The 144,179-nt window shown below is 28.6% G+C and overlaps 1 protein-coding gene across 3 annotated transcripts; it reads left to right on the forward strand.

The window, feature by feature from the left end:
- Positions 1–35,857: 35,857 nt before the first annotated feature.
- LOC129962105 (iroquois-class homeodomain protein IRX-6-like) lies at positions 35,858–81,801 on the forward strand. 3 transcript variants are annotated; one of them, XM_056075830.1, is made up of 6 exons: positions 35,858–36,360; positions 60,295–60,546; positions 61,611–61,714; positions 62,745–63,082; positions 74,771–75,640; positions 80,629–81,801. In XM_056075830.1, the coding sequence occupies exons 1-6, from the start codon at positions 36,316–36,318 to the stop codon at positions 80,640–80,642; spliced, it is 1,623 nt and encodes a 540-aa protein (XP_055931805.1). In that variant the 5' UTR covers positions 35,858–36,315; the 3' UTR covers positions 80,643–81,801. The 3 variants fall into 3 exon arrangements, with proteins under 3 accessions (XP_055931805.1, XP_055931806.1, XP_055931804.1); XM_056075831.1 differs by lacking the exon at positions 35,858–36,360 and adding an exon at positions 54,009–54,044; XM_056075829.1 differs by lacking the exon at positions 35,858–36,360 and adding an exon at positions 55,440–55,576.
- The last annotated feature ends 62,378 nt before the right edge of the window (positions 81,802–144,179 follow it).

A 144,179-nucleotide genomic window follows, 5' to 3' on the forward strand; every position in this document is an offset into this window, starting at 1 on the left:
TTTCCAGTTTCCTGAACAGTTTATACATAATTACAAGCAGTTGAGCTTATCAATTAAACGTTTTTCCTCCTCTCCTCTCCCTATTTGACATATAACTGTATTCGCATGAAGGAGAATGGATACCGGAGAATGCCAACACTATTCATGCAAAAAAAAAAAGTACTGAAAAACATTAAGTAACTGAAGAATTATAAAGTAATAATATTATAACAAATAATTTATATTTAAAATATAATAATATTTAAAGTAATATAATATATCCTTATATTAAAAGACATTAAATTAGAATTTGATGCTTTTGACAAAGATTTTATTTATTTTTTAAATGGCATTTGAATTCTAACATTTTTTAATACAAACATTTGAATCTGAATGAATGAAAACAATCATAATTCAATTTATATCGTAATAAAGAAAAGTTGAATAAATTCCTATTTAATCGTTTCTTTCTATTATTTTAAAAAAAGAAAAAAATATATTATATCTTGAAATTTTCCCTTTCTGTCCATTTTTATTACTAAAATTCTTTTCATATAATTTTTAAATGATTAAAAGATGAATAAAAACAAATCTATCGTACACTCGAGTTAGATCTTCTGGTTTTAGAATTGAAAAAATCGCACTAAATATATCGCCCCTTCCAAACATCAAAAAATTCAAAGTAGGTAGGTGAAAAACTTTCCTATTTTATTTATTAAAAAAGCGTCCAAATTTTCAGAGGGGTGCTCATTCGGGCGGATACCGCGTTGGTACACTAGAAGGCCCGTGTTGTGGCTACTGATTGTGGTAGCCCCTCAAGAACCCACCGTCTGTGCTATGGGCCCCAACTGAAAGAACTCCTGCCAGCGAAGCATGCTTGACAACCATGGAAACCAAGGACTATGGGTGCTGACATCTTGTTGGGCAACTATGGGGTCTCCTTTCACCCCAGACGTTCTATGGAAAAAACATTTATTGGCAATAAGAGCACGGTTGATTTTGCACAGTTCAAACACAGAAAAATACTCGCGCTATTCAAATCACGAAAGTTTGGGTCCTATTTTTTACTCACGCACAGTGCAGAAGTCATAAATCACACGGTAGTGACACTGATTCTTTTTAAAAAGTTTTCATTTTTGATTCTTTTTTTTTTTTTTGGCGTCCCTGCCGTAGGCGTATTATTGCAGGAATGGCTGGGGATAAAATTACATCATTTCGGTTTCTCATTCATAATACCGAATAAAGCTGTGTAAGAGTTTTACTATAATAACTCAGAAATGTTTACTAAAATCTAAACCAACCGTTTTTTTTTTAAGTCGTTAAAAATAAACGAACCAACAAATGTTTTTTTCTCTCATCTTTAAATTTCTACAAACATAATGATATGTAATTGTTAAAGTACTCAAATTTTTGATGAATCTCCTCTCTGCTTTAGAACTCTCTAAATCCGCTCATTTTTAAAATTGTTTCCATCTGTGTGTACAGTAAATTAAGTTAAGTGTCTGTACAATAAGTTAAAGGACAAAATTTGCTGTACACCAAAGCGGTAAAGTTCTGTAAAATTGTGGACTTGCTTATCGGAAAATTTATTTTTCCTTTTGATCACATGCGAACACGATAGCGTGAAAATGTAACGGGCTAGATAAATAAAATATGGTATATGATTTTCTAATCTGTATTGTAGATCCATAACAGATTTTGAATTGTATGCCTTCATAAATCTGTCTAACAATTTCTAAATCCTTCCTTTTATATTGAAATGAACATAACTCCCAAATGCAAAAAGCTAGTTCTTAATATATGATCTTTCGGTCAAAATTTTAGGCAAGTTTAATCGAGGCCCAAATCTGATAGTCTTTCGGCATGTATTTAAACAAAATAACTCAGAAAGGAAAAAGAAAAAAAAATAAATGAAATTTGATATTTTATCCATATATTGAATTGTGGTCCCGTCGGTCTATGGAAAGATATCTAAAAAAATGATATAATTAACGAAGCTAAATATGAAATCCATCAAATTGTGCAATATAGAGGAAAGAGTATCCACTCTAATTCGTATTTAAAATGCGTGCATCTTTTTTACTTTCTCTTGTATTAAGTATAGAGAAAATATTGTGATTTTTTAAAAAATCGAACTGGAGATTTTGATGCTTTAGACTTCCCTGAATTCGGGAAACACATTTTTGGGAAAAAATCCGTCTGTGTATGACAAACATAACTCAAAAATGCTTTGAGCTCAATAGATGAATTGGGGCGTACAGGCTGTGCACCAAATGATTATTGATATCTACTTAATTTGCGAAAACTCCATTCAGAAGTGTGTCTGTCCGTCTGCCTGAATATAAATTAACACGATAATAATAAAACGAAGAGAGCTGAGATGATAAAATTCGGCACACATATTTAACATCTATAGTATAGACATATATAAAAATTTGGACATTAACTTATCAAATTTGGTATGGATTTTTGCGGCTACACGAGGAGTCTTGTGTCAAATTTTGGTTTCAATTGGCTTAATAACGTGTCTAAAACAGAAACTCGATTTCTGTATAATATTAGCGCATTCTAGGGATTAATCGCCAAAAACATCGCCACGGAGGATACGACAGATATAGTAAAAATGCTAAATTCACGCCAAAGTTTAATATTTTGTAACTATTGTACGCCAAAGACATGCAAGGTATTATCTAGGATAGCACCTTTATTAAAGCGTATGCGAGAAAGTTTTTGGGAGACTACTTCCGCTGGTTTTAAAGTTACTAACTAAATCAACCAAAGAATTGAAAATTCGGTTTTCAATTCAAGATAAATAAAAGAAACGATTCAAAGTTGGAAAATTTTTTAACTACAAAGATCCTTTACTAAGTTAGTATGGCTACGAGAAATGTTTTTTCAGAATTCCGATGAGATAACATAGGACACAAAAAGAGACGATTCTTAGATAATGATAGAAAATAAAGAAAAATTCCATTGGTACTATAAAAGCTAGTAGTGATAAATCTGGGTATTCTTTTCTACTGGTTTTGCAAGACACGTTGCAATCACATTAGAATAGTGATTGACAGCACAAAGATGGATGTTCAGTTCTTATGGTTAGCTTTCAGAAAGTTTTTGCGAAACAAATTTTTAACCAATTGCGTGTTTGCATCTTTTCTAGCGAGGTGTAGATAAATATATCTTAAAAGCAAATGTATTGATAAGATCTCAAAATCGAAAGTTTCAGTGCTCCAATCTTACTGTTTCAAGTCATGTGATAAGAGTAAATTCAGAAGTTTATGGCAGAATGGAATAAGGCACTGGAGGGTAAATTCGTTGCAGGATAGAATTCTTATGAGCTGCTGGTAGAGTTCTTATGACGAGTTATTAGAACTCCTTTTTTATGAAACACATTTTTAACCAATTAGTGCACGTGGATTAAAATACAGTGTCTCCACCTAAAAATTATTCATGAGCAAACTATATATTTTCCAATAATATATTGACAGTAAATATGCGTTGATATCTTACCCTAATAAGGATTTTAATGAACAGTGGCAGACTGACCTGTTTGCCTAATGGCGAGTAGAGCCTTTATGCAGTATTTAGTTCGGGCCCTAGAATCCATAGAATTAATTGCACCAGAAGCGATGTTGTGCTTTTCTCTGCATTTTTCATTAAATCATTGCTATGTATGCGTATGGTTCTTCGTTTCGTAATCTTTACGTATTCTCATTAGGTTTAATTTGCCCGGGAGTGTCCGAATGTACCGTATATCACAAAAAATTTATTAACACCTATTTATATATAACTCATGTATTTTTTAGCGTTCTTTAATTTTTTTAAACCTAAATTATAGCAATGTAAATGCGAATAAACCCGCATTGCCGATTGGGAATCAATATTCTGAGGTGCAGTCTGACCCTATTAATGTAATCTGATTACATTTAAGTAATTGAAATATAAAACCAAGTGGGTAATAATTGGTATCAGAAACATTAATGCCGTACAGGAAGAAACTGGCCCCTGTGAATAGCTGCTTTTTCTCTTCTCAAATAGTTATCAATGGCATAACAAAAGAGTGATATCGCCCACGGTACAGTAATACCATTGTTTCCCCTCATCATGAATTTCTTTAAGAAATGAAATAAAAAAAAAAACATTAATAACGGGTGTCTCAAAATTTAAGCAAGATTTGAATTTGCTACTATTCATGCAGTAAAGTGGTGGCAATTGTATTAAAAAAAACTATTTGACAACTGATAGTTTAGATTTAGTAAAAATGGAGCGTTTCATAATAGAACAACGTGTTTTCTTTGTTGTGCAATATTTCAAAAATAAAAGAAATTCTGGCAGCCACAGTTCGAAAATTTAAGAATTGGTCCCTAGATTGTGTGATTTAACATCACTGGATTTCTTTACATGAGGTTATTTGAAGTCAAAAGTCTATGTCAATAAGCCACAAGCACGCGTGTATTGAAAGGGGAAATTCAGCCACATTTATGCAAAATGGCCATGGAAAATTCCGACAAAAGAGTGCGTATATGCCAGCAGAGCTGTGAAGGCTATTTGCATTAAGTGTTATTCCATTCATAACCCTATCCTCTATAATTGTGATTTTAAAAAATATAGCAATTTAAAGAAGAAAAAAAAACTTTTTTTTTATTTAAATCAAATCGTGCTTCAACACGTTGTTCTATCGTGTAACGCTCCATTTTTACTAACCTTAAACTATCAGCAGTCAAATAGTTTTTTTAATACGGTTGCCAACACTTTATAGCACAAATGGCGGTAAATTCAAATCTTGCGTAAATTTTGTGACTATAACGCGCGTATCAATACCTCTTTGCCGGCCCTTCTCTATGCCATTGAAGGATATAGTAATTTTTCGCTCCCAACTCTTACATTTAGATTTATAAAAAGAAATAAAAATACTAATATTCATTTGCTTCCCTCTCACACATAAATTTACCTCCCGTGCCACTGGTATCTGGCTTCCTTGTTATTACGCCACTAAAAAATGAGGGGGTTGGGAAACGAGCCCAAACGTAAAACGTCGGTTAAAATGAAGGATAATTGTGTGACTTCACTCAACGTCTCTGACTAAACAAACTGGACTAAAACAGATCAAACAAGAGATAAACAACTACACGAAACTTGGCAGAAAACAAATTTATGTTCTCTTTGATGTGTCTAGATTATCCTTCGAAATTCTACGAACTGAAGAGAAGCAAAAAAAGAAAGGGCAACAATTATCTCTCTGAACGATATCCTCCCCTTCCAAGGGGACTGAGCAACGAAATCCGTCCAGGGTTGACAAACAGTCTCAAGACCCTTTGCCAAATTGGAAGGAAAAGCTTCGCTATCCAAATACCATCTATCCCGTTATCGCTATCTGTTGAGACACAAATCTTTGTTTTACATTTCTTTAGTCGATGTACCAGACAAGACGCACAGCCTGGACTGGGAGCTCAGATAATCTGCAAGGGCAGTTCATTCACTTAATGTTGGGGTTCTTTCCTCGAATCTCTTCGGGGATGTTTTTCAAAACTTATTTATGCACAGGAAGAACTAAGATAAGTCAATATTTAGTACTCTGCAAGCAGTAATAAAAAACGACAAACGAATGGGTCTAGACTTTTTTTTTAGAGTTCAAGGGTTTATTTTGCGAGACGTTTAACAGTGTCTCAGGTTTTATGCCCTCGGCGGCACCTTGTAAAATTTTACAGGAAATAAATCTTCCTTTTAGTCCGTTCTCGAAGCAACTTGAAAAGTGATTCAAAAGATCTCATTCGGTTAACTCCAGATTAGTACATGAAAGCAAGGAATTTGTTACTATTTAAATACAGCTTATGAAAACATCTTTTCACCAATTATTCAATGATACCATTTATGAAAGAAAATATTATGTTACAAATGATGTATATAAAACTAAGAAAACAAAATAAGACAAACGTTGGTTAATGAACAGAAATAATTTGTTATTTATGTATTTACAAAAATAATATTTTTATTTTTTGACCAATTTATCAATAAAAAACAATATTCAGTAGTAAAATAATTTTTTTTACAATTTTTAGTCTTTATATTAAATTAGTCGAAATAAATATATATTAAAGAAGATATTTCAGAATTATATTAATGGAAAATGCGAAGGATCAAAGAAATTTTGAATCACCAAATTGAAAAAATGTAATGACTTATTTTATATTAAGGAAATTTCTTCTATAATTTAAAAGAGTGTGACAGAAACATTTGATGTAGATTTTTTTAAGGTATATTTTGTGGTCGAAGGCCCACTTCAGCTGGCCCAAATCAGCTGAAATGGCACAATTTAGTGATTGAATTTTATTTACGAAGATAAGTAGTTTGGATTGTAATAAAGAGAAACTAAATGAACATTTTTGAAAATCAAAGATTTAATGAAACATACAATTTCATTTATGCAATTAAAATTTAGCTAACAATACAGCACAGAGAACTTAATATTAATACTGTATTGCATTTGGAAGTACAAATATTTTTCTTGTCTCATGACTGGACGAATAATCAAATTGATAATCAGATCCGAATCTGCTTTAAATAATTTCCATCAATGAATTGGTGGCAGTGTAATGCATAGAATATTATATCAAAATTCCAAATTTAATAAAATATTTTAGATGAAAGTGATGAAGTAGAAAACTTTATTGCAAGATGTATAATAACGACTTAACCTACTTGCATTTGTTAGTTTATCAACAAAGAATAAATATAATTGATGTTGGATAGATATACAAAAGACGGTAGACTTAATATTCTAATTTAATCACCAAATCTTGGATAATTTTTAATAAGATATAATTATTGAGCAAATCACTAAAGAACGTTGAAGTAATATGTTTTATACATTCTCCATAATTCCTAACATGGAAGAATGCAAAATGAACATTGCATAACATTTCAACAATAATATATGCTTGAAAATGTTAATAATATATCAATGCTTATGGAAAAAATGAGCATTAATATATGGAGTATGAAGATGTAACAAGTGCTAAATAAAATAGCATGGTCTTTTGCAGGGTGTTCCAATTGAATATAAACTCTTCTAACCGAAATTAGATTGATCTGCATACTATGTAATAAAATGATTTACTCAGAATTAAACAGTACAACCACGTCTCATTACAAAATATCAAAGAATATAGAAAGGACATGCCTTGTAATGGAAAGTTCCAGACTAGCATCATCTGTGCAAAAGGGAAGTAAAAATGAAATTTCTGAAACATTTAATTACTTTCACATTTTAGTGTTTCTGTGAAAGAATAATTTCCCTTCTTGAGAATTAACTTTATTCGTAATAAATAAAATCTGAAGCGTTCTCTTCTGGACTATTTCAAATACTTCGACAAAAATGTCGGTTGCAATCTAAGGTTAAAAAAATTATTACAATTCGTTAAAAAAAAGTGTAAATAAATTTCATATTTTCAGGAATGCATGGATTATCCACAATGTATGTTATGTTTTCCTTGGAGGACAATGGCAATATGTAAAAGATTATTGCAATTATTAGAAATATATATAAAGCTTCCATACTCTTCATTTCAACTTGTATAACAATGAGTTTATTAAAAAAAATGTACAGTAGGTATATGTAATATACATATACATTTATATACATTACATTACATGCACTTTAATATGCATTACATTATATGTATATTAATATACATTCTGTATAATGAATTATGCAGAACTGTTTGTCTGTATAATATTTTATAGAAAGAAAATTAAAAATTAAATTAAAACGTAGTGCTTTTTAATGTATAATAATTCAAAATCTGATGCAGATACATAAATTTGGTTTAAGGAATTAAAAAAAATCATCCATATATCCTGTCCCATTTCTGACTTATAGTAATCGCACACAGTTGTCAGACATAAAAATAAAATTATTATTTATTGATATTTTTATTAATTTTTGAAAACATTTTTGTTAACCTAATCTCGAAATATTCTTTCTCTAACATATGTATATGTATACTAGAAAAAAAAATTCAGAGTTTTTATTTATTTATTTATTTTAAGAGATCTTTAAAATTATGAACAATACTCAAAAGTAATTAAATGGGCAAATCTATCTGCAGAAATCATACAATATTTTAAAGGCAATTATCATTTCAAAGATACGCCGTCATTGCTCTCATGCTGTCCAGTATTATAGTAATATATTGTGTCGGGTTCCTCATGCTTCAAGAATGTATGATGAATCGAACATTAGCGAAATGTTGCTGAATTATTTTATTCGAGAAACATGACAAATGCACCTTTCTTCATTCTGGTAAAAAACCAACCCGCTTTTTATCTCCCAAATCATTAATTATAGAACGTCTAGTACTGAAACTCTTAAACACAGCTATTATCATATTAATTAATATCCTTCGTGGCTAAATATACAGTTTAGGTTTTATATCATACCTTTATTAATGATATAACAGTGACTTTTGACAAGGTGATATTAATGGGCTTTAAATTTTTCTAAGCTCAACCTGTTAATCCCGAGACTGACATTGAATTTTAAGCTGCCTCTTATTGATTTTAATCGAATATGGAATTTAAACGAAGATAAATTTAACTTACATCAACAGATTATGCTCAGATAAAATATTATTTTCTGAAATTACATTGGCACATATGCAGTGGAGAAAATTGCATATGTATGATGACTGGAACATATGCACCTGAATGAAAGGATTTAACCTTTATTATATAGATTAAGATATATCATTAATAATTCAAAAGATTTAACTATACATTTATAGTTTATAATCTAATTTTGGTGACCTCCTTTTACTAATAGTTATTTGCATTAATGTAAGCTTATAATCGTATTTAAAATGATCGATTTGAATTTTGTATTATAAATGCTTGCTAGTGCAAGTGAGTATGGTTTATTTAATCATTATTAACCATTTTATCTTGACAGCATCGCTTGTTTATTATCCGCTCATTATTCTAAGAATAGAATGAGTATTTGTAGAATAGTGAGTATTATCTTAGAAAATCTTTTGTGAGATAAATGTTTTAGGAATGTTGAAAATCAGCCGTATTAGTAACATATTGTAAAAAATAAGAAATAGTAACGTTACCAACGTTTCATTTATAAACTCTCATTGTGTCTATAAATAATCTTCATAAGAATTTTGAATATTGTAATTTCAAAATTCATTTATTTGAAGGTTTCACGAACGAAGCAATTTATTTGATCATTTTACTGATGATCAAAATAAGTCCTTAAATTTTTAAGTTAATAACTGATATTAAAATTTTCTGTAAGAGGAAGGAAATTCTGTTTAATATTGTTGTTCATATATCTTTATTGAGGGCTGATTAGTTGTAGGAAAAAAGTTTTAAAAGAATTCTCGGATGTAAGTGATTAAGAAATAAGTCCGCAGATATCTAAGGCCTAAATGATAAAATTTAAATAAATTCTATTTCACCAAACTGTTATTAAAAATAAGAAAATAAAAATTTCCTTTCCAATTTTTATGGATATATACAATAGCCTTTAAATTTTTCATACAAAACATTTAAAAAGAATTCTTAATATTTATCATCTTACAATTTTAAGATTTTTCATTTTGTTATGTTATTATAATATTGACATAATTTCAATCTGAATTATGAATTACATTTCAAAATCTTTATTTGTAAAATGAAAAATGGAATCATCATTGGAAGAATCCATTTATTCCCTGGATTTATATGAAATGCAGTAATTAAAGATGTGACAACATCAGAATAGGTATTTTTGGGATTTATTTTCTTAGGCAAAATGAAATTATTGGTGAAAATAAATTTTGATCTTTATTTCATAAGCGTTAAACTTTATAAATAATCAAAGCTTTTTAATCCCTTAAAGCCCATCACATTATTAGTAGGACATCATTGATATGGCAACACCAAACTTTTGTGTGTGTGTATGTGTTTCTAACAAATTAATGTTAGCTTGTTCAATCAAGTTCCTACACAATTTTCATCTGTCGCAGTGGACTTCAAATTGGATGAGTAACCATATGGTGCCTTGAGCTGAGAAGAAAAAACAGATTGCCTTTAATACCAGAAACGCTGATTTTAGAAAACTTAAATGATAAATAAGAAATAGCCCAGCAGATTAACATCTATATTGTAAGATTTCGATTGTTCTTGGAAAAAAATGAAAAAATGTGCCGGTTACTAGATGTAATAATGTGTCATTTGGTAATAACAGCAGTGCGAATAAACTGATTCGTTCAGAGGTGACAGGGTGGTCGGCTGCACGCAAGAAGTACGATTAAACTTTTATGAAATAGATAAATAAAACCAAAATTATTCAAGTTTTAAATTCAGTTGCTCCACTTTTCTTTATTTTTATTACTACCAGAGTCTATTTAATGCAATTATAAACATCTAACATATAATTGTGAAAAATGGCTTAGAATTCCCCCCCCCCCAGAAGGTCAAATGATTCCAAGGGTGTTGTGATTCTAAGAAATTTAAAGATCCCTGAACTAGCATTTACCACTCATTAGCGAGATGTTTAGTTGAAATATCATTTTTTTTTTCATTTTCATTCTATTTTATTTATCTTTTGTTTATTTCCCAGGTTATACAAGGAGTTCTAAAGTCAATTTTTATTTTTCGTTATTCCATAAAATAAAATTAAAAAAACAATGCATGGTGTATAAAAAAGTTTTTTAAAATAATTTTCAACTGATTATTTTACAATTTTATTCAGAAACAATTGTCGAGGGGATGTATTGTACTTTGCATTTACCTTAATTTGGTGTTTTCAACATAATTTAAATGCAATTTCTTGAAATTTACGCTTTAAATTAAATTGGGTACATTTCATTATTTCAGTAATAAAATTTTCATTATTTACAAGCATGTCTCTTCTTTCTGAATATTATACACTAATTTCATTTTATTGTATTGTTTTCAAATCCTAATTTTTTTAAATGCAAACTCTTAAAAATGAATAAAAATTTCATAAACATTCATATTCAATTGATAGCTTTTGTTATTTTTTTATTGTATGCAAAAAAAGGCCTCAAATCACATTTTTCTATACGACCCAAAAGTTATTTTAGATTAACAAATCAACATAAGAACAATAAACAAGAGACGGATATAACCAAACTGGCTACTGATCAGATTACATTGTATTAAATTATGAATAACGTTATCATTTCAGAATTCAAGAAAAATGTTTTAATCAGAAAAATTTTTTCAGCTGTACTGAGTTTTTTTTACACAATTCTAACACTCAGTAAAGATATCGAGTGTTAATTTAAATTATTAAGTATTTTATTGTCTTGATTAAACAAGGAAATAGGTTTTGTTTGTATGCGAAATTTCTTCTGTTCGCTTGTAAACTGTTTTGTAAATTTGTAAGTTAAATTTGAGAGATTCATTATTTTAAAAACAGCGTGCCTTTTTAATTCAAATATTCTGTACCTCAAAATATGATAAAGTTATAAAGAGATTTAATTCGTACTTCGTGGTTTGATTTATTTGGCTAATAACAAGTGCTTAATAACAAATGAAAAAAGAAAACGCAATAGTTAGAAAGCTTTTCATTAAGTATACATGCTCCCGGGTAAGAGTGACTTGTATGATAAATATTTGACTTTTATCATCACACAAAATTTGAGACTTATTCGGGAATCGATACTTACCATGAAAATGCCGTACATTTATCACATTTATTAATCGGGCAGTGCAGATTCATCACAACACGAATTTTTTTATGATTACAATACTAATAGAAAGTAAAAAAGGTAAGAGTGCACAAATGTATTATTTCGTTTTGTACAAACTTAGTATTTTAATTCAGCTGTTTTATGATGAATGGTGTGTTAAATATAAAGCAGAACAGACGAAAAACGAAATGTGTTTAGTTTTGTTTTTATCTTGTGCTGATAAACAGAAAAAAATAATTTATAAATCAAAAAGTCGGATTATGTTTTCCATATAGAAACCTGAAGTTGAATGTGGAATCGCTGTATATCAAATTTTGATGAAATTTTGAATATTAATTATTCAAAACAAGTAGGAAATTGTTATAAACTTTTCAAAGACCAGGTATGTATTGAAAATTTCCATTAAATAAAACCTAAGCAAAATTTTGGGTCTTTCTTGTAATGTAATATATATATATATATATATATATATATATATAAATTTACGTAAATTTTTTTTACGTAAATTCAACATTTCTTTTTTGTGTATTAATTTATTTTCTGCCTTGCATATTTAATTTTTTTAGATATTTTCTCCCCTGCTTTTTTTTTTCTAAAAATAGAAATGGTTTCCAGAAAGAAAGAAAAAAAAAAACTTTTTTTTTTCTATAGTAACAGAATTTGCTTTCTTTGGTATTTTAACTTTAACATAGGTTTCAATTTACGCGCATGACATTATACACTTTTTAAAACTCTCTCAGGTCTCTATTGATTGAAACGCTTTATATTGTGATAAGATCATGTTTTTTGATGTGCTTTCTAATTACAGATTTTTAATTTCGCTACTATTATAATTTAGATTTATTTTCTTTCACACATTCTGACTAAGAGGAATAAATGCAAATGTTTCATTTTCACAAAATGCATATTTGCAAAATGCCTGCCCTTTGCTTTTTCAAGTAATTAAATTTAAAAACACAATATGGTCTACAGATTTGAAATTTTTTGAAAGCTGGCTATTGAATTTGATATTAGATTCATCAAGGTAGATATCTAATTTTATTTCTATGCTTTGTTTAGAAAGTAGGCAAGGAAAGAGATAATAAATAAAATTCAATTTTCATTTTATTTATAATTTTATTCTTAACAATTAACAAAGATTAACCTTTAAACAATTATTTCGTATCAGTAGTTTGATAGCAATGGAACCGATAATCAAGGAGAACCAGTTGGTCGTCAAAGGGTCAATGGCAGATAGTTAATAAATAAATAAGATTAATTTTGATGGGTAGTTTCGAAAGTAATGTTGTTTTCACTAACAAATCTTGTATTTATAGAAATATAAGATTTAGTATAAGTGTCTCCCGCGTTTTAGCAACTTGATTCGCTGCATTAAGAATCGATTATTTGTTTATTAAAATAATCAACATTTAGCATCAAGGGTTTTGATTCAAAATTACAACGGTTTTAATCAGTTATACATTTCTTCTCAGTAGTTTAACAACAATGGAATTAGTATTCTGGGAGAACTAGTGGGTCGTCGAAGGGTTAAAGGCACATAGTACATAAACAGATGACATGAATTTTGATGAATAATTTCGAAGGAAGGTAATCTTGTTTTTACTAACAAACCTTGAATTTATAGAAATATAAGATTTAGTAAAAGTGTATACCGCGTCTTAGAAATTTGTTTTTAGACATTAAAAATCAATTATTTATATATATAAAGCAATGAAAATACACTATAAAGGATTTTGATTCAAAATTATAGCAGGAATAAAAGAAAAATGCTAATTACGAATGAGAAACATGAAAAAGGAATAAGAATGGCGAAATCAAATAATTCCATAATGATACAATTGCCTCTTTCAATAATGAGTGACTAACAGATGAACCGATTTTGCCACTTAATTTCGCCACTTTGCATTTAAAGCAAATTAATTAGAATGCCCTATTTTTACAAGTAATAATAATTTATTTTCACTAAGAGTGATAAAATACAGTTCATCAAAGTTGGTTACATAATTAATTCCATTAACATAACTGATTGTTCCCGAGGATAGCCAGAAGTTATACAGTTACAAGCTCTGTTATCACTGTTTCTTATTTGATATTTAATACTCATGATTTTTTTTCCAAGTCCCCGGATCAAATGTTTCGACGGTCTTGTTTCCTAAATTAATAATAAGAATACTGACTAATGCATTCTTAGAAAATAAAGGATTGGGCAAATATTTAGAAATAATGAATTAAAGAGTGAAACAAGATAACAGTTTTCTACTTCTTCGCAAACATATTCCGAAGGATAAAAGTTGTTTCCTTTTTTGATTGGTCTGTTCGATCGTTAAGTAGCGATGTCTGGCTTTTGCTACATCTGCAATTCGGTAGCTGATGGCTAAAAGAGTTAGGATTGTAGGAGCATTTGTGCGTCTTCAGCCAATTGTATTGTTTAGTCCTTTAGTCTTAACTCTAAATCTCCCTTCGCTTTCCTGTTGCAACATTTTTCGGGACTTTCTAGGGCTTCTTTTGGATGAACATGAAAGGTGAAAGGCGTCAAGAACGCGACTTCTTACAAAGGCATTAGGGTAACTTGCAAGGTGGTTGAAACAACTCTTTCTCTTATTTTTATTAGTTGTTTCTGTAACGTGCGTTAACTGAAAATGACGCTTTGTTTCCTAACTTAATCAATGATTTACTAAATTTCAGTTTTTAATTATTTCATGAATATATATTTATATATGAAAACATTTTACAGGATATTGATTAAAATACATTTTTATTATGATTTCCTTTTTTTTTTTTTTTTTTTTTTTTACCTTATTTTTACTATCGGCTTTTGTCTTTTTTTTCACCGGTTTATGGTTTACTAGCTAATTTCAAATTTCTTAAACTTAACTTGATTTTAATAGCTTCCTTAGCAATATATTTTTGAATTTCAGTAGATATGTTACTTGTAGTATTTTAGAAGTCGTCTACCATTCTGGTCACTATAAACGCATCTCTTCATCTTCAGTCTTATGTTATCTTGCTCTCAAATCTTTCTGACTTCACATTCCCAAGTATATCCTTGACAAATTTCCTAGTTCTACTCCAAATAACTTGTCCTGTACAGCTGCAACACAAACAAAAGCACATTTTGCTTTATTATTATAAGTCAATTGCACATTAAATGAAATATAATCTATTTCTTCTTTAACAACAAAAGAACTTTTCGCAATTGAATTTTTGAAGAATCAGTGAAAATACTTTGAATCTCAATGTAATAAAGAAAATAATTTTTGGAATTCATGTACAAAAATTTTTCTTAAAAAAATTATCGAAATGCAGAAGAAAAAAAATTTGCTTGACAACTCAATTGGTGTCATTAAAATGACAATGTTTTGAATTTTAATTTATGTAAGAATAATATATTGGAAATAATATTTTGGAAAATATTGTCGGAAAACACCAAAATCTCAATTTATAATTAATAAAAACAAACAAAAAAATAACTCGTTTTGAGATGCATATTCTTACATTTAAAGTTATGTTTGTAAATTTTGTTGCTCTATATCAAGCTGTTTAAACTATAGAATTTCGATCTATAGTCTGACTTACCTACAGAGAGTAAAGTTATTTTAAACACAGTCTCCTTTATTATTATTAGAGACAAATTTCTTCCTTTATAGTGTCTTGTCTAAATCGTTCATATAATTAAAAATTTTCATATTTAAATTAATAATCAAAATAGTAATAACTCTAGAAACAAAAAAATCATCTGAATGTGATTCAATATCACAAATACTTTCTTACATACATTAAAATAGCAGTAAATCCTCCAAATAAAGGAATCATGTAGTTTAGGTTTAAATAAATTTTTAAATCAATAATAAAAGGCTGGTATTTGTTTTCAAATTAAATTTTAGTTTATATTTATTCCCCTTTTTTAATGCTAAACAAAGTTTATTTCGAGACGGAATTCTGAATTCAAATGATAAGGGTGGCTATTAGGCTGATTCACCCTCTCCAGACTTCTATGCCCCTCTATCGAGAGGGTATTTATTACCCCACCCCGCAATGGATTTAGAGTACACAGCAGTTCTTTGGTGAAATCGGATTTCTAGCAGAAGCTCTCAACTTCATAAATCATCAAGATATTACTATCAAGTTGCTGCTGCATTCTATGACAAATATCAGGATCTGGGCCGCATAAAATAGTTAGGAAATAGTTAGGGCCTTTTTAATACTCTAAAAATTGATGCATTCGAATTGATAACTAGAGAACTTCAAACAAAAAAAATTATCTTCGAACATAAAAAATTATTTTTTTAACCTTTTTCTTCTATCTAATAAGATAACTCCTTCGGTTTTGAAAATTGATGCCTTTTAGATTCAACTAAGAGCTTACAGAGCATTTAACATATTTATGTTTTTCTTTATGTTATGTTATATTTATGTTTAATGTTTTTTTTTCGTCGAGTTTTATTGAGATCCTAGTGTTTAGTTTTAAAATGCGACAGTTTGATGCACATTTCATATAATAGCAAAAAAGTTAAGGATTTAAATAAATTGTCTTATTAAAAACCAGCGGGCTTTGCCTCTTGGTCGTTTTCACTCTGCAGCCCAGTGTTGTCCGATACTGTATACGACGTTTGTTAGTCCCAATTAACAAATTTTTAAACTCTACTGGCCATTCGTTTAATGCTAGAAATTTAATCTTTCCAAGAAGTGAATATACATTTTCCGTTCGACCTACTTCTAATACAAAAACCAAAGCTCCACAATGAAAACATTATTCGCTTATATCTCCAATATGTAAATATTGAATCAATTTTTCACATTTTGCCATCAACTTAGCAGCTTTACGATCAATTTTTATTTTCAAATTGTTAGATTCTAGATCAGTTTCTCTTCGCATTTTTTTTAAATCTGAAATTTCTGGAAACCCCATTACTAGATATTCAGACGATTGCTAGCAAAGAGACAAAAAAATTCCGTTATTCGAAAAACGTAAATAAACCGGAAAGTTATTCATTAGCGTTGCCACAAACGGTGAATCTAAAAGTAGAATTAACAAATAATATTGTTCTAAACGCACTTGCTCTTAATTTGGTGTGAATTAAAGCTTTACTTTTCTTTTTTGTTACCATTTCACAGTCAAGTGCAATATAAATACTTACTATGACATAATAAAAATTTTCATTAAATAATTAAAACAATACTGGTAAAACAATCCGCAAATGTCATGGATCAGGTGACGCTCTATCCAGCAATCACAAAGTGAATAAAAGACAACTTTAAAAAAATTTAAATAATAGATAGATTTATGATTTATTTTTCAAACATTTCTACAAATTAATCTGAAATAAGATTGAATCAAAAGTTAACTTTTATACTTCTTTTGTAATTGCAACACATTACTTGAAATCTGCTCTAAACTGTAATTTATTAGGAAAACATTCTAAATTTCAAAAAAGAATAAGAAGTGCTCTCAGTTTTCAAAAATATATAACATTTATTTCTGTATGTCTGTTCTGTGCAAATTGAAGCTTCTTTCTTTCGAAACTGTTACAAAAAATGTCATTCATTTAGTTCATCCTTTTATACGCATCATTAACTGGCTGGTAATGGTGACTCTATAATCTGATGTAAATCAGAGAAATGCGAAAAACCGTGACAAACGAAAACGATGTCTTGTCTGGACTCCATTAACCATTTCCGGTTTGAGCTTCCATCTGAAAACAAAAAAGAAGAAGAAATAAACCAAATGTAGCTGAAAGGTGGCACCATCTTAGAATGAATTATATAACTAGGGAAACACGTGGAATGGGTAGGGTTCCACATACCTATGTTTGGGGATGCACCCCGTGGAGAATCAACAACAGAAAACACAAATCTTCACTGTCCGCCTAGTTCTCCCCCTTTGTCATTTAATTGTCGGCCCTCCGGCGCTGGGCAGTTGACTTCTACTCAGGACAGAAGATCCCTCATCAGTCACCCTTTTCTAAAGGAAGAGGGACGGACGGGGTGGTCTCAGTTTACACGCTTTTCGTCAAAGGCCATTGACAAGACTAGTTTGTTTTAATTGGGGTGTGCGGTTTGATGTGTTGTTGTCCTTGGAAGACGACCATTCAAGTCAAAAAGAACATTTGACAGCCGTTTGGTGCAGATGAACCAGTGATAGAGTACTTAGGGGGCAATATTCAGTCAGAAAGCTAGAGATAAGGACAGGCTTTCTTGGAATGCCGTTGTAAAAGAAGAGGATATCCTGTGGATCCACTGTTAGGTTTTGTACCATAAGGGAAAATAGCTATTTACTAGAGTAGCGCCTTTAGCAAAGCTTGAGGTGCGATTCTTATTGTGAAAGCTCGTGCCATGGTAATATATTTCTGTTCTTCACGATTTTCTTTGTAATTTATTCCAGTCCATATATATCGGTGTCTTAAGATTAGAAGCTTAAGGAAAGTCAGTTAGAAACTAGTACAAAGGCAACTCAAAGACAGCAACTCACATATTTAGGGATAAAGGCTTACTTACGAGGATAATGAATGAAAAGTATATTTAAAAGAGAATTCTTGCCACTCTTCTGTAACAATGCTGCACTATTCATAAATTTATTCCTTTAGATAATAAATATAAAATTAGTTCTTTCGTTATCCGAATTTTAAGCATGCGGAATTTGAAATTTTGGAAGTTGCTGTTGTAATATACATAATGTTGAAATATCACTCGAGCAGGATAGAAGCACATCTTATGTCGGACTTATATTGGGTTTTTCTCAAAGAATCTGCGGAACACTTAGAATTTGAGTACGTTTGATGTGATATTTTTACCATCAACTTAGGGACTCATATAACGAAGTTTTCTTTAAAAAAACGAATGCAATCTTTTGCCAATTGTTTCAGCAAATAACTTTTTTTTACTTAAGTTTTAACTGTTAATATCTAAATTATTTAATGCTGAATTTTTTTTTTAAATAAAGAAGTGACGATGCTTTCCTAAATTGTTAATATTTTAAATGTTTGATGTATTTTGAAATCCATTGCTGTTCCTCCACTCTTTATTAAGAAATACTAAAGATTAAATATTATCATTTCATTCTGACCAGTAACACGAGGTAAGAAAAAGACGTTTGGGTATTGATGTAAGAAAAAGGCAAGCAATTGTTATTTTTTCTCTTTTAGTTTGAAATTACCTATTTATAAAATTTGCTTATTTATAGCACTGAAATTTAAAATGAGTCATTACAATTAGATAAGCGGTGATAGTGGTACATGCTTAAAAAAGGAAACTTTCCTCAAAGACCATTCATATAATCATAATAAATATTAAAAGATCTTTCTTCTATACAATAAATGTTAACACTATAGAATTCTTTAGCAATTTTTTTCGTACTTATTAATAAAATGGATATGCATTTTCAATTAAATAAACTAAAGCTTAATGCTAACTATCTATGTGATGAAAATTCCATGCAATGAATTCGAAATAATCCATGAGTAGCAATTTATTCATCAACTTTTTTTTGTAAGTAATAACTGTAATTTATTACAAAAGTTTAATTCTAATAATTTCTAATGAAAGCTTTCAAGTACTACTATTTTCATTTTTAATATTATTACAGTCTCCATTATTAAAAAAAAAAATGCCATAATTGCAACATATTTCACTCTATTCCTGATAAATATCTTACTTAGTTTTGTGAAATAAATCAAAATCCTAAAATATATTTCATTCACATCACGTCTGATCAAAAACAGCTCGTAAATCGTTTCTAAAAAAAACTTGTTCTACATGAAGAATATATTTGCGATTGCATCATTTTCCTCATAATAAAAATTCAGAAATCGTTACTTGTAACAAGTTTCATATACCACAGAAGATTTTTGAAAGCACAAATAGCACAAAACAAATATCTTCCTAAATATCTGAAACTCTGATTTTGCACAGACCATCTGAGTCTGTGCAAAATCAGAGATTAATAATTTATTAATTTATCAAAGATTAATAAATTTGTTTATTTTAATATATAATTGTCCTAGAATTAAAATATGGGTATGGATTTCACCATTATGTATACTAGATGCTTTATGAAATTAAAAAAATGTATAAAAGATAGAGTTAAATCTGATTTAATTTGCCCCTTCACATAGTTAAAGATACCAACAATGTCAAAGATGTTAACAAATACTATATTGACGGTAAACTCAAAGCATACGTTAAAGTAGATTTCAACCATGCAATTTTATATTTCAGAATAACGGTAGCAGAATCAAAAGATTAGTTAATTTTCAAATTAGCTTAAACAATCTCTGGATCACCTAAGCCAAACTGCTTCTTTTCTAATTGATTTCTTTTCATGTCCTATTCCAAACCATATTTTTCTCTTTTCCCTTCTCTATATATGGTATATATATATGTTAATTCGATATCGTTATATATTATCTTTGCTTGAAAAAGTTGTTTTACACCAGAATTAATGTAGAATCAAATTATGCCTGTGACATTATGCCTACCAGGAGGATATTTTGTAAACAAACTGAGCGCTGCCATCGGAAAAAGAGAAACTGACTTCTATTTTGCTACCCAGTATCTGAACTTTATGCATTTTTAGTCCTAATTAATTTTCTCTTTTTTTATCTTAAATTAGCCCATATTACTTCATTTCAAGGCTTTCTTTTATTTCTTGATCCAAATATAATTTTTTTATTTAATTATTTCTAACACGCGCTCTAAAATGTTGATAATTATACTTACGATGCAAGCGAAAAATAAAAATCCCTAACACCCACTGCTTTCCTTCTAAAGATACCTACAATTCCTTCTCTTGCATCGACACTTGTCAAAGAAATCCATATAAGAATCTTTAAATAAAAATGCTGTAAGAAGAACTTCTCACACTTTTTCGCTTGTACCCAAGTATGAACGGATGCGTTACAGTGGTACAGGACCCGTGTATAAACTATGCCCTTCTGTTGAAAAATAAATTAAATTGAAGTAAAAGCCATAATTGTCTTCTTGTCTGTCTGATATCTTGAAAAATATGTTAGATATAATATAAGAATGAGAGATGGATTGATATAGGTAGATAGATAGATAGATTGTATACCAAATAAAAAGTAAATATAACATAGAAGAACATCAATATATTTTAATAGGAAAAAGTAAATATGTAAAATAGGGGTCAGTATTAATATGTCAGAAAATATGAAAAAGAGTACATTTTTAGTATTAAAAATGTATTTTAATGGTGCAGAAAGCGGACATTTTATAGAAATCTGTTTTTTTTTTTTTTTTTTTTTTTTTTTTTTTTTTTTTTTTTTTACTTTCTCTTAAAATTTTAGGATGGATTATTTTGAATATGAGGCACTGTTAACTTAAGTTGCTATGGACTATACTTTGAGGAACTGTAATTAGTAGCGTAGCGAGGGTAAGTGGCGCCCCTAGCATAACAAGATATTTTCTTTTCTTGCCCTTATTAATTATGTAATAGGTGTAAATAGCGCCCTGGCATGGTATAAGTTCTTCATCTTGCATATATTTGGCTTTTAAAAATTGTTATAAATGCTTTATTGCTTTTTCTTTATAGCGCCCAGTCATTTATATCTCCTTTGCCCCTCTCTTAGCCGTTACTAATAGTTATAATAAAAATATATTGCTGAAAAATCGGACAGGAAATATCATAGACTCAAGTTTTGTACGTTTACACAGGTGTACTCTTTCTTTCAAAGCACCCATGGCATTTTTGTTCTTCAAGGCATCCACCCCCCCCCCCTTCCGAACCCACAGAAGTATCCCAACTTTACCCAATAAATCTTAATGCCAATTCATACTTCCTCCTAACATTACCTTCTATCGGTCTCTTTTTGCAGCAGACAACGATAAGACAGTTGAAAGAGTTCGAAGCAGGACATGCACAGTGGGAAGACTATTCTAAAATTACCTCTGCCTTTTCGCACAAGAAAAGCAGCGGAGCATGGAGCCTGTCTGTACGACACTTACATCTCTTTATACAAAACGATTTGTGAATGATTAAGTGACCCTTTAGACGGGACGGGTCTCGGACAAAGCCATAATAAGTAGAGTGAATTTCAGGCGCTCTGACTTTTGTGGACCTCCAAGTAGTCATTTTCATGCTTTGAAGACATTGCCGCAAGGTGGGAAATTGTAACTTAATGTAGAAATATAGGTAGTAATTTCTGAATCGGGGGGGGGGATAATTGAAGGAATTGAGTCATCTATTGCAAAATACAATACAATTTTTATGAAAAGAATAGAACTAATAGTTTGACATTTTACTACTTTTTTTGTGAAATAAAAAATAAAGAGTTTAAAGAGAACATATTATAAATGAGAACTAATACAATTATTGCATTGTATTGTGATAAATTTAAAGTGAAACCTTCAAAACGTAATCTATGCAACTCTGTAGTAGGTACTACAAAATGTTTGAAATCTCAAATGTTATTAAAGTCAATTATTAAAGGAAAACACTATTCTTTATTCTTTAATAGATTTTACACTAAGTTATTAAATAAATCTCCTTCTCTTTCTTTGAATACACAAAATAATGAAATTTTTATAAGTTATTTAACTGGTGTGATAACATATTTATTGTAGCGTGAACTTGTATATATATATATATTTCCGCTATCATATATATCTACAAAATTGAATACATTTTCTAAATCGCTGTTTATTAGTAGAACTGTTACAATCTAGAGTTTGAAATTGTACAATTAAAAGTATAGAAAGCAAAATGTAACGCTTTTTACCGAATAGAAAAAGCAAATAAACATGATAAGGAAATTTTGGTCAGAAAAACCGATTACAATTATTCCAGATATAGTTTTCAATAATTTGTTTAACACTATTTCAACAAGCGAGATCGATATGTAATTTTTTACGTTTCTTAATTTTAAAATAAGTAAATCGATTTACTTTTAACAAATATTAATTTGAAAGAACTGATGAACTGAAATTGTAAGATGGTGAAGATTTAAGTAAAATGTCATCAATATATAATAAAATTTTGTATTTCTTTTTCTGATTCTATGGGAAAATTTCATTACTTTCCACATGAAAGTTATTTCACACTATAGATATGTATAATTTAATTCATAAGTTCTGATTCACTTATAAAAATTGCAAAACAAGCAGAAATAATGAAGTTTTGAAAAAATTATTTAAATTGTGTGATAACATATTTATTGTAACCTGAACTTATAAATGTGTTTACGCTGTAATATATATCTTCAAAATTGAATATATTTTCTAAAACGCTATTTATCAGTAGCGCTTCTATAATGTAGGTGCTGAAATAGTGCAATTAAAAATATAGAAAACAAAACATAACATTTTTCAACCAATAGGGGGATAAAAAACATAACAAGAAAATTCTAGTCAATAAAATCGTTTACAGTTATTCGTGACATAATTTTCAACTTTTTTTAAAAACACTGTTTCAATAAGCGAGATCGATATGTAATTTTTTATGTTCCTCAATATAAAAAAATAAGTAAATCGATTTACTTTTAACAAATATTAATTTGAATGAAATAATGAATTGAAATTTTAAGAAGGTAATGTTTAAAAAAAAAATGCTATCAATAAATAGTAAACATTTGTGCTCCTTTTTTCTGATTCTATTGGAAAATTTAATTACTTTCTGCATGAGAGTTATTTCAACCTACAGATATAATTTAATACGTAAGTTCTGATTCACTTACAAAAATTACATATTGATAACACGTTTAATCAATTTACAAAAAAAAAAGAAAAAAAAAAGAAAGAAAAAAAAAAAAGAAGAAAATGTATAAGTTTACATCCTTATTGTATTTTCCAAAACTCAACAAAGGAAAATGAAACTTTTATGCTTCTCTTTTTGATTCTACTGAAAAATTCCATTATTTCCTACGTAAGAGTTATTTCAAACCATAGATATAAATTAATATATAAGTTCTGATTTACTTACAAAAATTATACATCGATAACAAGTTTAATCAATTTTCGAAAAGAAAAAAAGTGTTTTTAGAAATTGCATCCTTATTGAATTTTCCAAAACTCAACACAGAAAAAGGGAAACTTCTGTGCTTCTCTTCCTGATTCTACGTGAAAATTCCATTATTTTCTACGTAAGAGTTATTTCACAACATAGATATAATTTAATACTTAAGTTCTGATTCGCTTATAAAAATTATACATTGATTACACATTTAATCAATTTGTGAAAAGAAAAAAAATTAGTTTTTAAAAATAACATCTTTATTGTATTTTTCAAAACTCAACACAGAAAAAGGGAAACTTTTATGCTTCTCTTTCTGCTTCTACGGGAAAATTCCATTATTTTCTACGTAAGAATTATTTCACAACATAGATATAATTTAATACTTAAGTTCTGATTCGCTTATAAAAATTATACACTTATAACACGTTTAATCAATTTATGAAAAGAAAAAAATTAGTTTTTTAAAAATTACAGCCTTATTGTATTTTCCAAAACAATACAGAAAAATGACTTACCAGGCAAACTAATGTTTGTCACGAATCTCATAAAATAAATACGAAACATTCATTATGTCAAATTGCCTCTACCAACGTAAAGAGCTTTCCTCGAATCTAAGAGAACGTTTGTAGAAATTGCATGTTGTTATGGAGTCCAAACACGAATCAAGACCGTGTCGATTGATACCATTTAGTGCTATTAATTATTAGATAGGTGTAAAATTACACGTTCCTGTATGATTTGCAAGACATAAGATATAAAGATAAAACGAACATTCCAATAATTCTGAAGTAAACGGATGGTGAAATCATTTAAGTTGCCAAATTACATGGAACTGTGTTTTTCTGCGAACAACGTGTAAATAAAATCATTCACATTCCTTTGAGTGATTAATAATACATAATCGGTCGTGAACAATTAATCGTTCTGTATGTTCGATAAAAGTGTCGCCTGATTTACTATAATCATCTGCACATCGTTGTACATTCCAAGGACAGCTAGAGAGCTTTGAAAATTAAAAATGTTGTCTATAAATGTTATGTATGAACAATAAAATTCACGGCTCTATTTGTTCACGAAAAAAAAAATTCGCGACCTCCTAAAAAATAAATATTATATATATATATATATATATATATATATATATATATATATATATATATATATATATATATATATAATATTTATTTTTTAGGAGGATTATATATAATATAATAAAATATTATATATATATATATATATCTGTGTGTGTGTGTGTGTGTGTGTGTGTGTGTGCGTGTGTGTGTGCGTGCGTGAGTGTGTGTGTGGATAATATAGATCTATAAAACAAAAAGAAGAAAAAAATTGAGAGAAAAATATAAACTGTTAAAATAAGAGAAAGAATATAAAAGAGAGAGAAATATAAACCATCAAAATAAGAGGATGAAATTAAAAGATAGAAAAATATAAACCATTAAAATTAAAGAAAGAAATTGAAAGACAGAAAAATATAAACCATTAAAATAAGATAAAGAATTTAAAAGAAAGAGAGAAATAAAACCATTGAAATAAGAGAAAGGAATTAAAAGAAAGAAAAATATAAACCATTAAATATTTGAGAGATAAATATAAAAACCAAAAATATAAACTATTTAATTCTCTTTTCCAGAAGGAAAAAAAAAAAAAAAAGAGACTTAAATGGTTTTCAATGAAATATTTTAAATTAGAAAAATATAAATTCTTATTAAAATTTTTGCTCAGTAATATCAAAAAGAGAAAGATGGACGAACCGTTTTTGGAACTTTCATGTTCAACATCGCGACCTCATTCGGCGTTCGGTCACGTAACTAAAAGGATCCACAGTAGAATGAAATCTGTGACCGGAGAATAATTCTTTTTTCCCCCCTTTTTTATTGTAATTTTTTTAAAAAATTTCTTCTTATAAGCAAAGTTTCGAATAAATCTAAATATTTTCGAAATAAAACAATCGCATTCTACAATTTAATATTTACTAATAAGTTTTTTTAAAAAAAGCTTTATATCCAATAGAAATCTCTTTACAATCATACATGGCATTTCATATTATGAATCAATATTGCAAAAATCCCGCCTTCTTTAGGACTCATCAAAACAGATGCTGAAATATATTATAAATAAATTAAATATGCCTCTTTTTGTTTTATTCGGTCTTATTGCATATAAAGAATAATTTTCCGCGATTTTATTATTATTATTATTTGTATATACCTGCACTCTTTAAAAATTATTATGTTTTGTGCATAAATATTCACAAAAAATGTATATATAACTTCTGAAAATGAATCCAATCATCGAAAAATTAATGAGATTTATCAACAACATATGTTTAATACAGTTACAAATAAAGACATTTTAAGCATTAATTATGTTTAAAATGCGTTAACAATCAATAAGGAACAAAGAATTAGGAACAAAGCAATCAATTAAGAAAGCAATTAAGGTTAAATTCTAGATAACTTTAATTGAAATAAATATTATAGTTAGAAGTGAACGAAACAACGTTATCGCAAAACTCTTCCACAGGTATAGGTAAACTTGCAGAGAAAAATTATTCGAAAGAAATTTATTGAAATTAGAATTACTTCTTACAACATTTTGTATATGAAAAAATAGAAATCTCTGCTAATATTGGATATATGATTTATATTATCGTTCCATTCTCCAATTTTTCTCCAAAAATTAATAACAGTTATCATTTACAAAATCAATAAGGCCGAATTAAAAAAAAAAATGTCAAAACAAAAAAAAGTTAACGCACAAAGCCCAAAATAACTCAAGGCTCCAAAAACAACCGATAGATTTTTCAAAGTGGCAATTTCTATGATCAAGTAATAACTTATTGCTGTAAAATTAAACTAATAAGATAAAAAGACAATTATTATTAGTAACATTTACATTAAAAAAACCCAGATTGAAACGATTTTTAAATCAATTATAAAATCAGTATTAATTCTTACTGAGTGCTTTGTTGATCATAGTGACTCCATGACTGCACTAAATGGCTAAATAGTAGTAAGAAGAAAAAAGTGGTCATTCACTTAAAATTATTTTCAAAAATGTGAATAGAATTGTTTTCATTTAGGGCACTTAATGATGATAGTCAACATTTGGTTATTTCTGCAGATGTCAAACGTGTCCAATTAAAAAGGTGAGAAGAAAGATTACTCGTTGACTGCCGCGTGACTCGTTTGTGATTTTCACTCATTATCTATTTAGGTCACACCTACTATCTAATTAAATAAGCCCTTCTCTATCATATTAAGATATAACAAAGAAGGGCCTTCTAATTTAAAAGATTATCAGATTCACAGACGTTAATTTCGACACTGAATGCGTTAAAGTGAATTTCCCGTGTTCAACGACCCTTTTTAAGTGCAAAAGCAAGTGACACATGGACCCCCAAGAACTTTCGAGTGAAAAATGGAACCTGAACTTACCTCTTGGGGGGTTGTGGAATCCGTGACCACACCTGAGAATTGGAGTTAAGGGGTTGGGGTCTTTTTTTCATGTTTGACATCATTTTGATAATGCCGACTTTGATTCAGAATTGGATAAATAGCACCCCAAAACGTCTTCACTAAACAGTTGCTTCTGCCAATAACTGAGAATATTAATATATTGTGAAACAGCGATTTATATATATATATATATATATATATATATATATATATATATATATATATATATACAGTAGACTGCCGATTATCCGCGGGCGGGTTATTCGCGCCTGCCGCTCAAAGTTTTGTTTTTTTTTACTTCCAAGCAAAGAGAAAATGCTTCCAAAGCAAGAATCAAACACAAATGACTGATTTCTTCAAAAAGGTGCAGTTTTACAGTCATGCTTTTGTAATTATATAATGCATTACAGTATTAAAACAGTACATATGTATTAATTTTTCTGTGTATCCTTGACGCCTCTCGTAAGTATAAAGCACTTTTCTCTTTTCATTAACAAAATGCATTTTAGGTTAGTTTTGAGTGATATACTAAAATAGTAAGCGTTAGTTAAACATTTCCTGCTATTTATTTTACGTTTTATTGTACATAAAACGATTTTTCAAAGTTGGAATGACTATTTTTCTCTTTTGCTATACCCGTTTTTAGCTTTTTTCGGATTATCCGCGATTTTTGTTATCCGCGGCGGCCACGCCACCTAATTCCGCGGATAATCGGGAGTCTACTGTATATATATATATGTCACGTGTAGCTAGCGAAATTCAGTCTTCTCAGTGTCACTATTATCAAAATAATGAATAAACAGTTATATAACATGAAAAAATTATTTAGCTAGAAATATTTTAATTTTTATTAATTTTAACTAGAAATTATTATTTTTGATTTTAATTAAAAATCATTTAAGACTAGAAATAATATAAAAATAGTCAATTTATTTTTTAATAAAAAAATCTATAACACTATTCAATATTTTACTTTTCATGTTTTCTCTAGAAATTTTATTAAGTCTGTATTGACAATAAACTTCATCTTAATATACCAGAGAACGAAAATAAGAATAAAAAATTATGGATATATGAAAATATTTCCTTTGATCGGCTGAGCAAAACATAAATGCTAGTCTATGCCAAGCGCAATTTTACCCAGTTGATTAACAACTTACTAAACTGAATTAATGAAAAACAAAATCAGGTGATATTTAGAAATTTTTAATCGATTTGCTCTTGGCTCTCATAATTCTCATAAAGTACATAATTCTCATAAAGAATCCTAATGAATCAGTTATAAGCAAAAATTCCACCTTTCCATTTCTGTCTCTCCCATCTTCCATCAAACAAGGAATCTGTATGCTAAATTTTTATGTTTCAATTTACAGAACATAATTATATTTTTTACAATTCGACATCTTACATCAAAAGTTTTTGTTTTTAACTTATTCTGATTTTGTATGAAGCAGTGATTTTTCATAGATGGATATTTTCAAAAATGTTACTTTATTATAAATTTACTTTATTATAAATTATTTCATTTCCTTGGCAGCCTAGAAATCGGTTAAAGGCATGCATCACAAAAAGTATTTTTAAGCCCCTAATCCTTATTTCTTTGTCCAATAATCTATATTGTCATCCCTTAATAACAGAAATCAGCAATCCAACATAAAGGCTTTGTAGCAAATCGATTCATTTAGATGCAAATAGAAAAATAAAAAGAGATACCTGAAAAGGTTGAAAGTTCATGTTTAAGAGCCATTAACAATTGCTAATAAATAAATATCTGTTAAAGGCATGATATTTATATTAAAATATATTATTATCTACTTCTTTTTAAATTTTCTTTTAATAATTAGTTTTTCAATTTACTATAATAACTACAATGATCTTAAGTTTTATTCAAAGCACATCTTGTCAATAATTAATCCTTAAACTGCCAAATGCAACTTTTCTTTTTCTAATAGATTGATTAATGCAAAAACTTGTTAACAAAAGTTGTTAAAAAATATTTCATAAAAAATCGTTTAATAAATATGGGTCCTCTAATTTAAATTCATTATCATTAATCATTAAATTCACAAAATAATCATTAAAATCATTTTATCATGAACAAATTAATGATTTTTGAAATCATTTTTAACTTGTATTATATACATTCTTTTCAATGGGCTACCAAGGAAAAATAATATGCCAAGACATATTTTTTCTGACATCATCAGATTTGGCTTTAAAAATGGATGAATAACTAACTCACTATAATATTGTATTCGTAATATTTTTAAAAACTTATGCTCAAAAAATTAATTTTTCCTTACATTTTTTTTTTTTTTTCGTTTTTAAATTGCCTTTTGCTTACACTGAATAGTGTGAAAATCAATTATTAGATTCGATTAAATAAAAATAAATTCAATAATTACCATAAATATGCTAATGATACCTTTTGCTTCCTCAAATAAAATTAATGGCAACAATTAATTAAAAAATATGCATTATTGATTTCTTATAAGAAAGATTCGAAAGGAAATTTTATTTAAATAGTCTCCTTTTAAAAAACTCCCAGTAGACATAATCGAACACCATCCAAGGAGTTCATCCGCAGTCAGTATTAAAAGCGTGAAAGGAAGTGAAATGCAAGCAACACAAAAAATAAATGACTGCTCTTTCCTTTCATTGGGCAAATAATTATTAGGAGCCTATCGAAAGGTAGCCGAACTGGAATGAGTTGATGGATTCAGCCGCAGCTGCTGCATCCGTCTGAACTTCGGCGAAAGAAAAAAGCAATGTATTCATAGAATTATTCATTTTGTCTCAATACGTGTGTATCATGATTGTTTCAGACACTTAGTCCTCATTTTTTTTTCTCTGAAAACCGCAGAATTCATTAAAATGTTTGTCCAATGAAAAGAGTGATACGTTATAAACTGTTTGATTGTTGGATGAATTGAGGATTGAGAGAATATCATTGTTCCGATATGGGATTTTCTTTAGAATGGATTTACTTAATTCAAAAGTTTTTTAAGCAAACGTTACATTGCATTTTTCTGAGCAATCAAAGAATTGTAGAACAACTAGTTTTTTTGTTTTTTTTTTTTTTTGAAAGAGAAAGGTAGATTTAATTTTGTATCAATTATTAGATCATCTTCCAAGTTATTAGGAATAAAATACATCCTGCTTATAAAAATTTTAATTTTGTTTTAATATGAACTTCATTATTGTATTACTCCTTAAGAGCCAGGGTCCTGACCAAGAGGTAGTGCGTCTTCCCCGGGATCTGGGCGTCATGAGTTCGAGTCCAAGTTCGAGCGTGGTTGTTCCTTACCCCATACTCTATCTGCCAGGTGTGTGAAAGAGCCCCCTTGTAAAAAGGGGTATGCAAGCGAGAGTCATCCTCATATGAGCTAGATGTCAGACTTCTGCCATCGGGTACTCAGGGGCCTTTACCCTCAGAAGCTACTTCACAAACTCGGCTTAAATGTATGTCTATGACAAGTGCCATAAGTAACAACAACTCTTTAAGTTCTATTGTTAGGGAGGAGTATCAGAGAATTTATTAAAATATTTGTTCAATTAAATTAATGATATAACGCGAAATATAATCCATGCAGAACTTTTGTGTTCTGCATGGAATATAAAGTTAGTAATTGCAATGATTCATAATATAAAACTTCAATATTTTAAAATGTTTAGCAATTTTAAATACAGGCAGGATGTATTATATTTTCGGGATTTTTTTTTTTTTTTTTTCTCATTCAATATATGTGTCCCAGTATTATTATTTCGGATTCCAGTAAGCTTTTTATTACTCAAAGACTCAAAGAAAACTTCTTAAAATATTTATGATACAAACAACATTATAGAAAAGAACTTGCCAAAATACTTAAGGGATTGCTACCATATAATTTTATTTCTAAACGTATTATTCCATAGAAAGTTACTACTGAAGCAATAGAATTTCTGAAATTAAATGTTTAACTATTTGCAGCAATTTCAACGCATTATTTTTCATAAGCAAAAAATAAATAAATAATGCAAATTTATTTTTAACATTTAAAAAATTTATTTAATTTTTTAAGACACACATATCTATAAGTAGGATTTTTTTATTCCCTCTTCTTTAAAGCGTGTGTTCTGTAACTGCTGTAATCTCTTAATGCGATGAGTTTATTTTTTTAAAGTCACTGAATTAATTAAAAAAATATTTACCAAGTATTTTTATCGTTTTCTATTTATTTAAAAATTCGCATTTGAATGGTAGCTGTACAAAAGAGTAATTCTTAAGTTCAAATTGAATTATACGTTTGATTTGTTGAAGACGAATACAAATATGAACCTATCATTTTAATAATTATACAGAAATTTGTGCATTATTTTTCTGAAAATAAGTCTCTGTTTGAAGCAAAATTTTATTTCTAAGTGAAGATTCAAATTGATTTGCTGTTAGCCTAGTCAGAATCAATAAAACAGGATACTTACATTGCAATTTAAGCTGAATATAACAGTTAAAGTACTTAATTTATATAATTTTTTTTATTTCAAATAATTTCTTGTTGAATTGCAGTGAGATTGTTCTTCAGCTAAAGATTTTTATAAAATCATTAAAGGCGTTCAATAAATGTGATATTCCACAAAAAGTTAATCAAAAATGATTTTGAACAATATTAAAAAATTCGCTAGAGTTTTCGGTTTATTTAAGGGACAGACAGAAGAGAGTCCAATTTTTGTCCTAATATAAGTTTTTATATTGCAAAAAATATTTTTAAAAAATGCTTGAAATTTCGTTTTTAAAGTAGCACTAATACATCCTAATCTATGAAAAGGTTTCACATTTTTTAACTAAAAATATTAATAAAGATTCTAAAATTATTTTCGGTTGGTGTCGTATTTTTTATTTCTGTTTTTAAGTGACATTTTTATGTTAAAATGACTTAATTCATATGACTTAATGCATATTAATTTATAATATGACTTAATTATGATTAGACTTAATGAAATATTGGTCATTTTACATAAATAATCAATACATTTTTTTAATTTATGCATTTATTATTTCTGGTATAAAATGTGTCTATTACTATTTCTTATTCTCATAATGTTTTACTTAAAAAATTCTTTATTTTCTCGCTATTAATTACTAAAACTTTTTTATTGTGCATTGAAATCAGCAGTGATATCATAATATTGAATAAAATGAATAAAATCCCTTTCTTATGAAATAATTATATAAATAAATTGAAAGTAAAATGTAAATATTGGAAAAGGCTAGTTTATTCCAACTTTATATATATATCTATATATAACTCCTGTAACTCCTGTGTAGTAAGTAAGTAAGCTCTTGTTATTAAATCAGATATTTAAAAAAAATTGTAAAATTGTTTGGCTCAAATATATTTTAATACATCTATTCAGTTGCGTACGCATATTTATAAGTGATCAGCAATATTTACTAAGCATTTTTACAGAAAAATGTTTTATTTTATAATTTCAGCAGAACAAAGTCGGTATATTAATGTGTAAAATTCAACTTCAATTTTAATTTGAGGATTTCATTAAAAAAAAAAAAACATATATTGAAAAGAAACCATTTTTATGCGAATGCTTAAAATATTTTGTATTTTATCTTTTTAAATATAATATTAGTGTATTATTTTACCTATAATATAATATGTATTAAACTTTAAAATATTTTTCGTGTGTTATCTTTTTAAAATATAATAGCAGTATGTAATTATATCTACAGCTTTGTGATCTTTTAACGAACGCAATTGCAAAGTGACCTTACAACGTCCACTAGAAATAACCTTTTTGTACAGCTAACGAGCTGAAATGCTCGTCAGTCGAAAACCTCCCGCGTTTCTAAAGCGCTCCCCTAGTTGAAACTCTTCCACCCAGCCTTGAAATTTGTAATGACTCATTAGCTAGTAGGGACTTTTGAAAGGTAACTTTTTCATGGCAAATACGTTAACAAGGTGATAACACGTTTAGTAGCCCTTTAAAAGTGGATCCCACATTTCTGAGAATATGCCTTTTGAAAGAAATAGTTCCCACACCGCGGTTTTTGAGTACAGAGGGTACACTTTACCTACAAGGAAGTGTCAGAAAAAGAAGAGATTCGCACAAGCGAGTGAGAAACAGAAATGTGCTCTTACCAGTACTATAAGTGGTATGTCAGTAGGATATTTGATTTATTATAGCTTACACTATGCAGATATATATTTCTCGTATTCTGTTATATAATTATGCAGCAATCAATCTTTGAAACAGGGGATAAAAATTATCGTCAAGCAAAAATAAGAAAGATTTTAATATAAAATATGATCAATCGATGTTGAACAATTATTAACTTAATGTAATGGAAGAATTCTTAGCCATTTCTTATGTAATTACCAAAACCAGTATTATTAACAAATTAGGAATATTAATAGTCTTACGAATAACGAAATAAAATACCAAATCCTTTTAATTCGAAAGTTATTTTAAATTAACTTATGCAGATGAAATTTACATAGAAAAAAATTCTAAAAAAGGATATAAATTTTAGAAATTTTTGTAGCTCCGAAATTCTACAGTGACTGTGAGTAAAAATAACTTTTAAAATCTAACTCCAATCAGAATCTTTTGTCATTAAAATGTTCAAATAGACATTCTCGATTAATTTTTATGTATCTTTGAAAATTTCATTGCGTTAGGTAAATATAACGTGGGAAGTATGCTTTAGTAAGATGTTCCTTTTGAGAAGATTTATTTTAATTATTTATTCTGAAGCACATTGCACATTGCATGACGCAGTATCATATAAAATTAGACTAACAATGATAAAATATAGATGTATAATTATTAAAAATGAAATTACTATGATTGGAGTACGCGGTGATCGCCTTAGTGTTAAGGCCTGAAAAACTTATCATATCGGTTTGACAAAACATATTAAGTTTACTCACTAAAATATCTTAATGTTAATTTTATATAAATTGATGAAAACAAATTTTTACAAAAAGGCTTTCATTGTAATGTTACATTTTACTTTTTTTATTATAACCACATCTTCTTTTGCATAATTTATGGTGCGTGCTTTTGTATATTTTGTCAAATCAGTAAATTTAAATTAATTCAGTATAAAGATGAGAAATTATCGCTGATAAGATAAATATTATTATTTTCACTTTGAAAAAAGATGCCTATAAAAATGTTCTTACAGTTTTCCAAGATAGAGCTTTAAGATATTGCATTCAAACTTGTTTAATAAAAGTAATTAGAAGATTAATTCATTTTTACTTATTTTTAAATTCACGTTTCAGTTATTCGGAATTAAAATAAATAATGATAGGTTTCTTGTTGATAGAATTTAAAGAAAACGCCTTTGGGCTTAAGGAATTGCTGATAATTGAGTTAAGAGCAAGATTTGTTAATTGAAATATTTTCAGCCGTACATGCTTAAAGCATTGAAAAATAGAAATGTTAATTAGAAAATTTAGGGAAATCTAAATATTTTATTTCAAAAATAATGTGTATTTCCCCCATATTTATCATAATTCGCATTTAGCTGTTTAGATTTAGCTATTTTTCAGTTTTCTTGCAAAGATTTTATGTTAGTGGATTATAAAAATAGGAATGATGAAACTGATTTTATAAAAATCAGTCTATAATACAATTTCACTTGAAAAGTTAACTGGAGCGGAAATTTAATTTTTACTTTCCTCGTTAATTCACTGTTTATTTATTTTTTTCCATTTATTCTGGAAATTAAATCTACATTTATAAATGAAGAAATGATTCCCTGATTCGGAGGAAAAGTTCTTTTAAAATTAACTTTAAAATGATATATATATATGTTGTATATATAAATTTTAAACTGCTACTAGAGTCTCTACCCGAAAGGGACTTCACAGAAAAAAAAATCACAGAAACAATGACAACATCAATTTTTGTTAACAATTTTTTTTAGCCAATAACCAAAAGCAAGTACATGAAAATTATTTTAATGTAATATTTTACTTAAATTGAATGTAAAAAATGTTTCATTTCATTCGTATTTTTATCACTTTTTTTAAAAATGAATAGAGAGATTACTACTTTGCTATATTTAATTAGAAAAAAAAATATTTATGTCGAAAATAAATTTACTTCTTGATTATTGATTATTTATTGGTACCAAAAATTAAAATACTTACAGAATTTTTCCTTTAAAAAAAATTAGTTTGAGCTTATCAAAAAGCTTAAAACCAATGAAAAAAAGTTCAGATAATTAGCAATAATATACAAAAAATTCCTCTGAAATAAGTATTATTTAACTCATATGTGGTAATTTTTAATTTTAACATCAATTCGATGCTTCTTAGATGAAAACGCTTATGAAAAGAAAGAGATGAAAGAGAAGAGATGAGAGAGAGAAAATAAAAAAAAAATCGAAAAAAAAAATTACCTTTTCAATGAATTCCACAAAGTCTTTCACCTCAGAGATATAAAAATATTTCAGTCCTACCGAAAAGAAAATGTCAGAAAAATGTCAATCTCAAGCATCATTTCGTGACTGACAAGCAAAAAAAAGAAAAGAAAAAAGTGCAAAAGGCGGGGCTTGCTAGGATGCCAATCAAGCGTTTCTAGGAGGTGGAGTCTAGAGAACAGCGCATGTGAAAGCACCGCCTTCGCTACGGAAACCTGTTTTAATTTTTTTATTGCTTTTTTTTTTTATTGTCAAACACTCACTGCGCGACTCGTACGCATGTTAACAACTCCACTCCAGACTTGCGGTGGGCTGGTCAACACATCTCGTAGCAACACTGAGTCGCAGATCAGCAGTTAACCGGAGAAGCCGTCACATTGCGCGCCGCAACATTTTCTAGTCGTCGGTTGCTATCATCTCTCGCTAATTGTTGTGACGTAACACTTGAAGGCTAACAGTGATTTACCCTGTAGTTTTCGATAACACTTATTTATTTTTGGACTTGGATTTTTTTTTTATAAAGTGGAATTTGAATTGAAAATTTTTTGTTAGAGTGGAATTTTTTTATTTTTCAAGTATGGTTTTGATGCTAGCAAGAATTATGTGCTCCTGAAATGCTGATTGATAACTGAAACTTCTGAAAAAGAAAAAACCTGATAGTATCCAGTTTGCAGCTTTTTCTACTGCTATATTTATTGTGACATTGAAAACTCTTGCGTCTAGGCTTGCTCTAGACTAAGTACTGTTAAAAGTGGCTTCTATATTATGTCCTGCTCTCCATGCGGCTATAGCTACACATCTACACCTCAGGTATGTTGTAATTTTGAATTTTTATTCTTCAAAATAATAAGTAAACATGTAAACAAAGACTGTTCTCTGCGGTCACAGATATAAAATAAAATTTAACTCTTGAATCAATTTTAAGATTATTATTATTATTATCAAAATTTTCTTTAAATTTAGTTTCTAAATTTTTTAAATATCTATGTCGTCTATTTTGCTATTTAATTTCTATGCTCCAATGATATCAGTACGACACATTATATTTTGATCATATATCAATATGACTGATATGAAATATTAGATCAATTCTTAAAAGTATTACTTGTTTAAAACCTTCAAACATTGTATACTACATTGTTGCTCTAGGTAAATGATTACTTAAAAGCTGACTACAATTGTGGTCTTGTATATACTTTTGGAACTTTTATTTTTTCCACAAATTCCTTTTAATTATATACATAATTAGGATGTTTCTTAATATCTAAAACTAATAGAAATTCTTCTAACGTATGTACACACATGAATGTATAATATGTATATGTATGTCTTACATATGTATATTTTATACTTAATAAATACAAATGCATATTAATACTTTAAAAATTATCCAGTAGATTACTTTCATTAGCTTATATTTTTAAATTTAAATTACTTTTTAAGGCAACGCTCGAATTTCATAGCTATTTTTTTTCTCAGCTATTTTATAGAAGGCTCCTGTTATTCATTTAGTTAAGAGAAAGTAGCTTTTTTTTTTTTTTTTTATTTAGAAACATTTCTAGAAATGTTTATTAGATGATGACTAACAACTGAATTTTATTGGTGATTGAATGGAAGATCTACGAAATGCAATGCTATTTGCTTGTTGTTAAAAAGTAATTATTTTTCCGATTATTATTCAAGCGGTTTCAAGGGGATTTCACTAGAACAGTATTTTTGCCGCTGATTGTGAAGAAAATGAATTATACTTTTTGACAAAATCTATCCCATGTAAGCAATTTCTTCCTTTTAATTATTTATATACTTATCACAAAGAAAATATTCCGCAAAGAATGGGGCATAAATTAAGTAATTAAATTTCTAAAAAAAAGCACTTAATTTAGTAATTATTTAATCGTAAAATGCTATTCATAATTATTTTTACCCATTTTAAATTACAAGTGCAATTATAGCATATATCACAAATACTGAAAATGAAATATGAAAACATTTTTATAAGATTCTTCCTACATGTAGTAAATTTTATGTAGTTTATTAGTTTTTGCTGATAATTTCAAAGGGAAGGGGAAATGTGCACATGGATATAGATCCTTTAATTGCTATTTTTTCAAAAAAAGTAGATATATTTTTATCTACTACTTTTTATTTGTTTAACAAAAATCATCTTATAAATGATCATCGAAAATTGAACAACAAACAGATTGTTTCAGATAAAACAGAACAACAAACAGATATTTTGCAAAACATTTAGAACTAAATACAAATTTTATTTAGCTTATTGCTATTTTTTTATGTACAAATCAAACTAGAAGTTTCCAATAATAGCTTTACTAATAGTGAATATAGTTTCAGAACAAATTTTAAAAATATGATGATTTTGAGAAAAATAATTTAATAGCTAATGATAAGAGAAACTACTTTTCTTCTCATAATAATTAGAGATTATAGGTTTAAGTAATAGGTAGTAAGTATACACTTGTTTATTTATTGTTCAAAAAAGACAATAATTGATGAACAAATTTTCAATTATAATTCCTTTTCATCGTACAGCTAGTATGGTGTGTAAATTTGGATACGGTAGTGATAGCTCAGATGCCGTCTTCGTCATCTGACCAAAGTTCGAAATGTAGCTCTGACTCTTTTTCAAAATAGCTGTTGCTCAACTTCAAAACTGATATTTATCTGTCTTAATTATATTTAATGACCATATTTGTGATGAATATCTGTGTGATATCTATGATGAATATCTGTGATGTTTGCACTTATTTCAGGACCTAAGGGAACATGTTGTTTATTATAATTAAAAATGTTTCACATATTATAAAAATTTTAGAACAGAAATTAATCTATTTTAATTATATCGAGTTTAGTACCAGACGACTCTGTAATGAATGCATCTATACTTATGTTTGCACAGACAGAAACATTTTGCTTATTATAATTTATTTTAAAAAATGGAAAAATTATAGACATTAATCTATTTTAATTATACAAAATGTAGGAACCGCTCTAGATGACCTTGTGATGAATGCCTCTTTGTTGACTTGAGAATAGAAAGAAGCATTTTGCTTATTATAATAAATAAAATACTTCTTTCTGTTCTGTAAATATCTTCTTTCTTTTCTTCATATCAAACATAATTCGAAAATATCAAATTTTCTGTATACATCAGAATTAATATCTAAACAAATTATATCATTTATTTCGTGTAGCTGTTCCAATTTCAAGAATATCCCCGCCAGTAAGAGAGAAATTAGTTAAAAGACCTAAAAACAACCTCACTTTAAAAAAAAAGCCATTTTTTAAGCCTTTTTTAATAAATGATGATATTTTTTTAATAAATAAAAGCATTTTTTTTTAATAAATGAAAGAATTTTTGGAAATGCTTTCTTTTCAATTTTGTAAAGATGTTTCAGTGAATTTGGGCACCGGTAACTTTCTAGTCACCGAGATCGATCATATTGATTCGGGATTCAATTAAATCTTAATAATTAGGTCCCATCCTTAGCAAGCTCGACGTTATGGTTCAAGATTGTCTTTCGAAACAAATAATAAAATATTTATTTCATTAGCCATAATCGTCATTTGGAAATCAAAAGTAATAAGAAATTATTTGAAAACAGGATTAACTATTTCAAATGGATCGTTAAAATTACTACAAAAGAAGTGAATAACCTAAGAAAAAGTTTTTATCATCTGTAAAAACAAAAATTTTAAAAATATATATATTGAGATGAGTTAGTTTGGCTTAGAGCTTTACTGGTCCTTCCGAATTTTAAAATCCGTACTGTACACGCCATCTGTACGCAAGGAAATCAACTAATTTCTGAAGTGGAAACGGTAAAGCCTCAACCGCTAACTTTCGGCAGTTCCCGAGATCGGCGATATTGGTTCGGGATTTGGTGGACTGTTTTTCCGCAGAACGAGTTATCGGTTTCGGAACTTTTCAAATAAACTGTAATACTCGAAGGAGTTCAAGTAATTTGGATATCATAGATTATTTGTCTATTTTTCTGAGCTGCGGCGGTTGTTATTCATTCAATAATGACAAGAATTTCGCAGGCTGAAGAATTCTTGATATGATTATTTTAACGTATCATACAGAAAATGTATGAAAAATATTTTTAAAAAAAAAGAACAAGAGATGTTATGAAAGCTTGTTTTCAATAATAAATGAAATAAAATTTGTTTGCTAAATTTTAAACGAATTAAATAATTTTATACGCTTGTATTAAAAATTGCTAATAATTTACTGAATAAATTTGTAAGCAAATGCGGAATATAATGACGAAACTAGACGTTCTATTTCAAGAAGTAAACTAATACTCGATGATATTTATTTTTAAATAACAATTTCATATAGTACATGGAAAAAAAAAACTCAATTTGAGATGGAAACAATAAAGAAAGTAGAAAGTGGTGTTGGACACATTATGATTTTTATGGTAAAAAGCTTTTTGTAATAAGTAGTTTATGGAATATTATTATGAAGATAATTAAGTTATTAATGACTATTATTATAAAGCAAAGCGTATAATTTAAAATTCCATCATTTTATATAGTTAAAAACCTGATACCGAATAAGATAAGTTTTTCATAAAATTTAGAAGACCAGAATCATCTTATAAATCAAAAATCATATTTAAAACCGTAATAAGGATTTATTGTGTTTAATATCTATGGTAGTGCACGGTTTTCAGATTGCGAAAAGAATCTATCATTTACTTTTAAAATATCCGATAATCGAATTAGAGATATTTTTGAAACCAATTCTCACTCTGAGTGTTAATTGCATGCCTTTGTGATTTCAAGAAAACTTCAGTTTTCATGAAGAGCAAGATTTTATTTTGCCTTTTACTTTTGATTATTGCAGTTTATTTTTTAGTTTATCAATAACTAAAAGAAGGTGAATCAAGTTTCACTTTCTAAATTTGTCTATATGGGTAAAAAAATTTATCAATGAGTTAAAAAAAAAAAAAAAAAAAAATTGGCATTTCTAAAATCAGAAAAGATTTAAAATTTTCAAAATTACTTTTCTGGACACCACCTGCGAAGAAACAGTATAAATTCCCAAATATGAATACAAAAATTTTGTAGTCAAAATTAACATTTAGATTTAAGATTTTTAAATTTGTTGTTTGCAAAGTAATAAGTATTGATAAAAAATAAATATTTTCTTTTCTTCATGTTTGTTTTAAGGTATTCATGATTTACAAAAGAAAAAAAAATGTTAAAAGATTGATAAATTGATAAACTTTTTCATCAGCATATGTATCTGAAATATTTTCAGAATAGTTGTTCTTGCAGAGAATAAGCTTGCGATTTCATAGTAAACTTGCACAAAAGAAGATACAAAGTTTATGGGAAAAGAAAATAAACTGTAACATAGGAATGTGTCAGAATTTTTTAAAATTAACATAAAATAAAATTAATTTGTAAAAGTTTTATAAAAATGAAAGATTTTAATTTTTAACTAACTTTTGTTCTTGCAGTTTCATCTTTATTATAATGCTTTATTGTATTATTACATTGTCTATTATAAATTTATATTTTTCAAAAATGAAATAAATTTCAATGATAATCGTTTCACTTCGAAATATTTCTAAAAAATTACTTTCAAAAATAAAGTAATATATACAAACAAAGAAATTGTGAAATGAGTTTCAAATAAAATTCCCTAGTAAAGAAATGAATTTAATTTGCATAGCTGATTATAAAATAAACTTAATATGTTATCTTTTCCCGAGAGGTCAATTAAAAGTCTTAAAATTTTTTCCAACTTTGTGAAACAAAATCCATCGATATGTGGAAAAAAGTGACTTAATCACTCGCACCTGATAAAGTAAATCAATTCTTTCATTTATAGTTTTCAACATTTTTCATTATTGGAAGATGAAGAATTTCGGCATTATTTAATAAAAAGCAAAATTTTGCGATGTTTTTTGTTATATCCCAAAATTATATTTTATTGTTTCTTTCACTAACTGGATGTGATCTAAGGAAGAAATTTTATATTTAAAGTAAACTTAAGGATTTATTTATTTAATCCTCTGCTTAAAAAATACATTTGCTGATACTCAGCTCAACTTCATGATTATTTGGAGGTTTCGAACTAATGTAACTTTTTTAAGAAATTGTTTACATTATGCATATCAGAAAATCTGTAATTAAACTTTTTTTAGTAAATCATTTGGAGAGTTTAGAAAACTGATTCAATTTTTGAAACTTTATTTACTATAACACATCCATATTTAACTTAATTAATTTATTAAAAATTAACTATCTTAGAAGTTTTCTAGACCTTTGTAAGTTATAAAAATTAAAAAGATAACGTTAAAATAAAAAAAAGTTGTAAATTTTTATACATATTTAGTTTGGTTGCTTCTAATATTTTCCTTCATTATTAAAATCCATGTTTAAAAACTTTTATATGTTAAATTTGTATCATTTGCGTTACATAGAAACATGATGTGAGAACTTTCATTATTAAGAGGGTTTTAATATTTGTATTCATTCAACTCACTCACTTTAGAGTTATGAATGCACTTCTTTAGTAGTATTTTACAAAACATTATTATTAATATATATCATATCACTTGTATTTTTGCTTTGAACAAATTTTCATTTAAACATGAATGTTTTTTTTTTCACTGCGTTATTTGAATTTTGTTTCGCAGATTTCAAGTTCATGAGTATTAGATATAGTAATGATTACATATTAAGTTAAAATTATCTTATTAGTGCAAAATTATTTTTACAATCATTCCGGCTAAAATTAATCAAAATTACTTTCTTTTAAACTATTTACAGGAATAGATTTTTAATCTTATTTCAAATGTTATATTTCAATTTGTTTTGAAATTTTCAGTAGAATTCATGGTCATATTTATTGTATTTAGTGGAGAAGTAAGAATGCTATTCGCCCCCCCCCCTCCTGCATTCATTGCACCCTTTTAAAGTTTGGAAAATATAATTTTTCATTTTGAATTTAAGTTTTGCAAATTTCCTATTCTTAAATGTTTAAAAACTTTATAATATTATTTATTTAATTTGTCAAATTTTTTTTTTGAATTTCACTCGCCTAATTGCTTTGTATGCTTATCTGTGTGCATGAAGCATTTTATGCCTTTAGTCGCATATAAGACGTTTTCAAATCATCGCACTTTGTTAACACTATTCATCATTACCTTTTTCGCTAAGAAAAATAAAATTAAAAATCAACTTAAAAAATTCTCTCATTATAAACATCAAACGAATATTTATTTCCCTGATAGCTGAAATAAAATGTATAGTAAGAATTTGAAAATGAACTATACTATATATATATATATATATATATATATATATATATATATATTTCACCTTAATGTTAAATTCTGATTAGCATATTAGCATTTAAAAATTAATATATCATTCACCATATGCTGTCTGACATTTTGTGTGTAACTGTATTAAATAATAACTCATTTTTTGTATTAAATGCATAGTGGTTTTAAATTCATTACAAAATATTTCAAAACTCATTTGCGATGATAAAATTTATTCAATTCTAAATAACGCATTGTGTAAAACCTTTTTAAGTTAGCACTAAATACAATAAAGCTGGACCGTACAATAATTCTGATTTCGCAAGGCAAGAGATCGGAATTGATTCTGTGAGAATCTTTATTATAAATTGCTAAAGGAGGATTTAGGGGATTTGATCTTAATTTTATAAATAAACAAAGTGAACTGAATTTTGTATCATCAATTAATGCTCTTTCAATCTTAACTGTTATGTAGAGGCGGGGTCATTTTTTAATAAATGATTTTTGAAATATTTTTGAAGATAAAATCCCTAATAGTACTGGCATATTTTACAATATTATATGATAATAAACAACACTCACAATATTATAAAATATTAAATAATATAATATCGCGCACTATTGCACCATAATGTTTTGGATGGGATCGCAATGGAGAAATGCTTAAGTAATCTTATGATAATGAATTCTAAAATAAATTCTTTCTTACACCGAGAAACGTTTCAATCCATCCAAGCTTTTTTCTTTTCTCTTTATTACTTATGCTATGAAAATATTTTCACGTGCATGCAATCGTTTTTCATAAGATTAAGTTATTAAAGTCATAAAAACGAATCTATGGTTGGATCCATTTTAAGTGCCACTTATTAAAATGCCCGATGCGTATATGTGTGCAGAGTCTTGCAGCAATTTGTACGCATAAAACTCTTACAATCGAATCGCATTCTGAAACATAAAGCAATGAAAATCTTTCAACTTAACACTTCATAAATTTTGAATTACCCTAAGACTTCTAATACATTACAACTGTAAAAGAATCTGCACTCTATTATTGCCCCAATCCTTTTCGGCATCGGTAAAAAAGAAAACAGTAGGAACCATATTTGTGAATAATCTCATACCTGAGAAGGCAACCGAATGTCGTTTTGAGCCAATCCTATTTATTTGAAGAGCTCGATTCCCGACGCAAACTGAATACCGATTTAGATACAGATGATAAAGCGAATTTTAGGCAGATAACTAGATATTCGTCGCATAATCAGTAAAAAGCTGTCAAATGCTCAATTTATTGCCCCCTTTCGATCATGGATCAGTGTACCATGTCGATAATATCAGTTTGAAGGAAAAAAATATGATCGAAAACCACACGATTGCGTATGGTTGAAGCATCGTTTCATTTCGTAGATTTCGCAGCAACTTGGGCGTGAAGAGCTTTAGATAGTTCTGCTTCGAACTCGGCTGCAAAAACTGCAAAACACAACTGACATTTGGAGAAATGATACCTTTGCTATCGATTTTTCAATTGCCCTTTGGATTATTATGAAATGCGAAAAGCTGGTTCCCAAGTGCTCAATAATGCAAAAACCGCTGTTACTATGATTTGTTGGAAATTTATAGTGTTTCTGGTACAAGCATGGGAATTCGTGAATTTACTGATGAATGAAAAACGACATCTTTCGCGTTCGGATATATATCATTAAGCATTTTCAGGCGACAAACGGATGCGAAAACATGCAGCTTCACTTAGGATAAGTAGTTAAAACCTCTGAAAACCATTAGGTACTTACAGCAAATGACAATTGCGATTCAATTGTTTTGCATTATTAAAAACATATTTCGATTTTTGTCAGAACAGTTTTTAAACAAGAATTACCAGAATGGAGAAGAATCGGGATGCCATTAAAATGAATTATTTCTTGAGTGTCATGGTTCGGTGCTTGGCTTTAATGATTTGCTTGAAATCACATTTCATCTTTGTCATTTCTGTAATTAATAAATCTTCTCTTAATAAAAATTTCACAAATTGTTGTGTTCAATCTGATTGCAAAGCGAAAAAATAATTAAATGATGTTTTTGTTCCACTACTTTTTATTTTCTTACACTTAATCGAATTCATTTTTTAAAATTCGAATTTAAGATATTTGTTTCAGGTAATAATTCAGTTTCGTTATTTCCTAATAAGACTTTTCATGTGAACTATTTAAAAAAAATTACAGAATATTTTAATAATTCTATTTTAAAAATTGCTATACTTTTTAAAAAATAGCTGCATTATTTGTTACTTGGGTATACTGACTTTATTAATTAAAATTTTTGTTATATTTATTTTATATTTGTTTTTAACTAATTTTTAATTACTTATTCTTAATGTAATTTCTTTCTACTTTAATAAGACTTTTTTAATGATTATTTTGATAAGTTTATAGTAGACTTTTCAAAATTTAATGATTTTTTCCTAATAACATTTCTTTATGCTTATATAACACGTTTTTTTAGCGATAATTTTAATAATTTTGCAGCAACTTTGCTTGATTTGACTATTATAAAGATTTCCGGAATAACAACAATCCTTAAACACGGATTTATTCATGGTTTTGAAATCATCTGCTGCTCTTTTATTAATTTATTAATTACTTTAACTTCCTTCGTATCTAATTACAGCTTTATTTTACATTGATTTCATTAAACATATTTTTACATGAGATTTATAAACATAATAGCTTCTTTGCCTACATATTTTAGTATGAATTGTTGAATTTTAAAAATGTTGATGAACAAAAACCAGTGTAAAGCCGATAAGAATCTAATCGACTTTTAATCTAATGCATTTATGATTGAACTTAAATTTTATTATTATATTTAACAAGATTAAAACAATTAACCTCAGTTTTAATAATTTATTTTTAGAAAATAAATCATGACGTTTTGATTTTTATCTCTGCCGAATCTGTTTTTTATTTATAAAAATAACTCTATGAATTAAGGATTATTAATTATTATAACAGATTAAATACCCATATAAATATTTAAAATAATGCAATAATTTTAAACAACACTTATAAATAGTTTTATACAGTGTTAAATTATGTGCGTTATTTATCTTTAGCTTCAATTCGAAACCGATTTAATATTCATTAGGGATCGTTTGATAAATAACTATTCAGATTTTTAAATCGATTAAACTGATAATAAGATGTAAATAGCTTTCAAATAATGATTAACAAAAATATGAATTAGTTAGGAATCGCAAAACAGTCGCGCATGTTAAAATAAAATTAACTACAATGATAGCAGAAAATGATACATTGTTAAGCGGAATTTAAACAAAGGATAACTATAATTCTTACAGAATTTCACGTTTATGAGTTTAATCAGAAAAGTTGGAACAAATATTTTTGTCGAAATACTTTCCAAATGTAAGATTATGATGATTATAAATGTTGAGAAACCTTCTTAAGTATTCATAGCAGCAGATATTTGTTTGTTAAATTATATGCAAATTCCTTTATAATTCGGAAAAAAGTTCTTGTTAATACGCGATTAAGATGTTAACAGTTCAAATCCGATTTTGAATCTAAAATAATTCGAAAATAACTTTTACAGAACACAATGTTTCTTTTCCTTTCCTTTTTCCAAATAGGGGGAAAAAGAATTATTTTATTTCCTCTGTTACGAGAGTATATTTTCCATTCTATTTGAAATAATTTTTGTAACTTATAGCCATCAATGATTTGCAAAATATAGATATACAGATAATTCAAAAGGGAATAAAATGAGAATCAGAGGGGTAATGTTTAAAGAATTTCTTCATAACTTTTGGACATTTATAAATTTAAAATAGAGTTTTATGAGTTACTTAAAGCCAAAAAAATAATTTTTAAAAGATCATCATCTTTAAACAAAACAAGCTAGAAAGCAAAAATAGATTCCTTTACATATAAGTTACTATCTGGCAATATAAATTGTTAATGTAGGAAAAAGTTAAAATTAGGGCTTGAAAATCCCTAACTTCTAAGATATTGCAGTTATCGAAAACGTTTAAATACAAAAGTTGTCCGTTTATGAGGCGCTAATTTGGCTATTTGTATTTATTTTTCTATCTTCAATATTAAGAAAGTTATAGCGAAATGTAAATTTCCACTTCCTCACCATTTAGATTTCCTTTGAGCTAGAGTCATTTATAAACTCGTCCGAGATTTTAAACTGCTAACAACAACCAGAACAACATATTTAAAGACAAAATCCAAACATATATATATATATATATATATGTATATATATATATATATATATATATATTGGATCTAGGGACCATGATTGGTAAAGAACTGAAGAAATTTTCCCGAAGTCTTGTCATAACTATTGTGTTAGATCGTCTTCTTATAGAAATCTACCTAAAAAAAGTGACTAAATAGTAAAATATGTAAATGGTGCGAAAAAAACAACATTTTTGCAATCTCAATCGTTTTTTTAATCATATCAGCTGTTACTAGAATTCATATTTTAATTATGACTTATGCTGATATGCATTTACTAAATCTTACTGCCTTTAGTTCAGTTGCTTAACTGTCAGTTTTTGTTCATTAAGTTGCAGGTTTCTTATATATACTCTCTGTCTTATAAGAAATATAACGAGAGAGAAAGACATCAAAGAAGGAAAATATAATGTATAAAAAATTATTGATAAAGCGAATTTTTAAAATTTATTTCTATTTTTTTCCTCTTTCTAAAATTATCATTTTGAACCTTTGAAATCAGTACACAAATGCTACCAGTATCCACCCACTGTTCTAAATTTTGATTTCCTTTCTGTAGCTTCATCATTCAGAAATTTTCTAATAAATTAAAGGAAATCTTTTAATATTCCTATGTTTCATTGTCCATAAATATTCTGATGATGAGTTATCTTAAATTTAGAGCAAAATTTATAAATATAGCTGATTTTATGCCAATTCTTAAAATTGTTTTAACATGATGATATTTACATGCTAACATACTGTCTGTGAATTGCTTCATGCATATTTAAAAAAAATCTTTCAAAACGATCAACATGGTAGACTGACCGAAGTACTCAGGAAGAAAGCTTTTTTTCTCAAAATTTTAATTAAAAATTAATAAATATTTTAAAATTTTTCCTTAATAACATCAGAGCATATTAGTACACACACACACACACACAAAAATCCAATTTTCCGCCACTTAAAAAAAATGCTTTATAATAACACCAGTTTTATTTCTGTTCAATTTTTATTTCTAATTAATTTTTCATAACATAATTAACAACATTTTCCCCACTGTCTTAGTTACTGATTTATATTCATGACCTTTGCAACATTAATACATTTAATTAATACATAATTTAATTAATACATTAACATTAATGCATTAAATACATTTTCTATCTGAACGTTATGTGGAAATTTTAGAAATAAAATATTAAGAGAGGAAGTAACAGTTTTTTTATGCTACTATGTTTTGCAGAAAAGATTCGAACCGCTTTTGAATATTAATTTTCATTTATTTCATGCATTATATCATTGGAAAATTGGATGAAATATTGATTTATCTTGAAATCTTAGTTTCATCTTTGATTCAACGTTAGTTGTTAATTTGTTAACTTTGATTACATTAATAAATTTGATTTAACGTTAACAATTCATGTTAGTTTTTATTCATAATATATAGGTATACAATATTAACAACAAAAAAAAAAGTAAAGAAAAGAAAACCACGTTTAATTTTCACTGTTGTAGCAATATTATATATTTCACACGATTGTACTTTTAGAATAGTGGAAATAAAAATATTTTGTTTTAAATTTTTGTTTTACAAATAATTAATGCATTCCAATAAAAAAGACGCCTTACATCAAGTTACACAATCTTAATTTCAATTTTATATTTTACACAACTAAGATTATAAATAACCCAAAAATCCTGCTTTAGTTCCCAATTTTTTTACCTAAATCAAAAATAAAAGCTAATCATGCATTCCAAAGCTACTAGAGTTCCACACATAGATTATCCGAGGAAAAATTGGGGGTTGGGTCATGAGTGGTAATAAATAGTATTACACTTGTTTATTAATCAGAAATAAAATATATTCAAGAAATGTTTAATTAAACTCTTTTTAAATCCTTAAATTCATGATTTTTTTTAATCATCAAGGTCATTTTAATTTTTTTTTGTATCCAAAAAAACGGGCCTGCCAAAAGAGTAATAATTTTAAATGTAAAAAGTTGAGAATGTAATTCGTTGATTGCGAATTCTTAAAGAAAGGAAATTATTTATTGACTTTTATATTATCCAATAATGACTTGTTGAAAACGACGAACGAGTTTTAAAAACATTCCTTTCATTTATTATTATAAAGATGTGTTACTATTTCATTCCCAAATAATTTCACCCAAACAGTAATGGTGTCCCCCCCCCATTCCTTTGAAGATATCTGCAATCATTTATCATGTCAAATTGGTTATTTTTTTTCATTTTAGTGAAGGAAATGCAAATTTCTTAGGTCGACGTCATGTAGAAGTGGTTAATAAAATTAAAATCTACTTATTGCTGTTCCATAGTTGTAATTGATTAATGGCTGCAGTCCTTCATCTTTACCAGGTTACGAAAGGCGATTGACAAACATCGCGTTTTCTTGTGAAAACAGAGAGTAAGAAGGTGCCATGAAAAAGAAACCCTTGTCCCATATTTCATACTGTGATAAACGATTTCTTTTGATCACGAAATCATATTCCGGTTTTGAAAATAAAACGGATCCAGAAACGTTGGTGGAATGCGATATCTTCTGAACAAGAAAACATCGAACAGAGTTGTTAAGCTGGCAAAAAAACGAGTCAATCGCTTTGGGGCTTCATGCAAATAGAGAGCATGAAATGAATCTGGCGTTAGTTTGCTTGGCTGATATATCAATGACAAATTTTTTTGTTGTTGCTCATTTGATGTTTTTTTTTTAATCTGTTCATTACCTTGTGAAAGAGATTTCGTTCGGAAAATTTATTGATGGATTGGATTGAGACACCAGTGCTCAAATGGAACTTCGAAAATGATTTTGACTCTCGTTGTTGTCCATTAATATTTTTAAACACCTTGTGTTGCTGTAAAAAAAGAGTCCCTATGTGTAGTTTCATAATTGTCCAGAATTCATATAAGACTCAGTTTATTGTAATAAAGTGTAATTAAGAAATGCATTTCATTTCTAATAGCAGATTTTCAGATCCGTAACTGTAATTTTGCGTTATTTCACTGATTGTTTTTCCACTAATATTATCGCAAATTAGGATACATTTTGGGAATCGGAACGAGTTATGTGATAATCAATTTCTGAACTTTTCATCTTTTTTTAGACAAAAATTCATTTGAATATACATGTGCTTACTTTTATATAATGTTGTTGATTTTTTGTTTTATATATTTTTAAAAACTATTTTTCAGTAATATGTATTTCGAATAAAGCTAAATTTTTAGTATAAACCATAAAAGTTTAAGATAAAATTGAAGTGTAATCATAAACTAACATATGTTTCAATTTATGCGAATTTTTTTTGTGCGAATAAAAACAAATCATTTATTTTTTCTTGTGATTTCTATTATTACCAATAAATTGCCTTACAAAATGAATGTAAATTATAAATATGTCCATGGCAACATTGAGGTACTATCATAGTAATAGTCATAACGTCATAGTCATAGTCTGAACATAGTCTGGTGTTATGACATAGTCATAGTAATTTTTAGATAAATGTGGGTGTGGAAGAATTACTTTCTAGTATTCAATTTGATTTCATATTGATAAATAATTTAATAAAAGTAGGGGGAAATTATTCGTAAGATTGATTAATATCTGTTGTAATTTTTCTCAGATAATTTATTAATCAGAAAGAACAAAGTTAAAAAATTATATAGTATGTACATCACTGCTTTAGCTTTGGTACAGTTTTGAATAAAGAAAGTGAATAACTCATCATTTCATTTCGATTAGTAATTACAACTATGTCCTTAATATTATAAACATTTGTTTAAAACTAGAAGTGCACATTATAATGAGCTTTCAAATGAATACAATAACTCTAAGTTATCTTTGCATCTTATTAAACAAACATTCATTCGTTTGTTCATGTCTTTAGAAAAAACCTTTGGGGATTTCCATTTCAATTGAGGCATTAGCTGGAACAACACTTCTCTGCCTTATGGGTTTTCCCTTCAAATGACATGCAAAATCATTCGAAATACATTTACCCTGCGCCAGACAAGACAATTGTATTTGCCAACTAACACAAACATCATTAGAGAAATCTTTAAATAAGAGTTTTAAAATTCATACAGCAAAGTTCCTTTCAGAACATCCTACAATAGTTTGTTTTATATCCAATTAATTTTTGTTAAGTATTGGGCATCATACAAGAAACTTATGCATCCATAAAGCTCCACAAAAGAACAGTTGTAGAAAAGAGCGCGGCACGTATTTATTAATTGCTTTCAATGTATCACTAGAAACTCAGATTACATACCCTTTCATTAAATTACTGAAAGGGTTCAAACAATGTAAGCCCAACAACTCGTGTGTTGGAAACAACATTCCTGGTTATACGTCGATGGTCATAAATCAGTGAACAGAAAAATCCACAGAAAACATCTGCGAAAATCTTCCAGTCCAGTCATTGTGGAGGCAGCAGTGATATATACAGCGTGACCGATCATAATTAATGAACATACCCGGTCATTAATGAGAGTGGCTTGTTAGATGGCCAATGAAAAGGCTTTTTAACTCGCCAACAAGCATCCCTGGGTTGTGGCCATCGCGCAAAAGCCATTGTTTTGGAAAAGACGATACAGTCGAAGAAGCAAGCAAACAAGCCTGCATCAAGAAAGGAATCTAACAACAGACCGACCGAAAATAACACAATAAATAAATCCATTCATCTTTTAAACTACGCAAATAGGTTCTGAAACAGAAGCAATCACGAACACGACATGGGTTTTAATTTATTATTTTTATTTAGTTTTTGTTTTACCTTCCAGGATTTTGCGTACCCGAATCATGTATCTTCCACGGTTGAACGTTCTGTAGATCAGAAATCGATTGCAGAGACATTTCGAAACGAAGCGTTTAGTTCTTTATTTTTCTGACTTTTTATCGGAATTTCGCCTTGTTTTTCGGAGTTCTGCTTCCCGCACACCTTTACCTCCAGAAAAGTGGCACAAAATTCTCTAGCCACATGTTACAAAGGATTAGCGCATCTTTATGTTGTAAAGTCCCGCAGAGCCCCTATTAATGGGAGATTTAGATGTCGTTATTCTTTTACTTTTTTCCTCTCAAAAAAAAAGAAGCAAATATGTAACTGGCGAGATAGCGATCTTAACTCCCCTGCTTAGTGTTTTTGAAACAATGAAACGCAATTGGAGTTTAAAGCGTACAAGATTTTTTTCCCCCTTCTGGAATGTAATTGATGAGTGATTTTTGGATTAACTGACTGATAAAGTGAGTTTTTATCATTATATGACACACGCTACTTTCCTTCTGATTTGCAACGCTAGAAAAAACCTCATGTAGCGTGCTGCGTCCTGCTTAATCCAAGAACCATTAATTATCATTAAGTTAAAAGAAATCTGCTTAAAATGTCAAACAAAAAGTCTCATATGAAGATGACATTTTTCTGTGCACTGAACTTTAAAAAAAATGGGGGAATGGTGGAATGAAACAGCAGTCGAGCAATAAGAATTTGAAAATTAATATCAGAAATTCTATAACAATGTATCCATCTGTGCAAATTATTTCCATACAAAACAATTTTAACATATCAATTGCAAAAATAGTAAATTCAATAAAAACAATTTTTTAATAAGTTTAATTTATTTAGGTTGAATTTTGTATATTAATTACTTTAACTTTTATATATAATTTACTATTCGTTATTATAATTATTAAAGAATTTTAAAATTTATTTTTCTTAAATTTACTACAGATAGAGGCATTCGAATGAAATCAAAATTTAAGTTACTTAATCAATTAAGTGTTAATTATGAAAACTTTAAAATAGTGCACTATCATTGAAGTAAAATAGGGCCATTTTGCATTGAATTAATGAATTTTGAAGACTATCACATGAAGTAGTTCCAATAAGTTGATATAAGAAATAACAATGTCATAGTCTTTTATTTTGTGTATATCTATTAACTAAGCACTAAAAATAAAAAGTTACGCTTAGGAATCAACATTTAATATATAGCTTATAATTGTATTTCTATTTAATATCTCAAATTTATCTGTACTTCTGTTTAATATATTTATGAGGCATTGACTCATTCATTTCTTTCAGAATTTTGGAAACACATTTTTATAATATTTTATCAGATCTGAATTTTCTTACTTGAATTATAAAAATGAGTTTATGGAATGAATGATCTTATTTGAATTAAAAATGAAGAAACTGTTAAAAAATTCTAATATAATTTTATTAAAAATATTTTTAGCGTAATTTTTAAATTTTGAACTTAAAATACTGTAGCTTAAGACATTTTTTACGGTGTAATAATTCCTTAAAAATAAATGTTAAGCAGTCAAGTTTTGCACTTTGAAATCCAATCCAAAAGCTGTATCATAAAATATTTAAAAATAGAAAAAGAATAATGCATTTTGCAAGAAACAAGAGGGTTATATTCATACATATTTTAAATGATGGAAATATTATGCTACTTTATATGCATGGAAGGTCTTATGGTTGCTTAACATGCATAAGTATTACTTAAACATGAACGGAATATGAGTTTTTACCATTTTTTTTTTTTTTCGCTTATGATCAAATGCACGATATAAATAAAAAGCTAGTTTTGAAAATAATGCTCATAATTCAGCGAACAGTAATTTTTCTGTCAAATTAGATACTGAATAATTAATGCAATAAGCTACAATCCCCCAAAAAGGGCAACAAAATGTTATTAACTTTTGGAGTTTTTTTATCAATTAAAATTATCACGTTGTTTAAAAATGTAAAATGACTAAAAGAAATATTTTTAAAGCTGAATTTATAACTGAAATGAAAAAAATAATAATAATGCTTTTATTAGTAAATAAAATTGTATTAATTTTTATTATTTTCGATAATACTGCTTATCATATATGAAAAAGAAGGGAAATCAAAACTCATGCTAGTAACGTATTGAAGCTGTAAATTATGTAAGTATTTGGCGATACGAACTCTAAACAAACCTAAACTAAGTTATATATTACTGAAAATGTAATAGTTTTTATGAATTATTTAGTCATTATGGCCAGTGTCTACTTTCAATTACTTTAACCGATATGCTCTTTTTCCCCCCTCCTTTCTTTTGCATGAATCAGCATTGATTAAGATTAATCAAATGTAATTATCATGATAACTAAATATTTCTTTAACCCTTTAACTTCTTATTATTTATTATTGCTATTCGTTCAATTACTTTCTATTATGAGGTTTTACTCGACACTTGAATAAATTAAGAATCCATAGAATATTTCTGATACCCTCAGATTATGTATAATTTTTGCATCGAATTCATCTTCACGTTTTTTTTAAATTTCAACTTATAAGTTTGAGAAGCGATATTTCGATGCTTGTTTGACTCATGAGCGTAATGATTCAGAGTTAGAGAAGTATTTCACTAAGTCTTTTTTGCTATCAAGTGATTGATATATTTGCTACCAAAAATATCATTCCTTAATATATAAAACCCCCTTAAAATAAATAAATTCATAGCAAGCTATGTTTTCTTTTTTTAAAAATGAAGTATTATACCCGGAAGATAGACTGAACATATCCGAGAAATGAAGTCTTCAAAACTACGGCTTGAATAAACCAAGTAGCTGACTATGTCTTTACACTGATAGGCGCAATATTATGTGATAGCTAATTTGTCTTTCAGATGACCACTTCATTCCTGCTTGATATCTCTTAATAGTGTGAAATTCATACATTCGTCCATTGTTTATAATTTTGTTTTTTTATACTCAATGAAAAAAAAAATCATTTTATCAAATCGAGATTAAAATGTTGTAAGCAAACCGCATACCGTCAAACAGTGAACAGATAATGCGAAAAAGTAAAAATAAGACGAGCGAAGAAACGAACAAGAACAGGGAAAAAAAAGTATAAATTTATTATCAGATCAATTGGAAAAATGACCATGCCCTAATACATGACGCGATTTCTAATTAACACGTTTTATAATAATCATCGTAATCGCGCAACTGCGATCGGAAACTTCGCGATTGATTCATAGCATGCTTCAAATTTTTTTTTAGATCTTTCTCACAATTTGATTTATTTCAATCTTTTCTTGAGAATACTTTTTTTTTTCACTTCTCGATACCCTAAAGGTCTACAGGTTCTACCCCTCCTTCACCCTTCCTTTAAAGACTAACACTATTTTTCGCAGTTAATTCGGTGCTGCTTAGTTTTATTTATATTTTCAGTCCTACAAATAAATCACTCACAACTTTTTTTTTCTTGTTACAGCACTTTTTAACTTTTTTTTCCCCCTTCTCCCGCTGACTGCTTTATCTTGGTCGTGTAGTAATTCTTTTCTGAAACAAGTTTATAGATGAAGCGTTTGTAACTTAATAAGGCGATAGAAGTTTCACCCCCTAACCCGAGATGTAATAACAGCAAAAAATAAAGAATGGACTCGTCTTGTACAACCAAATTGCCGAGGATACTTATTCAAACTGAGGTAAGCGTAAACGGAGGCGAAAATTGTTTAATACGAGCTGTGAGGTGTGGTTGGCTTTTCGTAGCCCCAACTGAAGGTCTGCGCAGTAATTTTCGATTTGCACGGGTTCGTCTCAATTTTCCAAAAGAGAAAATTAAGAAGTTATTACATTGTTATTAGCTGGAAGGAGGTGAAGCAAGAAATTTGGATCCATTATTTTTGTTGCATCGGCATGCTTCTACTACACGTTGCCCTTTCGACATTGGGTGCGGAACAAAAAAGAAGTGTATATTATGTGTACAGAACATTAGTTATCTATTTAAATGAAGTACAGACATATATTTAATAAAGATCTCGAATTCCAATGATGAGATTTTGTTTCAAGCAATTTTACATGACGAAATACAATGGCTAATGTGATGGATTTGAAATTATAGTTTGATTTGCTACATACATATATGTTGCGTTTTTTTCATGTTTTTCTGAACTATTTTTCGAAAATTAATTCTTTGAGATTTCCCCTCCCTCCTATGGCAGAATAAAAGCAAACTGGTGTTTATTGTGATTATATAAATACTGTATTTATTTTATGAAAAGTCCTTTTTTTATACTTAATGTATTTAATAATTCAATTTCAAATATCAATTAAATTATTGTGTATATATTACAGATTATTTTATCTATATAAAGTTTATATTATATATAATATCATTGAGAATGTTACCGACTATTCCAAGTTTCCATTTTTAAAAAAAACTAGTTGTTTTCGATTTAATGATGTTTTAATCAAATAAAATAAAGTGTAGAGGAGTTTTTAACCAGTTAAATATTTTTTTTTTTCATATTTAGTTGGATGGCATCTGTTTTCAAAATGCATTTCATTTCAATTAAAAATTCATAAAACGCTTAAAATGCCAAAAAGTTCGCATATTCTTTACATCAAATTATAATGACTACGAGTGTTAATTTTTAACATCAAATGGAAATTAAATAATGCAAAACCTGTGAAAAAATCATTTAAATAAAAAAATATATCTTGCTATATAAAATGATACTTTTAAAATTAAATGTTGCTGTTTAAATTATTTAATATCTCGGTCAAAACATACCCCCCCCCCCAAACATACAAAAATACTTTTGACCAATCTTTGTATAAAAGCAATGAATGCAGTTCATGTGTAACTTTAAATATTTTAAAAGTTCCAATTCCTTCCAAATACAACAATAATAATCCATAAATACGAAATATTTAATGATATAGAATGAATATGTAAGTTCTTTCTTTTAATGAAATAAACTTGATATTTCTGATATTATTATTTTTAACATAATTAATGTAAGCTGTACAAGTATTGAGATTTAGAGCTTCCTAATTAGTAGCTTTCTATATTCAGATTTACATTCAAACAGGTATGTTAACTTTCGCTTAAATGCTTTATCGTAGCTTATTGGCTTTACGAAATTCAACAATCGTCGACAAGATTATCCGACTTCAATGCCAAACAAAGGAACAAAATGGTAAGACCCCATTCATCACTCCCATTATGATGCAAAATTAAATTCAACTAAGTCCACAGGTCACGGAAACCTTACAAATGTTATATCGATTTTGTCTTAAATATTTCATTGGAAGTTTTTCAATAAGAACCTCACTCTTCCAGACATTCTCCCCCCCCCCTGCTGAGCTCAACTAAGTAAGATATTTTCTTTAAGCGTGTAAAAGCACCTGCTTCTAGAAAAGTAGTTATTAGCACCACATTTATAAGAGGAAGTAATAAATCTATAGTTCTCTTTGCTGCTTTTCAAAAGACCTAGAGGTTAAAAGCGATTGTGGTACTTGCAAATTTGCAACAGCACGCAAGTGCAGTTGACATCCGCTGTCATCAAGAATTCTAGATATTTAATACAACCGCTTTTTTTATTATTCGTGGGTTTGAAAAATTGTGGGTATAAATTATATAACTCTCATACTTTGTGTTAAAATATACGTACAAGCATATCACGTTGTTATATATTATGAAGTACATTCAATATGATGCATTTGCTTTGAAGATAATCATACATAAGAGGTACGAGCGAATTACGCCAATCATATGATTTGTGATTGGCATAATTCGCGTTTCTAAATATTTTAACTCTTTCTTTACCTTAGATTTTAATGTATACATTTTTATCATTATAAGTTTACAATTTTAAATTTTGGTATTTAAAACAAATTATATTCATATTTAATTTGTCAAGTAAAACAAATTATTCAGTTTTCATTGTATTAGAATATTATTTAAAGTATTTTAACAATGATTAATGGTGATATACTGATTTGATTTCCTTCTAGCATTAAAACTATTTATACTGATGAATTTCTAATTTACTCTTGCTATTTTTAAAAAATATAATTTGAGAAAGTTTTTGTGCCACATTATTATATTCTAAATCGAAAGTTTTCTTGCTTTATTTAAGTTTTTTTTTTCTCTGCACTATTTTTATTTTTAATGGAAATTTAATTAAAGTTTTACATTTAGGTGAAATATGCTTTTTTTCCTTAGAAAATCATTGATCACATGATTTATGTTTAGAACAGGAACACAACTATAAAGTGAAATAACTTTTGGTAATAAAAATCTTCTAAGCATTAAAATTTCATTATTAGTATGTTAAATTTAATTATGATACAGGTTTAGTAGTAACTGAATATTTACTAATTCATCTAAATTAAATGAATTATAACAATTAAATTTACAATAAAATTCTTCTGAAGACCAAGACTTTAAGAATTATAACAGAAATTTAATAACTTGACTGTGTTATATATCGTTTAGTATGTTAAATATCGGTTCAGTATATTAAATATCATTGAAGAAAATGTGACAGTTTAAAAATTATCAATTTGTTTATAAGAAATATATATTACAGTCAATGTAATTAATTTATTATTAATAATAGTCGTAGCTAACTCTATAACAACCGGTAATTATCAATAATAAGCGTCAATGTGATAATCATTAAAAGTGATTAATCGACTTATTATTAATAATAATCATTTAATCATATTAGCCGTAACATATATATTATTTAAATATTTTCTTTCGGGTATCAAGGATGCTGTTTTACCAGATATATTATTTCCGATATTTTGAAATGATAAGCAAATTTTTTTAAGAAACAGATCGAAATTTATTCTTGTGCTTTTAAAATTAGTTTGACCAATTTACATTCAATTTTGTTTATATATTCCATACCAAATCTATTGATTTTCGTTTCATTCGGTACTATTGAACTTAAATGATGCAATATTTTGTTGTTATTGCTGTTAGACAATATGTAATTGCAAACTAATTTTAGAAAATAAATTTTGCAATTAGAAAATAAAACCTTGAAAATATTAATCATATAATTGTCACAGTGTGTTAGACATATTTTTCAAAAAAAAAAAAAAAAAAAGTGAATAAAATAATATCAGATTACATAAAAGCATACTTTCAACAGCTACGGAAATTAGGTGAAAACTACAGAATTACGGATATATAGTGAAAAAATTACGGAAAACTATAAAAAAAATGACGAAAATACCCTCTCGCCGAATCTCACTCTCAGCAATGTTGATAACTAGTGCATTTTTTTTTTTTTTTTGCATTGTTTAAAAAAAAAGAATCTTGTTATAGCATGAATACAAAAACACTGAAGTCACTTCTGATTACAAAAATGAATATGGGAATTTGTTATAGTGCTAAACTGAGCAATGATGACTTAAGAAAAGTCAAAGTGCTTGCCATTTAATCTCTTAAATGCTCTTCCCGAGTGCCATACGTGCATCGATTTATCGAATTTTGGTAGTTGTAAGCAAAAAATAAACCATTCATAACGATTATAATTCAATATTAAAATTACTTCGAATACATAGATAAGTCAAGTATTCAAAGGATTTCCATTTGAATCAAAACAAGAAAATATTCCCAAAATGGAAGGTGTCATCTTATTAGATAGTAAAGAAAATAAAAGTTAAGTGGTTAAATGAAATAAGCGTAAATGTCTGACAAATAATGTTAATTTATTTGATTAACAAAATCATATTGTATGATTTTTTTAAAGAAATATTTCATTTATATATTTAGTCAGTAATAAATGTCTGTAAATTTTAAAAATTTCGAGTAATGTTTTAAGTAATTAAAATTCTTAGAAAATACCTATTCTTCAATAATTTATGGATATTCGTTGTATGTAATATATTTGTAAGAAGTACTACATGCTGGGGATGACGTGATAACCATTATTGGAGGGTTTGTAATAGTTACTCAGTCAATTAAATTTTTCAATTGTTCATGATTTCAATTATTATTCAAATTTTAAATTATTATTCAATCCAGTTATTGATCTCAAATTTGCTTGAAGATTATATTAATAATATTTTATATATTAATATATTTAATAATATTTTCTTTACTAAAAGCCTTTTTTTCCCCCTCAAATAATCATGCTAAAATTAATCTTGCTTAATGGATATCAACCATGAACATATCAGTCATTTTATACTGCTTATAATTTTTTTTTTAATTTCATTATAGTGAAATCAGAGATCTGAATGATTCTGATCTACGAAATACGAAACAGAATATTATCATCAGAAAGCTTTATCACAAATAATAAATCTGATATCTTTTTTATTCATAAGCACCATGCGTGGTAGCAATATTTAATATCAATCGATACGACCTGAATCAACTGAATATTTCGTTTTCCAGATTCTAATGACAGGACAGCACCCTAGCATTCCATATCCGACCTCAAACACTATGCCCCCGGATACATTGGTGAGTCAGGCCCACCCCGGGTCGAGCATTTGCTCCCTGCCGTACGACGGACGCCTTCTGGGAACAGCATACCCGAGACTAACGGAGCTGTACGGCGGGGCGAGCTACCCCGATCACGTCGCCGCTACCTATATGGGTGGGCTCGGCCCTAGTCACCCGGCCATGCTTTACTCAGCACCTTTGGTAAGTTGACATTTATTGTAATTATTGTTTTATGTGTTAAATATATGATTTATATAGCTTTCTTAAACCCCTTTATTGTTATTATTTATTCCCAGATTTTGTGGCACATTTTCGTTCTGTCGTCATTTAAGAATTTTTTGTCTGATTATCATGACATTATTTTGAATTAAAAAAGATAATATTGATTCATTTCTAATGATACTGTTTATTTTATTGATTTTAAAGAAAAGTTGTTTGTTAAAATGTAATCTATGACAATCGGGTCTTTATAACGAATTCATTGGTCAATTTCAGATGGATTTACATAATGGAATGCTTCAGTTGATAATTTTGATTTAAGCCTTTATTTATAATTATGTGATGCAAATATATAACTTATAATAGATAAAAAAACACTTTTTTTTTGATGAAATGTCTTCAAATTTTGAAATTGTATATTGTGGTTTACAATTCATATCCAGTATTTATTTTTTTTAAACAAACCACAGGTTATATGTTTGATGTTTTATGAGGTTCAAATGATTGATAAATTTTTAAACAACTTTATTGTAAATTATTGTGACAGAAAATAATCTGAATTTTAATTATTATATTAGTTCTCTATTTAACAAAATATAATGTATATACTAATTATATGTTTATTGCAGTGGTTTCAAATATTGGCTTCCCAACAGCGGATTTGGTTAAATTACTTTTTTAGGAACAAAAAGGAAAGCCTTTTCAGGAACTATCGTTTCAATGTCGTTCACCTTACATCCGATATGGGGAAGGATATCTAATTATATTCTAATCAAAATGAATTTCAATGCAATAGATAATTAAATGTTATAATTAGATTATATATATATATATAATATAAATTAGAAAACATGTAAGCTGTTAAGTTATAATTTATTACAACTAATGAATTTAATGAATACATATTATTCAACATGTCTGTATTTATTTATTTCAGTTTGTTTTAAATACTTCAGTTGATTCAAATCCAATTGTAACATTTAAAAGATATTTTAAAAATTGATGGAAATCTAGTTTTATATCACATTTTCTCTTGTATTTGACAGGCTTCACCTTACGACATTAAAGACCCCAGAGCAGCATGGCCTCCTCTTCCTCAAGCTGCTGGATATGATCCAATATTAGCAGCCTATTCCCCTTATGGTGACAGGTAAATAATAACAAAAGCCGATAACTTTATTCTTTAAAGAGGCTTAATGTCATGCATGTACATAAAATAAATATATTAATGCCTTTTCTCGTTCAAAGTTCATTTATGAGATTAAGATAAATTCTTTAAATTTTATTTCACGAAGACATCAAAAATTCTAGTATTTAAAAGTTATTTTTATCGCTAAACATCTTCCGAGAGTTCACAAGTCTTCTGAATCATGTGATTAATGCTTGTCATGGTGATCCTGGTTAGATCTCATAGCAAATTTGCTTCACGGACTTTATAAAAAAGAAATTTAACGTCTGAATAGTGGAGTTAAAAATTATTTTTGTTAGTTTTAGGACATTAATGATTTTAAACACATTTACCAGTAAAAACTTTGATAAAAAGTGAAATCATTATTAATGTGTGGTAAAACTAAACAAAATAATATTGTAGGTCTCTGGTCTTTCAATTTTATCAAAATTTTAAGCAATCATTTCCAAGAAAACATTCGTAAATAAAATATTCAACATTTGTTATGAGGGTAATTTTAATCGAACCTCTAAATTATCGTCAATTAATGATTTACTTTTAATCTCCAATTTCTGGAGAGGTTGTCAAAACTTTTAACCCACTGCATATTTTATGATTTTTTTAATTCCAGCCTGTTTTCTATTGTAACCCACGATTTTCGCGTGATAATATGCTTATTTTTTTTAATATGATTTGATTTATATTGTATTATCAGGTAGCGTATTATAACAGTTCGTTTCGTTTATAATATATTTGAACTTGCTTACACACATTGAATCTAAATAGCGAGTTTATCAAAATTAGCTACCAAAGGGTTAAAAGTTAAAAGCCGTCGGCAATATAAAAAAAATTAAATAATCTTTAAACTAATCGAATTAAGATTACTAAACGAAATAGTATACTAAATAACTGAAAAATATGATTACCAATACTTTATAGATTACAAATAACATTTAATTTCTATGAATTGTTTCTGACATTTATTTGAAAACTCAACTCTTTTACTCTGCAGGTTCGATCCTGTTGACAGCGAAGCCAGACGCCGCAACGCTACTCGAGAAACCACGAGTACCCTCAAAGCGTGGCTAAACGAGCACCGCAAAAATCCTTATCCAACAAAGGGCGAGAAGATCATGCTGGCTATCATCACCAAAATGACCCTCACCCAAGTATCCACGTGGTTCGCCAATGCACGGAGGCGATTAAAGAAGGAAAATAAAATGACCTGGGAGCCCAGAAACAAAACGGGTGATGACATGGAAGATGTGTCAGCCGATGAAGATGATGAGAAGGAAGAACAAAATGGGGATGATCCTAAGAGTGATGCCAGTGACTTCAATGAGAATCAAAGTAAGTTATTAAAATTATCTATTCCCTTTATTAATAATTTTTTTTTCTTTCTATGCAAAGATGCTGTCTTTTTCCCGTCGTTCTCACTTGGTTTCTTTTACTTCCCCCCCCCCTTTATTGCTGGCTAAATTTCGTTCATTTTATAAATGCAAAGGATATAAGAATAAGATTCGTATTTTCTCCTGATTCTTTGAAATCCAAATTCAATCTGACTGATCATTTATTACTTTATCATTCAGGAGACCTTAGAGATACACAAACATTATTAGAATTTTGAAAAGTTGTTGACGAAAATTTTAAAATTTAACTTGCATTATATTTTCCAAAATATAACATATAAGGATATCTTTTAATAAGTCCTTCCAGTTTTATTAAAATAACAGCTTTCGCATTACAAAAAATTAAACATGTTATTTTAATTTTCAATTTTTTAATTTATTTTTTCCTCCTAATTTTAAAGCTTCTTAAAACTGCTGTCTCTGCTTATAAACTTAAGGTATGTGACAAAGTTCGGGATGGATTTTTTGAAAAACGTTCGAAAATAGTTATATTTTTTAATATTTGCGTATAAAAGATTACAAGACATCCACGAAACCAAAATACACCAAGTAAGCGGCAAAAGTTTTTAAAAATTGGAAAAAGAGCTTTGTTTGGTTAAGAAGATGATTAAATCAAAAGCCTTCTAGTCTAGAGTTTTATCAAATTATTTGCTTGAAATTTTGCAGAGAACTTAACAAATATATTGTCTAGTTCCTAAACTAAAAATCCATTCTTTAATTATTGGGGTTCAACAGATAAGTAACACGGAATTTTCATTTTTTCTAAATGAATATATTATTTATTTTCTAACTCCGAAACTGCAGATCAGATTGAGATATTATTATACTAAATTGGGTCAAAAATATACATTAGATTTTAATTTATGATGTTTTTCGTAAGAAAATTCTACAAAAGATTAGAATTTTAGAAAACTGCATCTAAAGATGCAAAATAGCATTAAAACAGTATGTAAATACAAATATAAAAATCAATGTAACAAATATAAAAATCAATGTAAAAAATAGACATAGAAGCAAAATTCTATTGTTTTTATAATGAAACTTATTCAATCAGTAAGAATATTAAATAGAAAAATTTTATAAAATCGGAGAAAATCGACTTTTCAACGTAGCCACATACCTTAAAAGCCATATTAGTTTAATAATAGGATTTAATTTCATGACTGGAAAAACAATTTTTAATTAAGACGTGTGTTAGAATTACACCAACATTGATAGGAAAAACTAATTTTCTCATAAACGTTTGCAGTTCAGCTTGTACACAATTTTCACGAGAAAGATTGTTGTCAAGCTTTAAACTGAAATAATAGTTTAAAATAAGCATATAATCATTTCATTCAAATCTTCTGAAAATTAGCAATTTGATTTAGCCAAATATTAACTTAACTGCTATGAAATAATGAAATTTTTTTTAGAAGATTTGCATTTGGAAGTTCCATGCATTTTTCTGCATAATAACTGGGTGTTATTCCCACGTATGTCTTCTAACAACTAAACTTGCATTTTTCTATTCTGTGAAATAATATAACCGTCAAAAAGAAATAAAGTTAGCACTGCTCATTTGGTTACATTTCATTAAACATGAATCGACGCAATTAATTTCGTTTTTTATTAATCCAGAAAACTCTGTTGTCTCAACGATAACTTTTATTAATTGAAATGCCTATTATTGCTGAACAGCCCCTCTAGTCTGTACAGGCGATTAACCTATTATACAGTAGCTGTGAATTCCAAACACAGGATCATCTACCCATGTGTATGAGCCGTATCTAAATACAGAGTGTATGATTGATCGATACAAAACGAATGGACAGAAACAAACGGATAATCCCGATCTCGTGTTTGTGGTTCCAGTTTTCACTTAGCATGCAATTGGAGACTTGAGACTTGCTTGTGAGCGCGACAAACATGCAAACTTGTGTTCCAAGATGATAATTTAGAGTCCATTGTTTCTTTGTGCTTCCCATTCATGTACTCCATTCTATCCTGAAGTGAATCTGTTGGAAATGAAACACAATAAACTACACAGATAATATGGTGGATGTGGGGGGGGGGAGCAGTAGAAAACAAACAATCAGATCCAGGTTCGATCAGATTAAGAAGCAGCTTCTGTTTCTTTCTGAAAGGCACACCAAACCGAATTAATTTATCTTCCTTAACGAGGCAAGTGACGTTATTGTTCCATTTGTTATTGAACATAATATCCTCGAACTTCTGTTTCAAGAGTCTTTAGAAAATGCAGACATCCATCGTTTGGTTTGTAGAATGTAGGCAGAGGAAGAGATTGCAGATCTTCAGCAGTTGCAACTCGAATACAAAGTGGATCGTAGTTGGATATTCAATTTTAATATTCCAAGTGTATTTCCATTTTTCCAAGATCTGAAATATTTGCCGTAATTATTTAAGTTGTTAACTTTTAATGTAAATTAAGTTGCATTCAATTTTACCATCCTCCACCCGGCTTGGTAGTCTGATGGTAAGGTCTCGGCTTCGAAATCGGAGGGCTTCGGGTTCGTGGTCCGATTCCATCGAAGAACCGTCCTATAAGCCGGTCTGGTGCACGAAGTCAAACGTTCTCCCGCTGATGTGGTGTGGAAGTTCAGAGAGGGGGTGCCAGCTCGGGTGTCGTGTTTGTCATCTGACCGAAGTTCAAGAGGTCTGTCTCAAAGTACCCCTAGTGTTGCTTTAAAAATGGGACATTAATATAACTAAACTAAAACTAAACTACCATTCTCCACCATCCCAAATATGGGAATGAGAGATATGGAAATGAGATGTTTTCGCATAAGTAAGCTTGTTCTAGCTTTCAGGTAGATATAGAAATGAATGAGGCTGAGCTACCTCCATACCAATGCCCAATTGTATCCTCTTCATGCATGCGTGTGTGGTGGGAATTTTGGTTACACCGTAATTAGAGCAATTTTGCATTCCCTTTAGAGCCTGATTATGCTGTCGTACCTGCAAGATCTTCATATTACTCCGAACACTTTAGCATGAAGGTTGCGGCTCGTTTTGTAGTCGTTTTTGTTTTTGCTCTTCTCTCTTTCAATGCTGCATCCTCTCGCTCATTCATTTAGTGTTTTAAATTTTCGCCAAATTCTAATTTGAATTTAATTCCCACATATACACGAAAATGAGCATTAATTAATGATAAATATTAAGAATTTTAATGAAATCTAATTATTTATTAAATATTTCTCAGTTATTTCAAATTAAGAAGTTTCCATTGCTTCAGAATGCCTAATTGAAGTAGCCTTTCTTTGATATGGCAAGGGGGGTGGAATGTGAATTCATTTATTTTTATTATTTATTGATTTTTTGGCTTGGATTAATTTGCTTTCTGTCTGGCTTTTCATCGAAACATAGTTTTATTGTAGAAATCTAAAACTTTAGCATTTTGAAATTACTTTAAATTTTCTACAGTGGGGGTCCAAAAGGGATGGACAGTTATAAGTATCGTTTACAATTATATTCGTGCTCTTAAATTTTTCTCTTATATTTACATGATTGACATGTGCATCGAATTCCGATATTTTTGATATTTCAGTTCATAATTAAATCAAATTAGAAATTAGTTAAAAGATAAGAACCACTTGAATCCGCTTAAGTATCTTTAATATCGACTGAAAAAGCAATAAATATCCCACATAAAAACCCACATTATTTTACCTCTTAATTAGATGTCATGACATCTAATTAAGAGGTAAAATAAATTTGTATGTCATGAGATTAACTTACTTTTTCTTCTTTTGAATTGGTCATTTTCTGCCTTGTATTTGTTTCATATTAATCTTTTGGCCAACGATACAATGCTTCTCATATTTAAATTTGAAGCATTAGATTTTTTTTCGAATCAATTTAATTCTATGATACGAACAAAATATATGCCGGCTGATTGCGATCAAAAGTTCTTGCGCACTGCTTATATCTGTCCTTGTAATATAAAAAAGCAATTACCAATATGTATTTATCCTTAAATGTTGAACATGTAGTTTTTATCTCTTTAGGAAACTTTTCAAAGCATTTCATGAATATAATTGTAAATGTAATTGTTCTACAACAGGAAACTTTTGGCTGAAGTTACTTGATAACAAACCATCAAATGGGCAGTTCAATTGTATGTTATGGATCATTTTTCCTGTTGATAACATGACAATGTATGTTTTACTTAAATCACGCACCACCTCTAAATTCTGTTCATAACAAAGTGCTTTAATATGAAATGCAAATTGAAATAATGAAGGGCTTAAAATGATTCTTTACACAATGAAAGAACTGTATAATTTAAGGAGCTTTAAAACAATGAACTACAGAAACACTGTAAACGGGTGCATGACACTAAAATAAGAATTGTAGTAATTTGTATTTTTATTACTTTACTTTTTAAAATGTTTTCAGATTTTTTTGTGTGTATATTGAAAAATACATTGTTATATTTAGTGATTTTTTTCCCCGTACTCTCTGTAGGCAATGATTACTGGTAGTTTATTCACCGTGTTAAATAAATATTTCTTTTGCTTTAATTTTTTCTGCAAACTAGGTCTGTTCTTTTTAAACTGATGGTTGTGAATTATAAGTTTTAATCCATAACGTTTTCATCACATTTGCTTTTCACAAATATTTCTTCTTCATATATAATTAAAAATTTCTGATATAATAGTAAAGATTATAGAATTTCATTAACCTCTTCGTCGTCCGAAACGCGTCTAGCGCATTCAAGTGAAACTTCTACAGGGTGGCCGTAACGCGCTTCAAGCGCTCTTCAACATTTCAAAACTTTAAAACGTTTAAAATGCTTTGTAAATCTTTACTTATTTCAGTTATTATTTTTATTTGTTCTATTGCGGGGGCAGAGGGCCACTGAGGAGAGATTTTCGCGGACTGGAGAGGACGGCGAAACGGTTAAATTTAACCAAAAAAAAAAAAAAAAACCCTTCTTAACTGACATTTTGCATTGGTCATTAATTAATGAAGAATTTGTATTATTTTTCCATCAGATCGAATGTTTAAATCATAAAATGTTATTAATTTAAGAAGGTTTACAAGTAGTAAAGTCTAAGAGCGCCAGCGATAGATAGCAATTTATTTTTTAAATTACAAATCGTGTTGGTAATAATTAATTTTTTCTTCTTAATAGATTGATGGTTAGTTGTTAATTAAAATCTATCACTTAATTGCAGAATCATTTCCTTAGCTGAAGCTGAAAATAATCCGTGAAAGAACTTCATTATGAATTCCTCAAAGTGTGAGAACCCCTATGTAGTAAGCGTTAAAGCATTTTTCTCTAAACTATTCTTATTGTATATTCTCAACTTTTCCCCCCTGTCGCTTAACGCATTTCTGCACTAAAAAAAAAAAAAAAGGGAAGCCTCAAGACATAATAAATATCGCAATATTTGACACAGGCCAACCTTAAAGTGCTCATTAGTCTATTGCTACATGCACCTTTATGCAATGGCAGCCGCAAAGAAACGACTAAGAATGAGGCAATGGAGGGTGAAAAAAATGGCGACATTAATAACTTCATTACGCTGGCTGGCAGTTGACATCTCCATTTTCTGGAAAAATATCCACGCCTTTTATGTTCCTTTATTTCAAGCTCCGATCCTTTATGTTTTAATTTGTAACCACAGCGAGTGTTTAAAACGGAGTTCCAGGTACTTAAATTGAGCGATAATGTTTCCTACCACTACCAAGTTAACGACCAGTCATCACACGTAGCCGGGTAATAAACCAAATATACATGTATACCCTCCGTGCACGACTAATAGCGCATTATAGAATTATGACTGACATGCACGTCATATCCCATGTGCCCCATCTGTTACAGAGACGTATCTTCTTACCAGTATCTTTTTATTTTTTTATTTCGTGGAATGGGTATACCAAAGGAGTTTCACCACACCTGTCATGTCGAATGCTAAAGACATCCCAAAGTTTTGCACCAGGGTAATAATTGAGACATCTAGCAGCATGTAATTGCTGGCTTTGGCCTATCCCCCATTGACCGAACAGAGAGGTGGACAGCTCAATTGAGCAGCGCTCAAAATTTACGAGCATCGATAAGTAAGTGCTATATATTCCAGGAGCAGAGCTTTCTCGTGCTACCCCAGGGCCCAACGTGCCAAATAGGAAGGGGAGGAGCCCTCAACACAACGCACACAAATCATACTCCGAGCAAATTGGTCCCGTCCGTCAACAATAATTACAAGCAGTTATACTAGGCAAGAGGAGTTCCTATCAAGAAGAAAAGTCAAGGGGGGAAGAAAAACGAATTCATACTTTCTCTCTCCGCCATACCGGCAGCATTGTTTTAGAGGAGATGGAAGATATTTATAGGCAGAAATCACGCAAAGGTCCCACTCGAGAAATTAAGGCTGGATTTTTCGTTGGAAACCTCTCACGGACGTGTCCCATATTAAGAAGTCCGCAGAGAGCACCATTACAATTTTTTACACTTCAAAGACCATGAAAATTAATCTTTCGATAGATGGGGTTGATTTTATCTAACGTAACTACATTACCTGCTGGCAATAATACAATGTTAATCATGTGAGTAGTTTCAGACGGTTTAGATAGATTGGGTCTTTACCTATCATTTTGATAGATAAGGAGCTGTCTTTTTCGTATCTAAAATATTTTTCATTAATTTATCTATTCCACACCTGCAATGTCAGAATCACACCGTAAAAACACTCTTAAATTTTATGCGCATTTTTTATTCTGAAATAGTATTTATGGTTGAGAAACTTTTTCTCAGACGAATTCTAGATTGAGTTGAGAATCTGATAGCGCCAAGTTATTTCTGTATCTTCGTTTTCTGTCGTGGATATTTTTCAAGAAACTGAGTCCACATTGTTCTGAAATTGCATTCTGTTGATGAATAATAATCTTATAACGAAACTATCACAATTTTTTTTTCATCTTTTTCTTCTTCTTTGTATATGAAAATACAAAGGAAAAGTATTGATATCGTCAAAACTTTTAATAAATCGCCTCATTTTGGATCTTCTAGCGTACAGCCGACCACCCCGCTACCACTGAACGTAGCAGTATCTACAGGATTTGTTGTGGCCGAACTGTCCCCTATTTTGCACTATATTCAATTTCAAAAAGCTATTTCTAGTACTATGTTTACCTGTTAATAATCTATGTCTAGTACTCTGAATAACTATGTCTAGCACTATGAATACCTGTAAATATAATTTTAAAAAATTAAATAATCTAGATGGATGAAATCATTCGGTTTTGTAATCAGATTGTAGAAATATATCAAAGTTAGGCATTTGTTCCTTATCGCGCTGAGCCATTATCTATCTATCTATCTATATATATATATATAATGTTCATATGAATTGTGAAAAATACATAATCTATTCTCGTCATCATAAGGAAATTCAAACTCGAAATAAAGAAGGAATGTGAGAAAAAACTCAAGCTGCTTTAAAATTTGGCTTTTTCATGATGTAAACTTAACAAATATACTAGCATTTTGTTAAGTATCCATCATGAAATCTGAATACTTAACAAATCACAAAATTTATTAATTACAGAATCATCACAAAATTTATTAATTATAGGATTTGTAGAACATTATGCCATTAATATTTTATAATTACTCTTGCACTTCCCTCTTTCATTGCAATACCAAGAACACTTGATGATTTGTTCTGCATTATCTTATAATAGATCCGTAAAGAAAATGTTACTTTTTATTAAAACATTCACCTATACTGCCATTGAAATTTCATGAAATGAAATACACATTTACACTGCCATTGAAAATTTATGAAATGAAATACACATTTACATTGCCGTTGAAAATTCATGAAATGAAATACACATTTACATTGCCATTGAAAATTCATGAAATGAAATATAAATTTACATTGCCATTGAAAATTCACAAAAGAAACATTATCATGCTCATTAACATGTTCATTATCCATGAAAACATACGAAATGAAACGCACATGTTTTAATAAATAACATATAAAAGATTTTATTATAATCGTAAACAGTGGCTTAAATTCTGTTTCGCCATCTAATCCAAACGTCTGTCTTTCTCAAATGGATTCCTGCAAGCAATTTTGTTTTGTGAAGCTCTAAATACCCAATAAGGAATTCAGTTACATATCGTTTTATGATCACTGCCTAAGGTAATGTATAATCAGTCATTACGAGTGCATGTACACGAGTTAATTCTATGAAGCCAAAGGGCTACATGCTCCTGATGCTTCATGAAAACTGCCAAACATTTCGTTTCATAAGGAAGAAACCGTCGATTATTGCCTGCAGCGAACGAGTTGTTTTCCAATTCGAATGAAGTTCATAGATAATTAGATGAAGAAAAATGTCAATAAATCTTACAGAAGATTGGTTTTTATCGGTGAAGTATTAGTTTTAGAAAATTACAACAAAATATCACTGGATCTACTTATTTGTTTATTAATCTATATGGAGCGACCTGAATATCTTATCTTTTGCTGTGGAAAAACAGCATTGCAATGTCATTAAAATATAAATCAATTCTTTGATTTAAATCTTAAAAGAAAATACTTATAAAATATAGAAATTAATATTGTTTAGAAGAAATGCTTTTCATATTGATTAATCCTACGAAAAATCCTCTTATGGTTTGGATTTTATTTTTCATTCGCATTAATTTTAATTTTACCACTCTGCTCACGGTTCTACAAGTTATTGAATTTCAGATTAGAACTTTCGTAAAAAAATATCCTAAAGAATATTTGTATTTAAAGATTCTAAATTCTGTTGTGACTGATTTTGAACTAACTTCTTTTATGTGAATTCATTTTACCTCCAGTTAAAAAGAAATGCTCAGATATTTGGCTGTTATATCTTCAGCGCTATTTAAGATTGACTTTCGAAGTCATCTTGAATAGATGTTCAGAATAGTAAAAGTAATATCAAAATCCTATAAATTATATATATATATAGTCATGAGTTTGCTCTCAACAAAAACTTTTTGTATACATTTTTTTTACTAATGTTTTTAAAATTTTTAATGCGTCTTTGGTGTCAAATTCTCTACCATAGTTAAAAATTAACAATTTTATTATCTTGTCTTGTGTTTCTTTAATTGGAAATAAATAATTAAAATTACATATTTCAGAAAATATTTCTGAAAATAGCTTTGATGAAATATTTAGTTTAACCATTTAACCGATGAATTTATTTCAAGTCCTCAAATCTCCCTTTATAAAATCAAGCAATTGATGCATTTACATATCGAACGCAATAAAAATAATTGTATAATAAATTTCGCAAAAAATTATATTAAAGCGAATAAAATTTTATTTTAATTAGATAAGCAATTACATGTCTATAGCGCAAGTAAACAGCTCAGTAACAAGTAAATTGAGTACAGCGAAACACTTCTGCTGATCTTCTTTTAAATATCGATTTAAATGGATTTTAAAAATTAAAAGCTATTTTTTTTTGTTTGTTCCAGTAGCTTATTACAGTTAGAAACATATTACATTATGAAGAATTTAAATTACATATCGTGTATAAAAAATATAATAGATACTTTAAGCTAAGTGTTCTTGACAATTTCCTTCACATTTCGTATTAAAAAAGCTGCTACTTTTCTAATTCTAGTACATCCAACACACTTGCCTTGCAGAATAAAAACCGCAACATTATTGCTACATATATATAACCGCATTTGGAAATTTTGTATTCGAAATAAAGAAAACACATTACAACGAAGAACAAATCTCTTTCCTACCACATGCCACGAGAAAGCATTATTGTAAAGCAAAAGGGATGGAAAGTACAAGACATTACTAGATACAAAATAAAATCCGTAAGATAAAGAAATATGTTGAGAAAACACGACGGAATACATCAAGAACATAGAGGGAAAGACCCAAAATAGCAAAACGAAAGTCAAACGAAATGGGCAGGAGCGGGAAAACTCAAAGACACTCTAGGGGTGTTAGCAGGGCACGCAACCACATGTTCCTCATGCTGTTCTTAGCCGCGGTGTCTTATTATGTCATAAATCTAACTAGCATGTGATTCTGTCATCCCTGAAATTGAGACATTAGCACTCAACAATAGCATGAAAAGCGCATTTAGCTAGGTATATGTTTTACGTAACGACCGCTATAATGTGTTACTTAGTTGCTTTTTTTTTGGTGCAACCTTTTATTGCTGCCGGATGAAATGGGCTCAAACATCCTCCGGTCCTTTCTTCTTACCCTCCCTTGCAATTTTTTTTTCCAGGCCCATTTCGGAAATGCCAATGGCTACGCATATTAATAAAAATCTTTGAGAGAGTGATTTTCCAATAAGACATGGCATGAAAATTATATCGCATATATCTTATTAAGTTGAGGCAGACCTCTAAAGAGTACCTGCATCCATGAAGGGCAAAGGAGAAGGTGAAGACCTGATATATATCAAAATAGGAGATCGCAGTATCAAATGGAGGGGTACACTGACTTGATTTATACGGTGTTTTTTAACGTGAAACTCGATAGTCGAGTTTTTCTTTTTTTAATCTGTAGTGCAAGTTGATTCATGTAGGTCATTTATATGTTGTTGCACTGATTATTTTACATGTATTAACATGTACTTCAATTATAGAGTTGAAAATGAGTAATGCTGATGAGTTCTCCGGTGCATCTTTATTTAATCAGTATTTTCACTTCACTGTAGAAGAAATGAACACATCACAATGATAATTGCATATGTAAGATTAAAAATATTCCTCCCTTTCTTTCTTTCCCTTTCTGAAGTAAAAACCTTACTAATTGCTATGGTGAGAATGGTAAATGAGTGACTTGCTAATTACATATGAATGTCATTTTATATTTTATAGTTTTGTTCGGCTGTAAATCTTTATTAATTTAACAAATCTGAAAAAATACTTGAATGATTTTAAAAAAAAACGGTTTAAATGTAATACTAGTCGATTCATTAATTGTTTTAGAAAGTAATTATTTTGATTGTTTTGAATTATTTGATAGTTTCGAAAAATGTGTAAAACTGTCATAACAATTTATATTTAAAAAGAAAAATTCTTTATCTTTTTTGGGACATGGTAGCAAAAAGGAAGTGAAGCATGATTGTAAGAATAATTTATCATACGAATTTCAAGATGAAAGTGTTTTAAGTTTTTCAAAATATATTAACTATGAAGATTTACGGAATTTTGTATAAAAAATATTTGATCTAATGAAATTTATTTTGGATTATCGTATTAAGGTAATCTTACCTGTTCTAAAAGGAATTTTAAAATCGCGTTTTTTATTTATTTTTTCAATGCTTTCAAATATTAATACATGGTGACAATGAAATTAGACGCAGAATAAAAAATCTGAAGAATCTAGTTAATCTCAAATAACTTCTTCTCATTATAGAAACAGAATGTTTCTCAACCAAATTTTACTTTTCAAAGCATAATTCAAATATTTTTTGCTTTTGCAAACTTATATAAAATTAATCTAGTAATCAGTTCTCAAAAAATAATGTCTCAAATCCTCATAAAATAAATTGCACACATTTTAAAATCTTTTATTAATGCAATTTGAATTATATGTGCTTTTCACCCCATTAATGCAATGCATTTTTCTAAAATGTTTTCAATTACTTTCAGAATCTCAAGAACAAGAATCGTCGCATAAAAATAACAACAGTGTCGGAGAAGAAACACCTCGACGTGAATCTTCATCTCCTTACAGAAGTGGTTCGGATTTAAGTGTGGATGATGCAGCATTAAAACCAGTTCAGACTTCTCCTACGAAGCTACAAATGACTGATATTGTGGAAAATGTAAAAACGGGCGAAGTGGTTTCGCCTGAGAAACCAAAAATTTGGTCGCTTGCACAAACAGCTACATCAGACAGTCCCTCTAATCCAAAGAAAAACATCTTGGAATCTCAGCAGACAGACATGAATAAAATGATCCGACGGATGGGTTACAACGAATCTCTGTATCCTCATCCTCCTCCAGATATGTCCCACCCTTCACCTTTCCACAGGAATATGTCCAGGATATCCCAGGACAGTTCTGCAGACTCTTCATTGTCGTCTCCACCGCTTTGGAGGACATCAGAGCTTCACAATTTCAACCCCAATGAAAAGTATGGCCGAATAACTCCTCTTGACTCTAATGATGTAGCGTCTGTGTCACCGTCCTCAGCAGGGTCCCCTGCGGTTGTACCATCCAGTTTAGAACAATCGAATAGAGTGTCCCCAAGTTTGAGTTACAACCGCATGGTAGGTAGTAGATTCAATATGCCATGCAACGACGGTATGCAAAATGTCAGCAGGCATATCATGGACTATTCGCAGTTTTATTCAAATCAAATGACTCCTATGGGACCTACGCTAGACATACGGACATTTCATCCAACATTTCTGAGGGCATCTCCATTTCCTTATCCAGTCGGCTATACGTGCACTCCACCTGCGATGTACCATACACCACCTGTAACGACACTTAGTAAAACGAAGGCAGATGATGGTAAGCATTATTTAAATAATTCACCTACTTTTGTTTTGTTTTTAAATTTTTATTTTTATTTTAATTTGAAATGTTTGACTATATTTAATCTTTATCATCAGTATATTAATGTTATATGCAACTGATTAGGCTGTGAAAAATACTTCAAACTGAAGTATGATCATTTTAACACAACAGGCAAGATCGATTATATTGAACTTGGGTCAAATTGTATATATTAATGATTCAAGCAGTAAAAAAGACTTCAGTAATCAAACACGTTCGCAAAAAATATTTTTATATTATAATTTGACTTTTTTTGTTTATTTACCAGATTAATAGTAACATAGCACTATTATAGCATGAGAAGCTGCAAGTTTCATAATTATTTTCGTTGATAAGAATATATGCTTCGAAAAATAAGAAAACGATAAGATTTAATTCAATACTTTTATTTACTAATAAAAGTCTTAAATAAGTCTTATAATTGTACTAATTATTCTAATCATCCGCTATTTGTACTAATCTTCTTATAATTTTAGATGACAATCGATAGAAATTTTCTTTTTAATACAGTTAAAAATAACTTATGTAATTTTAAAACTAAATACCTGTAAAATAAAAATATAAGAATCTCAGAGCGGGTTTTACTTTAAAAAAATTACAGAAAATCACAAATTTTTACGATAATACGAAAATAATTAACAGACGCAACGTTTTACTTACTGATTTAGTGAGAATGTCTTATTAAGATTAGTGCCATCATTTGAAATAATTATTCACTTTATGAGTTTTTTTTTTTTTTTTTTTTTTTTTTGCTTTTATACAAAAAGCACTCTAGAATTTCTATTCTATAATCTCTTAGAATAAAGTGAGAAAGAAAGTAAATTCTTTACACTTTTTTTCTTCTTCCATATTTTCACTTTACTTTCCTACGGCATATTCAATAAGGTGAAGAATATGGATGGATGGATGGGAGATAAAAAAAGCAAGAAATTGTTCGATTTGTTTCTGAAACTGCAATCCAGAAAAACCTGTAATTACGGATGTGTTTTTACATCATAGTTGGCAGGAAAACAATTTTTTTTTCTTCCAAATTTATCCTGATAATTGCCGCATTTAATAATCTCGAAACATCCTCAGAAATCTTATTTTAAATGAGCTGTCTGTGCTCGGCCCACTGATTCATTTCTCTTATCTCAATCCACTCAAATCACCTGCTTGTTTTCTTACTTGTCGTGAGCTTTTGTGTAATTGAGACGCACCAAATGCACCAAAATAAAGATGCTCACATACGATAGTATAATGGCAGAAAGCGTAATTCATCATTCGAAAGGCATCGAATTATGTTATTACTTTTTCGGAAGCTACCCCTCTGAGATTACGTTGAACGCAGAAGACCAACTTGTTGAGAAAATTGCCCGCGATTCATTATTTCCGCTATTGATAAAGAAGATTGTGAAGGTTTCCGTCTCGGTACGTATAGTCACAAAAGCTCGGATCCTAAAAGAATTCTAATGCATGTTTAAAGGAAATGGAAAGCAGAGACTCCAGTAATGTTGCAGTTCGGTCATGCGATCGAAGATTGGATTGTTTCACGAGATATGTTGCATTTGATATTCAAAGCATTTTGTGTAGTTTGTATCTACTTTTCGGCATCTGTTTTTTAATAGATTAGCTGAGCTAAGAATAGCTTTAAAAAATTGTATTGAACTTTCATCAGAGTGGAGATAAACGTATCAGCCAGAGGCCAAAACATGATATCACAAATTGTTTTGGGTTATTTACGTATTGCAAAAATAAATAAATAAATAAAATAAAATAAATTCCTAGGGTTTTACTGCATGAAAGATTTGTATAAATTTTAATTCACAATTCATATCAAGTTTGTTATTGTATTATTTATATGGAAGGATTATAAGTACAGTTATTTATTCTACTGCCACTCATTATTGTTTAATTTTAATTTTATTTATTTTTATTGCTTGCTTTCATTTGTTAACTAATAGTAATTTCATTACCAATCGAGCTCTCGCGATAAGTTAAATTCTAATCGGTAATGAGTTAAATTCTAATCGGTAATGAGTTAAATTCTAATTGGTAATGAGTTAAATTCTAATTGGTAGCAAGTTAAATTCTAATTGGTAGCAAGTTAAATTCTAATTGGTAGCAAGTTACATTTTAATCAGCTGCAAGTTAAATTTTAATCAGCAGCAAATTACATTTTAATTAGCTGCAAGTTAAATTCTAATCAGCAGCAAATTACATTTTAATTAGCTGCAAGTTAAATTCTAATCAGCTGCAAGTAAACTCTATCGAAGGGGAAATTGAGACGATATAGATGTCGCTGACATCAGGTTTGCAAGATGCCGTAGAAAGGAAATGTCTTTATTTATGCCATTTTTTTTTCAAGCCATATATAAAGTGTCGGATATAAATACCTTGCACCATGTGTTATTTACATTTTCTAAACCACGGATGAACACATGAGGATGAAAATCAAATTATAATTTTGACGCCACTTGCCACTACCTACGCCTTTATATCTAATATTTAATTCAAATTTTGCAAGCTGTAGTACTATTTGAATTTTATTGTAGTAATGAAAAGCTAGTGAAATTATAATCTTGGTAAACAAAAGGGTGTAAGAGAATCGTGTAGAGAAATTTTAAGATAGCAGAAAGCTTCAACATCACATAATTTTATCGCATTCCTTAACAAAAAAAAAAAATAACGTTTGATTTTAATTTTTGATTAAAATTGTCCCAACAAATTCTATTAAATCTTTTTCATCATAAATCCTTAATTCGTTTTCGAGTTTTTAAAATTTTCTCATGCACGAAGTATACAAAGAAATTATTAAAATCGTCAAAAAATTCCATCTCTATATTTTGAATCTCCTTGCCTTGATTTCAATAACATAATTTTTAGAGTTATGTTTATTTGTAAATACCATCATTAAAAAACTTACCAAATTAAGACAATGAAAATCTGGAATCCGATATTCACTCTAAAACAATTCATATCTGCGAAATTTCTCACGAAATCGTCAGCGGAAAAAGTCTGTCAGTCCAATCATCCATGTCTGTGTAAACCGTAAAAAGAACCAAATATATGAAAATATAGTAAATTAGTATCAAATTTTATTGCTAGAATTATAGATTTTTATGAAATTTTAGGAAAAATCTATAACTGGTGGAAAATCTTTCTGTGTTTATGAGAATATGATAACTAAAATAAAGCAGTAATCTTTATAAATGAAATTTTGTACATAATGCTGACATCAAATTCGGATGATGCAAAAGAAATTCAGAATTCAAATAACTTAAATAATTTATTTGCTGTTTCAAGAAAATAAGTTCAAAATGCATAAAATTGTGAAACTATAAATGTTCGAAAAAACAAAATGTAGGCTTCTTCTTAAGATTTTCCATTATATGTGCACATCTGAGAAATGCTTTTGACCGCCAAAGAAAATTGATCCTACAATAACACATGTTACGGACTATCTTTGAAAGTTAAACAATCTCAAACGTATCGAACGAATTGTAGACAGTGATATGTGAGAGGAAATGAGGGTGAAAATTGGAACACACCTGTATCCGAAACAAGTGCTCATTGATCATAAACGAAACCAATTGTTTTAAAGCAGGTTTTCACATCTTCGTAGTAAGAATTCTCACTCATTCGCAGGAAACAAAAGGAAATGGGGGAGACATTTGCTTATATATATATTTTTTTTTTAATTTTTTCATCGAATAATATAGATTATATTTTCTTTCAATACTGATAGCATTAATATACGAGCTTATATTAAAAAAACATGATAGATAGTAAGCAATTTTGTGCGTTCTTATAATTTTGCATAAGCAGTTATAATTAAGTACTAAATAACATGTATGCTATTTTATATACTTACAAAACTATCATTTGTGGTAAAACGCTTGATTTATAATATGCAGTAAATTAGTTATTGATTGATAGGTTTACCCTCCCCTCCACTCCTGAATAAAGATTTTTTTTAAATTTTTTTATATACTTAAGTGCTTATTTTAAAGATTTATCGTATGCGCTATCCACCTATGGTGACCATTTGGTTCTCGAGCTTTTGATTGTATTTAATTAAGTCTCTTGCACATTAATAATGGGTAATTTCATATTATATTTATTGGGCATATGAAACTTTTTAATCGATGCCAATCGCATTACATTATAGCGCTAATAAAAAACGTAATTGTTAGATTAACTGATCTAATTATTGCGGAATTATATCTTCATTTTTATTTGTCATATAAACAAATTACTCAGATATTAAACAGAATCCTTGTTCCTTAGCTTTCATTAAAGAGAGAAAAAAAAAAATCATAGAATAAAGCATTTCTTGAAAACGATTTGAATTTTTGGGTAACAATGTAATGTATTGTTGTAAATTACTCATAAAATATTTTTAAATAATTTTTCGAAATTCAGGAAAAATTTTCACGACTGTTAAATTGGGTATCATTAATTATTTTTTTCAAATAGGTATTTTCAAATAGCTGTAAGTTTATTTTTAAAATTTTGAAACAGTTAAAAAATCATTTTTACTCTGTAATAATTGTGAAATTTTTGTAAAACAAGGTCAAAGTTTCACTTAATTATTTTTATTAAATTAAAATTGTAACAAAAATTTCAAAATAATCGCTCTAAGGTGCGTGTTCCCATTTTTCGAAATAAGGTTGCTGTAGAATCAAACGGTATGACCTGGAGAATGCAAATACACAAACACGTATTCATCTTGATTATTAACGAAGATTATCACTTCTACTATTTTTAATAAATAATATTAGAAGGATTAATTATTTTTATTTTGTATAATTGTTAAAGTCCGTCATTTCATTAAGGTTTCGCACTATGCAGCTGTAAAATAAGAAATTTTTTGCATTCTACAATTTTGAATTAATTTCATGCTTTATTTAAACATAATATTTGAAGAGCGATAACTTAACTTTTTATTTTATTTTTGACAGGTAATTCAAGTTGATCAAAGAGCCAACATCATCCAAGCTGTAGAGTTTCTGTTTCGAATTACTGTAAACATCTTTTTTGGACTAATTAATAACGAAGCCAAAGAAGCCGACTCATTAATCTGTTGAGAACTTATGTTATGAAAACTTTGTTCGACCATCAAGTGTTCCACATTACATCAACTTCAGATTTGTGACGATAGAAAATGGTTGTGCTCAGATTGGCATTTTATGTAAATACTAGAAAAATATTTTTATGAAGATTCAATTTTATGTTTTTAAGTTAATTACGAAATTATATTTTTATCTAAAGAACAATGCTATCGACATGAAGATGTTTTCGCTTCCATTGTTCTGTAGATGCTGTGATGTAAAAAAGCAGAAAAAAATGTGAATTCTAGTAAAAAAAATATCTATGAATTCCCTTCAAAATATTTTAAAATTGTTATAAATATTTTAAGACTGATGACTGGAAAAAAGGATGGGCGAAATTGAAAGAAAGTCGTCTATTTAAATCAACTTAAAGAAAATTATCATGATATAAAGCGTCACATTGTATGATCTTTCATTTCAGATTATTTTTAAGCAATTAGTTATACATTAAGTTTTTTTTTGTCAAGTGTGTAAAAAAATTAAGTTGTTCCTTGATAAAATCCTACTTAGTACTTATTGCTAAGTAATTTCTCAAATACCTACCGTAGAATTAAAGATATCAACATTAATTTCTCAATTCGATAGATTTGTTGATATCGTAGCATGTTTTAATTGTTATAACAATTCAATAAGGGCATTTTAGTAAAACGAATTAAATACTCATTTGTATGTGAGAGTGTAACATGAAAAGAAAACTTTCATGCATCATGTAAACATTCATGTAAATTCTGGAAAAGCATATGCTGTAACGAACTTTGATACTTCCATTGCATTAGGAAGTACGATTTGCAGCAAATGACTCTGAGCTTCTGGGTAATAAATGTTTCACAACTTCTTGTACATAAACATAATCATTCATTATAAGAAATTGAAACGAATTCAATTATTTGTCAGGTTTCAACTTTATTAGAGATTAATTTGCAGTGCAAAGAAAGCTCTTTTGACTTATCATATTTAAAAATGTGAATCCTGCTCATCAAAGTCAAGTAATTTATGTAAATTATATGCACGAGATATTTGATATGAGAAATTAATGTAATTTACTGTAGTGTATTAAAATATTTTTTGTTATACATAATTATTGAAAAAAAATATAATAAATTAGTATTAAAAGCATTTGGTAATCTTTTCTACTACTATACATTTCACAGGTTTAAAAAATTATACAGTACATTGTAACATGTTCAATAAATATTTCAATACATTTCCATGAAATTAAAAAATTAGATGTGTGAATCTAAAAATATTTTAATCAAGTTGTGATTAACTATATTTTTTTCCTTTTATTTATAATGATAGAATTTTTAAATTAGATGCTAAAAGATGCTGAAATAAGTTTTCAGATATCTTTCTCTATAGCAAATTAAAATATTTTCAATAAAAATGTGATTAAAATATTAAATCTGACTTATATTACAATACTTTTAAAATATAAAAATTCTTTAATCATATGAAACACTTTTGTTTTGGATTCTACTTGAGCTATTTAAACATTTTTCTTTCGAGAGTCGATTCTCAGGGGGGGGGGGATAATGTGACCCAAGTTTGGACGCCAAGTAAGGAAATGAAATCTAAATTAATTGTATCTGAAAAGTAAATCTAATTTAATTAATTGCAGTTGAGTCTAAAGTGGTCTCATCATTTTACTTAAAAATTTGATTATAAAACATTTCGTTAAGCAGAAATTTGCAAATCAAGAAATAAAATTAAAAGAGCAATAAAGAATTGGAAATTTTTATAATCTTCATAAATGACTTTAACACAAATCCTAAACTGCGAAAAATCCTTGATCCCATAGAATGGATTTATAATAAACCTGATTTTACAGATGTATTATAAACCCATTTTTCAAAAAATATTAACAGATTTGTAAATATTGATTTTTTTCCCCAAAAGCTTAGTATTTTTTTTTCTCTTGAGAGGGTTTCTTATTAACCTCTTTTTTACCATCTTCGTCGATCACTATGCATTGCTTCCATATCTTTCTGATGCAGAAATTTTTCTTCCAAATTTTTCAAGCTATAGATTTTTCTTTATCTTAATGCCACTCTTGTGTCAAAATTTCTTACATCAAATTTTTCAAACCATTTTTTTTTATACAAAATACTTGCATAGATTGGCTAGATCTGCTTTCATATTTCTGTATGCAATGTTATTGTCATACATTGTTTTAAATTGTATCCGACACTAGTGACTCCAACTATCACAACGAAATTGCGCATATCTTGTTGCATGAGATTTTTCGTATACAATGTAGTGCACCAAACGGCTATACAAGTAAGTACTAGCGACGACGGTATTCAGAATCACTCATTGAAGAATATTATTAAAATACAGTAGAAAGTAATTTCCTTTCTTTTATCACGGTAAATTTCTCGATGAGGTTCCAGTAATCGATTTGGTTGATGATTTAGTTTTAAAGTGAACAAATGAAAAATTATAAAATGTTATATGGGGGGAGGGTTAGTCGGGAAAACTTCATTACATATAAATTATCTTTCATAATATAGAGAGTAAATAATTTGTAAATGTCTTTCAAAATCAAAATTCCGTCGAAAATTTTGTTAAATGCAATATTCGATGAACAATGACTGCTGTGTTTTGGAAATGTTAATAGCCTTTTAAAAATAATCTCTCTCTCTCTCTCTCGCGCACACACACACACACACACACACACACACACACACACACATATATATATAATGCTAAAAGAAGGCGTCTCTATGGATTTTTTTTTACAATGGCAATTTTCTTGGCAATTCCGTTTATGGGTCACGATCCGTAATTTAACACCTTGACCTGTGAATTGACTTGAACTTCCAAATTAGATGCCGCATCCTATTTGGGACATTTATTTTAATTTTAATTTCTGTAATAATACAAGGGAAATTTGAAATATTGGACATGTTTTAAGTGATTTTTTTTTTTTTTAACATTTTTAATCATTTGATACTTTTAGTTAACTTCCAATTTATATTGCAATTTCATTGTATGCAATCAGGTTAAAAAACACCAATTCATTTTTTCTTTAAATGCACTTTGATGCAAGCTAATCTTGCCTATTTCTGAATAATAATTGAGTATAAACTAAGTTATGCATGATTAGAATAATACTAGCACCAAATTTAATTTATAATAATAAATATACCTGCTCTTTTAAGTAATATTAACTTATTGTTTTTGAAATAATTTTTTTATTTATTCAAGAATATTCCTAATGTTTTTTTAGAAGATTGTTGTCGTTAAGATATCCATAATCAAATCATTCCAGGACCTTTCAACTGAACAATCCCATTCAATATTATATGCAATTTACGATAAAACATGATCAATCAAAATTCATTTGTCGAAAACTATAAATATCTTGTGCAGACAAATTAGAATAAAATATAACAATCTATTTCTTCAACTATTAGATTGTTAACTCATTACAGACATCACCCAGCATTTCTCGAAATACCGTTAATTTACTAGCAAAAGTTCTTGGACCATCAAAGAAGTTAACGATGCAAAGTACTTTCACCACTTTGTGAACACATAAAAGCACAGCTTATGCTTCTCAATTGATGGCAGACTTGCAAATAATCTCCATTCATTGTGTTCAAAGTATCGAGGAAAAACAAAAAGATATAAACTGAACTCCATTCCGCCGGTCGTTGCGAATCACTATAATTTGAAGCAGAACATTACCTGTGAAAGAAGTCCATTGTTACCGGTGGACATAGTTTTTAGCCAGCCTTAACACGAAGTGTACATAATTCAGGTATTTCCACACGTGACCAATTTTCGTCGGATGACGTGTGCGGTATCCGAAAATTGGCTTCCACACCATTTTGCACTGAATGCAAATGTAGATTTAATAGCCATGTAATTTGCGCCTTCGTTGTGCATGATATCACCAAGGAAGGTTTAAAAAAAATGCCTCTCAAGTTACAAGGCGGGTTTGCCCGGCAATATAGGAAGATACCGTATCACGCTAGGTGATCTCGTTGCAGCTATGTCCAAAGGGCAACAAAAAGAGGTGGAATTTGAAATGTATCTTTTTTGTGGTGATTTCCTACAGCATGTATAATTTCGGTGATAAATGGGCTTGAAGAACAAGATAGGTCAACTCTCTGAAATATATATATATTTCATTCTTTTAGCTTGTTTTCTTATTGCGGTACAAATATATCATTATGAAAATACAAATTTTCGATTGGTATCAATATGGTTCGTAATTTTAACCGATTATCGCATTAAAATAACAATAAATTTGTGTTTATTAAAACTATCTTACAATTTTTAATAAGTTACTTTTATTCCAATCATTTTTTTTTTGCTTGTTTTAGAAATAAATCATATAAACACTGATAAATCTTTAGTACATTAATCTAGTTATAGATATTTCAGCCAAATGAATTGTTTTATATTTGTGCATCTCAATGCTAGCTTTTTTCATATATAAATGTCAAATATTTGATGGTAAAATGTTTAGCAGAAAAGTTATACCGTAAAGTTAATACGGTATAACTTTTAATACAGTATAAGCTTATAGTTATATCGAAAAGTTATAGCAGATGAATTTTTAAGGATACAAATTCAAATAAAAATTAAAATCAAACATTGTGAAAATCTTTTTGCAAATTTTTCTGAAGAGATGAGAAATAAACATTACAAAAAATTATTTAAAATATCAATTACATCCATTAACGAGAATTACATTTTTCTATACATTCTGTGATAATAATTCAAGAAATAAATGCATCAATTGTCATAAAAGAAGGTTTCTTGTAATAAAAGTAGTAAAATTATATTTAGTTGTTACTTAAAAATTGTAATTGTTTTAAAAGGTTGGAATTTTAAAGTTTTAAAGTAATTAAATTATTATTTATATAATCTGAAATTAAAAGTAAAATATAATATTAAAATTATAAATACTTATTTTACAGAATAAGTATTCAATTATTTTAATACTTATTCCATAAAATTTTGAATACTTATACTACGCAATTATATAACGAAAAGCTTATATTACGAAATTATTGAATACTTATATTATGCATACTAAAATAAGTAACTAATAGTGTTTCGAACCAAGAATCGATAAATCATTTCAAAGTGTTTCGCTTTGTGTTAAAAATGATTTATTGATCTAAAAATATAATTATAACATCAAGTAATGTTATAATAATTAGAAGTTAAAAACGGATCAATTTGTAAATTTTGACTATTGGATTATATTTCTTATTGTTGCTATAAAAAAACATTGAAAGAAAACCTTTAAATTTGGATTCACATAAAATAAAGAAAAAATGTTTAGTAAAAAAAAAAGAGCCATGCTTGTTTAGATTTGGAAATAATTAAATTAAAATCTTTGAATTTTTCAATAATAAACGTTATTATCATTTTTAATTATTTTCTTTCGTCACAAATTTGGTATCATTTGAACTTGTCTCAGGATGATTAAAATTATGCATAAATATAAATGTATTCTGTGTCAGGCGACCATTTCATTTTTATTTGGTGACAGATGTGACAATTTAATTAACTCTGTTAGGAATTCACGATTTCAGATTTAAAATGGAGTCAAGGAAATATCAAATGATATTTTATAAAAATTTCAACACTATAAGCATCATCCAGCATCTTATATTACATGGTATTTTTGTATGCCACCAATATACAGTATACGCAATACAAATTCAATCTTAAATAATAATCGAACAAGAGTTAAATTAATCAAAATAGAAAGAAGAGAAATCTTTTATGTTTTCTAATCCAAGTAATTATTAAAAAAGGCTTAACTTATATCGCCCAGTTTTGAACTGACTCAATTCTGTAATCCAGAATCTAGGAACTTCAAAGTTAATTACATTTGTATCTCTTTCCAAAGCCATTACATAGGATTAGCATTGGTTATCTAATCCATGCTGATCTACACAATGTACTTATAACTTCAAATTTTCAAACTTTTCTTAGTTTATTAAAAAAAATCGCACTCTGTCAATATTATAAAAAAATAACAGAAAAATGTCTATTTATCCTTAAAATTTTATTGAATTCCTTAAAATACAACTCAGGCTTTTGTTTATCTAGTTTTGTCTTGTTTTGTTAATGGTGATATATACTTTATAATTATGAGTATCAGCACGACATCTTTAACACTGAATTTCCATGAGAAACAATCAAGAACTCAGCGGCAAGATCAGAGAGACACACGAGAATGTTCGTGACAAATCACGTGATAAAAATAACAACAGTTCCGTCAGAAGACACCAGTAGCTCCATTGAAAAGTGGTCAAGCCCTGACAAATCATTCATAAATCTATTCAGTGCCCCTAAGAGGCAGAAAATTAGCGTGCATATCCTTCTTACAGCTGCCCGTAAGAATGATGGATGGACCCCGCGCGCTCTGTCCTAACGACTAATCCCGTAAAAGGACTCTTTTAAATTCCGTAATTGCTCCCGACATCTGTTGGCCCAGCCTCTACCTTCTGATTTAGTGGTTCTCTTTCAAAGGGGTATGATGCTATCGAATGACTAGGCTGGACCCCTGCTATTACAGGAAAGGGTTTCAGTTCAGCCATGCTATTAAAGCGTTTTCAATGACAGCAGAATACGAAGAAGCCCTTGTTTAGCCTCAATAAGCTTGATAAACGAGCGCTTTAATTGTGTGGTAGAGTTCACTGAGTTTGGTCACTGGGACTTGTCACTTCATTGTTGGAGAAAGTTTTCTTAGGAGTACACAGCAAAATTAAAAGCGTCAATTGAGTATGTAGTTTTAATTATTCGCATTTAAATTTGACCGATTCTATGAATGTAGTCAGTTTTGCTAAATAAATTAACAAAATGATTGAATCAGTTTTGTTCTTGGGTTTTTTCACATTAGAATTTAATTGTGTGATAGAGTGCACTGATTTGGTCATAGGGATTTATCACTTGATTGGTGGAGAAAATTTTTAAATCTGTCTGATTCTATGATTTCAGTAAGTTTTTTTTAAAAATAAATTAACAAAATGATCAAATGAGTTTGGTTCTTGTGACTTTTCACATTAGAGTTTAATTGCGTGACTGATTCGCTGACTTTGGTCACTGAGATTTAGCACTTGATTATTAGAGAAAGTTTTCTTAGCAGCACAGCAAAGTTAAAAGCGTTAATTGAACATGTATTTACTAATTATTCGTTTTAAAATTTGACTGATTCTATGATTTTAGAATTTTTTCTTAGATAAATTAACAAAATATCTGAATGAGTTTTTTCTCGTGTCTTTTCACATAAGACTATAAGAAATTTTCCTCTGTACTTGCAAAGTAAATAAAAATTTTAAAAAAGGGGAAGATGCAATCATACTAAAGTTAGCTTTTTTGAAAGAAATGTACTTAGTGACGTTGTCACTGTCTTTAATTCGTTAACTTTGGCGAAGGTTTTGTATTAGTATGGCATAGTGACTATTATCATTTGAAATATTCCGTATTGCTTAATCATATTAACATTCCAGTTAAAAAATTATGAAGGCTATTTTGAGATGGACTTTGAAATTTGGAACCTATTGTCAGATCAAATGTATGACATCTGAGCAGAATATTCCAAACTTCATAATTCAAAGGGACTCTATTCTGTATGCTTGATCCTCAACATCATATTTATTAAGCATCAAGTCATATACTGGATGGTAGAATCGAATTTTGAATCCGTAACCTTCCAACTTTGAACCTGTGTCCATATCATTAGATAATTTATTAAACAATCATACAAGTAAACAAATAAGTCAATTCGTAATTGATTAAATAATAACTTTTAAATGGTGGATGAAATAAATATTGTTAAGTAAGGAATTAGTTTTAATTTAATATTTTTTAATGTCCATTTAAGTCCATCATTTTGAATTAAAGTATGTTATGAAAATGCAGAAAGAATGAAATTAAGCTTGTCTTAAAATTTTCATTAAGGTCTGCTGTATAGTAATTTTAAATTCAACTTATCATTTTATTAATCATCAATTAATTTCAAAATTAATCAATTGTATTCAGTTTTTTACAGCTTTTATAACGGTTGCATAATAAATTATAATTAGATAAAAAAAAGTTTCCATTAAAGTTCCCACTGCATTCATAGAAAAAGTTTTGGAACTCGATAAAGAAGTTTTAAATAATGATTATAACTAATAACGTTCACTTTGTCATTTAAGTATGGGGTTTTTTTTGGGGGGGGGGAGCGGGAATTTAGAATATACTGTCGTAGTGACAAGTTGGGGCACTCTTTGAATACAGTTTTTCAGAAATTAAACGCATCAAATTTTAAAAATGATTCATCAAAATTAGTTTGTAAATTAACCCTATTGAACTGCTTAATAGGTCACACTGTAAAACATTAGCTTTAAACCATTAAAAAATTACAACACTGGAAATACAATTATTATAATCAGAATAAACATTATTTCATTCTACAAACAAACTGTACTACATTTAACAACAATATAAAGTAAAAAACCTTTCTTTTGTAACACGTCTGTTGGAATTTACTCAATGCTTGATTAACTGCTCATGCGCTTTAGGCTAAAAGTTACACATTTCTTTCACCTTTCAATATCTCTTTGTTTAATTTTTTCACAATGCAGTTCATCAAAGAAATTATCACTTTTCAATTCAACTAGAACTTGAGCGAACCAGTTGTTTTGTTCAACATCTGTTTAAAATTGCATTGATCGATTTTATTTCTAGTGAGAGAGATAAAAAAAAAAAAAAATCTTCGATTCCATTTATACAGTAACTCGTTTACAAATCGCTTTTATTGTTCTGAAGACCGGATCCACCCTAAAGATCTGTGAAATAAAAGGTTAAAATCGTTTTCATTCTCACCTGTGGTTAAATTAAATGTTTCCTACGCGTGCGGTTTTTCACTTTACCCTTTTTTTCCCACCTTTTCTTTTACAATTCCCCCCCCCTTTTTTTTTCTGAAGCGCACCATTTTTTTATATATATATGTATATGTTTTTTTTTTATTTCCCGGTATTTAAAACCGCAGCTGGTTTGTTTCTGTGATTTCACCTCCATTTCCTCAGTTAAAGCAGGTGTGAACAGAACCGACCGTTTATGTAACACAAAAAATTTAAAGAGGTATTAAATGTTAACAGAAGTGTAAATTATTATAAACTGAGCGAAGAAAATGAGAGAATTGAAAGAAATAAAGATTAGAAAAATTGCTTTGAGGTTTAATTGGCAATATTTAAGTTTTACAAATAGTTAAACTCAGTAGAAAAATCAATTCAAAGTGTGAGGTAGAACGCTTGTTTGGAGTTTGAATGAGCTACAGATGATTTTAACTTTAAAAAACTTCATTTTGCATGTAATAGTAATGATTATGGTGTTACCTATTTAAGTTGCTAGTCAATTTATAAAAAAATTTTTTTGCCTAGTAATAAACTTAAACTGCCTCTCTGATAAGACAAACAATTTGTCATGCATTAAATATATGAAACTTTTTAGAAACAGTTGTTTTTAAGAAAGAGGACTATGCTTAATTTCTTTAATTTGAATACCTATTACAAAATTAACTGATATTTCACAATCGCAAAATAAATTAAATACGCGTGCAGAGCTAATTTAACGTGCATAACACTTAACACTCTTGTGCTTATATATATTATATGCATTGATCAAGCTAATAGTAAATCAAAACTGTGCGTTGAATTAAAACCAAAAAAAAATCATCTTGTTTTATGGTGTGATATGAAGGATTTTGGAATTAAATAAAGGCGATAGATATTCTTCCTTGTTCTCATTAAACTGTATCATCAATTGAATGAATAATAAATGGAATTAATTACTACATTTAGACGTGCTATAGTAAAAGAAAATTCATTTCTGCACTTTAATAAATTCGTTAAAAACAAAAGTTTTAAGAAATTTTTTTTTAAATAATTGAAAAAGATTAAAATCGATTAGAATTACTCTACGTTTTTATAAGGAACAAAACTTGGTAAGGAAATATTTTTCAATAATTCAATTTTTATATGATAATGAGTATGTTTTCTATTTGAATGCCGTATGTTTTAAGACATAACAATTTTTTAAGTAATTGTAATACTTCCTAAATAAATAACTTTATTAAATAGTTCTTGTAATAATTTCTTAAATATACAATAAATGTTAAATAATAAATAAAATTAGCTTAATTTTATTTATTATATTCTAATAAATAAAATTAGGTGAATCTTTTTTAAATGTTTATTTCAATTTTTAAGATACAACATTTTAAAAATAATAATAATAATCTGCATATACACGTTGCATCTGCTGGTAAATACGATGCTAGAAATATTTTTTATTATGACTTTTTCTCATTTTTCCCTGAATTCATTTTTAAAAGTTTGCGTATGTTCCAAAAAGTATTTCCCTCACATGCTAAATAATCTAATATGACAAAAGATAGGAGAAAATAAGAATTGGCATTGTTATTTCTTTTCAAAATCTCTCATTTCTTTAATAAAAAAAAAAAATAAAAATCTTATACTAATTCTCGCATATCTGTAATCAATAATCAACATTCATTTTATGAACTGCTTTTTCCATTTTATATTGCACCATATTATGTATTTCCATACAAGAAATGATGCAATTCATTGTGCAACAGCCTATTTATAACCCAATAATTAATTCTAGAATAATGCGTTACAAAATCATGTGTTTGCAAAATGATTTCCAATTGATTTACTGCATTTATCTACATTACAAAGACATTTGTTCATGTTTGCTTGCTTGTTTGGTGTCTCATCCCAGTATTTAGATTCTTAAAAACACGAACCCAAGTTTGAAATAACTAAGAAATTTCTTTCCGATTCCCTTGTTTAAACTTACGCCATATAAAATTAGACTGATTTTAACTAAATAATAAAATGTACACTTTTCACAAATTTATAATAAAAAGAAAGGTATGAAAAGCTATTGTGTAGAGTTAAAACATAAATATCCTGTAGAGTGTCATTGAGTATGCTGAAAATATTGTCAAAGGTGAGTAAGCATTTTAAATGAGGTGATAAAGTTCAATCCTTTTAAACTTTTCCGTAATCAATCAAAATTAATGGGCCATTGACTTCCGAAGCCGCTTTATCTGCAGCGCAACGTGTCGGGAATTTGTGACTGCCTGTCTTTCCTGTCCCTCACGGACTGACGCAATTAAATCAAACGCGATTCGCACCTCCGTACTCTACTACAGGAAGAAACTACAAGCAAAATGCCCGCAGAAAATAAATTACCCAATGCAAAAGGGGGCATTATTCGCAACTCACCCATGATGATAACAATGCCAAAATATACAAACACTGGGACAACATGAAAATAAAATAAATGAACAAGCAGGAATAAGTAAATAAGTATAAAAAACTGCACTGGAACATGACTTTACATGCGATGTGTAACACTGCGGTCAATCTTCGGAGGAAAATGGAGGTGATTATGCCATATTAAAAAAACAATCACGGCCAGGCAAAGATTTGGAAGTTGTTGTTGGCTCCCTTAGTTACGGGTAGGTAATACAAAGGCTGCTACATCCTGCGTTATGTAGGCCCTGTAGGGGGCTGCGAGGTGTATTATATGCGCCCATACATGCACTTCCTCTTTACACGCGCGAGTTTGCCGAAACGAAATCGTGGTCTGCATAGCCAAAAGGATCATAATAGCTCTTTAAACTAATACTGTGTCGGTTGGTGATGAAGGATATTTGTTATATGCTAATGCATTGCCACTTTGTATGTCGCGATTCGCTCTTCTGTGAAGTAAACAACTGGAATTGAATGACATGGGTTTTTGAAGTCGCCGAATATGTGGTAAAGGTCACTTAATCATAATATGAATTAGCTAGCTTAACTAGCATAGTTGAACGTGGTTGGGTGCTATTTTTTTGCACGGATGAAAAACAATGTAGCAAATTTATTGAGTTATGTTGGTGGGAAAAAATGCATCAAGATTTGCAACGCTTTGGAAATTCTACAAATGATGGATCGTGTATCAATGATTTAATGAAATTATCTGATGTGATTTTCATAAATGATTGTTGTTGTCAGTCGTTTTGAAAAGTTTTTGACATATGCTAATTCATTTTTTGCTTTAAATAATAGGATTATTTTTCTATCTGATAAAGATTTGAAATTTGTTGGCATTTTGAAGTTACCGAAAAGAAAATGTCATTTATCTTTTTAGTGCTATTCTTAGCGCCATAACAATGTAACGAGCTTGTTTTTAGTAAAATAGTTTTTTTTTTCCATTAAAATCTCCAGAACTTTTCAGGGTTTCTGTCACTCCAATGAGTCAACAGTACAAATTTTTACATGCCAGCAGTATTTTTTTATTTATGAAAAATTATATTTGAGAATTAAAAAATGAAGACTCGTCATAAATGTTGATGTTTCGCAATTTTATGTGAAAAAATTAACATTTTCTATTCAAATCTAATCTTTCCATTTTAAAGTCAATCTTTCAAAATAGTAGCAGGTCGAAACTTCTTTTTAAAATTAGATCTCAATTTATTTGTTGTGAGATATAAAACATTAAGAAAATTGTCACTGCATTTAAATCTTTATTTTAAGAAGATTACATAATTCTTTTTTTATATATAAACTACATAAAAAAAGAAGATAAAGAGAAAAATCATTTTTTTTAATATTTTGTTTATAATTTCTCCCTCAAATGCATAGGAAACTTCATTTAAAAACTTAAAAATCTCTTTAAAATATTTAATTGTATCAGAAGCCTGCCTAGAAAGCTAATGAGAAATCTTAGCTTTTTTTTAGACGCTTAAAAATAATCTAGTGAAATTTCAAATAAAACTTGTTATCAAAAAAAAAAAAAAAAGTGAAAACAGATTTTTTTTCCCCTTCAAAAACAGATATTTTATATTCTGCTCCATCTGCGCCAGTTCCTTATTGGAATATTAATTCAAATCCTTTCATTAGTGAATTTATTTCATAAAATTTATTCAGCCCATTTAAAAAAGTATCTAATATCTTAATTTTAGATAATTTTTTGTTTATCTCAGAAGGGAATTTTTTTTTATCTCTTTGAAATACATCTGGAATTATATAGTAGAATTCAGTATTTCTGTAGGAAAGTATTCACAATCACAATTGCGAAGTCTTATTAAATAAGAGTAATTATTTCAGGAAAAAATTCAAATATTTTTAATGAACGAGGGTTATGCTTTATTTATAAATGTTTACATCTTACTTTCATCATATATTCTCCATAAACATTTTTTATTCTAAAGTTTATATGAACCCTCTACCATTATCTTCCAATGTCCTTGCGATATCTCCCGCTTTAGAGATCATTTCGTTCAGCGGACTCTTAGTCGACTTACAGCTGTTGGCATTTACAGATAACGCAAGATATCAAGGCAATTGCAGTTTCAGTACAATAATAATTTAAGGCAATAATGCTTTCTCTTTTCTTTTTCATATCGGTATTAATTTTATATTAAATTCTTTCTGTTGGATCTAAAATATCTTTAGTTTTGTCAATTGTTATATTTTTCCCCCAAATGTTTGTAATAAAGTGTGTCATAAAAAATTAATAATACTATACATCAAATAAAATCAGAAAATTTATTTGATTTTTTTTTTACTTTATTCTCTTTTTAATCATATTATTATAAACTAGCCGCCTTTAGAGAATAACTAATTTGCAGGAGTAATCTAAAATTTTTAATTAAACGTTTGTGCAGCTTAGTCTCTTAACAGCTTCTTCAGAAAAATATATTTAATTTTCAAATTCCGATAGTTACATAACTCATACTATCATAGAAGCCTTATGATATTTTGTTCATTGCACTATACAGCTATCTAATTTGCTGTTAGCTGTGGTAAGATTTAAATTTGAATTATTTGAAATGGAAGAAATAAAACTTCAATAAATACGAAAACTTTTTTTGATGAAACCAAACATATTCTTCAAAAATATTGCAGAAAAACGAAACCTTCAGCATTGTGATCTTATGAATACTACAGAACATTTTAAAAACAATTTATGCAGTATTTCAAAGGATTATCGAATAAAAACTTCTTTGATTCATCATAAAATTCAGTTTTATCTTATTTTCAAAAAGATTTAAATGCGGTAAATAAAATTTTATTTTATTTCAGTCAATAAATGGACTGCTGAAAACACTTATGAAGTTTATATTTTTATACATTTCTTCGATCCTATGAATCATATTCAGTAAAATTATGTTGACAACGTGCGAATCTTCCTTGATCAAGACTGATCCAGTCATAAAGCTTTGAATATCATTATTTTAGTACAATCAACAATTTGATTATTTTAGATAGTCGGAAAAGTCTAAGTGCTGATTAGTGTAGTTTCTTCAGGGCTGTCGATGGAAGGATATAAAATTGCCCATTTTAATAGAATAGAGACATTCAATAGAATAGAGCCTTTTTATTTAAAATATTAGTGTGTCAAGAATATTTTACTAATTATGATTCACAAAATAAAGGATATGTATAAGAACTTAAAATTCAGAATTCCCCAGAACATTTATTGATTTAAACTACATAAAATATAATTATCTATTTCATTTGTACCATTTTTTTATTAGACATATACGCCAATTAAATCTAACAAATTTAAAATGGAAAATCCACATTTATCAGTGCTGAGGAGGGTATGTCTTAGAATGAGTTTTAGTCTATTAATTAATCTTTTCGAGTGTATTTCTTGCTCTGCTAGTGTAAGGAGGACGAATCAGTCGGTTTTGCTGCATTTGATTAATAATTAGTGAAAGAAATGTTTAAACTCCTCAAACAGTTTGAGTTACTTTATGAACAATTTATGTTAAAAACAACGATGAAACATAACGTTGTTTGTAAGAATTGTTTAGCTTGTTTTTATGGAATGAAATTCGGAGATCAAAATCAATCATAACCTTTTATACATTCGTAGTGCTTTGTTATTTGTTTGTTCAATTAAAATTTAAAATCGATAGATTGGACAAAAAATGAGCTGGATGGATTTTAATTAGGTTATTTGAAATAAAAATAGATAGGCTTATAATATAAAACAGATAGATGCAGACTCTTCAGTGATTGTAATGAAAAAGTTATCGTAGCTTCTTAAGATCCTCGGTACTCAATTGAGTATTGTTTAAAAATATTTTTTAAATTAAAGGATATGATTTATTAATATCCAGATCTGAAATATCCAAGGAAAAATACTCTAAATTATTTTTTTGAGAACTGACCCTATTTTAGGGTCAGCTATTTTCCTGATCATGTTAAACTGCCTAATCAGATGAAATATTCCATTCTACGATATAAGGACAAATTTCGTGCATAAAATATAACATCTACTTATGGGTGCAAAATAGAAACTGATTTTATAAACTTCATAAAAAATTTGCGTTGTTAATATTACACAGATTTTTAAATTACTCTATATATGGCAACTTTATTAGCATGTAGTCGTGAAACAAACACCCTGTTAGGTACTATTTAATTGAATCCATTAAAAATTTTGAAAAGTATTTATTTCCGTTTTTTACTCCATAAATGATGATACTAAAATAAAAATTTGCTAAAATTATTAGGAAAGCTATTTTTACTCGGGTCTTAAGAGGTTAAAGATAGAAATAACCATTAATCAATATGAGAATAGACAAAGAAAAGCATTCAGATGCCAAATTGGAAGAAAATTAATAGAAATATTTTTTATAGATCTTCATTAAATGTCAAGTATTTTATTGATTCATCACAAAAAGAAAATAAAATTATTTTTAATGTTTTTTTTTCTTTGAAATATACAGATTACAGTATATATTTCAAATATATACTGTAAGTCGTAATGCAAAGTGATTTTGATTCTGTGTACCATCTTCTGTTGTACAAAAATGAAGTAAGCCATTATTCATTTCATTTCTAAAATCTTATTTATGCGTTTTGTTATTCATACGCATTGCAGAATTTTAAATTAACTACGTTAAATTTTGTTTTATTGACAAACGTTTCTTAAAAAATAGGAGACTAAGAAATATAAACTTCATATCCGTAATACGCATTTAAATTATAAAATATTAATTATTAAAAGAAATATATATATATCGATTATTTTTTCTTTTAGCAAACTGGTAATTGTTTATAAAGATTATTTCTCAATTGACGTTATTCTGACTGTTTGACAATACAGAATACAAACATTGATTCGAATTGTGTTTAATACCTCAAAAACACTTTTCACGATGTATTGTTAGCAAAAAATGAAAATACCAATTTATTAAAGCCAAGCCACAATACAAATTTCTTTAGCATTGCCTCTTGTAAATCCAGATGCCATTACTTATGGGTAAATACTTATACCCACTTATCTATACGCCGCTCATTAATGAGAAACTAAGTGCATTCATTGTTGGAAGCGTTCCTCTGCCAGTCAATTTAATGCAGGGGCGGTCTTATCTGCGGTCAGAGTTAACGACACGGAACAGTAACAAGGGATGGAAGAATTCCCTATTAATCCACCCCCTTCATAATCCCCCTTAGGGAGTGGGAGGATACAGAAAGAGTATAACTGTTCTTTTCCTCCGGTTTTCCGACGTATGTGCACGAATTCCCTGTTGATACTTTCGGTCAACGGATTTATTTGAAAAATACACATGTATACAAATTCTGTTTAGATTGATTTTGAGTGTAGAACATAATTTATTAAATACTAATTTTTCTATCTATGTAACATTATTAGCTTGTGAGAAAACAGGATTTTAATCCACAATATTATGTTATATCAGTTGTAATTTTATTTATTTACTTGTCACTTCTGGCAAGTAAATAAATAAAATTACAACTAAGCAACAATCTGGTTGTTTCGTCGGTAATATTGGTTATATTTATTTTCAGCTAAAGCGTTTAGATATTTATCGCCCATGATGACGTATAGCGTTGTTAAAAATGTAAATGTCCAGTTCATCTATCTTCAAGATTTCGCGGTATTGTAACTTAACACTCTTATTCGTCTTGTAAACTACATAGATATTAAAGCGAATCCTTTTTCTTTAGCATTCTTTAATGGAAGGAAATAATACGATCAAATAAATATTTAAAGAAACAATAAAAAGGCTATGAATGGTAAATGACAAAACGGACAAATATGAAGTACGTCTCCACTGACTCTGTTTTAATTTTTATAAGAAATATAATTATCTGCAATTCAAAATAAAATTATTTCCCTTTTGGCGTAAAAAAGAAATAGATTCACGTTTTATTTTATCTTATTTAATAAGAATGGAACAAATTTTGCTCTGCACGTTTTTTTTTTTTTTGAGTATTTTGAATAATAATTTTTAATGGCCCTTTTTATTATTAATTTTTTTAAAAAAAAGTAAAATTTGAATTTTTGAAGAATGAAATAAATGCTTTGCATGAAATAAACTGCATGTCAATCAGGTAATTTAATTTGAAAGTAATACATCAGTTGTAATTTTATTTATTAAAAAGGGGCAGTCCCTGCTACCAGTAATTGTGCAAACTGAAACTACTATAAATTTGTGAAGGAAAAATTTTATTTTGCAAAAGTTGTAAAAGTGTTTTGGCTGGTTATTTAAAGTATTTTTATTTGCAGCTTAATATTATATAAAATATTATAATCAATATAAATAATATTATAATCAATATAAAATTAATAATGATGATTAGGATGATAATGATTTTTGTAAAAACCTGAATGTAAAACTTGTATTTAAAATTAAGACAATTCATTATTTAGAACACTCCATTTCAAAACTTCTCGTCGCTTTTTACATTGGATATTGGTGAGATGGCCAAGATGAACACATTTTCTTGCTGAGCAAATCTGAATGCATTTTATCCAATTTACAAATTCTCCATTCAATGTTTTTTATATGGTATACGGAGTCCACATCCCTATGACAGCGAATTAAATTTTTGCCATCTAAACGTCGCATTCCCTATTAGGCAAGTTGTACATAATTTCTTGCTGTTAAAATTTATTACAATAATTTTCATTTTCGAAAAAGCTTATCGAACAGCCAGCAATTTTTCATTTAAGTCATTTGAGTTTTTATAATTTCTGTTTTCCTAAGAATTATTTTTTGTTTGATATGAACTTAATTTATGAAAATTACAAATATGAGTGAACAAAGGACGGCATGTGCAAGATCTGATTTCAGCTTAGAAGCGAACGTTAGCCATCGAAATTGAATTATTAATGCTTACATTTCTTGCGAAAAAAGTTTCACAAGGAACAATAATTTGCTTTCGTTAGAAAAATGAGGGGCAAAATTCAAGGTAATTTGAACGAAGAAATCGATCCATATCTAATTAAGTTATTGTATGAGTCACAAAATAAACATGCTTTCATGCGAAACGAAATTGTGCTCTTGGTGATTTGCATTGAATAGCATGTATAACTACCCTCATTATAATACTTTATGGCACATAAAGTGCAAAAGCTGTTACTCACATCATTTATTCGCTTGTAAGATAAAAATGGATTATGCTGTAAACAAAAGAAAAATTTAAATCAACAATAAAGAATATATTAACACACTTAGCATAATTTTATCGATTTTTTCTCTTCAGTTTTTCATATTCTATAATACTTCTAAAGAATCCAATAAATTTGTGTTGTTATTATAACGATAAGATGAAAAGCCTTTTGAAATAAAAATAAACACCCAGCAAAACATCTGAAACGAAATGGTGCTTTTGCTGCTTGTCATTGTACATTGAATAACACGCATAACTTTCGTTTATGTTGCATTTTTACAGAAAATGCAATAACTCTTATTTAATTCATTTATTTCTTTACAAAATAGAAACAGAATATGTTCAGAACAAAATAAAAATGAATTCAGTGGCAAAAGAATACAATTAAATTAAAACATTTAGCATAATTTTAGTATCTTTTTAATGCTTTGCTATACATTCATATTTTTGAAAGGATGTTTTGAGTTGTAATAATAGTGAAAAACACTGTAAAGTTTTCAAAGCAAAAATGTAAAAAATAAAAATAAATAAATGAAAATAAAAAAATCTAAAAAAAAAAAGAATATTAATCAAAAACAATTTTGTGCAAAGCACAAATTGTTTAATTAAGGAGTGTTTATAACATATGGATGTATCCCTGTTTTTTCTACAGTTTTATAAGCAGACAGAAGTTTTGAATATGTACATGATCAAAAAAAAAAAGCCATTCCATTTTCAGTTTAAATCCTCTTTCAAGTGTTTATGCAATTTTTAAATGCATAACGGAAATGAAAGTATTAATATTCCATGCAGTATGTTTGACTATGCTATTCAAATAAAACTGAACTGATAATTAAACTTTTTTTTTCTTTCCAGCTTTTATTCTTCTTCTTTCCTCAACATTCTAATAGCCATGAATTCATTAATTAAAATCGAATAAATACGTCAGATTTCCTGTCTTCTCTCTTTTCTACATCTATTATGTTTTAAAAAAGGCGTGGCGAATTTTGCCGTCTGCTTATGAATTACAGAGTAGTAATTCCAATTATTTGACAAGTTACTGTCAATAAGTTATTGGTTTCTTTGGGGGTTTTTCTTTCTTGTAAGCGTTATTCAATTCAAAATCCTATTTCAATCAGAAAACTTTGGAACGATTCTCTAAGTTGGTACGTACATATGATAATAGTATAAATAAAAGAGAATTTAAAATACTATTAATAATAATAACAATATTTACAATTAATATATGATAAGTAACATATTTACAATTAATATATGACATTAAGCAAAACTTAACACTTCTCAAAAGTTCAATATGTAAGTACAATATACTCTAAGTATTTATTATACAAAAGAGTTTCTAATATATTTTGTACAATATTCTTGGTCTCAATTTTTCTACCTTATGCTTATTTTTGTCCCTGCCCTCTTTTTTTTTTGTTTGTCCTATTACTTTTATTCTTATTTTCTATATTATATTTATTATTCTTCATTTTAAAAATAATTTCATGTACTTTATTCTTTCAAAATTCTGCTAAAATTATAGACTTTGTAGTTTTTAAATTTCCATTTATTGTATGTAAATTTTGTATTATATTTTATTGATACTGTTTGAAGTTATATGACGAGTATGAAAGTCTATGCTGACTTGTTCTGTCTGTGCCAGCTTCCAACCGATTGCTTGTTATCTATCCGAACATCCACTTTGGATTGGTAGGGTTTCCCTGCCTTGGGCACATACGATGATATAAATGAATTAAAGATTCTAGAGGAATTCTAATAAAATAACAGCTATTGAACAAATTTTGTAAAATATTTGAAGATAAAACTTTAAATGTTTAAGATTCTGAAAGAAAAGGCATATGTGGATTTTCTGCCACTCTATTTTTTATTTATTTATTTTTAAACTTTGAGAGACATAAATCACACTTTAAGGAACGCTGCAAGAGATTACAGAGTGATTTCATCAAGGAAAAGGGGGGAATCTGGTGCAAAGTTATTGTATGGATTTTTTGGTAATATTAATAGCAGTTTTGAGCAAAATTTTAGCATTTTAATGATTTATCAAATCATATTACGTAAACTGGAATAATATTTGAAAATTATAAATTAGTTTAATTAAATTGATAAGAGGTAATTGACAAACAACAAAACAAACATTCATTTACGTAGGATCAAACAGGGACGATTGGAAATAAAGAATAATTAGGAACAATGGTAAGAAACTGGATTGATGAGACTTTAGCATACTGTGTACAAAAATTCACCTATTAAAACCAGATTTTCACCTTTTCAACCAATATTATTTTGGAGAAACAACAAAGAAGAAGCATATAAACTTGCATATGACATTTAGGTATATGTTAAAGAATAATTTAATAGATTTTAAATTCCAGATGAGATGGCTCAAATGGATAGTGGAGCGCTGGAGAAATGCGGTTGCACTGGCCTGAATTTGGACCAGTAACTACTTTAGAGACAAGATACTTACTGTTAACTATTAGTCAAAAGCGCCTTTATCTTCTATATGCATTTGCTGACATGATAGTTAACCATTGCATAGTTACAAAAGATCTGTTGCAAATCTTTCTTTTAATTTACAATATTTATTATAATTCCTAATATTTAAATTTTAATCGAAATTTTAATATTTTGTATTTAAGTATTATTATTATTTCAAGTAAATAATCGGAATTTTAAAATAAAAAACACTAATCTAATGATACTTATCAGTTTTGAATGATGTATACCTATTTAAAAGGCAGTTTTTCGTTGGTCTTCAAATGTCAAATATTTGTCTTAGACTTCAAATATAGAGACTTCAAATGTCAAATATTTGTAAAAAATAATATCAATATTTATAAAATTTACTATCGTAATTATGTTAAACATAAATCGAAATTGCATTTACTTTTCTCCATTTGCAAAAATATAGTTAGAGAACAGATGATTATTAATGTTAGTAATGATCTAATTATTGCTATTAGGATATCATTAAATTATCACTATAATAATCACTAATTATTTTATCATAAATTATAAAAGTGTTAAATTTTAATTTTATTTACTTCATAAAAGTCATATCCATACAACCTTTTGTGTGGTCTCCCAGAAATTCGGATATTCTCCAATAAGGGTCTTATCCTCATCCCCTTCACATATGAATTTAACATTTTTACTAAATATATTAGTAACATATATTTTTGGCACCTTTTTGAGCCAACATTTGACAAGGAACTACACTTGCAGTCACAAAATCAGTACCGAATTTCATTGTTTCAAATTATTGCATTTACATGAATGCGAAAATACAGACTCAAAGGTAGTCCACCACTTGACGAATATGGTTCTAAATTTTATACAAATATACGCTTTAAATGTCAAATATATGTTCCACATTTTATGATAAATAGAATGCGTAGTTTTTAATTTTTATAGTTATAGTTTCGAACACTTGGATTCGAACTTGAACTCGAAAAGTCAGACAGGCAGACTTCCTATGAATTCATTTCATTTAAAATTTAAAAAGAATTTATAAATTTAATGTAAATTCCGCATATCAAATTTCACTCATCTAGCTGTAAGAGTTTTTGAGTTATTGTGTTCACAGATAGAGTGTCAAAGTGACAGAAGTAATTCCAAAACGAGTTTTTCATTCTCAGGAAGGTCTAAAACGTAGCGATTCTTCAAAATCAAATTTTTACAATACTTTTTGTTTCTATGTATATGACGGGCCGCGGTCGCATGGTGGTAAGGTCCCGGCTTAGGAACCGGAGGATTTCAGGTTCGAGACCCGATTCCACCGAAGAACCATCGTGTAAGGGAGTCTGTTGCACGTTAAATTCGTCATGACCAAACGTCCTCCCGCTGGTGTGGTGTGGAGAGGGGGGTGCCAGCTCAGGTGTCGTCCTCGTCATCTGACCAGGGTTTAAAATTACGAGGTCCGTCCCAAAATAGCCTTAGTGTTGCTTCAAACGGGACGTTAATTTAACTAAACCAATCTATGTATACGACAAACTAACAATCAATATACATGACGACTTTTTGATCCAAGCAATAATAGAAAGGATATCAATATTTTTAACAGACAGCCATGAACTGATTGTTATTTAAAATTCGTTACCCACCTATTATATGGATGGTACTGATTATAACACAAAAATGTTATATCATCAATTATATTATGCTAAGCAAATCTTGTTACGCTTTGATAACATTACAATATTCGATTATAATTTTGTAGTCTGCAGACAGCCAAACTATTTTCACAGTATTCATCTTCTCATATAAATGTAGCCCTCAAACACTTTTTCTTCTGTCAGAACATTTTTTCCCGACTGTCAAAACGCTGGAGATTGGTGGAACCTTGCCTCCTAAACCGAGAAATCGATTCCTATCTGCGAATTCTTGTTCAGCAAGTCGAAGTGTCACAGTGGATGTCACAAATGCAAACACACCTAAAAGAAAAGTGGCGATTAGCAAATAGTCACGTCCTTATCGTTTATTAATTACCTCCTTGTCACTCACATTTAAAAGGGATTTGACAATGATGAGTTAATTTGGAAACCGGTCCATAAATGGCTAGTTATGGAATGACTTTTCAACATTTCAATATGATTTAATGAGTTGCATTGTATTAAAATCGCATTTTTTTTTTAAAGTAACCTAAGATTTTTTTAACATTAGGGTGCACAGAGCTATTAATTAAATGATTTTTTTATTAGTAGTTTAGTTCATTTTGAAAAAAAACACTGCTATTGAAATAAATCACTACTTTATCAATTCTTGACATTGATTAAGAACTGGATAATGAGCTATTGACTCTTACGATCTAAGCTGTTTTCAAGAGATCAAATCCATTTTCAAAGCATTCAACTATTTCGGAAGATTATTAATTATTTATAAAGAGAAAAAAAAACTTGAAATGCTTATAGGGAAGAATTTTATATATATATATATTTTTTTACATACAGATAATTCAAAATTCAGCTCCCAAGCTTTTAGGGAAGGTAGAAGTTATAAGCACAAATCTTAGTCACACGCTATCATATGGCAAAAAATGACACCCAAATGAGCTAGCGAATACACGAAGCTACAGAAATTGCAAGAAAATAATAATTTATATCTTTTTATTTCAGAATATGCAGTATACACACATCCTGATTCACAGCAACTGCTCCAATTTCTTATCATTCACAGTTATACTCGCATCAAAATATCGATGCATAAATTGGTGAAGGCTTTCGAAAATATCCAGTATTTAGCCGATATTTGCAGGTCTAATGAAGATTTTTCAGTATATTCTCCATTTCATCTATCGTAATTTGATGCACGTTTTTCGCATACTGATTGATACTTTAAATAACTAATCAACAATCCAGCTATAGCAGAGTTGCTTAACGTTTCCGGTCATACATACTTTCCTACATGATTTTTTAGATTTCATTAAGATTTAAGATTATCTATGTCTAAGATACATAATTCTAACTGCAACGTGGTACACAAAAAAATTCTTCCAAGGATTCTAATCACAAGAGCTTTAAATTTTTCCCACGAATATTAAATTAAAAATTTAAGAGCACACTTCATTCATTAAATAAAAAAAATCATTAAAAATATTATTTTTTCTTATGAATCTTTAAAATTAAATTCCCTTACTCCAAATTATGATGTGTAAGAGTTTGTGAATATTTTTCACACTGCGAACAGTTGTGCGACTATATTTGTCTCATGCTTAAATGTTCATCAAAGTTAAGAAATACGTTTTGAAGGTGTACTGATTTCTAAAATATGCCCATAGAATTTGACAAAAAATTATTTCAAATAATAAATTAACTCGAACTATCCGTAGGAAAAGACTAGTTTGTAATCAAAAATTTGTGTGGTCGCATCATTATTACAAACTTTCTATCTTTTCAAAGAACAATTACGATAATAACTTCTCTAAGCTATCTTCTAGGGATACTGATAATTAAAAAGTTGTCGACTATATTTGTCTCATGCTTAAATGTTCATCCAAGTTAGGAATACGTTTTGAAGGTGTACTGATTTCTAAAATATGCCCATAGAATTTGACAAAAAATTATTTCAAATAACAAATTAACTCGAACTATCCGTAGGAAAAGACTAGTTTGTAATCAAAAATTTGTGTGGTCGCATCATTATTACAAACTTTCTATCTTTTCAAAGAACAATTACGATAATAACTTCTCTAAGCTATCTTCTAGGGATACTGATAATTAACCTAAAAGTTGGCCATTAGCAAAGCATCATTAATTACTTTTGTTCCATACGGAGCTTCTAACTAGGCATTTATTTGTAAAGGCTAAATTACATTCTTTATTATTTTTCATTTCAGTGATCATTAAATTAATCGATGACAATCTGAATACTGATTAATTTCATGCTGTGGTACCACCTGCAAAGTAGACTCGGCGCAGCATCCAATTAGAGGGTTCTCATCATTTTCTTGACACTTCTTTCATGACATTTTGAGTGTAATTTTTTTAATTAATAACCGTCTTATGATCCCAGTGTTTACGAGAGAGATCAGGTAAAATTAATCATTCTCCAGTACGATTAATCACTAACGAACCAGATCTGCAGGTGAAAAAAAGGCGTTCTCGACACAAATTCCCCTCGTTTTTTTAACACTTACTTGCATTTCTTTTGACTAGAAACAAAAGAAAAAAAACGTTTCTTGTCGACTCAAGACGAAAAAAGATTTCAATTGTGAGGATGAAATATTTTGTGAAAGTATCAATGAAAACTTAAAACTTACTGTGGAAGATAGTTTTTTTTTTTCTGTGATGTTAAAAAAAAATCGTCTGTAACAACAAATCATTCTAGAAACATTAAGCTGTTTTAATCCTTTTTTCGTCACGTTAAGAAACATAGAAGTAAATCGTTCTAGAAATCTAAAGTTTGTAGAAACCAGGATTTTTTTTTAAATACTTGCTTTAGACAATGAAAGATAAAATGTTTCTTAAAGATTTCAATCTATTGAAACGTTAAGAGACGAAATTAAATATTTCAATATTGTCTGAAAGTTTATTTTGGAAATCCAATAGAGAAAAATAAAGACATTTAAAAAAAATTTTTAATATTTTTACAGTTTTATTTACTTCTTAACGATATTTTTCTATTATTCAGACAAAGAACCAGAAATTATTTATGAAAATATTTTAACAAAATTATTCTCGTTTTTTATTGTTTTATGAAAACTTAAAACCTATGCCGGCTGGTTATTTCATTGTATTTTTTTGACGAGTATTGTAATTACCTGCAGCAAATCATTCTAGAGATGTTGATATTGTTTAAAACGTATTTCTTAAAACGAGAAAAATGCTTTTTGAAGTTTCAAGAGGAAAAAAACGAAATTAAGTATGTCGTGGTTGTATAAAAGTAGCTGTTCGATATAGAAAATAGTGAAAATCTCTAATGCCTCTAATATCAGTCTGGAAATGGTATGTTTCATAACAAAGCTCTTCAAGTAAATTTTGGCACTTTTTATTGATTGATTAATTTCTAAAAGCAAGGAATCGTTTTCAACGATCAAAGAAAGTAAAAAGAAAAAAAAAGAATAATTTTAATCTTGAAGAATAATCTGAAACTTTCATAAAAATTGTTAGTTTTATTAAAACTTAATTTTGAAGGCTACACCATAATTGCAGTTTTTATATTAAGCTCACAAATTACGCATATAAAAAATAATTTTAAAAATTTTGATTTTGGTAAAGATACTTTTCAGGATTTTATTTTATTTTATTGAAACCGGGTTAGAGTTTTCCTTCAATTCCCACTTTTTTAAACAACTTTTACCCACTTTTTAGAAAAGGAACTAGAAAATAGTTCTCTATAGTAGGAGAAAAAGAAAAACGAAGTAAATTATTTCATTTTTTTTTTTTTTTTGCTTTATTTTTATGAGAGAATCAATAAAAACTTAATTAATTGGCTGAAATAACGCGTGCATGTCATTCTAGAAATATTTAGAAAATATTTTTTTCTTTTATTTGAAGGAGACAGTCAGTATTAAAAATTCGAAATTCCGCTCAATTTTTAACCCACATTTCCCATTTTTCTGACTACGAGCAAGAAACGTTTCTCAGCTGTTTATAGGGAAAATGCTTCAATTAAAGTGTAATATTTCGTGTTTTATGAGAGTACAACAACAACAACAACAAAAAATCTTTTCCAGCAGATCATTTAAATATGTTTTATAGTTATTGAAAAAATTACATGTGCAATTGTAAGTCATTTGAATTATCATAGTTGAATATCTTTAAGATTTCATTTGAGAAGGATATTGAGAATTTTTAATAATTCTTTCTTATTCACCTGATAGTTATTTGAGACAGTGAACGAAAATTCCAAAAAAGATCATATTTTAAAGCTTCATTTATATTGTTTTGGTGAAGATCAAGAAAATATTTATTACTAAAAAACTGTGGGAAGCAAACAGAAAGACTTCAATCAAAATGAAATGAAATATTTGAAGATGATTTTTATGATAGCTGATTTTATAGCAAATAGAAACTTAAAAGTAAAAGTTTTAAAAATTAAAAATTAAATTTATTTATTTTAGAAATTCTATATGGTGTTGATATTTTGCCGGCGTTCATTTATTAATTTGATACTGATGTAATTCCATTTAAGTTTTCTAAAACAGATTATTAAAAAAATTTTAAATATATTTTTGAAAAAGTTAAAAGAATGTGATCCTTATATGGATGTCAAATCCATCTGATAGAATCCTTAAAACTTTGCTACACATATTTCATTTGCATTTTAACATTCCTTTTCCTTTATTCCGACTACAAGTAAATAATTTTTTCTAGACTGATCAAGGTAAAAGGCAAAACTTCGTATAGAATAATAGCTTTTAAGTTGTTATCTTCGGAAATTTAAGAGGTCCTCATACAGATCTACCCAAGCTCTTTTGCGAATTCTCATATTTAATAATTACATATGGTGTTAAAATTATTCTAGATATGGCAAATTTTCTCATCAAGAATTTCATTTGTTGAAAACATTAAAATTTTTAACAGATATTCATTTTTTTTTATCAGAAATAAAAAATTTCTGTGTGGAATTAAAATTTATAACTATAAGATTTCTTTTAAGGAAACTACAGAGAAAAATAAGTAAAAGGAAATTATTCATCTCATTGAATGAGTATAAACCTATCGCCGTTTTTTTTCCATGAAATAGTTCTAACCTCATCTAAAAGAATGATCTATGTGGAAAAACATTATCTAATTGCTTTGGCAATATGGACGTATTATTGGATAAAGAAAAATATGATTGAAATATTTGAAAACAGAAACATGGGGGAAAAGTTTAGGAAAACGGAAACATATTTTTATATATACCAAAATGTTTAACGTTATGCCAATATCAATACGTTTTGCTGAATTTATTTTATATAAATGCAAATTAATTTTTTAATTTTTTTTTAAATTACAAGTAATCAATTTTTCTAAAATTTTTATTATATATAAAAGCAAAGATCTCATAATAAAGACTCGTAATCTCATAATCATGTGTTTTGGTGCCTTGCAGGCCAGACCATTTGACTTAGAACTGTCAAATTTGGCTCCCAAAATTATTATTATTTTTTAAATTTTTTAAAAATTTTAATTCAAATATTTATTAAATAAAAAAATTAGATTCTTTTTTTCGTAATAATTTGCGAAAATTTTTCCGCACAAAAAAGATTTTGACATTCTTTTACAAGTTCAAAATATTGTCTTTTCAAATATGCCAATTTAGTTGCTGTTAAATTCTTTAATCTAGATTCAATTAACTTTTAAACATATTTGTTGGTATCTTTAACATCTATATTTTCATTTTTGTGAATTTATTAATGTTGTAAATGAGTGAACCCAAATCGTTTTCATTGTTTTATTAAATGTTTGATCGCATAATTTTCTTCTATTGTTGAAAGTTAAAGAACAAATTTTGTTTAATATCTCTCTGACAGGACGAATAAAAAAAATAAAAATATCTATAAATTTAGAAGATAGAGGAAATGGACAGAACGGCGCTATGATGTAATAGATTGGTCTCCCTTAAGAAAGTTCATTTAGACAATACACAGAATATATGTAAAAACACGAGTAAATTAAAATAACATGGGTTTAATGTCTGACAATTTGATGAAATAATGGACATGAAGTTTTACAGTTTAATTAAAATTAAATATAACCAATATCTCTGGTGAATCGACTGTCGCTAAAGTCGATTAGTACCTAAGCAGAAAATATTATTTAAATTACAATTAAACATAAATAAACAATTTTAGAACGAAAAGAAATTTACACTCTTAGCCAAAATATTGGCCCCATTCCATAAAGTTCCCATAAAAATAAATAAAATCACCGAATCAGACGCTGTTTTCCCTCGCAGTTGAACATCATCCATACGAATATCGATTTTAAACCTCAAAAATATACCTTGCAGTAGTAGGAAACCCTTCAGTATTCTAAGAAACGCATTCCAAGCTTCATATGTACGCCTTTTTTTTTCACCGCAGAAATAAGTAATAAAAAAATCTTTCTCGTCTGTCTTTATTTCGTGAGCCATTTCTATCTGCATATGTACTCGGATTCCCCCCACTCGTTAATAGAAATCCACCCTCCATTCCTGACAGGAGAGGGGTGTACAAAGTGAATGAAAAATTGAAAGGCAGCCTTATGAAATTTGATGATTTCACTGTTAGCCAGGAGCTCATGGATCATGATTTCTACGACTTTTCAATGTTTCTTCCTGCCTGATTCTGATAAAAGGAATATATTTTGGCTAACAGTGCTCTTGTATTGAATATCTGTCTATATATTTGTCTATCAAGGATATTACTGTGTTTTTTTTTAAATAAGAATTGATGAATTACTATTGATGAATATCATCTCATTTTCAAAATTGGAATTTATTAATTGTATAAATATTTTGTAGTAGGGAGAAATAAATAGATAAATAAATGAATAAAATAATTGAAGTGAATAATAATAATTGAATGAATTGAAAATAAATGAAAATAATGAATATATATATATATATATAAAGAGAGAGAGAGAACAGAAGTCTTTTTTTAGAATGTTAGTAATGGAAATTTAGAAGATATTTCAGAATAGGAAAAAAAAAAAAATTAGAATATAATTTAGAATAGAAAGAATATTTTTTTTAAAGAATAAAATTCAGAATAAAAATTTTTTTGAATCTTTTTTTAGAATTTTGTCTTGACTTTTCTGTGTGCGAATTTTTCTGTTGTTATATGAAAATACCATTTTTTAAAATTTTCAAATTAAAAAAAAATTATGTCATTGAAAAGTTTAAAAAAAAACCTGTATAATTAATTATTTGAAGCCCTAAAAAATCGCTTAATAATTTGTTGTTTCCTCATTTTATATATATTTCTTATTTTTATTCATGTGTATGCTAATAACTTAATGTTTTTTAAAATATATTACGCTTACTCTCAGGAGTGCAGGAAATGGCCTCAAAGGGTAATTGGTACAAGAGATAAAATGATGGATATTGATAGATTATTTGAAAACAAAAGAACAGCTGTTCTAAGATAGAATGTGAAATAGTTGTTATAAGGTAGATTTTGAAAAGAAAACCCTCAACAAATTCTACGCTAATTTGAAAAAATACAAACAGAACTGTTTACAAAGCACTCACTATTCTAACTTTAATTTACAAGGCTCATATAAATGGCTTTCATATAAGCCCATATTTCCTATTATGGGCTTTCTCGTCCTACACTTACTTAAAGTACAGGAACAGAAGTTCGAACTTGCAACTGTTATTTGTCATTTTTAGATCCGGATTTTAAATTACTGAATGTTAGCAAATGGCCTCAAGATTTCCCTAAAATGTACACACGTATATATAAACATAAATAAATAGTTAAATATGTATAATACTATTATGCGTTGTTTTCCGTCAACAGGTAAAAGAAATTTTCTGTATTTTGGAGATGGCATTGGGACGCGTGTAGTAATTATTATAGGTAAAAGACTATGAAAATTAAAGAAAAGGTTTTAGAAATACTGATTTAATTGATCAAAGGAATGCGACAGAAAAATCAAGTACCCATTCTTTGCATAATATTTTTCGAATTGAAAACTAAACAAAATCGGCTAACAGAAGATGTATTATTTGTTGTTTGTTGTTTCTTATGGCTCTTTGACAAGCCCGCTGTTACGAAGACAGCGATTTAAGCCTGAGGGGGAACGTCTCTTATTTTTTATAGCAGCGCCAACTAGGGCCAAGAGTACGACTTTGCCACTCACGCATCATTCATTCGCTTGCACAACCCCTTTTTACAGGAGGGCACATTCACACATCTCACAGATAGAACAACCATGCCCAAACCGGGACTCGAACCCGGGACGGCCAGATCACGGGGAAGACGCGCTACCCCTACGCCAGGACGCCGGCAGATGTATTATTAATAAATATATATTTTTCCCTTTACTGTCAAAGAAAGTTAACACAGAACACGCAATATTGGGGAAATAATTGGAAAATCGAGTGAAGTATAGTGCTATTTGTATCTTCAAAGTTTATTTTTACGGATCCGAATTTACTTGGTGATTTACAGATTACACCAAGAAAGCCAAGATAATGAATCTCGGCGAACTTCAAATTTGTTAAGAAAAAGATAATTTAATCGTAATTATTATTACCTTTTTCGGTTAGTTTTCCTAGCCAAAGTTCGAAATGTACGCGAAAATGCCTACATAAACAAAAGCATAGTTTGCTTCTGTTCTTTCTTGAGAAATTGTTTCTTTTAATCTTTAAACATATTCATCTCGTAAATAATAAATTATCATAATCTCGTGCTAATTTAATATTGTCTAAGATTAAACTATTTAGATGCAATCATCTGACTAATTAGCATAAGATTTCGGTATTTCTGATTCGAGTCGTAACTACTGTGCAATATGCAAATGTAAATCTGTATGTACATGTGAATCAATCACGTGATCGCCATGAGATCATATAAAAGCGGATGCCAGCTTTTTTTAAGGATATATCCGAATCCATTCTCCCGCTCTCTGGCTTGCTTTTCGCTCTAGCGACGTTTGTTTGCTACGAGTTTCAGAAATGTCTGAGAATAGACAATATAATACATTCTGTGCTTTTAAAATTTTGTTAAAGTAACTTCTTGATTTTATATCTTCTGTTGAACCTTAATGAATAAATCCCGTTGATGTTTTTAAAAGGATGTTGATCTCCAATCAATGAACTTTTGAATCCTTTGCATCGTAAGTAGTATTAGTATGCGATTAGATGAACTTTTAGACCACTGCGTGATATTAGAGTTTCTTCATAATTAGATGCAGCCAATGCTACTCGTCATTTCATAAGAAGAAATTTTAACAAAATTACACCAAGATCTCTGTACTAAATTATACCAAATACCAAATGTGGAATTCGCAACTTTGTTCAGCAATACATTTATTGAATCAAACTTCATCTTTGTATTAAAAATAGGACAAACCCAAAGACACCTCAATTCCAAGAACAGGCGCGATTCCGGTAATTTTCATTTTACGCCTACGCCCATGCCTCTTGAAATGTCATCAATCGGGACCCGTCATCATCACCCCTAACTTCGAAGAGAAATTTTACGAATATTATTTCACTATACATTTTCAAAAGAAAAGAAACATTACAGAGACGCGCAACCCAAATCATTCCACCAATTTTTCCAATATTTATTTCATCTGAACTATCATTATAAGCATCATCAATGGTCGCCTGACGCCCTTTATCCTCAATTTTCGCAAATATAAAACCTCGGCCTCAAAAATTAAACTTATTTCGTAAATTAATTCCGCTGCTTTCCGTTATAGCTTGCCAATCAAAATGCCCCATGTTTACTGTGCAATTTTAAATAGCGCTTTCATCAGGTGTAATAAGATGAAGTTCATCATCATTTTCATGGGTCAATAACTTTTCACAAATAACAGCTCGTAAAACATAAATCTTTGCCCTATTTAAAACTTTTTCACGATTGGCTCTATTTTTTTTAGTTTAAAAATTAATTGCCGAGCCACGATTAGAGTGAACACTCTGTATATATCTTGTAAGCTTTCCTGGCTCATTTGGTTTGTTTAATTTTGATAATAAAAATGTTATTGAAAAATATGAAATAAATTATAAGAAATATATATAATAATATATGAAACAATTTTAGAAATATATCACAATTTAAAGGAACCAAGAAAATATACAAAAAAATTTTTGCTATAAACTATTATATTAAATTTCATAGCTTTGCAGCAGGCGGCCACCAACTATTAACAAACAGACAATTTCACTCCTTTTTTTAATTACGTAACCAATTAAGTCAATAATACCATAAATTATGGTATTATAATGGTCAATAACACCATCAAATGTATAAAATAGTTAAATTAATTATTAATGGCTAATTGTATAAATGTGATACAATGAAAATCGTTTGTTAAAAGTTAAATTTATTCCTTAACAGGTTAGTAACAGGCATCTCCACAGAGCGCTTCAGAACAATTACGACAATCATTGACTACATCGACAGGAAGTGATGAGTATCTTTCTACTTAAAATTCACAACTAAATGTCCATTGTGAATCTAACAACTACAATTATGCAACCAAATTTTATCTGCGCTTTCTGTCGGTGCTATATATCATCCATGTAATACATATATATTTAATTTTCTCTGCTAGGAAAAAAAAAAGAAAATAAAGTTCTTTAGATTTTTCGTCCTTTGAGAATGTTCAGAAAAGTCCCTGTGCTTCATAAGGATGAAATTGAAACATGAAAATGAAAATTGAAATATTGATTAATTGCTGCTTTTCGACAATTATTTCTTATTAATTTACTTATAAATATTTTTCATGATTGCATTGATTTTTAAAATGTGTTGAACGATGTTGAACCACGTTTCAAAATATCAAGAGCATGACACATTTCGACGTGTATTTAAAAAATAAGAATTGAAAAATGCATTAATTGCTTCTTTTTGACAATTATTTCTTATGAATATTTTTCACATTTGCATTGTTTTTGTTTTTTTTAATTAGTTGAATGACGTTGCATACATACCACGTTTCAGAATATCAAGAGCATGACACATTTAGACGTTCGTTGAAGCGCTTTTTTTCCCCGAGACATAAGTCCTTGTCAAAATCGTCAACATTAATTTCTTGATCATGTGCAAAAAAAGCAAATGATTTTTCAAAATTTTTCGATGAACAGATTGTGAAATTTTCATTTGCGTCGCAATGATGTGTTAAGTCATTTTAAGCAAATTTTCATACTTATTAAAATTTTCAGTTTTATTTCGAACGCTCAAATCAGGTTTTTTTCATCCATTTTACTTATATAATTCATTCGTAAGTAGCATTAGTTTATGGTTATTTTCAACTAACCTTAGCTACTCTTTTATACTAATTTATGCCGTTCAAGTCCATAGAAACATTTATTACTTGGAAAAGACACGCTCAGAAGTTTCCTTGCATATGGATTGAAAAATTTTACGAATGTTAATCGTTAACGTTGGTCGAAAACGGAAATTCTTTATTTCAATATTAAACTATGTAGTGATCATAATAAAAGATTTTTTAAATTTTGTACATTCAAGTACATTGGTTCAGCACTGGAAGATTTTGATAGTATAAAATGAATGATAATATTAACCGCGATCACAATAATAGTATGCACTGTATTGCGAAATAAAGCTGAAGTGAAATTTCTGCTTCTGAGATGTCGAAAGAAAACAGTTTTTGAAATTTAACTTAAAAATTGTCAAAAGCATGCGGCTGAACACTTTGACGGTTGAGTTTGAATTTCATCATAACATTAAAAAAATGCTACAGATTGTATATCAAATTAAATTTTACTCCATCAATTATTTAAGCACAGAATTAAATTGTCCAGCTGTAAGAACAATCTATATATATATGTGTGTGTGTGTGTGTGTGTGTGTGTGTGTGTGTGTGTGTGTGTGTGTGTGTGTGTGTGTGTGTGTGTGTGTGTGTGTGTGTGTGTGTGTGTGTGTGTAATGATATTTTAAAATAATTTAAACTTAATAAATTTTAGCTCAATTCAGCACATATTAACTTCATTCTAAAATATTCTCTTATTTTCTGATTCCATTCCACTTTTTTTATTTAATTAATTCAACGCGAGTTCTAAAATTGCTAAATAGACTAAAAGGCGGCAAATTCCCACACTCCGAATGAAGGGATAAAATATTGCTGATTTAAACAAATTCTTCTAAAAAATCCCTATAATTCCCTTGCTTGTGATTGACACATGTTGGAAATCCTTATTAAAATCTCACAGTATATATTCACAGGTATAAAAGTTTCATTAACTTTCATTACCTTAGCTTTCATTTCATTTTGTGTCGTTCTGTGTTGTGCTCGTCTCATTTGCTTGTTCGTAAATCGGGCCTCGGGAAATAAAATCAAGTTAAAAATTCACAGTGTCACCTCTGCCTTCGGTCACGACTCTGCTTCAAAAATTATGCTTACATTTAAGAGTCGACAGGATAGTTTTCTGTGCCAGAATTTTCAAATGAATTAAAATTAAATCCGCGGGAGAGGACTTGACTCGCCGTTGCTCTGAAGATGGTTCCGGACTGGCTCGGCTGCGAAACGAATTGTTCTTCAAATCTAATAGGCGAATTTATTGAAAAGAAATAAGACAATTCAAACATTTTACATGGTTGACTAGCGCAGAACATAAATTTAACATTCTGCGAATTTTATTAAAATCAAAGTCATTGTCTTTTAAAACCTTAAATATTAAAATGCAAATTTAAAATCCTTGAAATATTTTTCATTCGTGATTGATTTTTTTTGCTTTCGATTCATGTGAACGGTTCCTACCGAAAGAAGACATTAAAATCTTCCTTCAGCCATTTTGTAATACTGCTACGACTACAAAAATGATTCATCGTTTTCGGAACTCTATCAAAAATTTAAAATATACCACCGAATTCTATATGAATTAAGATATAAGAAGAAAAAAAAACGTAAATGGAATTAAAATCATGCATTTAATATCACTCATTATGAACGTTCTATTTATATCTTAAAGTAGACTTCTTAAATTTTAGCTAGTCATGCACTTATTTTAATAATATTCCACAACATTATCAGTATGAGGGGAAAAAATTTCTGATCTCAAATATAAACATAATTAGATGAATTAAAAAGGAAACATTATTAATGATCTTTAAACAAAAGTATAATTTTTTTATGTTTATTTGTTAAATTTAAGGAAATTATTTTCGCTCATTATTATTGCAGAACATTACTGATGTAGTCGTTGTCAGTAATTCTGATGCTCATAAAATTTGCTTGGAAATCTATTTCCATTGTTTTTGTCTTACCATTTTCTGCTATCATGCCAAAATGTATGTTTTCTTTACCAAGACTTTAATGAATATGTTGTTCAATGTTAACACAATTATTTCAAGGCAACTGTTATAATTGCTGACAAAAATATAATAACTTCATTAATACAACTGAATTAATACAAAATAAGAAAATGTCTAAAAGAGGAATAAATTTTATCTTAAAGTAAAATGTTTGTCAATTTAACTCATTTTTTTTCCTTTCCTTTTCTTCTTTTTTTTTTATTGGAATTGATTTTGAATGGTATAAGTTAGAAATGAAAATTCTGTAGAAAATTGTAGTAATTAATTTTAAACTGTTTAAGATTTTCTACAAAAATTAATGCAAAAAAAGGATATTCTATAAAATTTTACAAATGTATGAAAAAGTAAATATTAGTTATATATATATATAAATATAGTTATATATTAAATATATAAAAATTAGTAAATATTATTTAAAAAATCTTTATGCTCTGAATTAAAGTATAATACTTTGAAAGAAATATTCCGATTACAAAGAATTATTAAATGATAATGTCAATCCATTTAAATTCAATATTTTCTTTTGATGTAAGTTAAAAATTTCGGCAAAAAATAATATTTTAATTTTAAAAAAATTCTTTAAAAAAAACAAACAGAGATTCAAAAATTTGTTCTAACGCCTGTGAAATGTTTTATTTTTATGTTTAACTGAAAATAATAATTTGAACATGATAAAAACGGAACGAAAATTTGGAAATAGATAAGAAACGGAGTACAAATTGATAGCCAAGTTATTAGTTTGCACTAAATCTAGTAATAGCTGTACAGTAAGTAAATCTAGTAAATGTTGAAGCAGTAAGATCATCACGAAGTCATCAAAGTAAAATTAATTAAAAATAGAAAATTAATTTAAAAATATTAAAACTCATTTTTTTCAAGTCTGATATTTATTATTATAATTATAGTAGTCACAATTCATTCTGAATTATACAATAAATTATCACTTAACTACAATTGAAAACTCCTCAAAATATAAAACCTTAACGACCTTTCCTTAGATTCTATTCATGATCAACTGAAGCAGCTGAAGGCCGCCTGAAAGGCCTTTTGTGAATATCGGAATTATCAATACGACTAAGAGAAATTGTTTTTAATTACTTCTGGAACATTTAACATCGCTTATCATATCTAACTAAAATTTAACATAAATTTAAAAAAAACAATCTCATTCCAATTGGAGATCTAAAGCTCATTTTTAATTCATCACTAGCTCCGCCCAAAATGCATTCTATGCTTAATCTCTTCACACCAAATGGCATGCTAAACTCATACATTGAATTACCGAATTTTTTATTTGAAAACAATTATCTTCTCTTTTCTCTTATCACCCTTATACAGATTAAAATAATAATTAATGTACGCAGTAGAATGCGTCATCTTACATTAATTAGGAAAGAGATGAAATAGAAGATAAAGTACATAAGAATTCTCCTGCATCAAATGAAATTATACTTATTTTGCATTTAATTTGAATTAATGTCACAAATCTCTTTTCATTCAAAAATCGGATTTAAAAAAAAATCTAACAAAATATCTGAAATTTCTAAAGGCCCTTATCCACCATTCCCTACCATATTTCTATACTCACTTTCAAAATTCAAACCCAGTATGACACCTGCCATTCTTTTTAATTTTCTTGCTAGTTTTTAGTCTTCCAACTTAGAAGGTTTAAGTCTTTCACACACACACACACAGTTTAATTTTTTTCCCACCACTCCCCTTTTCCCTCTCAAGATGAGCGAGTTCGCAGATTGATTTTTTTCCTTATCTCCGCTTCTGCGGCTACCGGAAAGTCATGAAACTTGAGCAACTCGATCGGGTGGCGACCTCGATGAACGCCAAAAAACCGAGCTCTGCTGCCCCTCCCCGGCCCGGCAGGTCGTTTGGCCAACCTTTTTTGATTAATGAATGACAGATCACGCTTCGCATAGTGAAGCGGCGAGTCGGGCGATTTGGTGTCCCACAACACGTGGGCCCAGTTCAACCATCCGACGCACTCCCAGAGACCGACATGGAAGCGAACCAACCAAGCGTGGACAATGATACCTGATTTAGGCAGGATGTTAGCAAAGAATCCTTTCGGGCCATGTAAGCCTCAGCATCTGATAAAACCGAAGAATAGAGGAAGACACGGCTTGGGATAATCATTTAAAATTAATCCTTGACCATGTACCGGTTACATGGAAAGTTCCCGCTCCGGGCTGCATAATAGTAATGAGGATGATTTATGATTTCAAATAGGGCTCAATCGAGCGTGTAGTTACATTGTTGTAAGCGGTAGGTACGGTGTGTTAGTATCTCGGCTGTAGCCCTTTATTATCAAACAAGGGTCAGCTAGCTACGGAACACTGACAAGTTATGAATACTGAACCTACCATTTGTACAGCAGTTTCTAAAGCAAAGAGATGGGTCCCCATCGTTTCCGGAGCGAATAAAAAGCATTCCGTCTTCGATGAAGCTCTCGTTAAGTGAGCTTAATGGTTTTTTGCCAACAATGCATTTCTTTAATTCCGACTTAATTTTTGTTTATCAGAATTAGATTATCTGGAATTTGAACTTCTGTGTGATGTGCATCTATCACTTTCGATACGGTTTTTTAAGTTTGTGAATGACAACTTAATGATTGTTTTCAAAAAGGATATTTCTTATCATTTCTATAGATATGTTGTGGATGATAGGGAGGATTAAACTCCCTTCAGTGTTTACCAGGGATTTTGTCTAAATATTTAAGTGAACAGTCAGCGACGAAGTGCCTAGAGACTGTAATACGTGAATGAATTCTAAATGAAATGAAATAACTTTCATCCTTAATTTGTTTCATTATGCATATTGGTTAATCCTATATAAAACTAGTTGCTGTTTAATTACAGAAAAGATTGGTTGAAAATGACTGAACCACAATAAAATTGGGACTTATCCAAAAACTCAAATTTAAAAAACATCTCAAATGGGTTAAAAAGATAAATAGGTATTTCGAAACTAAAAATGGCATCAAATATTTGCATTTAAAAATTTAAAATTTGAAAAATTTTATGAAAAATTACTTTTATAATAATATTACTCAAAGCAGTTTTTTAAATTGTTTCACAGTTTCAAATATATAGGTAAAAATCAATAAAATGAATAGGAACATTTGAAGTTTTTTTTAAAATACTTAATTGACAAATAAATTTTTTATAATAAAGTTTTTAATTTGAACGATAAAACTTTCACAGTAAGAATAATAAAATATATGTCAGTGCAGTTTCTTTTTTAAAAATTTTTTAGAATATTTTAGTGCTACTATTAAAAATGTGAACAAGATTCGAGTGACAAGAGAAAGCAAAAATTTTTCTGCGAAAGTGTGACAAAGGTTTTAAATGTGAATTCATCTATCTGCAGTATATAGGACTAGGCTGTCAAAAGTTTTCATTCATCGTCTTTTCCATTTGCCTCCACAATATGAGAAATTTTATATTTAACTTTAATGCACTGAAATGAGAATACAGTCCTCTTCCCATAGGACCACTGGGTCCAAAATTTGATATATATTTACAGTTACGATATCAAAACCCATACTAAATTCCATCCAATTAGCTCACTTTTTAAAAAAAAGAATTCTAACTTCCACGTATACATGAGCTTGCAGCCAACCAGTCGAACACTCCGATTCAAAATTAGGTACCAAACTATAAGTTGGTGAGAAAATTATGCGTCAAATTTCATCTAGTTAGCTTATTGCATTCTTCAGTTTCCATGTTAACAAACATAATAAAGAGGGATAAAGAAATTGTAGACGGGTTGCATCAAAAATTAAGACCAAATTTCACAGTCCAGTAATCTTTTTAGCTATTGTATTTACATATAGACAGATATAAATCTTAAAATTAGTATCAGAATCCGGATTATCTAGAATGTCAAATCTCTGAAATTCTATCCCAAATTCATCAAAATATCACATCCTGGCAGCACACATATATTGTACAATATTGTAAGATATTAAACAATATTCGTAATATTGTGCAATTTTATTCAATATGGACTATTATTCTATAATATCGGACAATATTGTAAGATATTAAACAATATTCGTAATATTGTGTAATTTTATTTAATATGGACTATTATTCTATAATATCGGGCAATATTGTACAATATTGTGCAACAAGTTATTTTGCCTGGCGAATAAAATTTTTTTTGACAGTTAATATAATTTCGCCTCAATACGAGGAAGTAAAAGTTGTAAGCTCAATTTAATTTTTTTAGTTATTTAAAAATACTACAGTAAATACAAAAGTTTTTCTTTCTTCAGAGCTTTTACTTTAATTTAATAAAAATGTAAGGCTGACACACTTTCTGTAAAAGACCCTTTACTCAGGTTGCAGTTATTCAATCATTAGAGTAAAATAATTTTTTAAAATCTCTGGGCCTCATTCATATTTATATTAGTTAAACATGATTAAATTCATATTAAGTTAAAATTGTCTTGCAATTGTTTGGATGGAATCTATTCTGATTATAAGTAGTGAAATAATAATTCTAAAATAATGGTGAATAGTCAATTATTATTATTTGAAAATTTTAATACTATTTTTTTCTTTTAAAATGTTAACAACCGAATTCATTTAGGCTATCATAATAATCAATTGTATTGTACTTTATGCTACATTCAACTCATTTTTATAAACAATATTTTCAAATAGTTTATAGTTGGTACGTCCTTTTATAAAACTAAATTTCATTGGCTGAGCAGGATATCATGTACACACAGCTCGAAATGTGTTAAAGCGAAACATTTACATTATGTTACAACTAATCCTGACATTAAATAATCAAGAATATGATTGTGTTTCACAAACGTGTTGTTTGAGTGATTTATTAACTCTATGATTAACTGGTCTTTAATCTACCGTTTATTCAATAACACCAAATGAATAATTGATAACGGAGATAAGGTAAATCATAGAGATCCAGTTACACAGTTTAAAATCAAGTATATAATTATTACACTACAGAGGTCCTGCACTGAATATTTTTTTACATTTGAATATGCATACCAGCTAATATGAATTTCTAGCCACCAATCAGCGGAGTAATTAATTATATATCAGCGATGAAACAATATTCAATTATTTAAGATAATAAAAATTATTAATATATAAACTTGACAAGGCATAAATACATCGAATGATATTCACATCGTAGCATATGTATACATAAGCGCAGAACTGGTGAGAAGTTGATTAATGGTAAGATAGAAAAATAGTCGCTACTATCAGCTGAAATACATATTAGATTTATATGTAAATTTCCACCTTTATTAACTTTTTAATTAATTTTTAACTAATATATTCTTGCAACCCACATAGCATACCTATATTTTACAATATTGTAGGATATTAAGCAATATTCGAAATATCGCATAATATTATTGAATATTGGGTAATATGATGCAATATCGCGCAGTATTGAATATTGCGCGATATTGCAATATGATGCATTATTTTATAATATTGTGCAATATTATACAATAATGTTGCACAATATTGTATAATATTGTGCAACATTCTGTGCTACTTGGGAAGTACGAGGTATTCAGTAATTATTGTAATTTGAAAAAATTGTTTATCCCAACTTTTTATTTTTTTTATTTTCTCGTATACTAAATATACAAAGAAAAAAAATTGCAATTTGAAATGAAAATGTTCAAATTCAAATTCATTGCTTCGTTTCAAACTTCCCTGAATCCGAAACACGTATTTTTTGGAATAATGACTTTGAACACGAAAACTCAACAGCTCTTTCAACTAGATGGATGGAATTTGATGTATGAACTTCTCGACAGAATTTAAGGTTTATTTTTTAAAATTTTGAACGAAATGTGATCAGAAGAAATCTGCCTGTCTCGTTGTCCGAGTGCAAATAATAATGAACATCAGAATGCAATAAGTTAAATTAAATTTGGTACACAAGTTTAGCATCTATAATGTAAATTCGTATCAAAATGGGAGTCAAATCGAGCAAGGGTTAGACCGGCTGTCGGTCTGTACTTTTAAATACTTGTAAATGTGTTAATTCAAAAACGGGACAACTTATGGTATGTGAAATTTAGTTCACGGTTTTAGCACTATAAGTGTAGATCTAAAAACAAATGAAACAAATGCAAATCTTGAAACAATCTGCCAAAAAGTTAACTATCTTTCAGTCTGTAAATTTACAAGCTTGCAAATACAATAACTTCAAAACGTGATGCTTATATAAATGAAAGTTGGTGTGTTATTTTGCTACTAAAGTTGAACTGCTATGCCAAACTGTGGTTCCAATCCGTCTGAAAAAAAACGATAAAAATCCATATTTGATTTTCTAATACTTGTTTATTAATCATTTATCAGCGATAAATCACCAAAAACATCAAAAGAGAATCGACTAAATTAACAGGCTCTGTTCACGTCAAAGAATGATATTTCGTAAATATTGTTCACCAATGTCATGCAACAAATATGAGTACCGATTTTATTAGGAGTTGTACGACTTTCTTAAGTGGAACTCTGAAACTAATCCGAGTACTTTAAGCATTCATTGCCTTACTCAAGTTCTGCAATTTTATGCAAGGAAATGGGGAGAATGTGACAAAGTTTGGAAAGACCCCTACCGTTGATTTGTCATATAAATGTTTGACGAAGATCAAAATATTCTCATCAATACACAATATTGTAACATAAGTCAAATATCCGACAATTTAATTTTGGAATCCATTGTGCTTCTTGGAAGAGAAAAGAATACAGGACGTCACAAATCAGTGTAAAATAACGAATAGCTCAAGTTAATAAAGCTCCTACACAATTTTGCACAAATGTAAGTGGAAACCAGTCGTATGAAGTGAGTATTTGGTTCAAACAATTTTTTCATTCTTATTTTGAGTTAAAAATTTGAAATTAAAATTCTACGATAATTTATATTTGAATATAAAAGAAGAGTACTAGATGAAATTGCAAGGTCCAACAAAATGATTACAATAATCCCAGAAAAAGGTTTAAAATCACGAATTTTTAATGGCTTTTCGAAATAAAACAATTAGTACCAAAATCAAAAATGTAATTCATATGTATCAAACATTAAATATTAAAAGCATATAATTTTTCGAATATATCATTCGAAATTTCTAATTTTGTCTGTAGATAAATTAAATCAAGTATTAAAAGAATTATAAATTAGTGCGATTCTCCACTGTCACTTCTTAAATATTGTTTTGATTTATTTATCACATAGATAAATTCATTTGAAATTCACTTTAAATTCAAGTAAAAAAAAAATTTAAATAAAAATGCACAATCCTTATCATTCCAATTAATATTAGAGAGTGTTTAAAATAGCCAAAAAATCTGGACGGAAATAGTTATTTTACTCATTACCTAATTTATTGTTTACTTAGCTACTCCGTCCTATTTATGATATTGTAATTGATCTTTTCAAAGTACGGTTAGAAATATAAAGTGAATTAAGATTAAAAATATAATAAACTTCTGCAAAAAAAAAAACCCCTCTTGGCAATGAATTTAATATCATTAAGATCCCGCTCGTTTAAAATGCTAAAAAGCTTGAAATGCAAATAAAATACATGAAAGTATTTGTAACATTAAATCATCCTCTTCCGAAAAAGCAGAGAAAAAAAATACTATGCATGATATGCTATTCAGTATAGTAAGAAATAAATTACTCCAAGATGTTTGAAAATTGAAAGATGAGTTTTTTTAAGTACATTATCGTTTTATTTAAAATCAACATTACGGCTATTTGGACTATTTTGAACCGCAATCAAATGACGAGGACCTTCACGTTTCTGGACTACACTAGCGGGTGGTTTCCGATAAATTTAGCATGTATCAAACCCATTTACAAGGCATTTTTTCAGAGGAGTCAAGTTTCGGTTAAATCAGTCTCCATAGTAAAGCACGTGCAACGTAAATCCATTAAAGTTCACTATTCTGCCACAAATAATCAAAATATTATTTATTTATTAATTTGATCATAGCAACCAATTAAATAATTATGCCAAAGCTTTAGAGATTTTGGTGCGCATAAAGCTCATGCTTTCGTCTAAACCAATTCAATTAATTTTAACCTTCTCCTAAACTAATTAAACCTTTCAGTAATTTGTAATTGCCATATTCCAAATTATGATGTGGATGTGTTAGTGACCACTTTGTCACACCGTACATCTAGCGCTGAAACACAGACTTTACCGTGAATTCCATTTGAGCAATAAGAATACAAAGCCAACTATACAAAAGCACTTATACATTTATAATTCAATTGTAATCATAAAATAATTTATTAATACAATAGAGTAAGAGAATCACAATCTTGATACGAAACCATCATTGCAAGTAGATGTAGAAAAGAAAATTGTACTAACAATTACAAAAATATTCTAAATTTTAATTTAATAAATAGAAGTTATTATAAAATGAAATTTAAAAAAACATTCATTTCCATCCGTTATTTCTGATCCCGATTTTCTTTCTAGCATTATTCGCTCAAATGCATTCGCCCCGAAATGCATATCGAAATCTTTGTTAGCTGCTTTCACTTTTTGATCCGATGCCCTAAATAGAAATATTTTAAATACAATTGACTCTCTATTTTTAAGTAATTACAAGAAATTTTAACAAAAGTTAATTTACTAAAGTTAGTCATATTTTTCTTTAATAAATATAGTTTTAAAAAAATGAGCCGTTAAACTTCATGGAACTGTCTTTATAGCCTTCTGAAAGCATGCTCTATGTCATTTTTCACCATTTTGTAGCTTCTTATTCAATACCAATTTGATTTGTTTTGGAATAGAAATTATGAATGGTACGGCTACCTCAAAATGGCTTTAAAAATTTAAACAAAATATTTGATTGCTCAATTTTCAGTTAAAAAAAACTATGACGGCGACTCAAAAAGATGATGTTTGTACACTTTCGGAGCATTCATTCATGACTATAACTTTTAAGCATGATTTCTGTTTGATTATGTAAATTGCTTATCTCATTGGTCAGAAAACGCTATGACATCAGAAAAAGCGCCGCCACAATTCTTGTCTTTCATTCTTTTGCCATAACTTGTAGATTTTGGAAAGGAATCGTTAAGCATGATTAAGTTTCGCTATTTTAGAAATCTAAATAATCCAAATCCTTTGTATTTCTTTAAAAGGTTAATGAGATTATTGGAAATAAGTAAGGTTACAACAGTTTCTAAATCTGTCGATAGTTTTAAAAATAACTTCTGTTGACAATTAAGTTTTTCTTAATGGTTGAGTATTATTCATATTTCTAAAAATAGACATTCTCAAATTGCAAATAATAATAATCGTAAATGTTCAGATAACCAAAAAAGATTATTTCATAAACCGCAGAATAAGAATTATTTTGAAAATGAGATTTTTTTCTAATGGCTTCATTGATAATTTAACATTCCCTTCAATGGCAATTTTGAAATAGTAGGAATGAGGCAGCAAATCAAAGAAAGGAAGCATCGAATTTATGACCTAATTTATATAATATCAAAACTCGATTTCCTCTCATTATTGAACAGAATAGGTAGTATTTGAATCAATATTTTAAAAAAGTTCGTAAAGCTCCCAGGAAAAAAAAAAAAAAAAAAAAAAAAAAAAAAAGACCGTGGTGGCCTGGTGGTAAGGTCTTGGCCTTGGAACCGGAGAGTTTCAGGTTCGAGACCCGATTCCACCGAAGAACCGTCTTGTAAGGGAGTCTGTTGCACGTTAAATCCGTCATGACCACATGGCCAAACATCCTCCCGCTGGTGTGGTGTGAAGAGGGGGATGCCAGCTCAGGTGTCGTCCTCGTCATCTGACCGAGGTTCAAAATTACGAGGTCCGTCCCAAAATAGCCCTAGTGTTACTTCAAACGGCACGTTAATATAACTAAACCAAAAAAAACCAGGAAAAAAATAACTGAAGTTAAACAGCTGTAAAAATTGAAATTAAAAGCTACAGTTACAATAGTGTGATAGATTTTATTGTAATATCCATTGTGGTGATATTATATTTTTAAATATATATATATATATTATATATATATATATATATATATATATATTATATATATATATATTATATATATAATATATTATATATATATATATATATATATATATATATATATATATATATATATATATATATATATATATATATATATATATATATATATATATATATTATTCGACCCTCCAGTTTTTTACTTTCTCGAATTCGAAGTATCGAGAAAGTATAGTAATCGTCCAAAAATTCGACATTTTAGTGAATCTCCAAATTTTAGACCTCCTTGATATCGAAAAACACAGTTTTGGAATTTGTTTGTCTGTCTATCTGTGACAAAAATAACTCAAAAACCCTTTGAGTTATACAGTAGAAATTTTATATATAATTCTTACACCAAATTAGTAGATTTCTATGAAATTTTGTGCAAAATACTTTCAGAGAAAGTCTGCCTGTTCAACTGTTCGAATATAAGTTAACACGATAACTACAAAACGAAGAGAGCTAGATGGATAAGATTTGGCGCATTGATTTAACATCTGTTGTGTAGATACATACCAAATATTGAACCAAATTAAGAAGGGATTGGCCGTCTGTTTGGTCTCCACTTTTAAAAACATGTAAACATGATAATTCAAAAACGCAATGACTTAAATATATCAAATTTGGTATCTCATTTTGTGACAACAGATGACAACAGTTCAATCGTTTAGGAAAAACGCGTCTAAAATAATAATTCAATTTTTGGATACTAATAATCGCATATCAGGGATTAATCGCCTCCCTCAAAAAAATCGCCAAAGATACACGATAGATGCAGAAAATTGCTAAATCCAGGCCAAAGGTTAATATTTCATAACAAATGTATGCCAAGGCATTTTTTAGGATAACACATTTATCACAGAGTGTATGAGAAAGTTCTGGGGAGACTGCACCCATTGTTTCTTTTGTTAAATGATGGTGACTTCAGGATGACATGTTATCTGAAAACAGCGTAAAGAATGATGCGATGAAGCTTAATGAGAAATTGCAAAGGAAAAATTATGATATGAAAAAAAACTGGACAATGGAAGAGAAAAGCTGGGAAATGGGGAATGAAAAAAAATCTAGTGCTATAAATATTTACTGTAAAACAGAGATGCATTCTACCAATAAATTGCATGGTATGACCAAAGGAAGCAGTCTCTCCGAAACTTTCTCTCATATTGCCTGATAAATGTACTCTTGTATAATCAATAGTATGCCATTCGTGAATAATAAATGTGGAAACAGAATACACTCTTTAGCGATTTTTTTTACAATTAATCGGAATGTGGTTACTACATAAATACCGCAAAATCAAACGTATATTTTTTAAATCTTTTTACCAACCGAATAAAGCTAAAATGTTATATAAAACTGCAATTGTAGTCAAAAGATATCATACTGAATTTTATTCATTTAAATCATTGCGCTTTTGAGTCACTGTTTTTAGAGGAATGCTAAAATACAGACCGACAGATGATCAACCACTTGGTGAATTCCACCACTTCCTAATTTGATACAAATATAGAGTTCAAATGTTAAATCTGTGTATCAAATTTTATCCTTCTAGATCTCTTCGTTTTGTAATTATCGTATGTATTCATATTCGAACAAATAGATAGATAAACGTCCTTTGAATTGATTACTTTCAGTAATTGATGGAATTAAAAATTTTGTGTAATCATAAAATACCAAATTACATCCGTCTAGTTCAAAATGTTTTTGAGTTATAGTGCTCACAGACAAACAGATAATACCAAGTAGGCGTTTTAATACCAAATAATATCAAAAATATGCTTTTTGGACTCAGAGTGGTATAAACTGCGTTTATTCATCAAAATTTCGAGATCGATTTTTTTTTATGATGATTCAATACTCTCTCTTTGTATACTTCGTATATAAGAAAGTAAAAATCTGATCTCTGAGAAAGTGATGGTTGGTGCAATCAAAGTGGAAGAATATAAGATCAAGTCCAAAACATTATAATACTAAGATATTTCAGATTAAGTGTTCATAATTCACTTTTTTTTTACATAACCAATGACATACCTGTGGAAGGGTGCCTTACATGCTGACAGTCATTGAAAATCTCAAATTTTCATTGTTCTGACCTTATTTATATCTTTTGACACAATTTAAAGCGAATGAAAATAGATTTGGTAAGAAAACTTTTCAAGCATGGTTGAGTTTTCTCTTAACAATAAGTCTTAAAAAACTTAATAGTTCAAAAGTTTTTTATAATCACCACCCATTCACCTATTTGTTACGTAAACAATATCATTAATTTTAAATGATGGTTTATGATTATTCTAATTACATCGTTTTACTTGATAATTTTTTAGAAACATTTTTTATAGACATTTCCCAAAAATCATGGGTTTTTAAAAACAATTTTTAATTTCAAATTCAGATATTATCTCAAAAAAGAGATAAAATATCTACTGAAGTTTTCCTGTCAATTGCATACAATTAATCTCAAATTGGCGAATTCTATAAGAAATGAAAATTTTCATTTCCTTATGGCCTTATTACTTATGGAAATTTTTTCCACTACTTTTAAAAGCATTAATTTATGGAAAAGCAAACACATAATCAAATTTCTACCAATGTAAAATATTTTTACAAACAAAAAGTATTATAAAAAATTATTGGCATATTTTCACGTTTTGCCCATAGCGATTTTTCCCCCTAAATGAAAGCTGCATGGTACAGACTCTTCAATATTTTCCATTCATGATTTTCGTATTTTTGCTTTTAAATATTATAATTCCTTATTCATTGCTCTTCGTTCCTAAACAAGATTCACAGTTCTATATTCAGATGTATGAAAAATATAAATTTATAAAATGTATTAATCTGTGTTAACAATAGCTGAAAATGTGTTGTTGTACGAATATGCATGAAATGATTTATCTCAAATGTGGCATAATGTATATTAGAAGGTGGAAATATGCACCAAAGAGCAATTTTTTAATTGATCTTCATTAAAATTTTAATTAATTAAGAATTAAACGATGACGTTTTTCTACAATAACTTCATAAGATATAATTGTATAAAACTTATTTTTACGTCATTTTAAAAATAAAAAGAAATGACTTTTCAATAAAGTTGATTAAATCGGCACGTAATTTTTTTTTAAAAAAAGAATCCAAAATTAGGACATTTTTAGTTGCGCACTGTCGTAAGTTTAAATTCGGATCATTTCAAGTGGTCATCGTATCACAACCTATACATTTTCCTATGCTTTCAAACTGAGCTGACTTATAAGTATAGCTCATAAAAGATTAAGTTACAAAATTTTTAAAAGATTAATTTACAGTAAGGAAATGTCTAAATTCACAAATTTATTATCAAGGAAGTTAATATAATCAATACAGTAATAAAATATATTTCCATAATTATATGTATAAATACATTAACAGAATAAATGAAAAAATAAATGAATATTTTAATCGCTACCATGGATTAAATCTTTAAAATTATAAAACTTAATCAAGCTTGAAAATTCCTCGTCAAATAGATGTAAAACAAGGATAAGACGAAATGTCTTCTCATGTTATCATACCTATGACAAGTGAAAGAGCGAATTTGCATAATCAAAGACAGACTTAAGCTATAAGTAACCGAATTTCAATTGCAGCGCCTCGGCTATGAGTGAGTGCTCAGAGGCATCGTTGTCACAGCGTGTCATTCAGAATTTCTCGACAGACTCAGACGTCAAAAACATTTATCTTTCTTACTTCTACAAAACAAACAAAAAGTTGAAACCTCAAGTGTGACTTGAAATCGGATTACCTGGAGCAGGAATGTCACATTCTGAACCAGCTTTAATCACATTCGCAGCTATGTTCTTTCTCTTAATGGTTTTTAGGTAATTCTAATCTTTGATGGCTTGACTTAAATCTATGAGTTATTAGAGATTTAGAGAGTATTCACGCTCTTGTATTCGTTCCTTGTTTGAAGAAATGAGGTAATACGAATGTTTCGTGCGCTAAATAGAATACTAAACAAGTGTTCTGGAATTGGAAAGGGAAATAGTATCTCATGCATTTCTTTTGTTCACTCTATAGAAATGTGTGCTGTGAATAAAAGCATTTCATTTTGATGTTTATGAATTTGAATGATAATTTTGTCGCGAATGGGTGAATTCCATTATTGAGAGAAGAATAAGAACTGATTAGACACAATAATAAATGGAAGCATTTTAATCTTATTTCATGCATAAAATTTACATTTTATTTTTCTCTTTCACCACAAGGAATAAATATGGAACTAATTATGGAACTAAAATGGAACTAATTATGGAACTAAAATGGAACTAATTATGGAACTAAAATGGAACTAATTATGCCACCAAATATGGAACCTAAATTATGCCACCAAATATGGAACTAATTAATCTTAACTGACTAAAAATAAATATATTTTTATCTTCTATCCGAATGATATTTATGTTAAATTGGTTTTTTCGGCAATATGAAAGCAATTTCAGTATTAAAAATGAAAATTTATAATCACATCTATATATAACCAAAATGTCTAGTTCTATCCATGCAACGAAAAAAAAATAAAAAGATAAATAAATTCCTTCAATTATAAATACTAACTATACCATAAATCTGTTTATATGCCATAAATTCCCAACTATAAACCTTAATTTCATCTCTTCTTGAGGAAAATTCTTGCATGTTTAATTTATTAGCTCTATTTAATAATAATAGTGATTAAAAAATCAATTTTAAAATTAAAGTAAAAATCATTTTTTTAAAGTTAAAAAAATTTAGATTAATTTTGTTTTAATGTAAGTTTACAAACATAACTTATAATAAAGCAGGACTTTCTTTCTCCTCTTTCTGGTGAAACTCAATTGACTAAACGAATCGTGACAACGCCGTGATTGCTTATGCAAGCGCAATGAAAACGTAGTTTCCAATTAATAAAAACTTAACTATTTAATGAATTCCCATTAAACCATCACTAAAATATTTCTTATACTTCACAGTATCTAATAGCCAAATTTGGAGGATACCATTCAATGATTCAAATTTTTAAAGCATACAAAAAGTTTGGGCTATGAATAGGAATTAATTGATAGATACAATTCCTAAACGACTTATTAAGAAGAATTTTTTCAAACTAAGCATAAGCAATAAAAAATAAAAAAATCAGTTGAAAATTTTACTATAAATGAAAAGTATTATTTTAAAACATTCTCTTCCTTATCCTAATATATAATTCTTTTTCTATATGAGTATTCTTTTTTATATATATATTTGTTGAACTTAATTGCGACAAAATATAGAATTTAGGATTTTTCTTTCAACTACATGAAATCATATAAATTTCTGAAACATACAAAACAAGAATAAGAAGCAAAGAAAAGGGGGATTGAGGATTTCTTTTTTTTTTTTTTTTTTTCCTTCTGAAATTTAAATATTTATTAAATCATATGCAAACCAAATCCAACTATTGAACAGTTCCAAAATGATTTACATATAAGCATTATGAAATTACGAGGTGATAATAAATGATAATAATGATAGAATAACTTATCCTTTCTGTTCTATTTACATCACCAAAATAATTTGCTCAATTAGAGAAAAACAAAAAACAAAATTGAAAACGATTATAAATTGGAGAAAATTTAGTTAATAGGATTGCCTTCTAGTTAAGGCAATTAATCAAAGAATCAATTCTTATATATATTGAAATCTTTGCGTAAAATTTCACAATTTCATCATTTTTTCATGTAGTCCTATTAGGAATTACATCTGGCAGTTTATTTGGGTCTTTTTTAACAAAACACAGAAAGATTATTTAAATATTTGAAAGATAATATATCAAATAAAATACTATCAGTTACACCCTCTGTCACTTAATAATAATAGCAACTTATGAATTTAGTTTGTCTCATAATAATAGTAGAAAATGAAATAAATATAGAAAGCTGGGTTAAAATTAGATTAAATTAAACTTTAAATTAAAAATATTTGTCCTAATTCTTATTTTGAATGTTCAGATAGCTTCAATAATTTTATTCATGGGTTTTAAACTTCTAAGCAGAGTAAATGTAAAGTAAAAGGTTATAAGCTTGTAAGCTTAAATCCGTAAGCACTTGGTTCCCAAAATGTGTTGTTTTTTTTTCTTTCAGAAAAAAAGTTTGAAACTCATATTATGGATTTTCCTTTTTTCAAAATTTGGAATAATATATATTTAGGATCTTTATTGGTGATAAATCCTGATACTATGTTGCATGCTCTTCTGAAAAAAATATGACAACCCCATTCTTTGCATTTATGTTCAAAGATTTGTTTTTTCAAAGAATTAGATTAGCAAAAGATTCAGCATCAAAATTATTTTTTGGACACACATACCAAATTTTTGATATGGTCACTCTATAGCACTTAAAATAATTTGCAGCCAATAGAGTTGTACCTTTTTGTAACTTCTCGTTTCTCTTTTGATGCATCAAGAATTGTACAATCTCAAATCGATCTTTGCGTGAAAACTTCCCTTTTTTTTTATTTTACTTTTACAATGGATTGGTACATAATTGAAATAAAACAATTGTTTTCGATCAGCGGATCAAATTGGAAACATACTTATAATCCGTAACAATTAGGTTAACACAAATACTGAAAGACGTGTCGAAGCAAAAGACAGATGTCATGGAACACTGATTTTGATTGAAGGTTAAGCAATTTTCCGCATCAGCATAACTTACAGCTGCATTTCGCCAATAATTCCCATTTAAACATTCACTTGCTGCTACTATTATTATGGAACAGAGAACATTTGAAACATATATAAATAGTGAATGCAATTACATCAATAACCGATGAGTATCTTCAAAAACAATATGCAAATGACTGTTATTGATAACAACATCATCGGGCATTGTGACATACCGTCAGGTATCAAACAGAAATATCCTAATTGTGCTGTTTCGTCAACAGACTTTCTCTTGGAGATTTCCTAGCCGAAATGAAGCATGGTTCATCGAAACGCTCTGATCCGGACCAACCTAATCTTGTTTTGGGTTATGAATACAAACAAGATCCAAGTATGCATGACAAGAAAAATGGAGAACGAAACATGAAGATCTCGAAATCCTCTTACTTAGATAAACAACCTGGGTAGGTCCGGCTTTATCGTGTTCATGGGATTGCAAGAGCAATTGCACGGGTTGACTTATGAAGATGAATGAAGAGACTGATATGTTTCATGGATCGCCAGCAGTTAAGTCTATCAATACAAAAGAGAGACAAGGAAAATTTCAGGTAATAAATGAGTGATCAAAATTTTACCGGTGGGAAATCAGATAAGAAATTTTGTTCAATTACCTCAGATATATCATTTTATAGGCTAAAGGGAATGCTTATTATGGCTATATTCTTCTACAGAAATCTAAAAGGTACACCTGTCTTAACTTAATTTTATTCACAATAGAAAATACTAAATTCTTAATATTTTTATAATCAGATAATAAATTAATGATTTAGTATTATGAGGAAAATCAAAGCAACAAGGTATAACCAAAAAATTATAGTTCAGAATTTAAGTAAAATGTTTTATTTAATTACCAAAAACGCATAATTTACTCTATAACAAAGAGAGACTCCAATTGTTATTTTCTTAAAATAAAAGTTACTAACATTTTATTAGCAGATGCGAAAAGAAGCCCTATGAAAAATTTTAGCTTCTCAGAAAAAAAATAAAAAAAGTACTAGACGGCAGATGTTTTTTTTTTTTTTGCTACTTATATATAGCAAAAGACAAGTTACGCACACACGCATATATATATATATATGATATATCTTAATGCAATTTAAATTTTAATGAATTTCTTAATTATCATGTGAGAACATGATGTTGTTTTCGCTAAGAGGTTTTGAATAATTGAAGGCAACGAATAATTGAAGCTCGAAATCACGTAAGCAATGAATAAAGCATAAATGGCAATGTTCATTGTTGGAGTTCTCCTCAACAAAAATAGCAGAGTATAAAAAACCAGGCATTTAGATTAAAATCTAATTGTTTTAATGAAAAAATAAAAGGTCTGCATTTCGCAGAGTACGGTATATATACAGGCGGTGTCCGTTCTTTTTATTTAAAAAGAACAAACATCCAATGACAGTTCATCCGGAAATACAACGTACTTCCGGTTACAAAATGATTATGCAATAATGTTGCTCATCTGGGATCGACCTCATATGCAACATGCTTCATCTGCTTTCACCAATATTGCATTATTATTATGTATGCTTCTTTGAAAGCAGATGCGTTTTTAAAAGGTTGACCTGCTGTTAGAGACATGGGGTTTTCACCATAGTAATCTTACGGGGCTATAGAAGACACCTCATGGAGTCCTCTACTGGGCATGCGCAGATGGTTTTCGTTATATATCGTAAACTATATATGATAGAGACAATGGGTTTTCACCATAGTAGTCCTACGGGGCTATAGAAGATTCCCCATGGAGTCATCTACTCTGCATGCGCAGAAGATTTTCATTATATCTCGTAAACTATATTTGTTAGAGACATGGGGTTTTCACTTAGAAGTACCCCCGAGGGTGCTCTAACCCCCCTCCCAAATTTTGGATCCATTGCGCATGCACAATTCGGATTTTGTTTAATATTGGTCAAATCAGTATCGGATCGTTACCATAGAGTTCCTATGGGTCTCGGGAAGCCGATGAATCAACTTCGGGTCAGACCGGAAAATGTTATATCTCAGATTCTATGCAACGTGGAGACGATTGCGACTAGTCTAAACACTCGTCTCGATGAATAGAGTAGGATGACATTTATGCCGAAACTCTGGTTTCGGTAAGGTCCGAGATCGGATTTCGAAATTTACAAATTCGAGTTACATTGCATTTGATCATATCGTTGGATAGTACTCGCCGAAATGCACGTAACGATAAGAGTTTCACGTTGCTACTCCTAGTGATTTGCGAGTTACGGGCTCTCAAAGTTGTAAAAATTTGAATTTTCGACCTTTTTTTCGCAAAAACTGTCTTTACGACTGGCATCGATACACTCTACTCGATGTCCTTTATCGAACTATACCACATTTATGTCGCTTACGTTATTAGGAGCCAAGAAACGGAAGCGTGAACGGAAAAATAACATGATGTTGCTTTGGTTGGGGGGGGGAAGCAGTTTGAAGCTCGAAATCGCCTAGGCAATGTATAAATCATAAATGGGGCGTCCTAGGCTTTCTCTCGATGAAGCCTTGCAAAGAAAAGAAGAAAGGGAACAAAAGAGCAAACAGAGGCCGTAACAAAACCTTCCGAGACAAAAACCTTCAATCAACAAAAATAAATGATGAAAATTTAAAATTAGAAGCTGATCGAATTAAACATGAACATAAAATAGCTTTACAATGGGAACGAAGAAAGCGTAAACGTATGCAGAGTGTTGCAGATCCTCAATCGCAACACTCGATTTCAAACACAAAACAAGCATATATATATATATATATATATATATATATAGGGGGGGTTAAAACTGAGGATGAGTACCCGCAATATTATTTTATCTTCTTATTTTTATTCTTTTCCACCAAATTTCAAGCAATGACTCTTTTTAAAACAATATCTGCCAGAAAATACCAACTCACTAAAAGCACAAAAATGGAAAAAAAAAATGTGAAAGTTTTTAACAAATTAAATTTACTAACTTAACAACTAAAGAATGTCATTTGCTTTGGTTTTCCACTACGGATTTAAAATTCTTCATCCCTTATATCTACGACATTCTTACGACGCAAAACTGCGACTTGGAAATTTTGTTGTTGATGTTAGTGCTGGTATAAAAAAACTTAACTTCAGACCACATTAATATGAATATTTTATTTTACAAAATATTTGAAAATTATGCATTTTAGTTACAATTCAAACGTGCTGATTGAAGGTCATACCTCATTTTTCTACTTAAAAACAGTACATTCATTGATCATAAGCCTCAAGCAATTGCTTTTTCTTTTAAAACAATTCGTGATAGAAATACCAACTCTCTGAAAGGTTAGAAATAAAAAAAAAATCGATTCAATAAAAATTTTAATTTAACAAAAATTAATAACTAATTTTTAAAATGTCATTTGCATTCGTTTTTTATCACCAGTCTAAAAATTTTCAATTCTTTATTCTTGATACGCAAAGTTGCTACACGGCAAATTTTTGTTTTTTATATACTCTTTTGTTTTTTATACACTCTTTCGTTTTTTATATACTCTTTATATATATATATATATATATATATATATATATATATATATATATATATATATATATATATATATATATATATATATATATATATATATATATATATATATATATATATATATATATATATATATATATATATATATAATTACATTTCTCCTTCCTCCCCAAAAAAAATCGCGTATGCTCTGGTGATACGCATTGCTTCTATCTAATTTCCGCAAACCCATACAATAGATTACAATTCTTAGCTTGTTAGTAGACGCATAATTATCCTCCTCATATTAGACATGCTCTACGATTTCTCTATACAGTGGCGGATTTCTAACTAGACAGCTGGCTAGGATCATTAGATTGAGAGAGACGGCAAGAAGGCCATTAAAAAACTTTGGTCCATTAAAAATTTTTCTTAACTACCGAATAAATAAATTTGCAAAAAATACAATGAATAATTCAATATGATTAACACTTTATCAAATATAAGTGACCAAGTTATTTATAAAACTGAAAATCTGCTTTAATAATATTATGTATAAAAAGTGGATGCAAGACAGTTTGGAGTCATATCTATGTATATAAAATTGAATATTCGTTTGTTTGTTTGGACTTTACACAATTCTATACTCCTTGTGACCGTGAAGGATTCCCGCAAAATTTGATGCACATGTTTCTTAACATCTAGGAGAATTAATTGCACTATAATAAACATTTTTAAGACTTTTTAAAGGAGGTGAAAACCGGGTTTAAAGTTTCTTATTTCTTTTACCATAATTTCGGAACAAATCAACAATTTTTCGTCATCTTAAAATTTAAAAAAGTAGCTTTATAGAGACATCAATTTCAACATCATACTACTTTTCTCTGATTTTTAACTAATTTTTCAAAGTTATATTAAATATAATTTTCATGAATTAATATTTTTTTCATTTACTTAGAATAATATATATTGATTTCTTAACTAGCTTACATAACAAATAGATACAAGCTGAGCTGCATGTATAGCGCAAGTATATAGAAAAATACAAGCGCATAAGGACAAAGTTAACAAATTTTACAAATATTCCCTTTTTCTGCTATATTTAAAAAATACGTTGAAATGTGAAATTAAATTGACCATCTTATTTAAAAGCGGGCCGGGCCTTATTATATATAACATCTAGGGGCGCAAAATACCTAAATCCTCCACCGTCTCCGTGCAAGTGCATTTTATGCGTCTCTATAACAAATTAACACATTCATCATATCCTAAAACCCAGCAAATTTGTAATAAAAACATCATCGTGAAAATGCAGGTTCTTTCGTTTTTTCCAAATCCCTCATATTTCAAAAAAATTCATGTTCTCCGTAAATCGCTAAGCAAACTCTGACCACCACCTTAAAGATTACAGACATTGTGTACTTGGAGAATTTAACAGATAGCTTTGTATTCAGTCCACTACTTCCGCGCACGTGGGCGAGGGATGGGCATTCAAAATTTCGTTTTTGTTCGCTGTTTATACTCTTGTCCACCCTAGTCTTTAGTTTACGAACTAATGCAGTGCGTGTGTGGTGCCCTTCTCAATGAAAAGAAAAGTGAGAACTCAACAGAGAAGCCTTCACACTTTAGTGAAGGCGTGGAATGCTTCAGTAACAAGAGCAAAAGAAGCACTTTGAATGGAGTTAGCGTATTGCTCCATTAAAGAACTCCGATAAGCCCACCTGGATTCAGAAGGGAGGGACGAGAAATGCCCTTAGGAATGGAATAGTTTTAGATCAAACTGTCAACTAAGTTAATCAAGCTGTATTTGACTGAAAATTTATTATTTCCGTTGTAATTGTTTTCTGATAATAGCTTATATCAAAGCCAGATTGTATAAAAGTAAGTTTATCGTCAGTAATTTTTTTAAGCTTTTGAATGCTGGGATATCTTTATCTGTATATCAGGCTTTGCTACATAAGGAAGAAAAAGATATGGCGATTCTTAGAACTTATCACATAGCTGAAGTTGAATTAAGGGAACCGCCACCAAGAGAACTATAGTGACAAATTAAAACAAAAACCAAACCTTTTTCAGAATTATTTTTATATGAATTGTGGAAGTAATTTTGTTTCAAAAACTTTAAATAGTAATTGGATATATAAGTATTTACGAATTCTATTCATTTAAGAAAACAATATATTTAATTAGAATAGATCTTAAATGTTCAAGACTTATTTACCATATTTAAATAATACATGTAATTTGTTAATTTTTTTAGTCAGGGAAAGCTTTCGAAATTTTGTATATAAATATGAGAGTAAGAAGTTTTAGCATAATTATTCGCAAATGTTTACTTAGTGACTGATTTTTTTAAAAGTTTATCGCAGTTTGTAAAGAAAAATGAACGTCTTTCTTTAAAAAAATTTGCCTGAAATCCTTTTTTTTTTTATTTTTTTATTATCATCTATTGATCTCAAATTGGAATCCAGAAGTCCATCTCAGAGCTTATTTTTTTTAAATACCATCACATATATAAATTACAAATTTTTAGTAAATTGCAAGTGAGTATATAATAAAAAGAAAATAGTGGTTTTGATGTTATTAGTAACATAAAAAAATCTGGTTGACCGATGGTGCAAACAGCATTAAAAAGAGTAATTTCCTTTGAGTTCTAAGATTTAAAAATTTAAAATTAAGTTTGTTTTTCGTTTCATCTTCGCTATTTATCTTCTTTCGGGCATACAGTATTTTATTCAATGCAGTCAAAATTTATTTTTTATTCATACATTTCTTTGATAAAAAGTGTTTAATAAACCTTCAAAACTTTTTGCAATATGCATGGAAAGAATGTTTGATTATCGTCTTATTTTAATTGGCGCATATAACATTAATTGGATATGTACTGAAAAATTATGGAAGCTATTATAGAAGAAAACAATTCATATTTTTTTTTGTTCACATGAGCTTGAACATGATTTATTTATCAAATGAATATTTTTTTCTTTTTGAATTCAAATAATCACATCATTATGATAAATTCACCAACACATTCTGCTTGTAGCTTTCGTTTATTCTGTTTCTGTAGTCTTTATTTATCTGTATCAGAATTAACTCAACAATATTAAATACTTGTGTGTGTGTGTGTGTGTGTGTGTGTGTGTGTGTGTGTGTGTGTGTGTGTGTGTGTGTCACATTGTCACTAATGCTATATAATTAAGATCATGTTTTAAAAATAAAATGGTGTACACTATTAAAGCATTAATATGCTAAGAATCTCCTTTAAAGTTATTTTTCAGAACCTTTAATGTTATTTCTTATATGAATTGTTTTAATAGCATAGTTAACATCCTTTATTTACAATCTAATAAAGGTCATTCTTTGGAATAATATGTTTCGGATTATAATTGCAAATAGAAGTAAGATTTTTTTTTATATCATATCCTATTCAATTATTTTCTAAATTTTATTATTTATTTATTATTCAATTATTATCTCTCTCTATATATATAGAATTTTATTTTGTTTCCCAATGAATACATTTTTTCCAAAATATGATACTACAATAAATAATATGACGCTATCAAACAATATAAAAATTCTTATTAAGATTTCAAAAGAAATTTCTGGTCTTAAAAAATAAAGAATTATTTATTATATAATGAAAAAATAGTTTTTAAAAATCCCAGTATAAATAACAATAATATAAATATGAAAACTTGAAAATAAATTTAAAAAAGGAAAACCCGCAGAAAATAAGGAAAATACAACTGATTTAAATATAGACCGTACTATGCAGACAACCCCTAACCAAGCACTTTAGTATGTTCTTACGAACTTCAGTACTTTGCTTTGAAAAGCGTGTAAGAAATGTCTTTTAGAGAACTTATCTTGCTGAATACATCTGTGTCAAAATACTCCTATTGTCCAGCCCTCTTTTGACACGCTTGGTCATTTCTTTAAATTTCCGTTTGACACCTGCTGTGGACTGACCACGTCGACCATTGGACCCTCTTCTTACAAGAATACCCAACTTCAAAATAAAGAATTGCTTTTACTACCATCTCCCTGCTTTTTATGATGCAAGAAAAAAATATTGCGGATGAATGCGTTGCGTGACGATTTGAAGAGTATACAAAATTATGCAATAATTAGGCCATGACTGTAAAAGTTTAAAGTAAAAATGCATTTCTAGCCAAGTCATTGTATTTAGAATTATGCAAAAATGTAAATACAAATAATTATGGTTAATAAAATTGTATTTATGTTGAATAATTGATGTTGAGTTTGAATCGATTTTGAATGATGTTGTCCATTTTCTCTGGCGGTTTTCATTCAATTTCTTTTGAAAATAATTTAAAATAAATGATATTCAAAATAAAATTACATCTAAATTGCTCTTTAAAAAAAGAGGCGATTGAAATATGTCATATTAATGATGATGATATCAATTTTGTCAGTCTATTTTTTATATTATAAAAAAAAATTCCGCAATCCAGAACTTTAAATACAAGAAAGAAAATAAAGAAAAGGAAAGAAAGAAAATAAAAAAAGGAAAGAAAGAAAATAAAAAAAAAGAAATTTATATTAAAATATTTGTGAGCCATTTTTAAATAAAAACTTTTAAATCAAGACTTTTTTTTTTTTTTTGCAATCTGTTTAAAATGGAAATTCTAAGAAAAAGAAAAGTTTTCACCACTTCCATATTTTTCTGGGATATCTCACTTATGGTCGTCACCAACAGTTTAAGAAGGTCTCGGTATGGCATCTTAAAAAAAAATTTCCATTAGCAGTTCCGGTAAAAATTTAGCTATGTTTATATTAATCAATTTCTTCGAAAATCTCAAGAAAACTGCAATGATGTGATTAATTATCCCATTTCTATCAATGTATTTTAAGCTGTAAATCATTTTATTGACATTTTTTTTGTCGATAATGGTTTGTCCGAGAAAAATGTCATGCGTGTACTACGTCTTATACATATGCGCCCCCCCCCCCCTTGAAGATGTATAAAAGTTTGGAGAAAAGAAACAATCTTTATTGTCGTCCCCGTCGTCTGATTTCAGTACAAAGTAACGAAGGTCGTCCCAAAATATTGGGTTAGTATAAATGAATGACTTGTTATTAAATGTTTATATTTTCAAAACTATTATACATAATTTACATGAAAATAAAAAAAAAACACCTTTTTTCTTTTCCCCCTTTCTTTCTTCCTTTCTTAATATTCAGTTACAAAAGCTCTATGGTGTGAACCTTCCGTAACACAACAATTCTAATCTGAGGTCAAGTTTGGTCCACACATTTTGCAGTTTTATATTGTTAATAATGCGTGATGCAACTTTGATGCGTTCTTTAAGTTTATTGATTATTTTTGGCTATAAGGGCTTAAAAACAAGAACTTCGGCTTAACCCTTTAAAAAAAATCACATTAAGTCAGATTCCATGATTTTTTTTTTTTTTTTGTCATATAGCGATATGACATCACATATGGTGGTCAGTGCCACCTACATATCCAATCGTAGCCGTCAAGAGATATCTCTCGTCGGCTACAATCCAATCCAACGTTGTGGAAGCGCCTTATTTAGGTAGGCCACCCATGAGTTCGGAACCCCATCTTCTGGAAAGACAAAATTCGTATCTTTCTTAAGTAATTGTAGAAATAATCATCTTTCCAACACAGCCAGATAATTAACATCAGTTTAGCTATGTTAAAATCCAAATTTGAAACGTTTTTCCTTACTTTCATGTATCACTATTTATATTATATTTAACATATTTTAATATAAATTCTTAAAATCCGGTCATTCCTTTATACTAAACCTGTAACCTTGAAAAAAATTATTGTTGCATCAAAATTGAAGTATATCTAACCACACCAAAATATACCGCCCTGAATTTCCGCTTTCATATAGCAACAGTTATCGATATTTCATCTCATTCTCATTTCAATTCATATTTGATTTCATGACTTACCATTTATTTAAAACATGGTAATCCTTTCGTCATAATAATATAGCGTGCTGAAAAATGGTCACTGAGCACACAAATAGCTTACGCCATTACGATTTGCATGTCTATTAGTTTGAATGCTCGAGGCAGCATTCATGTATGTCTTACAAATAGGATGAATGCATAACATGCATATTCAAACGCGATTGTTAAATAACTACTTACAGGTTGTACACAAAAGCAATGAAATATAATGGCAATGGATGTGAGCATCATGGGAAAAAATAAACTTCTTTTCCTCTAAAAAATCATTGACGTATTAAATTTTTACATTTTTTTAAAAACATTTAATAAATTGTTCCCTGCTGCATTGCTATTATTTATTGTTGTTTCCAATTCAAATAATAATGATTATATGAATTGCTTTCAAGAAGTTATAGAAAATTAAGTTATTTCTAATCATAAAAAAATACATTTTTTTTTTTGTATTATAATTTAATGCTTGTGCTTATTTTTGCTGTTATTGATAAAAAAAATTTTTTTTACAAATTTTCATGGATTTTATATTCAGCTAAGAAACTTATTATTAATTTTGTTTTAGATTTTTTTTAAATACCTTCATTTCATAAAAAAAAGAAGTTTGATTAAAAAATGTCATTTCATCAATTTCATTTTTCTTTCTATGCAAATCCTAATTAGATAATTATAATTTTCAATATATTAGATAAATATAAAATACACTAGTACATAGATTTAACGAAATCTTATCATTCTACAAAAATTCATTAAATAAAAATTTGAAAATTGAGTTGCAAAAACGTTAAAAGATTGATATAAATTTACTCACACTTTTAAATGACTTTAACGCATATCTTAAACTGTAAAAAAAAGTATGCAGCTCCGCTTGCATGTGATTATTATAAGGAAAGCATATTCATAAATATTTTCTCATATTTGTCGAGGTTAAAATAACATTTACTTTTTCTGTTTGCAATGAGCCCAATACTGTCAGTATTTCATCACATAGAGCTTTTTTTAACAGCCTCCTCATTATCATCTTCATCACCTACAGTAGTGTGCAATATATTTTATATAGTAATGCATATATATTATATAGTAATGCATATATATTATATAGTAATGCATATATATTATATAGTAATGCATATATATTATATAGTAATGCAATATATATTGTTCAATATATATTATATAGTAATGCAATATATTTTGTTTCGCAGAATATTCAGTAATCTCAATGTTTAAATGAAGATGAAAGAAGCGAGATAATTCTTTTCTTCTTCGACATTTTCATGTTTTT

This window comes from Argiope bruennichi, chromosome 2, assembly GCF_947563725.1.
Source record: "Argiope bruennichi chromosome 2, qqArgBrue1.1, whole genome shotgun sequence".
NCBI lineage: Eukaryota > Metazoa > Arthropoda > Arachnida > Araneae > Araneidae > Argiope > Argiope bruennichi.

Coding starts and splice junctions, on each gene's coding strand:
- LOC129962105 (XM_056075829.1), top strand. CDS start 55,526: ATGGACTCGTCTTGTACAACCAAATTGCCGAGGATACTTATTCAAACT. Junction 60,547..61,610: donor TGCTTTACTCAGCACCTTTG/GTAAGTTGACAT, acceptor TGTATTTGACAG/GCTTCACCTTACGACATTAA. Junction 61,715..62,744: donor TATTCCCCTTATGGTGACAG/GTAAATAATAAC, acceptor TTTACTCTGCAG/GTTCGATCCTGTTGACAGCG.